Source organism: Sarcophilus harrisii, chromosome 4 (assembly GCF_902635505.1).
Source record: "Sarcophilus harrisii chromosome 4, mSarHar1.11, whole genome shotgun sequence".
NCBI lineage: Eukaryota > Metazoa > Chordata > Mammalia > Dasyuromorphia > Dasyuridae > Sarcophilus > Sarcophilus harrisii.
Window position 1 is genome coordinate 432,565,649 of NC_045429.1, and position 106,017 is coordinate 432,671,665.

A 106,017-nucleotide genomic window follows, 5' to 3' on the forward strand; every position below is an offset into this window, starting at 1 on the left:
TTCTTCAATTCATTTTAACAGATAAAGAAACTGGGACAAACAAGATGAAATGACTTGCCCAGGGTCACACTACTAAATATTTGAGGCTGGATTTAAACTCAAGATTTCCTGACTCCAGGGATAGTGCTCTATAGCACAGACTTGTACCATTTTGGATGCTCTTCATCTCTTTCCCCTGCACTCTTCCCACAGCTCAGAGGATTCCCAGTGAAGGCTGGGGAGTCATTGTTTCTGCTCTGGTTCACTTATCTAGCAGGATCACCAGAGGGGAGGGAGATGAATGCAATGGGGAGGTCCCTAAAGGAACGTTGAAGCTTTGGTTAAAAGGATAAGCCCAACAGTTATCACTACTCTCTGACCCCGATAGGCAACATCTCACACAAACTCTTGTGTTCATAGATGGAGTGGGAGGTATAAGGTGGTGGTGGTGGAGGTGGACAGGGTAAGGAAAAGATCCTAGGAATAAGGGTTAGGTAAGAAGGGAGCCAGGACCTCATGGCCAAATGTCAAAGAGGAAAACCATGCAAATAAACTCAAGGATTAGGGGGTGGAGTGTGACCAGAGCAGAGTATGAGACTGTGTGTTGGAAGGATTGGTACCAAGCAGCATCCAAGGTACCCTGAATTTACTTCCCCAGTCTAGGCTTATCTTGGGACAGGGACAGGCTCATCAGTGTGGGGAGGGAAGGCTGGGCTGACACTCCAATTCATCCTGCGCTAGGTCTCTCTCCTTCCTCCCTTCTCCTGAATTGAAACTTTGGAACAAAATAACACCCACATCATCTCATAAGGGGACACCCTCCCACTTTGACTGTTGAATCCCACCTTTGCCAGTTATACCCACAAGATTATAGGAGCATAGAATTAGAGCTAGAAGGGACCTTGAAAACCATTGAGTCCAATGCCCTCATTTTACAGGACAGAAAACTGAGGCCCAAGGAAAATAAATGACTCGCTCAGGGTCACATAATATATATGCAAGGCAGGGTTAGAATCCAGGTCTTCCTGACTGCAAGTCCACTGTGGGAAAGCGGAAGGCCTCTTGTACTGACTCTTCATTCGCCCCTGGTCCAGCTGCTTTACAGAGGAAATGTCCTTCTCTTGCTGTCCCCTCCAGGTTTTAGCAGCACTAAGCACTGAGCCAGCTATGTCATTTCAAGAGCCAGACCCCTGCTCATCATTCCGGATCCCACTTTGGAGGAGAGGGGGGCACTGCTCAGTTTTAAGTTAGGGAGGACGTGAATTAACCTGGAACAAGCCCAGGCCACCCGGTAGCACCCAGAATGCCCACCCCCAGGCTTGTTCTGGAAAGACCTAACTTTCTTCATCTTTATAATGGCCTTTGAGTGAATGTCTTCGGCTAGCCATCTCATTTCTTCCTTCACTCTCTAAACCAAGCTGTCGATGAAAAATAAATGGAAAGTAAAATGCTCCAGAGTTTGATCTCCATCAGCTTCTCTGCCTCCACCTAAAGGGGCTCTTCATGGAGGAGGGGGCAGCCGGAGGTCCAATAAGCCATAGGCAAAGATATTCCAGAAGACCGCAAACAACACAAAGACTGCATACATGGCCACGAAGATCCACCACAGGGACTGGTCCTGGAGCCTCTGCTCATAGTTCCTCAGGACCACCACTCCCAGCGTGATGCCCACCGCCACACCGCCCAGGTGCGCCACGAAGCTAGGATGTGGGCACGGAGGGTATGCCGATGGGTGGAAGCGCAGCCAGACGGCCCTGCCAAACTCCATGCTCACTGTAAAGAAGAGAGACAGAGAAAGGGCCAGGTGGGTGACGGGACAGGGGAAGGTCGTAGAAGAAGAAAGTTGGAAGGGATCCCCAAATCTACCTCACTCATTTTGCAAGTCTGGAAACTGAGGAAACATAAGTGACTTGACCAACATCATGGTAGTCAGAATTGTAAATTAAAGTTGGAAGGGATCCCAAGGGGTCCCATTTTGCAGATAAAAAAACTAAGGCAAAGACAAGGTCCTACAACCGGTCTTAGGTGGGTTCTTTTGTCTCCAAATTCATCCCATTCCCACTGGTCAAGAGAACTGGATTCTAGATCTCATACCTCTGAGATTAGGTTATTCAATGGGCCATCATGATGAGTATCTTCATCTACCTAGTTCTCAGTTTTCCCATCTTTGAAATGAACGTTTACTTCCTAATTTGTAACCTTTATTTCTGACATTTTCGACTTAGAAAAAATCCTTATGATGTGTAAAATGTTGGTGATGATAGTTTATTTATTTAATCTATGCCCAGAGCTGCACAAAGACTCAGGCCAGTAGGGAATATAGTTTGGAGGGGTCAAATACAGGCAGCAGCTATACTCCCCTCCTCACGCAGCCTGAACCAGACTGAAATCTAATTGGGAAAGATTTAGCAAAATAATAAAAAAATAATAAAACATAGATAACATTAAATTTTAAAATGAATATACAATATACAGCCCATAGGGATCCTTATGTATAGATTAATGGCCCCTGTTTCTGTTCCAGCTTGAGCCTACTGCTCTCACGGATTTCTCAATTTGTCCCTTATCCTGTAACTCTGGCTGTTACCCCTAGATGGCAAAACAACAACAATAAATTTCAGCCGTGTTCTGCCCAAGCTGCTCATTTCCCAGCGTACTCTGGGAAATCAGGGCTTTCCTTTCTCTCAAGGGAAAAAGAAAAGGCATCAGTATGCATAAACTTTTATTATTATTATTTTTAATCTGGTGCCCCTAGGGAAACAGATTTCTTATCTGGCTATAGATGTGCAAACTGGTCCCAGCTCTGTAGTTTTCCACAAGAGTCTGGCGTCTCAGCCCTGAGTTAGGACTTCTACCCATATCTCATTTAAAGCTCCATGGGTCTCTGGGAAAGCTAGAAAGGGGTACAGTGGATAGAACACCAGCCCTGGAATCAGGAGGACCTGGGTTTAAATTCAGTCTCCAAACACTTAATACTTATTACTAGCTGTGTGATCCTGGACAAGTCATTTAAAACTAATTTCCTTGCAAAAAACAAAAATGCTTTGTGGGTAGTCTTTTCTTTGGGGAAGAACTTAGAAGACATCTCCTCCAACTCTCTGCATTATACATATAGGGAAATTGAGGCTAAAAGAAGGTCAAATTTTGTTTTCTTATTTTTTTCCCTTTTTGATCTGATTTTCCTTGTGTACCATGATAATCATGGAGAAATGTATGGAAGAATTGCATATATTTAACATATATTGAATTGCTTGCTCTCTAGGGGAAGAAGTGAGGGAAAGAGAGGGAGAAAAAAAACAAACACAAAGTTTTGCAGGGGTGAATGTTGAAAACTATCTATGCATATGTTTTGAAAATAAAAAAAAAGTTTTATTTAAAAAAATAAATAAGAGAAGGCCTAAAACATTGAGTAATGATGAATAGTTCTTAGAATCACAGAATCACTGGTTTTAGGGCTTAGGGACACTGAAAAGTTTCAGTGACCTGTGCAGGCTCATTGGACAAGTCATCCTGTGTCAGAAGCAGTGCTTGAATGTAGGTCTTTCTGAAGCCATACTTAGGAGATCATAGGTTTGATCCCTAGCTCACCCACCTCCAAAAGTCATGTCCAGTGCTTAGAACACAGTACAGTGCACAGAGTGGGTACTTAATAAATGCTTCTTAAATTAATTTCTGTGCAGACTTGAGTAAGTATTCCAATTTAACTCCTAAGGTAGATTGGAAGTATGCTTCAGGAGGTAAAGATTGAGGCTTCTTGTTGACCTTCCTTATCCCGATTTCCCTTTCAAACAAGCAAAATGAGGCTGTCCCCATGCACTATCAGTCCCTATCCAATCCAGAATGGACTGCTATGGTCATGCCCCTTTCCCTGCCTCCCTATATAGGAGAAAGTGGGAAATCACTGGAAAATCACATGATTTGGAATCAGAAGAGACCTGAATTTGAATCCCACCCCTGAGGATTATTAAATGCATAACCCCAAACAAGTCACTTTATACCTCAATTTCCTTATCTATAAAATGGGGATTAAAAATCTGAGTCCTTTATCTACCTGAACAGAGTTGCTCAACTGAGGTACTGGGTATAAAACATTTTGCAAACTTTAAGGGATGAGGCAAATGGACACTTACTACAAATTAAGGCCACGGCCATCCTCAGCAACTTGAACTGACACTCCATTCCTGACCAGTTCTGGAGGGGAAAGGAAAGAAACAGAAATTAATTCTATACAAAGAACCTTACCTTAAGAACTGAGCTGCTTATAGCATAGGAATATGATGGCATACTCTTGTGCTATAAGAAATGATGATGGGGATGGATTCGGAAAAACCTGAGAAGATCTGTATGAACTTATGCAGAATGAAGAGAGCAGGAGAATAATTTATATGATTAAATATTATTTTAAAAATTAATCATTGAGATTTAAAAGACTCTAACCCGTAATTTCAGAGGACCATCTGATGAAACAGCTTATCCACCTTCTTACCAAGAGGTGATGGACTAAACCCACAGGAAGAGACAAACTTTTTGGACATGATGAAATTTGTTTTAATTGGTTAGGTGTATTTGTTACAAAAGTTTTGTTTTTCTATTTTTGTTTTCAATAAGAGGAGTGTGAGAGATAAAGTGAATCTTTGTTCATGGAAAACAAAAAGAATTGAACTAGATAAGTGAATCCGATCATATTTAAAAAAGAAAAGCAAGGTGTTTATAGTAGAGACCTGCAGTTTCATGTTATAATCCTCTCTCCTAATGCCCATATTATTTGGTATTTGTTAAGAATAAAAAATCTTTTAAAAGAACTGAGCTATAAAGCCAGTTCCTGCAAAGCAGATAAATGCTTTCTACCCAAGAGAACGGAAATCAGTGTTATTTCTTTTCTAAGTTAATTCTCTATTAGTTGTAAGCTTCTATAGAGGCGGAATTATTTCATTCTTTGTCTTTCCATCCCAGCATCTAGTACAGTGAATGGTGCTTAATAAGTGCTTATTGATTGATTTAACATAAGAATTCCAGCACAGTTTTGTAAAGTAACTGCTATCTTACTCCAACATCCTCCTTCTCCAAGTGCATTTAGGGATTCACTTTTTGGAAACTCAAACTGCTTGAAAGCTTTTCAGTGGCACATCAATGGCATAAAGCATGGAGGGATTGTTTGCTGCCTGCCTCAAAAGCAGTTCAGTGGTTATTTTCAAGTTCCCTTTTGGGGGAGAATGAGTTAAATCAAGGCATTTCCCACAAGGAGCCCAGTTCAGCGACGAGTATCTGTGCCAGGGAACACACAATGAATTCTACTGTGTAAAAGGTTTGCTCTCTAGTGAACAGCCTGTGAAGGGCAAATTGGTAAAAAGAGAAATCTTTAGGCGTCTCCTTGTACCTCCCCTTTCCTATTATTTGTCACTGACCAGCAAACCGTTCTTTTCAAAATGTGAGATGTAAGACACACAGATTCTCTTTAGAATACGAAATCTAATCCCCAAATAGGGATGCAGTAACTTCTAAGAAGCAGATGGCTGGGGAGTGTCACTGGCTGCTTTGGGTCCCAAAGGAAAACTTCATGAGAGATCAGCAACAACAATAAAAAAAAAGAGTAAGGTTTTTCTCAGTGGCTTTGATCGACACAATTCTATTTCTGTTGATTTTCTAAGGGTGTAACTTCTAATCTGTCCTAGGTTGGGTACCCATTAACATAAAAACTAGAAGGGAATTGGAGGATTGATCTAGTCTAACTCCTTTCTGAGGTTTCCCCAACAGGTGACCATCAAGCCTTTGTGGAAATGCTCAGTGATGGGAACCTCACTCCTTCACAACTTCAGTCTACTGGATTGTTGGGAAGCTACATTTGTTACTAAGTCCTTTCCTCATATAAAGATGAGCTATACCTTCCTGGTACTTTGTATAACCAAGGCATTTCACAGTTAGAAAGGACCTCCGAGATCATCTACTGCAATTTCGAACTGAAAAAGAATTCTCTTTCCAGTGGACTTGACAAATGGTCATTCAACCTGTGCTCAAAGACCTCTGATGAGGGGGAGCTCACTACCTTCCAAGGCACACTACTCCACTTTTAAATTGCTTTAATGGTTAGAAAGTTTCTCCTAACACCCCAACATGATCTCCCTGCAATTTCCATCCAGTGCTTCTGGGTGGAAACAGAACAAGACCAGTACTTTCACATGACGGCCCTTCAAATAGTTTGAAGAAAACTATCGAATGTCATTCAATCCAAATACTTTGGAGATGCGCAGGTTAGGCCAGACAAAATTCATTTCCCCATTTTAGAGGAAAAAGCAGATGGAGCAAGGAAATGCTTTCAGCAAGGTGTTTGACAAAGGTTCTTCTTGTAAGAGGGATAGTTTTTCCGTGGTTCAGTTAGATAGCCAGACTAGTTGAACCCAAAGAGAAGTCAACTATTAATGGATTGAAAGCAACTTGGAGGAAGTTCTCTAGTGCGGTAGCTGGAGGTCAGTCTATGGCCCTGTGCTATTTGATACTTTAGTCAATGACTTAGATATGATATAGACAATAATCTTAGTAGCCTCAATGCGAGTCAACAGCACAACACATCGGTCAAAAAATTAATATTCTGCTAGATTGTGTTTTTTTATTTTAATAACCTTTTATTTAGATTGTGTTAAGAAAGGCATAACATCTAGAAGAAGAGAGATAGCTGATAGTACCCCATAACTCAGTCTAGTCAGACCACATTGGGGGGAAATGTCGTATAGACAACATATTTGGAAGATTTATACATAACACAAAGTTGGGAAGGATACCTGGCTAACAAGGAAAGATTCTTGCCAGGATCTTTCAGGCAAGATTCAAAAAGATCTCAATATGTGAAAATGACAGACTAACCCTATTATGGTAAAGTTCAGTAGAGAGGGTACTTGAGTTAAAAGTGCAGGCTAGGAAAGACATAACTAAATGACAAATGTGAAGAAGATCTGGATGTCTTAGTAGAGCTATCTGAGTCGATAGCATAATATGGCAGTCAACCAACTAACACTCTCCATGGTTATGTTAAGAGAGACTTAGCATCCAGAAGGAGATAGCTTATAGTGCCTCTGACTCTGGTCAAACTTTCTCTCTCTCTCTCTCTCTCTCTCTCTCTCTCTCTCTCTGTCTGTCTATCTCTCCCTTCCTCCCCCCTCTGTCTCTGTCTCTGAGTGGAAATATTGTGAGCCTCATATTTTTAGGAAAGACATTGATCAAATAGAAGCCCATCCATCAGAGGACAATCAAGGTGGAGAGGGTCTTGAAAACAATCCAAGATGAGGACCGTTTGAAGAAACTTGGGTTGATCAACAATGAGAAGATTTAGAGGAGACATGATACTCGTTTTCTAATGTGTGATAGGTTGTCCTATGGAAGAGTGATAACGTTTGTTCTGCTTAGTACCAAGGACAGATCTAGGAGAAAGGAGAAGTTGTAGAGAGGCAGACTTGAGCTTGATATAAGGAAGCTTCCTAAGAATTAGAGCCATCCCCAAGTGAAATGGGAAATTTGCCTCTGGATTTAGTGAATTCCCCTTCACTGGAGCTCTTCGAGGGGAGACAATCACAGATGGTATCAAAAGGATCCCTGCTTTGGATGGAATAATGGATGGAGTGTTATAATGGGAAGCAGGAAGAGCTGAGGTCTCAAGATCCTATCTGTGCTGTTTGGCCCTAACCAAGCCACTTAGCCTTTATTTATATCCGTTTTCTTATCTATGAAATAAGTATAATAATAGTTTCTCTCTCAAGGTTGTTATGAGAATCAAATGCAGTAATATTTAGAAAGCTTTTTTCAAACTTTAAAATGTATAAACACTAGCTATTATAATTAAATTGCTAATTGCTCACATGTCACCTCAAAGGTCCATCTGTCCTCTTAGATTCTACAAGTCTACTAAGTGTTTATTATGAGTAAGAAACTGGGCCAGCTCTTAGGACCAACAATGATGAAAAAACATGGTGCTCAGTCTCAAGGAACTTAAAATCTAATAGAGGGTCCATAACATGTGCATAAATGAGCATGTCATGGGTTGTTATTGTCAAGTCATTTCAATCATGTCTGACTTTTCATGACTCCATTTGGGATTTTCTTGACAAGAAATTGAAATTATTTGCAATTTCTTGCTCCAGCTCATTTTGCAACAGGCTTAAGTGACTTGTCAACATCACAGAGCTAGTTGGTGTTTGAAGATGGATTTGGATTCAGGTTTTCCTGATTCCAGGGCCAACGCTTTATCCCTTGACAGCAGCCGCTCATAAAGTGGGATAGAGTGACATAAACATAAAGAAGAGATTCCCAAAGATGGCAAAAGAATATGAGTGGACAGAACACTTCAACTGTAGAAATCATGGAAGTTTTCGTGGAAGAAGTGAACCCTGAGGTGGAGGTGAAGAGAAAGATTTTAATTGGCAAGGATGTGGATGGAGGGAGTTCTCAGCATGGAGAAATGACTCTGAGAACATCAAGAGGCAATACAGAGCTAGCACAGAACCAGAAGAAAAAAGAGCCAGTTACCCCATTTGAATGTGTAAAGGCAAGCAGGGTGAAACATAGCTAGGACAAGAAGGACAGAAGTCTTCTGTGTAATGAAACTGTCAGCCAGACAAGTCAAGAATTTATCAGATATTCTAATTTAGAAGACCCCTATTTCTGCTATTTCCCACCCATTCCCAACTGCTTTCCAATAACTTTTCCCCTAAGGTTCTTGAATCTTCATATACAGGCATAAGATCTGTGTGCCCTATGTAAGATGTGTATCCACATGGGTTATCTAAAGGTATAGCCAAGGCTAATGGATAGCAAAGAGAAGTCACAAAAGTTATACAAATTAGAATATACTAAAAATATACAAGAGAAATGATCTTATTTTAGCTCGGAGAGAAATGAGATCTTCTTTCAGAACCAAGAAAGGGTCTGATCTCTTGAAGAGCTACATGTTGTAGCCTCTAGGAAAGAAGGCTAGAAATCAGAAATATGTTCATAAGCCAGCTTCCCCTAAGTGTCTGCTGCTTCTCTCTGAACCTGTGTCTCTGTCCACAAGTCTCTGGAACCACATGTATCTGTTTCTCAAGAAGCTTTGGCCCCAGTTCCAACCCTCAAATAGGTATGAAGTATGTGACTTCACCAGTCTCCCCTATATAAGGTGTAGGAGTGACATCTCATTTCACAGTGCTAGCTCTTCACAAAATACTCCAAGACTAGAAGTTTGACACACACACACACACACACACACACACATTCTCTCTCTCTCTCTTTCTCTCTTTTTCTTTCTTTCTCTCTCTCTCTCTCTCTTGCTCTCCCTTCCTCCCCTGTCTCTCTCTCTTTTATCTCTCTCTCTGTCTCTGTATCTCTCTCATGTGCACATGCATGTATGTTGCACAATATACATGTGTACACATCTATAGAGATATATGTTTGTTTCTTTATGTTCACACACATATGTATACATGATGATCCCGGGGTCTCCTTTGGTCCTAGGGCTGTATCCACTGAAACAGAATTTTTAGGATTGGAAGAGATTGTAGGAGTCACAGTGAGGTTCGAAGCCCTCATTTTCACAGGTGAGGAGGTAGTGCTCAGAGACAGGGATACAGTGACTTAATGGCAGCACCAGGGCCAGAACCAGCTTCCAGTCCCTCCCTCTACTTTCTCCAATGTATGTTCACAATCTGTGTTCACAAAAATAACTCATCATCTTGGCCTTTTTCTCTCTGGCTCTGGTTTCTCTCTCCCCACCCCCATTTCAACCCCAAAGCAAATATTTTATAGGCCATCAGCTAATCCCAATAGCAGTCAGGGGGTGAAAGTATAATGTCACCCTTTTTCTTCCAGCTGTCTCATTTTCTAGGACCATTATTTTTGCCAATAAAATTAGCACAGCAAAACAACATGTGAGGGAAAAAAATCACACTCATACTCTGAACGCTACCTCTATAAATGTTCAAAAAGCCTTGGGGCCCTTGAGAAATTTTTTTTTTAAACCCTTTGAAACCTTTTAATTCAATTCTCTCTCAGATTCCAGTCAAGCGAGAAAGTAACTACCACTGTGTCAACTTTGCTTCTACAACATCCTTGACAGATGGTTGTGCAAATTTTTGCTTGAATACTTCCATGGCTATGGAGCTCACTACACTGTACATCAGCCCATCTCACTACCAGACAGTTGCACAACAATGGATTCATTAATCATGAACATGGACATTACTGTCACCCGACCATCAAGATCTCAGCTACATAGACCCAAGTGGAAATTTATATTCCAAGGCAAGTTGGCATTCTAATTTTAAATGGTTTCCTGTTACATTTACAAGAAATATCTCATCTTGAGAAATCCTAGAGAATGAATAAAAATCCAAACTTACTAACACAAATTAAGGTGAAATTATTTGTATTATAAAAAGACTTTTTATATTTAAAAAGAAAAAGGATTCAGAGCTTTGCTACTTAGTAGGTGGCTCAGAGGCTAGAGCACCAGGTCTGACATCAGGAAGACTCATCTTCCTGAGTTCAAATCTGACTTCAAGCCCTTATTATCTGTGTGACCCCGGCCAAGGCCCTAAACTCTGTTTGCCTCAGTTTCCATATATGTCAAATGTCCTGGAGATGGAAATGGGAAATGACTATGCTATCTCTGCCAAGAGAACCCCAAAAGGAGTCAAGTTTTGTGGCTTCAGTTTCTTCCTTTGTAAAATGTGAGAGTTGTTCTAGATGGCCTTTGACGTGTCCTTAAACTCTAGAATTTATGAATCACCTCTTAATTTCTTTTAGGCCATAAACGTCTATATTCTTTTTTGATTCAATTTTAAAACACAGGTTCACAGAATTTAGATTCATAGCTGAACAAGACCATTAGGACTTATCTAGTTCAGGTTTTTCCTTTAACAAATAAAGGAACTGAGGCTCAGAAGAGTTGAATGACTTGTTCGAGATTATGCAGGTAGCAAATGGCATGATTTCAAATTAAGTGTTTCTTCCAGTTTATAACAATTCAGACAACTTATAATTTTTTTACTACATCTATTACATCAAATGTATATATGTGCATATATGTAATCATATATACACACATATATGATATAAATGGCTAAGAATTGAACTTAATTATGTGACAGAAAAAATAATCTGGGTTTCATTTTTCAATCGGGAATCCATTTGGATTTTCTTGGCAAAGATACGAGAGTGATTTGCCATTTCCTTCTCCAGCTCATTTGACAGATGAGGAACCTGAGACAAACAGGGTGAAGTGACCTGCCCAGGTTCATACAAATAGTAAGTGTCTGAGGTTATATTTGAACTCATGAAGATGAGTCTTCTTGATTCCAACCTGGCACAATGAGTGGCACTCCACAATGGCGCCACTTACCCGTCCAAAGAATAACTAGGGAACCGATCAATCATGTTTCTGTTTTTCTCTTTGTTTTGAAGCTAATTCTTTATTTTAAATAAAGAACCCAGTACATTGACCTTTGGAAAATGAAATACTCCTGAATCTGGCTTCCTGGTATAAATTTCCAAGGCTTCTAGTATTCAAATCTATTTACAATGACCTTAGGAAAATCTTTAATCTTGCCGGGCTTCCATCTTTTCATCTGAAAAGTGACAGAGCTGGATGGGATGGTCTCAGGGCTTATATAGCTCTAAAGCTGGGTATTCTACAATAAATAAACACATTCATTTCAAGACAGGGTCTCTTACTTAAACTTAATCAGCCTTGGGAACAGAAATGTAAACACAATTATGATGTTTTTCTTAAGTGTGATCGGTAAATTTTTCCAGTTGTTGTTCCCTGTGCAACTACCAGTTGGAGTTTGTAAAGATTACACATTTAAAATAAATATTCACACAGGATGAACTGAAAACAAATTCTCAGTTGCTTGGGTTGAAAATGACTCAATGTCTAGCTCCCTGCTCAACAGAGAGCTAACGTGGGCAAGGAAAAAGCAAAAGTGGCTGCCAACAAGGAGAAAACCAACTAGCTGGGTCAGGAAATGAGTTGTTTTGTCTCGGCAGGGCGCAGACAACTTTCTGAGAGGGCCAACCCCCAGTGTCTTACAATGGGGAGGAGCAGAATGAGCTTAGGGAAATCTCTTGGCTTCGGATGGGTGCCTCTGCCAGACCTCACTGGATGGAGCTATTCAGCTCATTAGCCCAAGAAGACCAGAAGGCAGAGAGCCTCCGCTTCCCTCCCTCCTCTCCCCAGGGAATACTCCTGCAAGCTGGTGGCTGGGAGCTCTTAGAGATTCACCAGCTCAGCTGGTGTCCCTCCGATAGCTCTCCCTGAATCACAGTTTCCCAGTGGGGGATGGGTGTCGGGAATGGGCGGGGAGAGAGGGAAGGGCCGGCTTCCTCTGACTTGTTTGTTTTTAATTATCCATGTGTCCTTTTCTTCTCTGTTCTTTCATTCCCACACGCATGCTCACAGGCTCCCCACAGGATGTAGGCATTTCCTTTGATTACTGAAAGGAATGTGTGTGGTTTGGGGAAGGAAAGATGGGTCTAGGGAAGGAGGAAGAGGAGGAGGAAAAAGAGGAGGAGGAGGAAGAGGAAAAGGAGGAGGAGGAGGAAGAGGAAAAGGAGGAGGAGGAGGAAGAGGAAAAGGAGGAGGAGGAGGAAGAGGAAAAGGAGGAGGAGGAGGAAGAGGAAAAGGAGGAGAAGGAGGAAGAGGAAAAGGAGGAGGCAAAGGAAACCGGAGGGAATTCTGGTGAAAACTTGGGTTGGGAAAAAGAAAAGGACAATCCCATTTTAAGTGTCTCCCATTGTAACTCACAATGTACTGTGAAGGTTTTCGAAGACTGCCCTGTATTTGTTCCATAGAGTGTGGAGCTAAGCAGATACACAGAGGCCCTGAAGTCATCCAAGGAACAAGTGCAGTCTGGCTCCTCCTCCTTTCTTTTCTTTTTTTTGGGGGGATGGGGTGGGGGATAAGGGAGGAGGCCATTGTACAAAGGGGACTTGGTTGGATATTAAATGAGCCAGAAATTTGGAGGGGTGGGAAGCAGGAGAGAGATGAGAATAATGAGGGCAAGAAACCGGGAAAGTGTTGAGAAAGCTCCAGAGCCCCTGGGCTTAGGGGGTGACAAGGGGTAATTAACAAGTCTGGCCAATGACAGTGACAAATACGCGGAGACAGAGAGAGGCAGAGGCAGAAAGACAGACAGACACAACGAAAACGGACAGACAGAAAACGGACAAAAAGAAAAAGAAAAAACAGACAGATAATGAAAAAGGAAAAAGAGAGAGAGAAACACAGAGACAGAGAGAGGTAGAGGCAGAAAGACAGACACAATGAAAATGGAGACACACACACAGAAAGAGACACAGAGAGACAGAGAGACAGAAACACACACAGAGAGATAGAGAGAAAGAAAAACAGAGACAGACATAATGAAAAAGGAAAGAGAGAGACAGAGAGAGAGAGACAGAGACAGAGAGAGGTAGAGGCAGAAAGACAGACACAATGAAAAAGGCAAGAGAGACACACACAGAGAGAAAGAGATACACAGAGAGAGACAGAGAAAGACAGACACAGAGACAGACATAATGGAAAAGGAAAAAGAGAGACAGAGACAGAGAGACAGAGACAGAGAGAGACACACACAGAGAAAGGGACACACAGCGAGATACAGAGAAAGAAAAACAGAGACAGACACAATGAAAAAAGCAAGAGACACACAGAGAGAGAAAGAGACACACCCAGAGAGACAGAGAAAGACAGACACAGAGACAGACATAATGGAAAAGGAAAAAGAGAGACAGACAGAGACAGAAACAGAGACAGAGAGAGACACACAGAGAAAGGGACACACAGAGAGATAGAGAGAAAGAAAAACAGAGAGATAGACATAATGGAAAAGGAAAGAGACAGACACACAGAGACAGACAGACACAGAGACAGAGAGAAGCAGAGACAGAAAGACAGACAGACACAATGAAAAAGGAAAGAGACACATACACACAGAAAGAGACACAGAGAAAGAAAAACAGAGACAAACATAATGAAAAAGGAAAAAGAGAGAGACAGAGACAGGCAGAGATAGAGAGACACAGAGACAGAGAGAGACACCCACAGAGAAAGGGACACACAGAGAGATAGAGAGAAAGAAAAACACAGAGACAGACATAATGGAAAAAGGAAAAAGAGAGAGAGACAGAGAGACAGAAACACAGAGACAGGCAGAGACAGAGAGAGGCAGAGATAGAAAGACAGACAGACACAATGAAAAAGGAAAGAGAGACATACACACAGAGTCACAGAGAGAGACAGAGAGACAGACATAATGGAAAAAGAAAGAGAGAGACAGATAGAGAGACAGAAACACAGAGATAGACAGACACAGAGACAGAGAGAGGTACAGGCAGAAAGACAGACTGAAAAAGGAGACAGACAGACAGAGGTAGAGAGTCAGAGACACATACAGAGAGATAGAGAGAATGAATGAAAGAGAATCATGGACTTCACACAAGTTAGATTCCTCTATGGGCTTGTCATTAAGTGGATACTGGATTGGACATGGGGGAAATAAGGGCTACAGTCCTAGCACAAACACAAGAATAATAGAGGATGGAAATAGTTGGTGTATATGTGTGTGCTATGTGCGTGTGGATGGGCATGAGTGTGTGTTTATCAAGTCTAAAATGGTTTTTAAAAAATATTTTTAAAGGGAAAAAAAAGAATAATGATGGAATCTTAGCAGCTGTTGTCCCAGACCCACTATCCTGTTCACTAGAACAAAAGGGCTTTTTGCCATGTACATCCTACCTGAGATACAGCCAATCATGGGGATTTTTCCCATGCCCATCTTATCTACGCTTGTCCAGACATATCTGAGATTGTCCAATTTCCCTATTTTGCCCAATTCTCCTCTTCTTTCTTCCTTTCCCTTTTTTCTATAATCCCATACTTTACACTGCACTGGGGTGCCCCTCTCCCTTAAGAGGAAGCTCACAGGATGCATCACCCCTTACCTTACATGACCTTTGCTTGATTTGGAGACATTCTGAGCCTGAATTCTTTCAGAGATGACCCTGCAACCCACGCCCGGGTGCCCCCACATTTTGGTGAACCCCAATAAAGAATTTGTTCAGTTGAGAATCCTAGGGAAGGCGGGAACAGACAGGCAGGAAGTAGGTTAGAAGGGCACTCACCATCACAATGTTGGCCAGGTGGGCAGAGACAAGTGCATAGACCCCTCCGGAGGAGCCAACGACCGGGGCTGTCATGTCAGCCACAGACACTGCCAAAGAACCTGTTGTAGAAAAGGCATTGGAAACTCTTAAGACTCCTTCCACCACACCATGTCTCACCAGCACCATAATTCCACTTTTGCTTATGAACTTATTTGATGGGATAAGACTTCAGTGACTTTGAATCTTCTGGGCAAGCTCAGGGGGGAGGGGGAAAAAAGCTTTAGGGCTCTACCTGGATTTGCAGCAACCTGCTAAATGATTCATTGAATCCCTGCACAGTTTTCCATCTCCCGGCACTCTCCAACTTCAGTGAATCACAGAATTTCTGAGGTGTAAAGAACCCCAGAGGTCAGCTTACCCAAAAAAGAATCTATATCATAATATTCCTGAGAAGGGGTCATCCCATCCTGCCATTACTTAAATCCTCCAGAGGGAGGAAATCCACCACTTCTCCAGGCAGCCAATTCTACTTTAATTGTTGGACAGCAAGTCCAAATCTGCCACTTCTCCTTCCGCCTATTAGTCCTTGTTCTTTCCTCAGTGGCCAAAAAGCACAAGACTAATCTGCATCCTACATGTGTGCACGCACACGTGCGCGCGTGCGCACACACACACACACACACACACACACGTGTCCCTCAATACTTAAAGGGATCACATCTTCCCATACCCATCTCTCCAGGATAAACATTCCTAGTTCTCTGAGAAACACCATTAGGGGCCAAAGAGGATAGAGTTCTGAACCCAAAGTCCAGAAGATCTGAATTCAAATCCAACTACACACACTCACTAGCTGTGTGACCCTGGACAGGTCATTTCATTCTGTTTCCTCAGTTTCCTCATCTGTAAAATGAGCTGGAGAAGGAAATGACCAACTATCGCAGTATCTTTGTCAAGGAAATCCCAAATAGAGTCAGGAAGTAACAACAATCACTAAACTGGGAGAATACCAGGACCCTCAACCACCGTGAACTCCAACCAAGAAATGTAGACCCCCAAGAATACAACTCAGAAGGGCCAGTGTTTCCTCATTTACTGCCTGATTCCCTATGAGACAATGTGGAGAACAGTAGAAGGAAGAATGGGTGCAGAGTCAGAGGAGCAAATTTCATATTCTTCCGTGCCATTTTCCTGTGCAACTTGGGGAAGATCTCTGCAAAATGAGGGAGGTTTCCGGATGACTTCCAAGATCCCCATCCTCTCCTCCAACTCTCACAGACTTTGCCTCTTCCTTCCAAGGGCAGTGTTAGTTGCCATTCCATAAATGACCCCTCTCTGTTCCCTTTGGCCGGGCATGGAAGTAAAAAGCCCCACCTCTGACCCTTGGGTGATCTTGCAGAAGTCCCTTGTAACCTCCCTGGGTCTCAGTCTCCTCATCTGAAGAGTGAAGGGGTTGACCTAAATGGCCTTTAGGGCCTCTTCTGGCTCTCTATCTGAGCCAATGATCAGTTATACCACAACTATTGGTCTTGGGTACATGACTTCTTCCCTTTGGGCTTTGATTCCCTCATTTATATAGTTGGGGAGGGTGGGGTTGCCTAGGGAAAGAAATGGCAAATCAGTGCACCTCGATGGTGCACTATGGTCCAGGGGATCACGACTAAATTACTGACCAATAATAGCAAGGTCCCGTCCGCGCCAAAGACTGGACTGCTGTGTGGGACTAGCAGACAGGCCCAGAGTCGGCTGCCCTGACACTTCATTACCAGCCAACAAGCATATGTTGGCACTTCCTAGGTATGTGGAGCCAGATGTGGCAGAGGACATCGAGCTGGCCCCAGGGCTAGGAAGAACCGGCTTCACAGCTTCCTCTGACACATACTATCTTTCTGACCCCAGGCAAAGCAGTGTCCCAGATAATTCTTTAACACTCTAGGTTTTGAAGAAGGAGCCAAACTAGCATTGGTGGAAAGAATTCCCTCATCCGGGAGTTCCTTATGCCAGTGACATCATAGACCATTCCCTATCCCTATGTGCCAGGCACTGGGCTAAGCACCGAGGGTACACATAGAAAAGACAAAAAAAATCCCCATTTGAATGAGAGCATCCCCCTGCTGTAGACTGGAAAACTTCTAGGAAACTATAATTTCTGTGTCCTCCTCCTTTTTTAAATGGGGCTCTCAAGCAAAAGCAGGGCAGGAGATTGAGTTTAAATATTAAGTAATAACAACAGTAATAAATCAGATTTCTATGGCACTTTCAGTTTGCAAAATATTTTCTTCACCACACTCCTGTGGAATGGGTAGGTAGCTTAAATCCCCATTCTCCAGGTGGAAAAACTGAGGTTAAATTACTTGCCTGTTATTACGCAGTTAAGGTAGGATTTGAATCCATGTCTCTGGATTCCAGGATTCTAGCCACCCCACAACTCTGTCTCTCCTATGTCTCAGATTCCCATCTTTTGGGAGGCAATGTGGTGTAATGAATAGAGTCAAGAAGACCTAGGTTCATCAATTTGCTGCTGTGTGATTGTAGGCAAACCTCTGAGCCACCATTTCCTTTTCTGTAAAATGAGAGGATTTGACAAGATACTCTAAAATCTATGATCCGATAATCCTAAAATCTATGAAATGGGAATACGCCTTTGTTATAAAGCAGCTGGTCAAGCCATTTAGCCCCCTTCAGTTTCCCCAGCTGTAAAATAAAGTTAATAATAGCATCTAACTCCCAGGATTCTTGTGAAGATCAAATGAGATATTTGTAAATTTTTCCCTTCTTGCATTTGGAGCAATTTTTTTCCTGAGGCAACTGGGGTTAAGTGACTTGCCCAGGGTCACGCAGCCAGGAAGTGTTGTGTTAAGTCATATTTGAACTCAGGTCCTCCTGATTTCAAGACTGATGCTCTGTGTTCACTACACCAACTAGCTGCCCCATTTGGAGCAATTTTATACAACTGGCTGATTCTTTTTTCCTCCATTCTCCTCTAAATCCCTTCATCACCTCCCATTTTTCCTCTGCAAGGGCCTGAAAGCTCTCACTCTCACTGCTACATCCCTCTCTTTTCTCCCTCCTTCCCAACAGCAGACCAGAGTTAAATGACGGCTAACAGATATCTTCTAAGTGGGGTTTTGGGGGGAAATGTCCTTGAAAAGAAAGCAGTAAAGACAGAGACCTGGACCACTTCTGGAGGAGAGAAAACAGGTCCAAGGAAGGCTAGCTTTGGGCCTGGGTGGGAAGAAGCTCCAGAGAGAGCCAGTTAATTTATTGTCCTCTCCCTGTTAAGTGTGATCAATGGCCAGGGCTTCCCGGGAAGGGCACAAGAGGCTAAAAATAGCTGGGAGGGACAGCGCAGGGGCTCAGAGGAGGTTCAGGGATGATGAGAAGTTGACTAGCTAGCTATGACTTGGTGAGTGTGCAGAAATTTCCACAGGGAAAATGCCCTCAGGCTCAATGGCCCTTTCCTCAGTAGATAATGGAGACAGAGAGAAAAGGGTGGCAGAAGCCCAGCCTTCTTGGCTAGAGCCTTTTCAGGCCTGAGTGGAGTAGCTGCTGGGGCCTGGTACTTGGGAATGATCTCACGGAAGCCAAGAAAGACACCGGGCGGCTAGGGGGCTTCCTGGATGGATTTACGTGTCAGGAAGTTTGAATCTGGCCTCAGACACTTACCGGGTTGTATGATTCTGAGCAAATCACTTAACCCCACTCAATCTCTGTTGTTTTTTAATCATTTTTCAGTCGTGTCCAACTCTTTATGAGTCCTTTTGGGGGTTTTTCAGAGCAAGGATACTGGAGTGAGTTGGCCATTTCCTTCTTCAGTATGTTTTACAGATGAGGAAACTGAGGCAAAGTGAGTTAAGTGACTTGCCCGGGGTCACACGACTAATAAGTGTCTGAGACTGGATTTAAACTCAGGCCTGGCATCAGATGTAATAAAAGCACCTGCCGCTCAGAGTTGTTGTGAAGATCAAATGAGACAATTTGTTAAGCTCTTTGTAAACCTTAAGGTTCTAATCCTTAGCATCCATGATCTTTACTAGGTCACAGAGCCAGGAGGCTCCTAGAAAGATGTAGTGGAAGGAACTTGGAGCAAAAGGAGACTTGGTTTCGAATCCCAGCTCCAGTAATCATAGGCAAGAGACCACCTCTCAGCCTCAGTTTTCTCAGTAAAATGAGGATTATCCTACTTACATAGTCATGGCATAAAGTCTGGAGAGCTGGTTTTAAGGCAAGATCTGGATTCAAGTTTGACCTCTGACATAAGTTAGCTGTGTGATACTAGGTTGTCCCTAGGGCGTAGTGGTCTGGTGGAAAAGGGACTGGATGTCAAAGCGGGAGGTCTGAGTTCAAATTTTGCTTAGCACAGTTACTAAGGGTGTGACTGACCAAGTTATTTAGGCTCCCTGTGTCTTAATTTACTCATATATAAAGTGGGGATAATAGTAGCACCTCCTTCCCAGGGTGTTTGTGAGGCTCAAATGAGACAATCTATATAAAGACAGCTGATAACTGTGCAGTCCTGAATAAGTCCCTTAATATCCCAGAACCTATTTCCTCATCTGGAAAATGGGGATAATAATATTGGGAGTTACCCAATATTATTTAGATTTTGCAAATCTAAAAAAGCACGAGATAACTTATGAATGGCTCAGGGAAGTGGCTCCATGAAAACTAAGTTTGAATCTTGCTTCAGACGCTTACTAGTTGTGTGACTCTGATCAAGTCACTTAACTCTGTTTGCCTCAGTTTCCTTTTCTGTAAAAAAAGGGGGGGGCTGGAGGAGGAAGTAGAAAACCATTCCAGGATCTTTGCCCCCCCCCCAAAAAAAAAACCAAACCCAAATGGGATCATGAAGAATCCAACCCAACTGAAAAAGCACAACATAATCTCTATTAGTTGCATGACTCTGGGCAAGTCACTTAATCCTGTTTGCCTCAGTTTCCTCATCTGTAAAATAAGCTGGAGAAGGAAATGGCAAATCATTCCCATATCTTTATCAAGAAAACCCCAAATAAGGTCATGAAAAGTTGGACCCAACTAAACAAGCAAAACATCCTGATTCCTAGTAATAATTTAAGTCTCAGATCAAGATTTCTCAGTTCCCTATAACATGTCTGTCACCTTTGTTTTTCTTTCCATAAAAGCTGAAAAATTCTCATGGCTGTTAAATTTGGAGATTGGCTTTTTAGATGGAGCTAAAGCATATTTATTGAGCCTGATAATAAATAATGCACAAGAAAATCACCAGTGGGGCTTGGGGCTCTCTGAGATGCCGGGGATGGATTTAGGCAAGATATCAGGGACAATTTCCTGCCCAGCGGGACTGTGGGATTCTGGAAAGGAAGAACGGCAATAGCTAGCTTTCCCATCTCCGAAGAGTTATAAGAAATAATTGGAAAAAAATCTTTTGTTTTTTGTCCTCAGCTCTTAGTCCAGTGAGTTGCCTTGCAAATTAAAGCACCTCTTAAATGCCAGGCTCCCCCATATCCAGCCTAGATGCATCCTTAGCATCTTTGAGCACCCCAAGTCTCACTGGTGATTTTCTTGTGTGTTATATATAGGGCTTAACAAACATGTTTTGGCTCTATCTAAAAAGCTAATCTGCAAATTTAAAAGTCACAAGAATTTGGCAGCTTTTAAGGAAGGAAACAAAAGGTAGGGTACTAATTGGGAATCTTGGTCTGAGACTCAAATTACTACTAGTAATCATGTTGCTGTTCAGTTCAGTTGTGTCCAAGTCTTCATGACCACATTTGGGATTTTCTTGGCAGAGATACTGGAGTGGTTTGTGATTTCCTTCTCCAACTCATTTTCCAGATAAGGAAATTAAGGCAAATGTGGTTATAAGTGATTTGCCCTTACCTTACATTTATATAGTAGTATCCTTTTTAAAGTTTGCAAAATACTTTCTTCACAATGATCCTGAGAAGTAGCTTCCAGAGTTATTACCCATTTTACAGATGAGGCTCTGAGATATTAAAGGGACTTGTTCAAGTCACACAGTTTCCAAGTCTCTGAGGCAGAATTTGAACCCAGGTCTTTAGACTTCCAGTCCAACACTGATTCTCCAGTTAGGATTTACTAAGTCCATTGAGGACTTACAGAAAGATCAGATAGTTCCTCTTCCAAGGTTCAAGGATACACAGCGATGCTTCTGACTAGGATTCTTCCTGGGCACCAAGGTTAAAGAATGAGGATCTGACCATAACCCTCCTGCTCTGATCCCCTTCTATCCCTTTCTGGGTTTCTTTGCTGGATGCAGAAACTGAGTCCAGCACCTGAAAGAGAAGCTCTGGGACACTGAGTCTCTGAGCAGACTCCAGGGTTGCCTTCACTAAAGGATGTCTCTGATGCTATGGATTTCCTTGAATCATGTAAAAGTTGGAAAGGCTGAGTAGGGCAATACAAGAAGACAGAGATCCCTAGTTCAAATCCTTTGTCTGGTTCAAGATCTGTGTGACCTTGGGCTTAACTTCTTTGGACCTCAGTTTCTTCATCTTCTTCTTAGGAAGAGGTGGGAAATAAAGGCTTCTTAGGTTCCTTCCAGCTGCAAATCTATAACTCCATGATTCTAAGACATTTATCCTTTCAGCCTTAGTTTTCTCACCTTAAAAATGATATGACTGGGCTGAATGACCTCTGAGATCTCCTCCAGTTCTAAATCTACTATCCTACAAAACTTGAATATCTGTGAATGGGAAGGATGCACTTTCATCCTTTCAAAGACTGCCAGAAATACCAAGGGCCCTAACAAAATCCTCAGGCACTACAGATACCTCACCCCCGGACTTTTAAGACCACCATTATGGAACCAGGGGTAAGGTAGGTCCAGTGAACACAAAGAAAAAACAACAACGACAACAAATTAGAACACCCCAAATCCATTTCCATCAGCTCTCCTCCAGTTTTAATTAGGTATTGATCTATTGTCAGTTAATTTCACAAAGCAGGGTCAGCCATAAATTAGGGGAAATAAATAAAATAAAACCAAGCACCAGGATGTGCATGACAATGGATTGGGCTTGGGGTGGGATAATCACTGCAGTGCAGAGATGTACCAGTAAACTAGCTGGAGCTTGGGAAAGGATGAGATGCATGTTCATTTTGCTACAGCTTGGACAGAAGAAGTCCCAACTTTCCAAGTATGGCTTCCTTCTGTGGCCCAAATAACCTTCCTCAGAGAGTAAATAGGACAAGTTTCTGTTCCTCCATCCTTTCCCTCCCACCTCCAACTAACCAACCACAATCTGCTTCTGCTCAACAGAGAGGGACCAAGGGCTTTAGATAAAGTAGGCCTCTCCAGGCGGTGTTTACTAACAGCAATTCACCCAACGAGGAGGTCCACTAGCCAGGGCCACACAAACTTATTTCTGCATTTCCTGAGATAACTATAATTCTCAATCCTACCCTGACCATGGTACTCAATGAGTCCAACAGAAGCCAAGAGAACAGATTTCCTGCTTCCCGCTCTATTGTATGATTTTGAAAAAGTTCACAGACTTAGAGCTAGAAGGAAATGTAGATGGCATTGAATCTCATTCCATCATTTGATAAAAGAGGAAACGTACTGATTTGCCCAAGGTCACCCAGCAAGAAATCGTCTGAAGTTGTATTTGAATACAGATCTTCCTGAATGAGTCCAATACTATGTCACTTAACTGTCTAACAGATCCCTAAAGAACTCTTTTTCTTAGGAACAAGACAGGACTAAAGGAAATAGTTCAGTCTTGGATGGGAAAGAATAAATGAGGTCGACTAGCAAGAAAAGTCAGTGACCCTCACGTTTAGGGACAAAGGGAGGGCTGGCCAGGAAGATCTGGAAGCAAGAGAGTAGCATTTTAAACCTGTGTCAAAGACAATGGAGCAATAGGAAAGACTTTTTGCTTGTATTTTACCTGAATTGTACAGTGTTTGTACTTCAGAGATTTCTCATAACCCCTACAGGGGAGTAAAAATAATGTGTGCATTGCAACTGCCTGTGGAATTGCTGTGGGAGAGATGAACCCTTGAGAAATATGGAGACAGGCCATGTCCCAAGGTGATAGTCTTTGGGGATTAAAAAAAAAAATCCTTTCCTTTTCCCAAGTGGCTGAAAATGGAAAGTATGCAAGAAACTTTGGCAGGGACCTAAAGGATCGAGGCAACCCTTCCTCAGTTTTTATTTGTTTAATTGGTGAATGTGTGACCCAGCCCTCATTCCAATAAGATGATGATTTCATCCTATTTTTTCTTAATCTCATTTTTTTCTCCCCCAACTATCCTAGGTCGCTGTCTTATCTCACTAAATATTTGCTGTCTCATCTAACTAAATATCAGCTACAGATTTGCCAGATGTATTTTCTATTGCTTTGTCGTGGAACCTCTGGGTCTCTCAGTTCCCCGTTCTGAAAAATGGGCACATCATTTCCTTTCTGTGTATGTGTATCACAGACAATTTAGGCCTTAGGGCGTGACTCAGATGGGTGCTGTCCAAGGTAGCAATCCTGTCCTTTTATTGCAGAACACTCAAGGAAGTAAATGCCTGGGGGAATCTTACTGAAATAAAGGAAGTTGAAGGACAGAAAGTAGTTTTGTGTGGGTGAACATCATCATCACCTTCCTTCCTTCCCGAGCACCCCCCTTGGTCACGCCCCCCCATAGTCTGTTTGCAAGGCTGGATGGAGTTCTGTGCTTTTGATTGCGATTTTATTGCTACTGGGAAAAGATTAAGACCTCACTAACACACAGCAGGCGCTCGGAAAACCTTATAAAAATGACACCACTGAAATCCATAATGTGATGAGATTTCTTCCCAAGCCCACACAGTTAGGTCTTGGCTTATTTCCCTGTGGAAATCTGTCCATTTCTTCGCTTTCTTGGCTTCTCACTGGACAGTGTGGGAGGCAGCCTGGGGACTATATCTCTTTTGTTTGGAAGGTCTCCCACCGCATCCACGGCCATCTCCAGTCATCCTGATCTACATCTGGCCACTGGACCCAGATGGCTCTGGAGAAGAAAGTGAGACTGGTGACTTTGCACACTCACCCTCACTTAAATCTAATTCACTTGTATGATGTCACCTCCCTGAAGTCAAGGCCCTCTTAGAGAACAAAGAATAACCACAACAGCTGCTTTGATTCTGGAGCAGTTTCTGTTTGGCCTTGAAGGAGAAGACTTCTCTTCTCCAGACAAACTGGGCTACTGGATATTCTCTATATGGACATGATGAACATACATGATGTTCCATTTCCAGCCTCTACATTTTTGCACAGGCTGTGCATCATGCCAGGAATGCTTTTTCTTTTTCCTCACATCGCTACCTCTAGAAATCCTTAGTTCTCTTCTTTAACCTAATGGTCTTCTCCTACAAGAGGCATTTCTTGGTTGTTGGTCCTAAACAACAACTCTAATCCATTTGGCATAAGGTTTTCCTTTATTTTTTTGAATACATGTGGTTTCTTTCAAAATTCCTTGAAGATAAAGGCTATTCTATTTTTTTACTTTGAATTCCTTATGTCTATCACATGCCCGACATACATCAGGAGCTTAATAACTACTTGTTGAATTGAAGTTATTGAATAATTTAAAAGCCCCCACAAAGCACCAGCTGAACATAAGAGAGGTCTTGGGCAGATTTCTGATTTTTCTTTGTTTTTGAAGGAAGATACAGAGTCTTAGGACTAGGTAGTCAGAGAACCTGGATTCAAATCTTGCTTCTGTCACTTATATCTATATGATTCTGGATATCACATTTAACTGGGCCCAGTTTCCTAATCTGTAAGATTAAGAGGTTGGTCTGGATAGATCAGCAGCTAAAGCATTTATTAAGCTTTGTACAAGGAATAAAGTCTTTCATAATTCCAGTGCTATGATTCAAATCTTGACTCAAAGGCTTCATAATTGGCGTGACCTTGAAATGAATGAGTACGGAGTGAATGGATGAATGAATGAGAAAGCATTTATACAGCACTTATTACATGTCAAGCCCCAGAGATACAAAGAGAGAAAGGGAGACAGTCCTTCTTCCCAAGGAGCTCACACTCTAATTGGGGAAAATAATACACAGAGGAAAGTTTCAGTTAGAAGGCAGATGCACAGGCTTGGGAGGGCTAAGGGTGCAGCAGTGACTTAGATCAAATGACAGTGATGGGAAGCTGCAGTGCATGGAGGAGGGACAGGTGGCAACCTCTCTGGACCTGTTTCCTATATGTAAATGGAATGATTGGACAAGATTATTGCTAAGGCTCATTCTATCTCCAAATTCGTGGTCCCTGAAGCATTCCTTCTCTCTCATGACCCTCTACATCCTTCCCTCTCTAACTTCATTTTGGATACATCAGAGCAGGATTTACCTGAAGATCAATGGGACATACGCCAAATAGTCAATACGGGTATGTAACTGACTTTATGTTAAATCCTTTTCAAAAGAGAGCAAAAAATACATATCAGTGACCTAGAGACCCTCCCCTATTGTGCATATGATTTGGCAACATGGGAGTTTTTCCGGACAGTTTTGAGGTGGCCAGCTCAGCCTGCACCTACCTGCCACAACGCCGGCCACATAGACAAAGCCAATGCGGGCAGCTCCGTGCACCATCTCCAAGGGGACACCCACCAGGAGCTGCAGGACCACGTTGAGACCTAGGTGTTCTATCCTGTGCCAGAGAGAGAGAAGAGCTCCATGAGACAGTCAGTCTTTGGAATTTTGGAAAAGGGCCCCTCTCTCCATCCAGTATAGGATGGAGACCAAGGGAGACTCCTATTTTTTTTGAAGGAGACTGAGAGGAATAGCTTCCATTCTCTGAGGAGAAGGAAGGAGCTTACTGGAAACTGTCTTGTGGCTTGGCACAGCAGACAAGTGCCCAATCTGCTGTGCAAGATTTCCTCACCGTGTCTGCCTTCTCCTTATCTAAGTCCTCCTCTTCTCTGTAGGAGAAGAGCCAGATGGGAGGAGGATGAAGAGAGGGACAAGAGGGGATCCCCAGAAAGGGATGTCACTCAGCTGCTAAAGGGAATGTGGAGAGTGGCTTCCTTGAGGCTCAGTTTAAAGTCCCAGCTGGGAGGCCATGGGTAAGTCACTTAATCTCTGTCTGTCTCAGTTTTCTCAACCATAAAATGGGAATAATAATAGCACCTACCTCCCAAGGTTGTTGGGAGGATCAAATGAGACAACATTTAGCACAGTGTCTGGCACATAGTAGGTGCTAAATAAATGCCTATTCCCTCTTTTTCTAGGGTTCAGTTCTTAGCTCTGGGCCAGGTGTCCATTGTTCACTCTAGTAAGTGACAGCTCTGTTCTGGACAAAGAATACTTTGCCACCTGCTTCACCCAACAGGGAAGCTCTGTCACTCAGACATGTGGATTATCTACTGTGGGCATCCACAGACGAGTCTTGCACCAAAGTATACACTCTCCTCTGCTCTACCTAGAGTGAACAATTATGAAAAAGATTAGAGATTCAGAGCTGGAAGGGACCGCAGAGGTCATTCAGTCCGGTCTCTTCTATTTTGCAGATCAGACAACGGAGCTACTGGAGGTAAGGATTTACCCAAGTTTGTAAGCAGCAGTTGGGGTTTGAACCCATGTCCTCTGCCTTCAATATACTTTCCCACTGGCCACCTCAGAGCCCTGATCATTATAACATCTCATTTCTGGAGAACGTCTCCAGTGGGGATAAAGGCCAGAAGAACAAGATGTGAGACCAGGATCACTGGGGTGGGAAAGTGGGGTGGAGGGTGGACGCAAACGGATCCAGCGGCAGAAGGCCGAGGCTATTCTTAGGGGTAACTCCCACATCAAGGCTGGCCTCTTTCTGCCCCAGTCTTTGGAAAAGCTCCATAAAACCTAATTGGCGTCAACCCCTCTCAGCTGGTCATTCTTTCCAGTGACAGAATCCGATTGATTTATCAGTGTCCAGCTGCCTCAAGGATAGGCTGAATGGTCAGGGGAATTAATGAGTCTGAGCACCCCCACTTCTCACAAGGAGAATATCAAAAGCTGAAATGGGGAGAGGGGGAGAAGAGAAGATTAACAGTCTCTCCACCTGCCCTCTGCTGAGACTTCTCAATTCCTTCTGATTTGAGTTTTGGCAACCACCTGGATGGCCCGCCAGGGCACAAGTACCCTCCCTTCCCCAGCCTGGCAGGGGAGTAAATTAGGGACTGAGACAATTACCATTTTAAAGGCTCAGCAGGAAGTGAAAGGCACAATGGGTCTCTCAGCCTCGGTGCAGCCCGCCAGGCTAGTCTGGCTCTTTCAGGGCAGGGGAAGGAACAATGGAGCTCTGGGAACCAAACACTAGGCTTGCCTCCTTCCCTTCCCAAGGGTGAGACCACTCTAGAGAGCAATGGGTCAACAGGTCATTCCCCCCCTCTCCAAAGTTCAGTGGGAAAGATTGGGGGAAAAACTAGATTGTTTGCCCTTTTGATGGCAGTGGAGGAGAGATCTGGAGTCCTGAACTCTTGGACCCTGAAGGGTGACCTGGAGTTCAGGAAATGTCTGGGCTGCTCTCGTGAAGTCTCCCCGCCATCCCTATATGTGACCATATAGCCAGCAAGTTGGCCTTTGTCATGGAAATGATGCAAGGGCCTGACTGATTGTGTCTCTCCCAGAAGGGAACACCCAGGCTGTGAAAGTTTCAAACAGGAATAAAAAATATTGATTGAAGTCAGGGAGATGACCCTTACCTACCTTCCATGGCTGTGACCCTGGAAACAATCCATGGAGTGGAAGAAAATGAGGGGTGGTATCATGCCATCAATCCCACCCAATCTCTCTTTGACTCCGTGACCCGTGGCCCTCATAAATTCAATTTACATTTTATCAATTCTTGGGATCAGAGCTAGAATGATCTCAAGGGACAGCTAGTCCAACCTCCTTTTTACAGATGAGGAAAAAGGATCCCAGAAAGGAATAGACTTGCCCAATTTCACACAGGCAGAACCATTTTGTGCTTGGGCCCTCTAGCATTTTTTTTCGCTGCATTACACTGCCTCTGATAGTGAAAATTAACATCACTGGTTCTGGAACCAAAGGGCCTGAGCTAGCATTCCCAGCTTGGTCATTTCTGACCTGGTCTAATAGAAACATTCTATTCCTGAAATCAGAGGACTTGGGTTCAATGCGATCTTGGGCAAGTCACTTCACCCTGTTTGTCTCAGTTTCCTCATCCATCAAATGAGCTGGAGAAGGAAATGGCAAACCTCTGAATATCTCTGCCAAGAAAACCTCCAATGGGGTCACAAAGAGTCAGACGTGACTGGAAAACGACTATAATAACTACCACAACAAATGCGACTTTGGACAAAGCACTTGACCCTCTCTAAAAAAGTTGGACTGCAAGAGTCTAAAGTCCAGCTCCAAATCTATTGTTATTTTTCAGGGAGACTCCAAAAATATTGGGGTTCCAGACTGGTATCATGAGGTAGCTTAGAATTTTTAGGCTTAGACCATGTTCAAATCAAGAGGTAAAGATTTTATTATGCTATCATATGATATGATATATATGATGCCATAAGGCAGGCTAAATTTCCTAGTGGAACTTGCAGTTTACAAGGAGAAAAAGGGACCTTTTCTAAGATAGGACTCAAAACAAAGTATGCTGACTGTGGAGCCGCCTGCTTCAGAAACGTCGCTACAAAATAACCTTGGGGGTTCACATCTACAGCTCGGGCTCCTGGTGGTATACAGTAACTCTGTACTGAACATTACAGTAACTCTGTACTGAACATGTATCAAGATAATCCAGTCAAGGCAAGAAATCCAACAAAGGGGAAAAGGATCCCGTCAAAATCCCTCCCAGGGACCCACCTAGTCACTGGGTTGCCACCAGGGACATGTCCTTTGGCTGTGGTCTATTCATCTCATCATCATGAATATTTTCTTACTCTCTACTACTTTTAAAGATTGTTTATTATAAACTTAATATCTATCCACAAAAACAAATGATTAAATAACCATTTTTTTTAAAAAGGAAGAGAATACTATATTTAGGCTCTTCTCTGGAACATCCTCATAAGGAAGTCTCATAAATAAACAAGTCTTAGGGTTGCCTGAAGCTCAGAGAGGTTGTGATTTGTTCATGGAAGTATTAGAAGTAGGGTATGAATGAATCATGATTTCAGTCCACCATGTTACTTACCCTCTCTCCCACTTCTGGCATAGAAACTCTTTAATTTCATCTGTTATTTTATGAATGATCCTGACTAGGGGAGAGAAGACAGAAGCTGGAGACTTACCCTGCATGCATGAAGATGTAGGTCAGATAACGCCAGGCCTGGGCACGGAGCTGGGGGTGATAAACTAAAGCATTCTTCAGGTAGTGGGGGTGGGTGACCTGCAGCACAAACTGATCCAAGGCCACCCCGTTGTAGAGAAAAAAGGCGATCTGGACAAAAGCCAAGAAACGGGGAGTCTCTGTTACTGGGGCTGGAAATGCCTGGGAATCTAACTCCTTTTGATAAACACTCCGAGTTCCTAGGTGAATTACAACCATTTCTATCACCCGGGAAACTAGTGCTGACTAGGGCTGTAACTAGGGTGAGGTGATCAGGGCTCTGTCCCAGGGCACCTAAATTTAGAGAAAAACTTAGCATATGCATTCTTTCAATGTCATAGAAGTCACTATAGTAACTAATCCTTCCCTCCCACTCAGCTGAATTTGTCTTAGCTCTCCGGGTTTTTTGTTTCCTTGTGGGTAAAATGACAGGGATTGACTAGATAATATAGAAGGTCTCTTCCAGCTCTGAATCAATGCTCTTGGGAATCTTATCATTTAAAAATTAATTTTCCTGCTGCTCATTATGGCTCAGATACTGGGGAAATCCTAAAGAAACTGCCTAATGCTAGGCTACAGTTTTATTAATTATTACGCTTCTTGGCTGACGTTTATATAGTACTTTATTTGCAAATTGAGGGGAATAAAGAAGAGGTACTCAGCCCAGTAGCAAGCCTCTCTCTGTGCTTCAGGATTCCTTTTCCTCCAACTTTACTTCTAATTTATGGTCATCCCTATGCTTGCAATCCTTCCCGCCTCACTTTCAGCTCATAGAATCCCTCTCTTCCTTCAATTCCAGCATCACCTTCTCCGTGAAATGAAGCCTTTCCTGATACTTCAACTGCTAGTATCCTCCCTCCCAATTCCCTTGCCCTTGGTTATGTTCTATTCATTTGTACTTATTTCCTTTGTACTTTTTCTCCATAAACTCATCCGATAACAATAGCTACCATTTCCACAGTACATTAAAATTTGCAATATACTTAATGAATATTATCTCATTTGACCCTCACAATATTCCTGACAGAGAAGTGTTATTATTAAACTCTATTTTACACATGGAGAAAGTGAAGTTGACAAGTCAAGTGACTTAATAGCACGTAGTTAATAAGTGTCAGAGGCTGAATTTGAAATCAGGTATTTCTGACTCGGGTCCAGCACTCTATCCCCTGCACAATTTAACTGCCTCTGTCAAATGGGGATGATAATAATAATAAACCTACCTTGGGGAGTTTTTGTGAGGATCAAATTTAGAGTTGTGGATATATCATGTAAAACACTTTGCAAATCTTATAATATATAAATGCTACATAGTGGTACGATGATGATGATAGTGGGGGTGTTGGTGGTGGTGATGGTAGCAGGGGAAATGGTGACAGCAGTAGCTAGGTGATACAATGGAAAGAACACTGGGCTTGGAATCAGGAAGACCTGGGTTAAAATTGAACCACAGATATTTATTAGCTGTGTGATCCTAGCCAAGTCACTTCATCTATGTTTGCCTCAGTTTCCTCAACTGTAAAATGGTGACAATAGTAGCATTTACTTTACAGTAAAGATCAAATGACATATTTGTCAGAGCACTTAGCACAGTGCCTAGAATACAGTAAATGTATTCATGCTTTCCCTCTCAGCATGTAGTAGTAGTTTGTGTGTAGTAGTAGTAGCAGTAGTAGTAATGGTGGTGGTGGTAGTAGTAAGAGTAATAGTTATAATAGTTATATTTCTTTTTAATTACTACTCCCCATCCCTATTTGCCAAACTGGCAGAAGCTGGGGGCTCATGGGCCTCAGATTACTGTTATACACCTCAGTTGTTTACATAGACAACCGGTATTCCACATAAGGACAAGAAACTGGATACTAGAAAAGTACCTTAGACTTGGGGTCAGAATATCTACGTTCAAATCCTGACTCTGATACTTATCCTAGATAAAGCCCTAACCTCTCTCGGAATCACTTTTCCCTTCTGTAAAATGAATAGAAAAACATTTAACTACAAACCTCACAAAGCTGTTGTGAGGGAAGTGTCTTCTATTATTACCAAAGAATTACTTATTATTGACAATAATTTTCCTGAGAATAAAAGTTCATATGTTGAAATTCTGAAACATGGCTTATTTTAGCCATGGATGCAAATCTTTCTAAAATATATTGTACAATTCCCTCCATCTTTAAATTGAGCAAATGGAACACACACGATTTTACTTTTTTTGACCACTCATGATCCACCCACAGTCCTTTTATAAACAGTCATCATTCCATGCTGAAATACTGCTAGCATTGGGAAATGAAGAGGATTTAGAACCAGATTTGTTGTTGTTTGGTCAATTCAATAGTGTATGACTCCTTGTAACACCATTTGTGTGCTTTTTTTGCAAAGATACTAGAGTGGTTGGTTATTCTTTCTCTAGCTCATTTTACAGATGAGGAAACTGAGGCAAATTGGATTAAGGGACTTGCCCAGAATCACACACCTTGTAAGTGTCTATGGCCAGATTTGAATTCAAGAAGCATTTTTCTGATTCCAAACCCAGTGCTCTATCTACTGTGCTACCTAGTTGTCCTATTGTAGTCAGAAGACATCAATTAAAATAAGAGCAAACTGTAAAACAGGGATGGTCCTAAGTAGGGAGGGGAGAGTCACAGGTCTCATGCAGAAGCGCTGATATTACAGACATCAGATGGTCCCAGACTGAGGTTTTTCCAAAACTGGCATCTAATTTTAAATTTTCTCCGTTTGCTTCCATCACTGTCTTGTTTCAGTTGTTGTCAAAATGTCTACCCCTCATCTCTCCTCTTCCCCACAATCTGCTACACGCTGAGTGGCCAGATAACCAAGCTCATTACGCTTCTGTTTAAAATACTGGTGACTTGGTCTAGAGGTAAAGAGACTGAGTGCAATGAATGATCTTTACAGGTTTTGTGGCCATGGTTTCTGAAGCTCTTCCCCCCTGACCTAGAGCGTTCCACAGAACTGATGTTGCCACACAATGGGGTTAAACTGGATGTCACTATATCACTAATCTTGTGTAGGCTGGGCTAAGTTACAGCCTCAAACATTAGGGGGCGGGGGTGTAAGTAAGTCAGTCCTTGTCTAAGAACTCCAGGGAACCATTTTGTCCACTGAAGCATTAACCAACCAAACAGGCTGCTGATGAGCTGACAGGGAGAACAGCTTCTAAAGGGAACTCATCATCATCATTAGAAGCCCTCAAGTAGAAGTTAATAAATAGATTTACACAGGATTTTAAGCATCAGTTCAAGGGAACAGCGGGGAAGGGCATCAGACTGGGAATCGAATCTGTCGTTACGTACCCACAAAACCCAAGGCAAGCCACTTGTCTTCCCTGAGCCTCAGTTTACCCATCTGAAAAAATGGGCATAATAGTGCTTTGCTGTGTCTATCTCACAGGAACCTGAAAGGCTCAAATGAGATTCGAAAATTGTCACTGCAAATAAAACTGTCCAGGATGAAGTCACAGCAATAAATCAAATGAGATCAGACCAATGGATAAGACCTTCTGTAATGTGATGAAAATGAAAGAACCAGAGATGCTTGATTACTATACTACTATTTGATTAGATAGAAACTTCACAGAAACACATGAGAGACAGTTAAATCTGTAAACCTGGTGGAAGAGCTGGAACAAGGGGAGAGACGTCACAGACACCCGGGAAAGGCAGCTAGCCAGGAATGGGGATGGGGCACGTGGGAAAGGGAGATGGTTCCTTTTCTACTTTCCTCAATTCAAATATTCTGAAATTCTCTCCTAAATTAGGAGACTTCTATTCAGATGGTGCACACTTAAAATGAACTAACAGGAGACTATTAAAACTATGTGAAAACCAGATGTGTACCATTAAATATTGAAATGTCACATCATACATATTTTATATAGATTTTTGTATATTTTTGTATAGATTGTGTGTGCATATATGTTTTTATTTTTTAAATTTTATTAAAGCTTTTTATTTTTCAAAACATATGCATGGAAAATTCTTTGAAATTAACCCTTGAAAAACCTTGTGTTCCAATTCCCTTCTCCTTTCTTCACCCTCTCCCCTAGATGGCAAGTAATCCAATAAATGTTAAATATAGTAGAAATCATATATATTTATTCTGATAATTTACCTCTATAGAGGCAGCATGGAGTGGTGGTTGGAGTATAGATTTCAGTATCAGGACAGACGAGTTCAAATCTATTTCTGACATATGCCGACAACTGAGACTGTCAAGTGCTGGATTTGGAGTCGCAGAGACAAGTTCAGATCCTGCCTCAGACTCTGACCATGGGCAAGTCTCTCTCTACCTCAGTTTCCTCATCTGTAAAATGGAGATGATAATCGTATACCTGTGCATGTTTGTGCATACACACACATAGAGCCTATTGTTGTGAAGCTCAAATGAGATAGCATATGGAAGAAATCTGGCAAGCTTTAAAGGGTTATACGTGAACTATTATTACCCATGAGAATGCTCCTTGAAGATGGGGGATGCTCTTTCAGCTTGTATTTAAATTCCCCAGAGCTTAATACAGTAGGTGTTTCAAAAAACCTTGTTAATGGAGCGCTGGGTTCAATGACTTAAGGCTCAGTAGAGCTGACAAGACTCCCTGATCATCTGAGTAGAAAAACTATTGCTTGAGGAGTCTGGCTTCTCCCTAAAGGTACTGACTGGTAGACCAGCAAGTCCAACCCGGGTAATCTCTCAGTAAGCCATAATCTTTTGGGGTGATAAATTATAGAACAAGGATTCCTTTACAGTGGCAGAGGGAGCTTCCTTATCAGAATTCCCTATAGCTAGCACTTAATCTGTACCAAGTGCTTTACAAATATTATCTCATTTGATCTTTACAACCTTAAGAGTAGATCCTATTAGCTTCATTTTACAGCTGAGGAAACTGAGGCTGAGAAAGGCTACATGATTTGCCCAGGGTTACATAACTAGTAAGTACCCTATCCATTTTGTCACTTAGCTGCCAAAATACCAATGATATCAAAAGTCCAGGACAAAGACAAAACAAAACCTAAAAAAAATCCTGTCATGATGACTTTGATATTTAAGGTTTACAAAGTACAACGTCTCATTTGGAGCCCACAGAAGCCCTGTGAGACAGGTTCTAAAGACATTATTATGCTTATTTTATAAGGGAGGAAACTGAGGCACAGAAATTAAGTGACTTGCCCACAGTCAGATAGCTGGTAAATGCTAGAAGCAGGACTTAGTTTAGTTTCCTTAATTCCAAGCTCAACACTTTTCATGCATTGGCCAATGATCTAGCCTCTAGATTATATGTGTGTGTGTGTACATAATATATATATATATATATATACACAAACATACACACATATATAAATATATATCAATGTATAAAATGTAAACTCTGTAAAGGCAGGAATCGTTTTTCGTTTTTCTCTATGAAAACCCTAGGTACAGTGCTACCACATAGCAGGTGTTTCATAAGTGCTTATGGAATGACTGATTGATATCTAACGCTTCTATATCCAAACAATTTCTATGTTTAAAATTTCATTTTACAGCATAATATCCCTATGAGGCAGGGAAAGGGGAAGCAGCATTGTTATCATCTTATAGAAGGAGAAACTGAGGTTCAGAGGGGCAAAGAGATGAACCTAATGGGACTCATCTGAAGAACAACAGGAAGAATTTGATTCAGAATATAAAAATCAGGCCCAATTCTGTACAGAGAGCTCCCCAGGGCTGCCTAAAACTTTTCCTTATTCTTTGGACTTTGTTGTAATGATGTAAGAGAGCCATTCATCAACTGAGGACTGGAAAATCATTTTGTTCCATGAAGGATCTGCAGTGGGTTTTGTTGCAACAGGATTTTCCTGAAATCACAAACAGAAATTTGCTCTTTGCCCCCCAACCCTTTTTGTTTCTCTCGAGTTGTCGGCTTCTCATCTGCCCTCTCTACCACCCCTGGCTCACCTCACCTAATGGGGAAGGACTCTGGGGCTTCCCTGCACCTCACCCACCTCCCATCTCCCCAGGAAGTACCACATGCCTCCAGGAGAGTGATGGCGATCATAAACCAAGGCGGGGGGCAGCAGGTGTAGCTGTCATAGTACCACTTGCGATCAATTTCACGAGGTAGGGTCTCATAGGCAACATGGCGGATCAGCCGCTGGGAGAGACTCAGTCCTTTTTCCTCCAGCAGTGCCTTGCTGCACAGCCGCCGGTTACCTTGTAGGATGGCCTGGCGAAAGCTGTTGGACCGTTTGTTGCTCATCTGTGGAGAAAAGCATAGAAATTAAATCTCAAATAGGGAATTCCCTCCTCCTGAAGCCATCCTGCCCGGGGAGGGGATGGGAGTCAAATATAACCATTTCCTGGGGAGGGTAAAGAGCACAAACAAGCTGGGCAATGGAAAAAGGAAGAAAGCAGACTGAATGTGATCCAGGATCTCATCACTTCCCCACTCACACCACATCACCCTTCCCTGGAAAAACATCTTCCCTGGATGTTTTAAAGGTCTGAACAGAAATGCCCAAATACATGAATAATGGTGATATTTTCCCCTTAGGAGCTGTAGGGCAAGAGACATTTTCAGTGTTCCTGAAGGAGGTGATAGAAGGAGCTAAGGCAGACAGGAGAGAGATAACTGGGAAAGGATAAGGGGAGATGGATGCTGGAGCCTCTGAGGCAAGAGATAGCTATTTTATTATCCAAGTGGACAGAATCTCAAGCGAGGAAGTCCCCAGAATAACAGACCGAGATCGGGCAAAGATAAATCAAACAGTATTGGAGCTTTGGAGGGGCAGTGTGATACAGGGGATTTAAAGTTGGAAAAGTTGGGTTTAAATATTGCTTATATCACTTAACATAGTATCCTTTATCACTAGAATGAGGAAGTCTCATTAGATGCCCTCTAAGGTCCCCATGGTTTAAAATCTGTGATTAATGATTTTTTTCTTTTCTTCTTTCTTTCTTTTTTTCTTTTTTGCTGAGGCAATTGGGGTTAAGTGACTTGCCCAGGGTCACACAGCCAGGAAATGTTAAGTGTCTGAGGCCAGATTTGAAACTCAGATCCTCCTGACTTCAGGGCTGGTGCTCTAACCACTGTGCCATCTAGCTGCCCCTGTGATTAATGATCTTAAAAGCTACATGTTCGTGACCCAGAGGAAAGTTCAATTCCTGTATGTCCTGGCATTCAATCTCCAACTTCAGAATACAGGATTATAGATTGAGAATTAGAAGGAAGACTGAAAGTCATCTAAGGGAGCAACATGGTGGAGTGGAATAAGCACGATTTCTGGAAGCAGAGGATCTGTGTTTGAATTTTGACCTTGATACTGCTGTGTGACCTTGGACAAAAATCACAACTTCTCAGGACCTCGGTTTCTCATCTATAAAATGGGGGTCATCCTACAGAGTCTCCAAGGTCCCTTCCTATGCTATGACGATGATCCTAGTCCCACCCTCTCATTTTATAAATGAGGAAACTGAGACCTAGGGAAGTTAAGTACTTGACCCAAAGACACCGGGAAGGTAAATGGCAGAGCTGGGTTCTGAAGCCAAGTGCATTGACTCCTCTCCATGGGCCTCCCAGCTGAGCTGCTTTTCAGTCCGTTACTTGATCTCCAACCCCAACTAAGGAAGGCATTTTATTAGACTTTCAAGTTGAGCCAGGCAAGACTCAGGCTCCCCTCTTCAGGCTGTACTTAACCCCTGCCTGTGACCACACTGACCACATCCTCAGTGCGGCTCTGACAACACAGCCGGGCTGCTGACTCTTCCCTCCCCTAATGCATCAGCCACAGTCCCGGAGACCGCTCCATCTCCTGGCCAGTCCCCGACCTGGAACACTCTCCCCTTACATCTCTACCTCCCGCCTTCTTTCAAGTTCCAACCGAAATCCCACCTCCGACAGCCAAATGTTACCTATCAAGACAGATTTTCTCTCTGGACATATTTTCTCTTTTCCTTTCCCCCCCATCTGCAGACACACAGAAAGACATCGCATGGATATTTTTTCCTCTCCCCAAACATCACAGACATACAGAAACACACACAATACATTTTCTCTCTCCTCTTACTATCTTCATTCCCTCTTAATTCTAGTGCCTTCCCTTTTTAATTATCTCTGATTTAGCCTTGTTTGTACATAGTCCTTTGCTTGCTGTCTCCCTCTTAGATTGAGCTTCTTGAGAGCAGAGACTGAGTCTTGTCTCTTTGCAGCCCCAACACTTAGCACCGTGCCTAGCATAGGAAGGGTAATTAATAAGTGTTTAATTAATAAGGGCATCTAAGTCGCTCAGCCGGCCCTGCAATCAAGAGGACCTGAGTTCAAAACTTGACTCAGATACTTGACAATTACTTATACTTGACCTGGGTAAGCCTGACTTGCCCAGCCTCTCACTGAACTTGGTTTCCAGCCAAAGAGAGGTGGAGGATAGACAGTGAAGTCCGTGTCTACCATCTTGGTACCTTTCCCTGGTCCCATATGGCCACTTCTTTTGGCCTTTATAATCTTCAATGTGATCAGCACAGTTCTTCAGCTATGACCAGAGCAGCTGTCCGGGGATTATCAGATTGTTCTGTGCTTCAAATCGCTCGATTCACCTATGGAAGCCCGGCCCCAGACACCTGCACGCAATTATGCTAGAGGGGAACAATACGTGGAAGACTGGGATGAGTGGGTACATTAAGTGCTTTGTAAACTGTGAAGAGCTACAGGAAAGTGGACTCTTGTTATTATTATTCAATCATGTGTAAAGAGGACAATGGCTTTGGCTCAGGATTAAATAAAAGGGCTGAATGACATGGAGGAAAACAGGTAGGGTTTTGGGGGATCCAGAGCTGCTCCTGCCCACCAAATGCCTTTCTTTTTTTTTCCATTACAGCATTTTCCCAGCAATGCTCCCTGATTACGAATCCCATCACATCAGGATCTCCAGAGAACCAAAATTGCAGGAGGCCCAGTGGGCAAAGGAGAGAGCGCCCGGCAGGCAGAAGTAGTCTGAGGCAAATTGCCAACAAAGATGTGCACTGCCCCAGCCCAGTCCAGCCCAGGAAACCTTCCCTGAACGACCCTTCTGAATCTCTGTGGCTCCTCTATTCTTGGCCCTTTTAGCATTTCATTTTCACTCCATTCATTTGCTCCAGTTCACAGATTACTCTGAAATGCGTCTTATTCAGTGGTTCTGAGTATGTGTACTCCTCTCCAACTCTTGAGATGGGACTCATCCTTTTTAACCCTTTACCTGAATATCCACCCTCTATCTCTCTTTTCTCTCTCCTGATCTCTGAAAACAGAAATACACACACACACACACACACACACACACCCTTTCTCTCCTCTCCCCAAATATCATAGACTTTCATTAGTCTTTCTTCATACACACTTTCTTTCCTTTACCCCCGAACTGCAGACATACAGAAAAACATTCACGGTTTCTCTTTTTTCTTCAAATATCATATACAGTCATACAGAAACACACACACACACACACACACACACACACACACACACACTTTCTCCCTCCTCTTCCTCAATATATCTGCAAATAGAAACGTAACACACATTTTCTCTTTCCTCCCCCCCTAGTATATGTAAATAAATTCACACACACACCCCTTTTCTCTCCTCTCCCCAATATCACAGACTTTCTCTTCACACACATTTTCTCTCACTTTCCTCTCCCCTCAAATCTGCAGACATACAGAAAGACATTCACATATCTTCTCTCTCCTCTCCCCAAATACCAGACAGAAAGTCTTTCTCTCTCTCTCTCTTTCTCTCTCTCTCTCTCTCTCTCTCTCTCTCTCTCTCTCTCTCTCTCTCTCTCTCTCTCTCTCTCTCTCACACACACACAAGCACATACACATATACTTTCTCTTTTCTTCTCCAATATGTGCAGAGAATTTTTCTCTTTCTCCTCCCTGCAATATCTACAAATAGACCCAAAGATGACAAGCCTCTCCTTTAGTGAGCTTTATTTCCCACAAGAAATGCCCAATTCTGAAGCAGCATCATGGCCCCAGGCACTGATGGCGTGTAGCCCTTGGTAGGTAGATCTGCCATTACTGATACCCTGTAGGGAAGGAAGCCTGGATAGGCTTATTCACTTGGACCATCCAGATAGCTCAGAGTGGGAAGTCCTGGCTGGGGAATAGAGGGAAACTGACTGGTCTCTACAAGGACCAACTTTGATCTCATTAGGCTTGGGCTCTAACCAGCTCATTGGAAACCCTTGAACAACCTCCCTGTGGATCACACTTTGGTTCTACTCATTAAACTCAATTTGTCTTCCATGTTTCTCAGATGTTCCCAGGAGATTCGTCTAAGAGAAAGGAAGCTTCTTATGTATCAGTTGAGCCGGGATTTTGGAGCTCGGGCAGGGAAGGTGGTCCTTCTGCACCTCAAAGAGCTGTGTGTGTTTCTGCCTATTTGCAGCCCAGGGGCAATGCCATCCTGTTAGCCAAGATTAGTGAGAACTGGAAGAGCCCCTGGAAATTATCCAGTCCAACACCCTCCACTTTAGAGCTGAGAAAACCAAGGCCCAGATGGAATGTGACTTGCATAGCTATGATGACCTTATCCTTCCCTATCAACAACTTTCAGTGGCTCCCTATTACCTCCAGGATCAAATACAAAGTTTTCTGTATGGCATTTAAAGCTCTGAAGAGCCTGCCCCTTTCCTCACTTTCTAGTCTTCTTATTTTCTTTACCCCATTTCATGGTTGAACCATACTGACACACTTGTTGCTGTTCCTCTATCTCTCACCTCCAAGTCTTTGTACTGGTTGTCTCCCCTCTCTGGAACAATTTTCTTCCTGATTTTTGTCTCCCTGGCTTCCTTTAAAACTCATTTCCTACCTTTTGCAGAAGTCCTTTCCCAGGCCTTACTCCTGCAAGTGTCTTCCCGTCTCAAATTAATTTCCATCAACTCTATAAATCTACAATGTACCCAATTATTTACATATCTCTCCAATTAGAATGTAAGCTCTTTGAGGACAGGTTTTTTTTTTTTTTTTTAAATTTTTCTTCATACCCCCAGCACTTAGCACATAGTAGGTGCTTAATAAATGTTTGCTGCTTGTTGTCAAAATAGCTCCAGTTTTCCTGATTCCCATCTTATCTGATCTTTTACTATCTCATGTGACCATATTAATCATTCTGAAGGAAGTATATCATACAGATGAAATTATTTGATATCAGGACAGATGAGAATGACATTACTTCTAACATGTTTAAAGTCTGAAAGCCTAGATCTGTGATTTTTCTTCATGTAGGAGACTGGTGAGAAAATTTCATTCAGTACCTGTTCTTCACCTAGAATTCCCAAGGAGTGACCCAGGGCTCTCAGAAGTTAGGTAATATGGGTCATACAGTCAGAATCTATCAGAAATGAAACTCGAACCCTAGCTCTTTATTCACTACAACACAATGACGTCTCCTCAAAGGCAGCTAGATGATAGAATCCCCCAGCCTCAGACTTTTACTACCTGTGTAACTCCAGGCAAGTCACATACCTTCTGTCTGCCTCAGTTTCCTCCTCTGTAAAATGGTGGTGATCATAGCACTTAGCTCCCAGAATTGTTATGAGGATCAAGTTGCATAATATTTGTAAAGAGCTTAACACAAGGTCTGGCACATGACAGACACTTAATAAAACCCTTGTTTTGTTCTCTTTTCTCCTTACAAATGGAATTTACTTTTGCATATAGATATCCTTTCAATAAATTTTATTTGCAATAAATAAATATTATAAATATTATATATTGTTATATATTTATATGTTATCATATATAGAATTATATGTTATATAGAAATTTATATATTAGATAAAATTATATAAACTGTGTATATTATCACATATAGAATTATAGGTTATAAATATATAAATTTATATATTAGATAAAATTATATTAAATGTATATATTATCACATAAAAACATTATTTCAACAAAACATTTAGATTATAGCGATATATTTTATGTGGTCCAACTTAGTTGTCCAGTAATTCCTTCTGTGGAGCTCAGGGACCCTCTTTCTTGTTTTTTCCAAGGGCAACATGGAAGGAGCTGGAATTCTCACTTCCATTTTATAGACAAGGAAACCGAAACTCAGAGGGAAGACTTCAGAAAGCGGCACTCCCACACTCAGTGAGTGGTATAGCTAGAAGGAGGAGGCTGGCTTCCTCTTGCTCACCAACCTAACACTCAGTCCTCTAGACCAGGGCAACCCTAGATATGTAGATACACGAAAATGGGCATACAAATCAAACATTTACTGATACAAAATCATAAGTTCATGATCCCTACATTCTGTTACTAAACCCCATTTGGGGTCATGAACCACAGTTTAAGAAGCTGGGCTCTAGACCAGGGGTGGCAAACACTCCCCCCACAACACTGCCAAAGCAGCTTGAACCAGATTAAAATGTAACCGGGAACCATTTAAAAAAATAAATAAGAAAGTGATAAAACATAAATAATATAAATATGGTATTTGCTAAGTCAATATATAGCCTGCAGATATCTCTATGTAGTGGCTGCTTGGAGTTTGACCCAACTGGCTGCCTTATTTGGGATCTTCTCCATTATATATCCCCCTGGTGAAATTCGGCCTGCCCAATCTCAGCTCCCCTTAGGTCAGCTTGACCACTGCACCTCCAGCTCCCTGGGGACCCATGACAATAATCGCGTTCCAAAGACAGGCAGTTCTTCCTTCCCAAATCAGACTGGACATAACCCCAAGGTAAAGGAGAGCCCTGAGGTGTTTATACAGAATTAAATATGAGGTACCTTCTATCATGACCTCATCCCTTCCCATCCCTCACAAAGTCAACATACGCCATCACCATTGAGTATAGTCAGGAGAGGAGCTCTAAGAAGTCTTTGACCAGGGAGCAGGTGGGGTTCCAAGCTGAAGACACAGGGGGGCTCAGAGGGAGAGAACCTGGGCTGGCTTGCTCACCAGGTTGACGAAATCCTGGTAGCAGATGTGTCCATCCGAATGGCTGTCGGCAAGGGCTAGGAGCACCTCCCTCTTATGTGGGTCCAGCTCGGACCCGTGGCTTTCTAGGAGGCTCCGGAACTTGCCTGTGCTGATGTAGCCGGTGTTCCCAGGGTCGAACTGTGGAAGGAAGGAGAGAAATCACGGATCCCCTTCAGATCTAACCCAAGTCTGGTTTCCTTTTCCACCATCCCTTGGGTCTCCTCTGGGGCACCTGGCTAGTCTCGTGGCTATAGCTCAGGGCTGGGACGAGACCCAAACTCCCACACTTCCTAAATGTAAGATCCCTGGGAAATCTTTTCACCTCCCTCAGGTTCAAGTCATGCTAACAAAAACATATATTTATTAGGATTTCTAAAAAAAGTTCTCTTTTTTTAGATTCAATTTAATTTTATTTTCAGATCTGAATTGTCTCCTTCCTACTTCCACCCTCAATCCTTTCATTGAAAAAGTAAGAAAAACATAAACCATTACAAACATAAAATCAAGCAAAACAAATTCTCACATTGGCTGTAGGATTTATAGATCTATATCTTCACACGTATGTATGTACACACAGACATATACATATGTGTATATTTGTGGACATAAGAATGTATGTGTGCATGGATATGTACATACACAGTTATGTCTGTACACATATGGACATAAAAATCTATATCAGTACTCTGAGCCCATCATCTCTCTATCTAGGTAGCACTCAATAGACATATATTAAGCACTTTCTGTTTGCCAGGAACCATACCAAGTGCTTTACAGAGAAAGGCAAAAATTCAATCCCTGCCTTCAAGAAACTTACCTTCTAATGGGGGCTGGGAGTGGGGAGAGAACCCCAGAGGAAACAATAAGCCTGATAGTAGCAAGATGTATGCATTCAATAGGCATTTATTAAGCACTTTCTGTTTTCTAGGAACTATACCAAGCACTTGAGGGTACAGAGAAAGGCAAAAATTCAATCCCTGCCCTCAAGAATCTTATCTTCTAATGGGAGCTGGGAGTAGAGAAAGAAATCTGGTGGAAACAATAAACCTGATAGATGCAAGATGTATGCAAAATATATGGAAGACATTAGCAGACTCGGTTCCCTCATCTGTAAAATAGGGATAGAGCATCTACCTCATAGGTTGTTGTGAGGCTCAAGTTTGTAAAACATTTTTCAAACCTATATAAATGCTATTATAAGAACTTATTATTTCTCCATTCGTTTCCCATTAGGTCGTTTGTCCTCTGCCTTCAGCCAAGCAACCTCAGGACCATCTCTCTGGTCCATTTGGCAACTTCTGCTTTGTCCCAAGTCATAAGATACTACAATTACTGAACTTCTAAGGTAAAAAGGATTGGATAAGATTGTCTGGTCCAACCCCTCCCTCCACAAGGAAAGGGACGTCAAGCTAAGAAGGGGTGGGAGCTGGGTCTTCAAATCCAGGGCTCTCATTACTGCACCATCATCCCATCATGTACAAGGTCTCTGGTCTATCTTCCTGATTTTAGGAAATATGGGACAGAGATGATCCTCCCAGACTGTGCACATTGGTCTCTTGGCTGCATTTGCAACTTGGTCTTCAGTTAGACACAGACACGTGTCCGCCCAGAAGCGGCTATAGCACACACCTAGCTCGCTACCATCCTGCAGTGCAGCAAACAAAGGGCTCCTCTGATCTGGTTCTGGGCTCACGGGGGACCTGGCCCAGGAAGGCTGAGGAATGGACAGCTCCAGGACACAGGAGAGGCCCACCTGGCCTAGATGAGCAGGGTTGGGGAGGCTGGGAACTTCCCGGCTGAGCATCATTAGCGGGCCGAGCCAGGGGCAGGAATGGGGTGATGAGTCCCCCGGGAGCTGATCCAGCGAGCTCCACGGTCTGCCTGGCAGGTGGGTGCTTCATGTAATTTGATGACAAGGCAGTCGCTTCTCTCGCCCACAGAGGAGAAGAGTCAGGAATCCAGGCAGGATTCCTAAATCTGCAGAGAGGCGGCTGTCAGCTGGATGGCTGGAAGAACCCTCCTAATTAGAAAAGTTTCTGACAAAGAGAATAGACTACCTTGGGAAGTAGTGAGGTCCCGTCTTTACTGGAAGTTTTTAAGAGGAGGCTGAGTGAGGGCCATCAGGGATGCTGCCCTAGTACGGGTTAGAGTAGAAGAGCTCCATCCTGCTCTCTTTCCCTGGGACCGAGACAGCAAAGGTATTGTGTAAAGAGCACTAGATTTGGAATCAGAGGAACCAGCTTCAGATCCTTCCCCTGCCATTTATTACCTCTCTACCTCAGTTTCCCCATCTTTACAATGAAGGGATTGGAGCACACAGTCTAAGGGTCCCTCTCTCAACATCTAAGATGCTAAATAGCCCAAGAGATTATACTACCTTACCAGAGACCTTCTCTTTTCCCTGCTGCCCCAGAATCCCCTGAACCTATCCTTTGTCTGTCAGAGAAAGAGTGGAATGGACAACATTTGCTGTAGCTAAGTCACTACCAGCACGTTCCCAATAGGTCCTGCAGGAATTTGACATCATCCCTCCAGCCTCTGGGAGACCCGTTCTCTGGCTGGGGGTGGGAGTGGGGAGGGTGAGCTCGGGGAGAGGGCCCATCTGCCCTCATTCCATCTCCAGACAAAGGACCACCTGCTCTCCTCCATCCCCTGGGTATTCCCCCATTGTCCCTGTGACCGTGCTTGCCCTCTGCCTCTTACCCTTAGCCTCCCACAAGCACATGACAAGAGTCCTAGTGGGGAGTGGATGAGCTAGAAAACAAATTGGAGTGAGTCCGAGGCATCTTTCTCTCTGCCAAAATCTTGCCCCTCCAAATTGGGGCCAGACGGGCCGACCAGAGGGGAGACTGGCACCCCTACTAACAAGATGTCAGGGACAGCTGAGCACACACGAGGGGTGAAAGGAGGGCAGCTGCAATAGAAGCTTCCCAGACACAGCTGGGCCAGCATCACTTGACCCATCAGCCCCAATAGTAGGTAAGACAGGGGCAAAAATAGTATTCAGAAAAAGAACTGGGGCACAGACTGAGAGAGGTCTTATGAGGATAGAGGAAAATTTCTAAAAACAAAAAACGAAAAATCATTCACATGCAGAGGGAAGAGGGAAGAAAAGAGGGGGTATTAGGGTAGGAAAAAGACTACTTATACCCCCACCAAATAAAATTTTAAGGTTAGAATGAGGCTTCAAGTCAAATGAACAAATCAAAACCAAAAGGCTTGCCCCAACCATGGACAAATTATGTAACATCTCTGGGACTCATCTTTTGCATCTATAAAATGGGAAGCATAATACTTGTAGGAGAAGGGCAACCTGGAAGAAATGGGACTGAGTCTCGTTTCTAACTAACATATATATCTAACTGGAGAACCCTGAACAAGTCACTTAGCTGTCAAGAATTTTAGGCAACTAAGACTAAGTCGCAGGGGAGAGAAGGATCTATATCAGTGGAGCGAATTTCCTCAGCTGGGTGTTCCCTGTGCCAATAAAATTTCAAGTTCTGTCTCCATATTCAAGTCCTATAATGTCTAGCTCATAGGGTTATGAGGCTTCAGTAAAATGTGTGAAAGGTGCTTTGTAAATTGTAACACACAATAATATGTCAATTAGGGTTAGATCATTGAACCTGGCATGGGGAAGATCCAAGTTTTAATCCATGTCAAACAATTACTATCCATAAGACCTGAGGCAAGTCATTTGTCTGTTTCTTCATCTGTAAAATGGGGATGATAAAAATAACTTCCTAGGGTTATTGTGGGGATCAAATGACATATCTGTAAAGCGCTTTTCAAATGCCAGATGTGTCATTACGATCTCATTCTTCTCTAATGAGATTCAGATAGAAATAATCTCTCACTTACTTTCCCCACCACCAACAAACATGTTCATCCTCAAAAAAAGTCCTAAACTGATCCAGATATCTCTGCTATCATCTCATATCTCTCCTCTCTTTTATGACTAAATTCATTTACAAGGAAGGCTGCCTACAATAGGTTCTTCCATTTCATCTCTTCTTTTCTCTCTCTCTCTTTTTGGCAGAGGCAATCGGGGTTCAGTGACTTGCCCAGGGTCACAAGCCAGGAAGTGTTAAGTGTCTGAGGCCAGATTTGAACTGAGGTCCTCCTGACTTCAAGACTAGTGTTCTATTCACTGCACCACCTAGCTGCCCCCTTACTCTCTTCTTAATTCTCTACAGTGTGGCTTCTACCCTCAACATTCAACCACTGAAATCTTAATTGTCCAAAATAACATTTTCTTAATGCTAATCTCTCTGACACCATCGATCACCCTCCACTCCTATACACTCACTCTCTCTACTCCTTAGGTTTTTAGGATTCTCTTCTATCCTGGCTCTCCTCCTCCCCATATGATTCTCCTCAGGATCTTTGCCCTGGAACGTCTACTAAGTCTGGGATCCACAGGGTTCTCTTCTCTTTTTTTAGTATCTTACTTGATGATCTCAGCAGTTCTCCCGGAGTCAATTATCATTTCCATGCTTATGATTCTCAAATTTACTCATCCAGCTCTAACTTCTCTGTTTGGCTTCCACTTTCAAATCTCCAACTACCCACTGAGCGTCACAAACTGGATGTCCTGTAGACGTCTGAAACTCAGTATATCCAGAACAGAACTCGTTATCCTTCTCTCCTTCTTCCTAACTTCTCTATTACCACTGAAGGCCCCACTGCTGTTAGTTCCAGGTAAAATCCCATCCTTTGCAGGAAGCCTGTCCCAGGCCCCCTTAATTGTAGCACCTTCCCTCTGCTGTGGATTGTCTCCAATTTATCGCGGCTATATTTTGTTTACATTTGTTGTCGTTTAGTCCCTTAGTCCTGACTCACTGTCACCTCCCACTTGTGGTTTTCTTGGTAAAGGTACTAAGGCAGTTTGCCATTTCTTTCTCCAGATCATTTGACGGATGAGTAAACTGAGTTGTCTGCATAGCTCCCTGAAAGCAAGGGCCATCCTTTGCCTTTCTTTGTATCCCAAGTACTTAAAACAGTACCTGGCATATAGTAGGCATTTAATAAATGTTTATTGATCGATTACAATTGCAATTGTTTAATGTTCTGCTTGACTACTGTCAGTTGGCTACAATGACTTGTTTCTGTAATTATTAATTAGGATGCCTTTTGTCTGAGATGCGCTATGACATACAGAGCCATTCCTTCAGCGTCTCAGGGCCTCCAAGTGCCCCATGGCTTCCTACTTCTCAAACTCAGCATGAAAATGTTTGGGCTGGGACCCTCATTAGGCACTCTCAGAACAAGCTAGCCCTAAAAACAAAAGACAATACTCCATTGTTTTGATTATACTATTAAAAGTTCCACTCCTCCCCCTGCCATTTCAGAGGGTCCTGGATTTATCTAAGAGCTGATCTGACTGGATGGGAGGTCCTGAAACATTCTAAAAGAGAAAGAGTCTTAACCTCGAGTTCAAGAACTTAAAAAAAAATTTTTTTAATAACTGTATTTCAAATATGATGGGTTTTCCTTGTAATTCTATGTATTTTATTTTATGTAGTAAAAATATTCTTCAGAGAAGGAGTCTATAGGCTGAGTCACCATATTACCAAAGGGATGCAGGACACAAAAGAGGTCAGGAACCCCTCCACTAAAAGAAGGGAGGTATATCTAAATTAGGGAATGAGGAAAGTAAGTACTGAGCAGCCTGGGGGTGGTCTGAATCTAAAAGGAAGGTGGGGGGCAGTGTGGCCGGTCCGGGGCTGGGTTGCTGGAGGAATGTGAGCAATGAATGAGGCTACAGGGGCCCAGCTGGGAGAGCTGAATTGGACCTGAGGGTTAAGGGAGTAGCCTCAAGGCAGTAGGGTTCTGAATAGCACCCAGGGTGGCTGGGGCTCCAAATGAGGCATAAGGCCAAGTTAAAGATGCAGTCTGAAAGGGCTGGGGAGAGCAGAGGGAGGCTAAACGGGCCCAATGGGGAGCCCATTGACACAAAGTGCTGGGACTAAAGGAGAAGCCCCCATAAGTCCCCTCCTCCCACCCACCTGCCATGGCCTTGAAAAGAGCTTCAAGCGGCTCAGTGGGAATTTTTAATCCAGCCAGCACCCCCGCCCTCGGGCCCCCTAATCCCCCCCAGCTCCTCCCCTCCCTAGCACCAGGCTCTCAGACATCTATCTCCCCTTCCTCAAACCCTTTCCCTGACTGACACTCTAATACCCCAAATAACTACAGAATGCCTGGTGTCTTTTCCCAACTCCCCAACTTGGGGAAAGGGGGTTCAGAAAAAAGAGATCTTGATTCAGAGCTAAAGAAGCTGGGGTTTATAGGTTTTTGTGCCTCAGTTTCCCCATCTGACACAAGGCATGATGTGCAGTGGATGAAACCTTTGATTTGGAATCAAATGAGCTGTGTTCAAATGTTGTCCCAGGAACTTTCACTTTCTGGGCTTTTGAGTTCCTCACCTATAAAATGAGGGAGATGAACTGTATGAATTCTGAGGGTCCCTTCCAATTTGAGGTCTGTGAAAGCACAATCTAACAAATTGGGAGAAGCCCAAGAGATCCTGAGAGTGAGTCAGCACTGAGGACAGGACAGCTCCAAATCCATTCAGGGTAGGAACCTGGGTACTTAAACTTTGTATAGAAATAGGGTAAATTATATACCTTCCTCCAGACAGGATGAAGTGGAAGTTTGGAGATGTCTCCTGGCAGTTTTAGGAAATGTCAGTGCAGAATTTAGCCTGTCCAACCCAGGCAGTTAACAGGGCGTCCAGATTCTGTCTCTGGAGCCCCATCTCCCAAACTGACTCTCTCCACCTGAAGCAAATCCGACTTCTGGCACTTATTACCATTGTGACCCATGGCAAATCACTTTACCAATCTGGGACTCAGTTTCCTCATTTATGAAAGATGGAGTTAGACTCATTAATCTCTAAATTCCCTTCCAATTCAAAATAGACGAACCTATGTCAAATTCATTTTCTTTCACTAAGACAGCATGGTTCAAGGTAAAGAATGATAGATTAGGAGCTAAAAGACCCAGGTTCGAATCTCAGCTCTGTCAGACATTACTTATGTAATCTCAGTTATCACTTGTCTTTCCTTTTCTGTAAAATTAGAACAGTTCAGGCTTATGTCTCAAGGAAGTGAGTGATCAAAAGAAAGCTTCCACAAATACAAAAATGTAGTAGAAAGGAACTGGAAACAAAGCAGATGTCCATCAAATAGGGAATGGCTAAACACACAATGCTATATCAATGTCAGGGAATATTACTGTTCCTTAGGAAGCAAAATTCAGAGAAGAGTAGAAAGACATAAGAGCAGATGCAAACTGAGACAAATCAAACAAGTAAAACAATACTGCAAAGACAATGACTGCTACAATGTAAATGGAAGAAACATCAAGGCCATAAAACTAAACACAATTATAATGACCCATCTTGGCCCTAAAGAAAAGTTGTAAGAAGGTACTCCCCTTCCTTCTTTGTAAAGGTGGTATATAGTAGGTAAGGAACATCCCATCATGTCACCTCAGTTCATATGTGGGTTAATTTTGCTGTATTGATTATTTTTCTCTTGTTATAAAGGCTGGATCTCTGGGAGTGGGAGAGGAATTTCTACTGGAAAAAGCAGATGATGTAAAAACAAAAGATAAGATAAATAAATTTTAAAATAAAAACTTAAAAAGAGAGTATGTATTCTTTATATTCCTTTGAGACCAGCTCAGAGGTCCTTTTTTGTTCTAAATTTACAAATCTACGATCCCTTCCCTTTCCTGAAGGAGCTTATGTTCTACTAGGGGAGGAAGAATGAGGAATAACATTGTACATAAATTCAACATACATTTTTTATCATGTGATACCTTCCTAATTTTCTAATCATTTCTATGTTTTTGTTTCCAAATCATTCTCCCATAGTCATTCTTATTATTCTCAAACTCCAATAAAAAGGATAGAAAAAGAATCAGATGCTCAGGACACAGTAGAAAGAAGTTCCATTTGGTTTCAAGAAATTTTAAATAACCTCAAGGGTCAGACTGGGAAGCCACCTTCCAGCTTCTCCAAACTTTACTTCTCCAGACCTCAGCAATGATCCTTACCATCCATCAAATAGTTGAATGGCATAGTAGAAAACTAAACACGCCTCAGTAAGACCTGAGTTCAAATCCTACCTCAGTCACTTACTATGTAAATTGATTAAAAAAAACAAACAACTCTCCCAGCCTCAATTTTCTCAACTGTAAAAAGGGGAGTGACTTTAACACCTACCTGGCAAGGTCTAGTATGGCTCAAATGTAAAAACATATATAAGATTCTTTGTACTATACAAATGCTAGCTATTATCATTATCAGAGCAATATGTACCTCAAGAGGAAAAAATACAAAAGAATAATATGTCTCTGTATACATATATTGTATTTAATTTATACTTTAACATATTTAACATGTATTGGTCAACCTGCCATCTGGGGGAAGGGGTGGGGGAAAGGAGGGGAAAAATTGGAACAAAAGATTTTGCAATTGTCAATGCTGAAAAATTATGCATGCATATAACTTGTAAATAAAAAGCTATAATAATAATAATAATAATAAAGAATAACATGTCTCTTTTCTGGGGAATGCAGGGAGCTGGATAGTTGACTAGATTCTTCTATTTGCCTTCTTAATCAGGAATCTGAGCTGAATGGAATTAATGAGCCTGCCCAGGGGTTATTGCTCTATAGAACTGACCCAACCCATCCACCCAAGCTCCCCTCTCACCATTCATAGACATTTACAGCCTCTCATAAATAAAGTTTTGGTCAGCAGCTGCAGGAGGGGATGAAGATGGGAGGGTAGCAACGCTACTCCAGTACTTTTCAACTGCAAGTGGGAATAGGGAAAGAGCTCCATAAATCACACTACCCTATTTTTCCAAGATGCTTTTTACTACCAAAACTTAACCACTTTAGACTATATGCAAGCTACAAAAGGGTTAGCCTAATAATAATAATTACAGATAGCATTTAAATAGTAATTTAAGGTTTGCAAAGTGCTTTATAAATATTATCTCATTTGAGCCTCTACCAGAAGGTAGGTAATATTATTAACCTCATTTTACAAGGAGGAAACCAAGGAAGAAAGAGCTTATGACTTTTCCAGGGTCATGCAGCTAGGCTGAATTTGAACTCAGGTCTTCCTGAATCCAGCCGTATTATTCTATTCACTGAGCCACAGAAAAAAGTGACCATAGACCTAGCTTTAGAAAGGACTCCAGAGACCATTTAGTCTTTCCTTTTCCTCCTCTTTATTTTACAGACCAATCGATTAACAAGCTTGTTGTTTCTTCTATGTACTTGGCTCTATGCCAAGTGCAGGGGATGCAGACAAAAATTAAAGTCCCTGCCCTTAAGGAGTTTATATTCTATTTGGGGAAGAAAAGAGATACATAAAAGGAGGATAAATAGAAATAGTTAAATAGGGACAGCTAGGTGGCCATAGTGGATAGAGTGTTGGGCATGGAGGCGGGAAGATTCATTTTCCTGAGTTCAAATCTGCCCTCAGCCACTTCCTAGTTGTGTGACCCTGGGCAGGTCATGTTATCCTGTTTGCCTCAGTTTCCTCATCTATCAAATGAGATGGAGAAGGAAATGGCAAACTACTCCAGTGTCTTTACTAAGAAAACCCCAAATGAGGTTATGAATTGGACATGACTGAAAAACAACTGCAAAAAGTTAAATACAAGGAAAGGGAGACTACTTAGCAGTTGATGGGGATCAGAAAAGGCTTCATGTGGAAAGTGGGACATCTGCAACATTTTGGAGGGGGAGAAGATTTCAGTGATGCAGAATATAGTAAGAGACAAGGAGGGAGATGGAGGAAACTGAGCCTCAGGGAGGTTAAGTGATTTTTCTAATGCCACACAGAGTTTTAAGGAAGCAAGTTCATTCAGTAAAAGATTTCCATTTGAAGTCAGAGATCCTGGGTTCAAATCCTGTCTCGATGACCTTGAACGAACCACTTAGCTCCCTAAATCTCAGTTTCTTCCTCTGAAAAATGAGAGAGTACCAACCCCAGAGGAGTCATAATAAATCACATCAGTTCTCTCTTCCTGACAGAGAGGTGATGGGCACAAGGGGCAGAGACATCTCTTTTTTGGACAAAGCCAACGAGTGAATTGTTTTTCTCGAAACCATTTAATCTAACCAAACCTGAAATTGTTTCTTTCTACAGCTTTCCAAGAATTTCTGGGGACAGGGAACCCACTATCTCCCTAAGTGTCCCATTCTGATTTGTCTCATTATTGACAAGCTTTCCCTTCAGAGCTAAATTGGGTATTTTAGAAGCTGCACCCATAGGTCCTAGTTGTGCCTTTGGGGCTATACAGAACAAACCTAATCTTGTTTCTACTTGTTAGCTCTCCTGAACTTAAGATAATAATCTCAATGCAATAGAAGGAAAACAGAATTAGAATAAAAGGATTCAAATTCTGCCTCTGATACTTATTACTTGGTTGTAAACTTGCGTAAGCCACTTCCCTAGAATAGAGCTTCCTCACCTGAAAAAATGACCTAAATGGCTTCAGAGGTTCATCGCACTCCTAGACAAATGATCCTAAAATGTCCTTGAAGGTCCACCCCAGAACTAGATATATGATCTTAAGATGGCCTTGGAGGTCCATCCCAGTCCTAAATATATGATCCTAGGATAGCCTCAGAAGTTCATCACAGCCTTAGATATGTGATCCTAAAATGACCTTGGAGAAACATCCCAATCCTGGATATATGATCCTAAGATGGCCTCAAAGGGCCATCTCAGTCCTGGTAAGATGGTCTTAGAAGTCTGATCTCTCCCCAGTCCAGGTGATCTCTGGGTGAAACATGTCTACTTCTGAAATGTGCAAACGTAGATATACAAATACACCATTAGTCAATGGGTCAGCTCAACAATATCATATTCAGCCTCATGAAATGTTAGAGCTGGAAGAAACCTTAGAAATTAATGAATTCAGTTCTAACATTTAAAAGAAGGGGATTTCTTCCTCAGTCCCATATCTATGACCTGTAAATCTCAGTCTTGAATCACAGTGAAAGTAAAAAGCCCAAGCAAGTTTTGAAAGTTCTCAAAGAGATCCCCTCAAGAGAGAAATCTAGAGAAATTACATGTTGTCTAAAACATCTAGTCTTCTCTAATTAGTCAGTCACCAAGTAGTGTGTAACCGGTAGAATTTAAGTTCCTTGCAGATAGGAATTGTCTTGCTTTTCTCTCTATCCTCCCTAGTTCCTGTTACAATATCTGACAAAGGGTAGCATCCTAAGGGACACTTACTGCTAATAATTTGAGTAACTGAAGATTAACATCTTGGTGTTCTTACTGGTCAATAGAAAGGAAATACATTCTGTTGCCAAAATTATATTTGTCAAATCTCTTGATGTAGCCTTCCAGAATTAGGGGTTTCTTCTTTCCACACACCAATAAAATAGATAAAAGTAGGACTTCTTTTTCGACTAAAGTCTTACTTGGACTTTGTGACAAAGGTTAATTGCATTTTTGAATCCTATACTAGCATACACAAGTTTATGGAGATCCTACTAACCTAGAAAGGATTTGAATACAAAGGGCCTAATGACTAAGTGTGTACCCATTTATGGTAGGATCAGTAGTCTCTTTCTGCAGCTTCCCTGACTCTAAGGTAGCTTCCTTTCCTACAACCTGATTAGCCCCAGCTTCCTGGTCTGAGTCATAAGAGGTCCCAATCTTCTATAGTAGCCATCTCTTAGATTTAATAGGTACCCAAGACCACTAGAGTCATTGTACTTTGATGACTAACCAATTGTCCAATCATGTTTCCAGATGAAGCTGAGAGAGACCATCCAAAGAATTTAAATGCTACTCTATCCTTATTGCACATCCTTGATGTTTAGAGTAAAATAAATTTCTTCCTTTGTTAAATGTCCCCCCCTCCAAAAAAAAAAAAAAAAAGAAGGAAGAGCTGAGATCTTTAGAGTGGAAATGATTTACCCACATTTCCCCAGCTATTGAGTAATCCGGGCTAAGATTCTGAGTTAAGCAGACCCAGTGGTTCTTCCCACTAAATCATGAACCAGAGAGTTCATCTGGAAACTGGATGAAAACTCAACTATCTCTGTAAAGCCTGTTAAGTAGAAATGCCTTTCCCCTGCTTTCTCTGGCTTGTCTCTTTCCAGCAGGGCACAGTCAGATAAATAAGAATAGTAATAGTTGACATTTATAGAGCACTTTATGGTTTAAAAGTACAATAGTAATAATGGTGATGATGATAGCTAGCATTTATATAAGCATTTATTATGTACTAGATACTGTGCTTAAGAACTTTACAATTAATATTTCATTTGATCCTCACAAAAACTCTGTGAAGTAAGTGCAAATATTTCCCCATTTTATGGATGAGGAAACTGACAGCTTTGTCCAGGATAACAGCACTATTATTTTTGAGGTAGGATTTGAATGTAAGACTTTAAAGATCTAAATCCAGGGCTGTCTACTATGCCATCTAGATCCAGTAGTGATAGGACTGAGGGACCGAGATTCATAGAAAGTTGGCTCTAGAATAAAAAAGGATATTACTGACATCAAATTTAATCCTCCTGCATTTTACAGATAAGGAAACTGAGACCCAAGAAAGTAAAATGGTCTGTTCCAAAATTATACAGTTAAACAGCAGAAGTGAGATTTGATGCCAGATTCTCTGACTTCAAATCCCATGCCCTTTCTACCAGACCAAGAGTTCAGAGACCTGCATTTGAGTCTTTGTACCAATAATTATCTGTGTGACCTTCATCAAGTCATTATTTTTCTCTCTGAGCCTCAGTAAAACAGAGGTGGGAAGGTTTGACATAGAGGATTAAAAAGTTCCTTATAACTCTAAAATTCTATGATTCTAGGACATGTGGAGACTGATTAATGCAGTCAAACCAGTTTAATAAGCATAGGGAGGGGAGAAAGTTTCAAGCTCTGACCCCTCAGGCAATGCTTCCTCCTCCAGAGAATTTTATTTAAGTCACACCTCTCCTTTCTCTCAGGAAAGTTCAAGTAGAAAGGGAAGCTCCTTTTTCCTTTAAGCTTTAGGTGCAAAGAGTACAGCAATATCCTAGAAAGATGGAAGAATCCTAGACAGGAAGACCAATTTTTAATTATAATCTCAATTCCTGGGGAAGAGCCATCCAATTGAGTGTATACATAAGATGCTTCCTTATCCCATCACAGGAGGCTTCTAACCCACCTAGGGTTTTATAGATTGAAAACTGGAAAGGATATCAGAGGTTATCTATCTAGCCCAAATTCTGTCTTCCAAAGGATGCCCAGAGTTAAAAGCGTAAGTCATGAAAGAAGAAAGTAGAATCAGCATTTGAACTCAGGTCTTATGATGAAAAATCCAGCATTCTTTTCATGATAGATACTGCTTCATTTGGGCAAGACACAAAGAAACATACCATCTGGAATCTATTCCAAAATTGACTCTTCTAGGTAGAAAAAAGAAAAGGTCTTTTAAAAAAAATTTTAAATTTAAAATTAGGATAGGATCAATGAGGTTAGCTTTGTACTGTATTCTGAACTCCAGGTAAAAAAGAAATTCAATTTTAAATAACTGCAGAATATATAAAATATTTGGAATCCACATACCAACATACACATAGGACTTATATGAGCATGACTATGGAAATACAGAAATTATTATGGAAATATTGAAAAGCCTAAAAATTGAACTTACTAGTTGTTCATGGTCGGGACATGTCAATATAATACAAATGACAATAGAAACTAAATAATACAATATTTTGTACTAAATTGCATAATATAATAGAACTAAATAACAAAATAGTTACTAAAGTGATTTACTTGTTTAGTGGCATATCAAACTACCAAAAGATCATTTTAAAGAAGCAGAAAAAAAGCCCTTAACAAAATTCATTTGAGGAACAAAAGATCAAAAGTCTCAAGGGAAATAATGTAAAAGTCGTAAGTAAAGAGTTCCAGCAGTATCAGTTCTCAAACCGTACTGTAAAAAACCGTACTTTTTGATAATCATCTATTTGACACTAGTTTAAAAAATTAAAAAGTTGATCAATAAGACAAAAATAAACACAGAAGCATAGTATTTGCTAACCTTGAAACTTCAGCTTTTGGGAAAACTGAAAAGAAGCCTGACAGAAATTAGAATTAGACCAAGATCTCACACCATATGTCATAATAAGCTCTAAATGGATATCTATCTTGACCTAAAAGGTCACATGATAAATAGATTCACGAAACAGAGAAATAGAAACCATTCATAGCTATGAAAGAGGAAGATTTCTTGACCAATCAAGAGATAGAGAAATTAATAATGCATAATTTGGACAATCTAGATATATAAAATTAGAAAGCTTTTACATGAACAAAATCAATGCAACTAGAATTAAAAGGAAACTTATTAATTAGAGAAAATCTTTACAACACATTTTTCTGATAAAGGACTGATATCCAGTGGGAATGACTGAAATATTTAAAAACAAGAGTCATTCCCAATCGATAAATGGTAAGAAGTGAATAAGCAGTTCTCAAAAAGAAAAGCAACTTTCAACATCAATATGAAAAAATGCTTCAAATCACTAATGAAGGAAATGAAAATTAAAACAACTTTCTAAATTAAAAAATAATAAAGGAAAAGAAAATCATAATTGTTGGAAGTTATGGAGAACAAGCACACCAAAGCATTGATGGTAGATGATAAATGGAGGGCTGGCTCTGGTATACTGCTGGTTCTTGACTCTTAGCATAGTGCCTAGCCCATAATAGATGCTTAATAAATGTTGATAAACTGACTAATTAATTATTTGCAATGCAATTAATACAATGGCTAGTCAAGACTTCAGAGGAACATTGATGAAGTAAACTTTCTATTTCTTTAAGTGATAGACTAGAGGTACAGAATGAAACATGCATTTTAGATGTAGTCAATTTATGTATGTGTTTTGTTTGACTAAACTAAATTGCTATAAATAAAGGAGTTTTTTTGGGGGGGGGAGTGTAAAGTTTTATGATAGAGAAGACTTAGTGATAATAACAATGGTATTTATATAGCTCTGAAAGATTTGTATAGTTTTATAAATATTTTCTCATTTGAAACTCATATTAAGTCTAACCCATTTCACAGATGAGGAAACTAACACAAAGTTTTTATTGTGGAGGTTACATGATTTTGCCCAAGGTCAGATAATTTGGGACAAAATTTGAATTCATGTCTTTCTAATTCCGGGTCCAGTAATTAATCTACTCTACCACGTAGGACTCCTTAATAGGACTTCCTAACAATAGTAACGTCAGCAAAAAAGAAAAGCGCATCAATGAAACATATAAAGAAAATACATAGAAGAAATCTCCATCAGCTAATTGAGGTTTAGAAGGTATAATAGCCAGAAGAGCTTTGCAACTTCTATGCCGAATTGAGCATATATTCAAAAGAAAAAAAGAAAATTCCAAATAAGCTGTGTATAATTAGATTCTCAGCTTCATATATAATCCTCTTTTTCTGTTCTTTGGTATATGAAAAAAATATTAATTTTCACTGGTGTTTATCAAGTTTAGAATACTTAAAAAAATTTTTAAACATAAAGAGCTAGTGGGGGGCGGGGGAGAGAGAAATGAAAGGTAGAGGATGAGGTCTCTAAGTTCTTTTGAGCCTCTTCCCTTTGTCCTTCTCTAGGAGCCCCTTTCTCAGCTCATTAATCGCATGTTCCAGGGACATAGGGTCTTGGAGCAGCAGCAGATGACACAGCCTCAGGGGCAGGTGTTTCTCCCTCTGTGCCTGTATAATCTATTCAGCCCTCTTGTCTGTTCCCCTTTTCCCAGTCTCCTTGAGCCAGCTTGCTGGAGAACTGCAAATGAGATGAGGCTTTAGGGTCAGGGGATGTGGAGGGTCCCCATATGGGGGAATCAAGGGGGGAGGGACCAATGGAGGAAAATCAAATGGGAAGAAAGAAGTATCTTTCCTTATGGGAGCCTCTCTGGTTTAGGAAAAGGCAGGCTCTGCCAGCTGTAGCTGTACCAGGACCATCATCTCAGAAATATTTTTTTACTCAAAGCTGCTGAAGACATCAACTATCTCAGATGTGTCTTGTTGTATGACAGGAGATGACAGGAGAATACAGACCCATAGACTCAAATCTATCTCCGTCTCCAGAAACAGAATTCCAAGTTTGTGCACCTCACTGATGACAAGTAGGTTAATGACCCCATCATGGTCTGTATGTAAAAGATTGACTTCATAAAGTCAATGATTTGGACCTGGGGAACTTTAAAGGTTAAAGAACCTAACCTCTTCACTTTACAAATGAGAAAACTGAGGTCCAAAATGTAAATATGGTCTGGAAGATCAGATTTAGAACAGGAAGGGACTTCAGAACTAGTCCGAGCCCCTTATTTCACAGATGAGGAAAATGAGACCAAGGGAATCACTAGGATCCAAGAATCCTTTAAATCTCGAAGGGAGCTTAGAAACCAGCTGGTCCAACTCTCCCATTTGACAGATGAAGTTACAAAGGCTTGGAGAGTTGAAGTGACTTTGCCCAAGGTCACTTATGAATTTCTTATTAAACCCACTTCCTCCTCCTTGCCTCTTTGGAGTTGCACCCAGCTATGTCTGTACTGTGTGTGACTCTCTATCTGAGAACTCAAATGCTGTTTCACTGGCCCAACACCCTCATCTCTGCCTCTCTGTGCAAAGTCATGATACGATAATAGCAAGGAATATGAGCATTTGGGGTATTTTAAGCTCTACAAAGAGCTTTACATGTGTTATCTCATTGGTCCTCCCACCAACTCTGTGAAGGAGGTACTATGGAAGAACTTTAGAATCAATTGTATGACATGAGAGACATGGATGGGCATGGCTTGCCCTCATCAGAGAAGGTGCTGTGCCCTATGAGCAAAGCAGAATTGAAGTAGCTCAGAACAAATGCAAGATGCACAAAATTAGAGAAGTCGCCCCGAAATGTTCATAGGGACTTTTTGTGTCAGACTTGTGGCAGAGCCTTCCGAGCTCAGGTTGGTCTGATCAGCCACAGTTGGACACACTGTAACTCAGCTCTAACACAGTGATGTCATTTTGACTCTCTTCAAGAATGGAGGTCAACCACCAACCAACTAACCATTATGACACCCATTTTACAGATAAGGAGACTGAACCTAAAAAGCATCAAGAGACTCAAGGTCACACAGGGAAGAAGTGCCTACTTTGGAATTTAAACAGTCAGGCATGCTATATTCTATTCCACTTAATTACCTTTAAGAATTATAGCAAACATATGCATGTATTCTATATGTGTGTATATATATATCACCAATAAGATTTGAAAACTACTTTATATACACTATAATTGGAAAGAAGGAATAAGCATTTATTAAGCACCTACTATTTGCTAGACATATTTGTGTATGTGTGTATGTGTGTGTGTGTGTGTGTGTGTGTATAAAGTCCTTTTCAAATCTTATGATACACACACATGTATATCATAAGATTTGAAGAAGACTTTACTTACACACCATAATTGGAAGGAATAAGCATTTTTTAAGCACCTACAATTTGCTGGACATGGGTGTGTGTATGCATACATATAGTCCTTTTCAAATCTTATAATGATACATATGTACATGTATAAACATGTATTGAAAAGTATAATTTAAATCTTATAATGATACATGTGTATATATATACATATATACATACATATATAGAGAGATATATAGACCTTTTCAAATCTTATAATGACACACGTGTAAATCATAAGATTTGGAAAGAACTTTATATGTACGCTATAATTAGAAGGATGGAGTAAGCATTTATTAAGCACCTACTTTGTCTAACAAATAGACACTGTACTAAATGCTTTTCAAATATTATCTCATTTGATCTTCACAACAACCTTAGTGATATTATTATCCTCATTTTAGTTGAGGAAACCAAAGTAAACACACGATTAGTTAAGTATCTGATGCTGAATTTGAACTCAATTCTTCCAGACTCCTGGGCATTATACCAATTAGCTGCCACAATATGAGGAGGATCACTTAATCCCTCTGCCAAAAGTGTCCACACAAGATGAACCAACCACTTTACCTAATTACTAATCAGAGCCAAAGGAAGAAAAAAAGGATCAAATGAAATTCTGTCAAATACATTTCCAATATAAAATGGTATTCTTCCAAGGTGAACAGCTCTTTATAAAAGTGCTTGCCTTTCCATTGGTCCTGTGATAAGACCAGAAGATCACAGATTTAAAACTGAAGGAGCTTTGAAAACTATCTAGTCCGATACCCTGTTTACAGATCAGAAAAATGACAAACTCAGAGAAGTTAGGTGAGTTGCCCAGGTTCACAGGAGCAAGATTTGAACTCGGGGGACTTGGTTCCAAGGATGGTCTAGTTATCTCACTAAGAAGAAAGGAAAACTCTCAAAACACAAAGTGAGTGTCAAGTCCCACCATTCCAACCCCATCAAATGAGGGGAAAGCACAACGGGTTCTGCATGGAGTATAAGACAGAACAAAAGAAAATGTCATGGCAACGTGGTGTAGGAGAAATAATACTGCATTCAGAGTTAGAGGAGTTCAAATTCCACCTCGTACGTTTCCTGTGTGACTTCACTTAATCTTTCAGTTCCTCAGTTTCCTCATTTGTTAAAGGAGTAAATTGAAGTTCTACATCTATGATCTTAGAATCTTTTGAAATGAATCATTAGGAATTTACAAAATGAAGTGGGATGGAGATCAGATATAAAACCAAACATCCCAAGCAAAGATTAACTAAGAGAGGTTATAGTGGTTCATTTTCTGGAGGTCTTTAAAAAGAGACTCAATTCCTGTTTGTCTAGAATAGTATAATTTCAGGGGAGGGAGAGCTGGAAGTGGTGGTGGTACCAAAATATCACCTCCAGTGTTCCCTTCCGGCTTGAGGAACAAGGATCATCTAGGATCCCTGATAGACATGACCACATTTGTCCTCTAGGTATCCCTCAATGCTCTCTTAATAGTTTTTCAAAATCAATAGAAATAGTCTATCTGAAAATGTAAATACACACAATCTAACAGAACTAATGAGATAAACAAAAAAGAGGGAAGAAGGGGGAGGAGAGGAGGAGAAGGAGCAAGAGAGACAGAGAGAGAAACAGAAGAGACAGATAAAGAGAGAAACAGAACGGGGAGGGGGGAAGGAGGGAGGGAGGGAGGGAGACAGGGAGGAAGAAGGGAAGGAGGAGAGGGAGAGAGAGAATAGATTTTTATTCAGATTCTAAATTAAGCAGGTATGAAAGACTGTACAAACTACACTCATATCCTTGAGAAGCCATGGCCCACCCCACTGTGCTGTCCCTAAGGGATCCTCGGTGGAAGGATAATGACTCCCAAATTCTACAGCTCCAGTCCTTCAGACCCCAAATTTTTGGATTTCTCCACTGGGATTTGGCTTCAAACTTAGCATGTCTAAAACTGAACTCTTTCTTTTCCCCCCTTCATGTATGCTCCTCCCCCTCTCCTCCACCTGCTTTCATGGCTCAAAGCCAAAGAGTTATCTTTGACTCCTCAATCAAAACAACAAGCATTTATTAAATTCCTACTTTTCACCAGGTCCCATTCTAGGTCCTGGTAAATACAAAGACAAAAACAAAGCAATCATTGCCCTCAAGATGCTTACAATCTGTCAGGGAAAATATCACATAGACAGAAGTATATAGCAAAATAGATACAACGTAGAAGTAAGATAATTTGAGGGGATCCCTAGCAGCTGAGAGAGGAAACAAGATCTCAAGTGGAAGATGCCTTTTGGAGCCGAGTTCTGAGGAAGACTAAGGACTCTCAGAGAAGGAGGTGAGGAGAACAATATGACCACTGGATTTAGAGACATGACCCTAGACAAATCCCTTAATCTCTGTGCCTCAGTTTCCTTCTCTATAAAGTAAAGAAATTGGACTTTATGATCTTTAAGGCCTCTTCTTCCAGCTCTAATATATGATTCCCTCCATCCTCCCTCCCTCTCTCTCTCACACACTCACACACACAGTCATCAAATTAACACAGCCTGTTAATTCTTCATTTCTGATCTCTACCTCATACATAAATCCATTCCTGTCCATTCTTACTGGTTTTTCTCTAGTCCAGGCTCTCATTACCTCCCACTTGTTCTGCATTTTCATTACTGCCTTTATTCTCTCTCCACTTCTAGTTTATTTTACATACCATTGCCAGATCGAACATGCTAAAACTTGGTAGTTAGCAGGTGAAACATTCTCTTCCCCACTCAAAAACTAGCAATTATCTACAGGACAATATTATAGGATCAAAGTATTTAGAACTAGAAATATCATCACTTGTCACTTTGTGCAAATATCTGATTTGACAGTTGAGGAAACTGAGGTGTCACGAAGGGGATCAACCTGCCTATGGCTTTCATCCAGCATTCTAGATCTTTCAAATTCTGGCCCCATCTCCCCCCCCTTTTTTTTTTACCAGGGGCAAATGAGCCCCTCAAATTACCTTGTATCTACCTTGTTTCTATTCTCTGAATCCCCCACATGGACTCTCTGCTGTAATTTGAACAGTCGATTTCCTGACCCCTGCTTATACCTCCTCTGTTTTTTAAAATGCCCAACCTGGACTGGCCTGCTGCCTTCTGGGTACCTATCCATTATGTGGTCTCCTCAAAGGGAGGGGTTTTAAAAGATGCTGTCCAAGGACAGCGTGGTTTCCTTCCTGAAGGTCAGAGCTCTATTTCAGGGCTGAAAAAGCTCTAACCCAAGATTTCCACATACATACGGACCCCCCCACACACACACACTGCAATCTTAAATACTGCAGATTACCCCATTCCCCAATTTTGGATACGACCCACCCATCCCCACTCCCCTCCCCCCCAGCCTTGAGTGAAATAAGTGAATCAGTCCTTAAATGGAGTGCTCTGAGTCACCCTGGGAGATCAGTGATAATCCTGGGATAGTGGCTAACCCACCCATGGGATTGTTGTCCCAGCGCTCCCCACAACTCCAACCCACTGGAGTGCATAGGATTCCCCAGACTGATCAATCATCTGTAATCATTTGGCGTTGGGTTAAATCGGATCCGCTTCTAAGTTTTCAATGGCTTTTTGGATGGGAGTAAGGAATGGCTTAAAGGAAAGGCCACTGTCCCCAGGGGAGAGACCCATCCAAAGAGGAGAGCAGGGCTCCTTTTGATGCCAGGAGATCAGAAACACGCCAAGCCACACCCACAGGCCGACGTCATCACCTCCGTGAGCAGCCAAGCCTGGGAAACCCACGCAGCAGGAAGATTGATAATCCTGGGGAGAGGGGGAGCTAACGAAAGGAGGGGGGACTGAATTAACTGCTCACATACCTGATCAAACAGGACTTTCCAGTGCTGACAGAGAGGGAAGCCGTGCAGGAGAGGAGAGGAAGAGGAGGAGGAAGAGGAGGAAAAGGAGAAAAGAAAGAAAAAAAAATGCTCAGCATTAGGGCATCTGTAACATTAGAAATGCAGCTGATCTGGCCTCCCAGCTTCTTCTGCATTAGATTGGTCTCCAGGCTGCAGAATTGGCAATGAGATACCAGAGGAGAGCCAGTGAGCTGGGCAGCCCTAGTCCTCCCCAACCCATTTCTCCCCACACACCATCCCCAGTCACTGTCTGCACGAAACACGGAGGAGAAAGGGCAGAGACTCCTTTTTACTTAGGGCAAAGGGGGATCACTCTTGTGGAGGGAGGGAGGGAATACCTCAATCTTATGGTGAGGGGGGTGGGGAGAGATCAGCCCAGCATGAATCACATTAACTAAGGATACAGTGACCCTAACTCTATTAGATACACATTTGCCAAGATGGTCACCAGCATGGCTCCCGTCCCTCTTTCCCATGTAGCCAGCCTTTAGAGACTACAACCTCTCCCAAAGGCAGGGATTCTGAACTTGAAGCAAACATAGGTTTTAGATCAACCAGTGAGTATTTAACAAAAGCTGTAAGTAAGCATTTGGAATTAAGTATTCACACTGAGCCTGGGGCACTGGGGTGAGTGGGAGTGAGGGGGTGGGAGGAAGGCTTCTGCTGAACAGTTGAAGCAAAAGGGCCAGCCCAAGAATAATCTACCTCAGATTTATGGGACATCCAGATGGGTCTGCGGGGTCAGCACAAAGGTCAACAGGTCTCTCTCCTGTATTCACTTGCCACTCAGTGAGACATAGCCCCTGGGCCCATGGGCAGAGGACTGAGCTGGCTAGATTACTTTCTAATCTGTATTCCTGGGGAATCCTCTGCAGCTTTCTGATAAAGTCACTAAGAAACTCTCTCCAGCCACACCAGATCTCCCTAGTTCTGGGCCATGCTGGTAGCTCCCTTCCCACAACAGCAGAGATCTATTCCGTGCCAAGGACAGAGACAGAATGGGAGCTAGACTAAATAGTTAAAGTCCACCATCTACAGAGAGGAACTGCATCCCCACTGGGCCGCTAGCCCGGGAAAGCCCCGGGAATGGGGCACTTCTGAGGCAGCCCCTCCCCCACACCCCAAATCACAGTCCTTATTCCCCAGAATCTTAGCTCTAGAATCACTTGCAATTTTATCTCCCTGAGTGCTCCCAGGGCTCCTGTAGTAGGTCTAAGTTTGAGCCCTAACGTTTCATCTTGCTTGAGCAAGAAAGGTGGACAGAAGCTTATTTTCTTCGCCCCCACCCCCGACTGTATCCATGGGGACTGTGCATAGAAGAGAGAGGGGAGTCACCAAGAGGGTTATCTCTTGGAAAGGGGCCGTGTAGGAGGAGTCTGCGGAGGCACGGAGCTTCTGGGGATTCAAAGTGTCTCGTAGGTCATGAGTTGCGGGGCGAGGAGGGGAGGGGGAGTCACTCCCGGTGACGTCTCTGCCTCTGCGGGAAAACTGTGTGTCCCGGGCACTGCACCATCTGCGGGGAGGGGGCTCTGCTGAGGAAGGGGATCCGGGACTCCCGGGTTCCAAGCCTAGTGCCTAGCAAAAGGGACCCAGGCGCGGCGGGAGGCGCAGGAACGGGAATGGAGAACCCCGGGGTTCCCCGGGGAAGAGAAGGCGAGTTGAAACTTGAGGAAATAGTGTCCACTCCGCGATGGATGGGAAGGTGGCCCAGAGGATCCGGCAGCTTCAGCACTAAGTGTGGCCAGCTCCTAGGCGCTAGGATCTGTGCAGGGACCCTTCCCTTTCGCTCCCTCCCGCTAACAGGCCCCCGTCCCAACACTTCTGCCCTTGGGGCGCCCACATGGATCCCAGGGGTTTCTGCTTCACCTTGAAGCCGCCAAGTTACAACCTTCTGGTTATGGGGAAAGGTCTGAAAGGGGAGAGGAGGAGGAGGAGAAAGAGAAAGAAGGGGGGAGAAAAAGGAGAAGAGAAGGGGAGAGAAGGGGAGCATAGTCTTCCCTCTTCTGCTGCTCGCGAGGGCAGGGGGAGAAGGCGAGCCCAGGCTAGCCCCCCGCCGCCGAAAGTTGCACTTACGTCCTCGGGGGCCATGGGCAGCGGCTCCTCAGGCTCGGGCTCGGGCTCCAGCTCCTCGATGCGCTCCGCCTCGGCGCAGGCGGCCACGGCGGGGGCCGGGCTGAGGTGCTCGCCCATGGCCGAGAGCGTCCCGCGCGGGCCCCGGCGCGCCGGGCTAGTTAACTTTCCGCGGTGGCCCCGGCGCCGCTCCGGGGGGCTCCGTGCGCGCAGGGCGCAGCCGGCGCTGCCAACGCAGCCGAGCCGCCGCCGCGGCGGCCGAGGGAGCGAGAGCCCGAGCGCGTCCAGCCGCCTCCGCCGCCGCCGCCGCCGCCGCCGCCGCCGCCTCCGCCGCCGCCGCCTCCGCCTCTGCAGCCGCCGCCGCGGGCTCCAGCCCCCATGGCCCCGGGGAGCCGCCGCGGGCGCGGGGCAAACTTCTCTCGGTGCCGCTCTGGCTCCCGCCCCCGGTCCTGCTGCGCTCTGCTCCCGGACTCCCCCCCGCCCCCGGCCCTCGTCCCGTCCCGGGCTGGCCCGCCTGGCTCGGCTCCGCCGCCGGGGCGCCCCTGGGCCGCCCAGCCCCGGACCCCTCTTGGCGGCGGCGGCTTCTCAAGCGCTCTGGCCCCGCTGCGCAGCCGGCCGCCCGCTCGCAGTCCCAGGGTCTGTCTCCTCCCCCTCCTGGGGCGGAGGCGGGGCGGGGGCGGGGCCCATCAGCCCCCTCCGTCCCCCCCTCCTCCTCTGAGCTTCTGGGCCAAGTTGGCCATGCCCGAGGCAGGCCAGGGAGAGCGCTGGTTAGCGCAGGCTCAAGTGCCCGGTAGCCTGGGAAGCCCCACAGTAAGGGGAAAGAAGGCTATGGCAGACCCAGGCCAGAGCGCCCACCGCTGGGGAGGGCCTTGCCAGAAACGCAGAACTCCCCAGCCTTTAAGGTTTGCAGGCAAGGCGGAAGGCCCCCCGCTCACTTTCATCATAATCATCATCGTAATGATGTCATGAGGGGTGTTCATGGGTCCCACGCAGCGGGGCAACAGTCTAGAAGTCCTGGGCCCTAGTTCTAACTCAAACGAGCTACTTTAGCCGACCAAGCTCTCAGTGACCCCGGGAGATGCTCTAACATGAGGGATGCTCAACCTTGTTTCCATGCCCTGGACCTTGGGAGCCCTCTGATGAAGCCTGTGGATCCGTTCACACAAGCGTGTTTTCAATGCTTAAAATACAATGTACAGGATTACAAAAGAATCCTATTAGATTAAGTTACTTTTTCAAAAATTGACAGACTCCAAGTCAAGAATCCCTGCATCAAGAAGTTACAGAACAGTTACTCATATGCATTGATAGAGTTTTCTCCTCACCAATGAAATCCCTCCTCCAAATTATTATTTTGCAATGATTATTATGTATTACCTCAGCTGATGGTTATATAGAACTTTCCGGTTTTACAAATCCCTTTACATACATTACTTAATCAGAACCTCAATGAATCCTGGTGAGGTTGGTGCTATCATTAGCCACATTTTACAAATAAGGAAACTGAGACTTGGAGAAGTTCATTCGCTCACTCCAGAATACAAGGCTAATCATTGTTAGAGAAGGACTGGAAAGGAAGGTGTTCCTGATTCCCCCAGTCCATGGTTCTAGCCACTCACTCTACCACTATGTGTCTCCCTAAAAGACCCAAAGTTTGTCATCACACTGTCTCCACTCTCCTCCCACTTTGCATGAGGATCCCTGAGAACCTCCAGAAGAGAATCCTTCCAGTACAAGAGAAAGGAGGTGGGAAGAGGGATGGCAATCACTTAAGAGGAGATACCTTTGAATCGCAAAGGATTTAAGTAATTGTATTTTCTGAGGCAGAACTGGGGAAAGAGAAAAATAAGTAGGAAGAATGGTGGCAAGGAGAAATTGGAATGAGGAGTGAAATTCAGTGGTCGGTGACAAGTTGGAAAAGGTAGAAGAGAGACCTGAGTCTTAACGACAGCAAGTGTCTTATAAGGAAATTTCTTTAGGTTTGTTTTTTTTTTATTCACTAATAAACTCCACTATCCTCAGAGGACCTGGGTTCAAATCCTACTTCTGAAGCTTCCCCGTATGACTTTGGGCACATCATTTCACATTGCTTAGATTCAGTTTCCTTCTTTGTAAAATGATGAAGTACTAAATGACCCCAGAGAGGATGATCCTACCTAACTTCAGACACTTGGATCTTCAAAGATACCCTTGTCCTTCAATAAAGTAGACCCAGAAAGCAGTATATATCCAACCCCATAAAGCTCCATGAAAGACATCATAGCTTTAGAAGGTGTTGAAGGGGACAAGTAGAGAAGATATTAAATTAGTAACAGCTGCCTGGCCAAAATCTGAGGCTCCTTGAGGGTAGGGATTGTTTCGCATTTCTCTTGGTATCTTCAGCACCTTATACTGTCAGTCTGTCCTAGTGAACAAGGATTTATTATGTCTATGTAAGGTACTGTGCTAAGAAATGTAAAGAAAGGCAAAAATAGTGTCGGGATTCTAGGAGCTCACATTCTAATGGGGACAGAAACATGTAAATACCTAGAAACATACCAAATAGTTATAGAATTGATGGAAGGTGATTTCAAGGGGGAAGACGAGGCAACCGGGAGAAGAAAGCCTTTGGGGAATTGAACTGGATCTTAAATATGGGAATACAAGAGGAAGAAGGCAGAGTATTCCAGAAATGGAAAGAGTTGAGGCAAAGACTCAGAAATGGGAAGTAATGAGTGAAGCTCATGTAGAATGTGGTATTGGGTGTGAGCCTCCAAGGAAATTAGGACTCCTAAGAGGGAAGGAGGGAAAGCATTCCATGTATGAGGGACTGTCAGGGGCAGAGGCACAGAGTTAGGAGATAGAGTGCCTGGCACATAATAGATAATTAATTCTTGTTTATCAATTGATTCATTGACTTCAATAGTGAGCAAAGGGAAGAACACAAGCTGAAAGGCACAGCCAGACTCTTGGAATTATTCAGGAGGAGAAGCTTAGAGACCACCAGGAGCCCACCCATAGGGCGGGAGAACTTCCTAAAGTAGATTAATCACCAAAATGCCAATGTTTCTAAATAGTTCCCAGGGTCTTTGCCCCTTGTTAAAAGTGCAGCCTTAGTTAGACGTTCCTTCCGGAGCCCTAAGCAAACATCCAACTGCCCTCTGAGGGAGCCATCCAATCTATCAGTTACTGGAAAAGTCCTTCTCTAGTCCAGGGCTGCACCAGAATATTTCTTCCATTCCTTCTCCCAGAGCTGGCTGCCTCTTACCTCCACCCACTCACCCACCTTCCTCTCTTTCCCAAGCAAGGGCTGTTTTCCAATACTGAGAATTGCAATTAATGTTCCCATCTTCATAAAACATACACACACACACACACACACACACACCCCTCTAATATAAAACCTGAAAGCATCTCACTCTGGCAAAACGACTTTCCCTTAAAAATAAGGGAAAGAAAATTAACTATGTTCTAATTAGGTAAGCTTATTGCAGCCACCAAAACTGATCTCAGTTTCAGAAAGTGTCATCATTTAAACTATTCTTGTCTCCCCTTCCCTTCCCCCATCCTTGACATCCCTATTCTACTAACAAGTCAAAATCTTGGCAACATTTCCATGTAAATAAAAAATGTCTACACGGGGTGTGAATTTGCAAATTGTTGGGAGGGGGGAACATGGTGATGAAGGATCCAGGAGATACTGAATCTTTAGGGTAGAAAAACAATTTAAACTCTAGAAGGAGCTGAGCAAACAAGCCGGAGGGCTGTGAATCAACAGACTCTCTTTCCTATCCATTTGCATGACCCACATGTGCAAGAGCTCAAGACACATTTAGAGTCTCACCTTGAGAAATGGGCCAGGGAGGAAAAAGATGGGAGAAGGCAAAGATGCTGGGAAAAAAAAGAAAGAGCTTGACTCCCTATGTAGGACAACTTTTATGGAGCGTGCTTGGTGGGTTCCTATGATGCCAGGGTCTTGTACACAGAATTCCTAAGAATATTGCTTGAATATTGGCCCAGGGTCGAGAGAATATCCAAGCTTCCTGTTGCTCCCTTTAAACTGTCAACTCCTAATCCAAATACCTTCCAAAAGTTGAAAAACTAGGCAAATGTTTCTTTGGCTTCAGTTTGTCTTCCCCTGTGAATGCCAGGACCTTCAAAGAAATTTCATTAATTCATTCATTAAGCATTTATTAAGCGCCTACTATGTATCATGGAACAGGTGAGGTACTGGAAGTATACATAAAAAAATAAAATCACAGTCCCTGTCCTCAAAGAACATAAGTGTGTCAACTGGACTAGAACCAGCCTCTAATCTGTGGGTGGTTGGAGTCACACAAAGCAGGCCAGAGACAGGACAGTCAGAACACAAAGAGAAGTTTAATTAATTTCAGAATGAGAAAAATGCTGTTTCCAAATGGAAGCATTTTCTCCTAAGAAGGAAGGCTTATCTTTGCAGGGGAAAGACAGAGTTTATATACATACTGGGCTGGCTCATGAAATAATCATTTTTAGGTCTTGAGTTACTGTCCCCATGGGTCTTATGGGAACAGTTCCTACATTGATTTTCTTAAGTCTTGAGGGTCATGATTACTTGATTGGGCACAGAACTAGAGCTCTCTGATGAGAACAGAAATATAAGGAACAGGGATTGTGAACAGGTCAGAGTATGATGGATGTTCGCTCATCCCTTAGTGATACCTGGTGCTAGTGAAAGCAATACTTTGCCAGGAAGGTGAGATCATCCAGGGCACTAAGGATCATTGTTACATCATGTTTGCTGGGCCTTAGTTCTGGGAAACAGAGTATCTCCAAAATATTGCCATACTAGAAACAATAAGAACACAGATAAGTGTACCATATATACAAGTAATTCTGGGGTCAGAGAAGTGCCCAATACCTGAGGGATGGGGTCAAGACTACTCCTCGATGAAGGTAATACTTGATCAGAACATTTAAAGGAAGTTAAGGGTTCTCTGAAGCAGAGAAGGAAAGAACCTTAGATAAGAATCTGTCTGGTTTTCATTTTTGTAATTAAGGAAACTGAAGCTCATAGATGGTCTGAAGGTCACAGTTAAGTGGGCAAGGTCAGTGGCTGAGTTTGCTATCTCTTTCTATGATACCATATCTCTTCTTCCAACCTTTAGGCCTGAATTTATTCAAAGTCACTTTTCCTTACAAATGTAAGGAAGTTGTGGCCTTTATCACTGGAGAGAATGCCCTCTCAGTATTAGAGAACATTCAGAGAAAGAAAATGGTTCCAGTCTCTTCCCACGGATACATCCTTACTGTTGTTTGTCTTTCATTTTCAAAGTGAATCATGACATCGGAAAGGTGATACCATGACTTGCAAGTGAATTGGATTAAAGTGAGGGAGGGCTGGGTGGTCACCAGTACCACTCTCTCTTCCAGGACCATCTGAGTCCAGTGGCAAGATATGGCTCAGGATGACTGGAGATGGCCCCTCACCTCCCTACTAACCACTTGCTGGAATGCTTGCCTCAAGATAAACCAATTTCCTTGTCTGTCCTGTCGTCCAAGGAAGAAGAGGGTTTTACCAGCTTTGACGCCATTCTAGGATGCTCCTAAAACCCACTATCACAACTAGGGTCTTGAAATTGAGGGATCAATGAGTTGTGCAACAGACATTTAATAAGTACCTATTTATTGGGCACAAGAGATACTCAAATGGAGTTTACATCCTACTGGAGGGAGATTACATGTGCATATATAAAAATCCAGACTAGATAATGGGGAGCGGGATAGGAAAATACTGGCAACTGAGGAATCTGGAAAGGTCTCATGGTGGGCCAGAGCTTTGGAAGAAAGGACTTGAGTGAAAAGGGAGGACGTTCCAGGCATGGAGCCCTGCTTGTTCAAAAACACAGGAAAGGAGACGGAATATATTGTGTGTGGAACTGCAAAAAAATTGGCTGAAGCTTTGAGTATGGGAGGGAGAGTAACATATATGCCTAGAAAGGTGATGATTCTTTGAGTCTAATAGATACTGACAGTATGATTGTGGGCAAGTCACCTTAAGACTTGAAGAAAAGGAGCCAACCTGCCCTGGTAAAGGGAGTTCCTCCACAGGGAATTCTTTAAAATGTGCTGCCTGTAGGCCAAATGTGACCTATAACACTCCCAAGTTCAGTCAAAGCAGTTAAAAATGTTATTGGAAATGTTTAACAAAAAAATATATATACTAGAACAGAGAGAATGTTAAGATTGTGGCTTTCTAAGCTTGTGGGAATCTTTATGTACTGTTTTTGTTGTTTATTTTCAGTCATGTCTGACTTTTTGTGACCCATTTGGAGTTTTCTGTGTGGTTTGTTATTTCCTTCTCCAGCTCATTTTACAGATGAGGAAACTGAGGCAATGAGGGTTAAGAGATTACAAAGCTAGAAAGTATCTGAGTTCAAATTTGAACTCAGGTTTTCCTGACTCTAAACCAGGCTGTCCTGTGTACAATTTAGTAGCTCTCATTTCTACTGAGATCATGGCACATTGCTTTATGCTATTAAAATGCACTGAGCTCTTATCCCTAACCTTCACCGAGTAGTGCCAGCTCTTCCTCTCCAAACCCAACTTATTTGTTTTCTGTTTCTGAGCCTTTGTACCAGCTTCCTGCTCTTTCCTTTCCTGTCTTGCCAGCTGTCTCCCCACAAGACCCATCTCACACCCTCCCATTTCTTTCTCCACACCTGTAGCACCAATCCACTCTGGAAACGGCAGCTAACCCCTGAAGCCTCCTTTGGCCCCTTGTCAGCCTCAGGATGAAGACAGAAGAGCTTTTTGACTGAGATCCAAGTTGAATTCTTTTTCTTCCAGGAATCCCCCGGTTGTGTTTGAAGTGTACGTGTTAGAACAGCAGATGTAACTGGAGGTGGAGAAAACCACAGGATTCCAGCCACCCTTGGAAACCCCATGTAGCATTTTTTTCCTTTATTATCATCTAAGAGATCAAACAGAAAATAACTTTTAGGTGTTCCTTCCTCCTCCACCTCCCTGTTCTTTCTTCTCTTCTTTTCTCACCCCAGGGGTGAAAATTCTCATAAGTGACTTTAATCATTAGTGAGAAGTATAAAGGTCTGTGCAATAATTCAGATTTACAAAGAGAAGTACCAATGGTCCAAAGTTGAGATCTGAAAGGCAAAGTCTAGAAAGCTCACACGGCCAGGCTTAGCCAGCTGTTATACATCTAAAGTAACAGGAAAACTCTCCTGTGTATCCTGTGGATGAGCCGAGGTCCTTTCCTTCTGAAAATTCCTCCCTTGGAGTCTCTTCCAGTGCCTGCTTGCGCTTGCGCTCTCTCTCTCTCTCTCTCTCTCTCTCTCTCTTCCCTTGGGGTTTGGGGGACTCTTGTGCATTCTAGGACATTGAAGGCTCATAGGACCAGAAACCAAAGGGCAAACGGGAGCTCAGAGACCCCTAGTCCAGCTTAGGCTCAGCATGAAATGAGCTGGTCAAAGCTGAAAGGCAAAAATAGAAATCCCCAGACACTATTGTGCAATTCTGGGCAAGTCGCTTTACCTCCGTCTGCCTCAGCTGTATGTCAGAGATACTAGTAGCCTTTCCAGAATTATTACGAGGGGTAAATGAATTTTTAGAAATAAACCGCTTAGCACTGTGCCTGACACATTTGTTGTTAAGTCATTTCTGTCCTGAATGACTCTTCATGGTTCCATTTGGGGTTTTCTTAGCAGAGATACTAAAGTGGTTTGCTATTTCCTTCTCCATCCCATTTTACAGAAGAAGAAACTGAGGCAAACAGAGTTAAATGATTTGCCCAGGGTCTCATGGCCTGTAGGTATCGGAGGCCAAATTTGAATTTAGGAAGATGAATCTTCTTGATTCTATACCCAGTGGCTGGCACACATATTAAGATTCTTAATAATGCTTCTGTTCTTCCTTCTTATTTACAGGAAAGGTATAGGGACTGTGGCAGCTAGGTGACACAATGGATAGAGTGTGGAGCCTAAAGTCAGGAAGACTTTGTGATTTCAAATCTTGCCTCAGCCACATAAAAGCTGGGCAAACCACTGAACGCCCTTTGCCTCAGTTTCCTCATCTGTCAAATGAGCTGGAGAAAGAAATGGCAAACTACTCTTGTATCTTTGCCAAGAAAACCCTAAATGAGATCATGAAAATTCAACAAGAGGGATTGTATCTATGGTTTCTTTGGTATTGGAGACTCCCAGGTGAGAAAAGTCCCTCCTTAGAAATGTTTAATCTCAGAGAGTTCCTAGGACACTGGGAAGTAAATGGAAGGGAAGAATAGGTATCAGAGGCAGCTCTTGAGTCCAGGACTTTTCAAGTCTAAGAATGGTTCTCCATCCGTTATACCACACTCTTTCTCTTTAGAGGAAAGTACTTTAAGTACTTCTCTATTGCCATTACATGGAGAGGGCCCATCATTGGAGTCAGAAAGCCTTGGGATCAAACCCTGCCTGGGACTCTGTGATCCCAGGAGAGTCAGTTAATCTCCCAGTGTCCCAGGCATCTTCCTAAGACCTTAAATTGAAGACTAGGGCTGATCTGAATGAATAAAGGTTGGGGGGGAGAGGAAGTGTTGCTCACCGGGAAGTTCCCTAAACCAGTAAAATCACAGATCCCGATCACAAACCTACCAAAATGATATCATGGGTGTGATCATAATGAAAGCCCTGAACCATGACCCTCAAATAAATAGGAATAATAACTGACACTTTCCATATTTGCCTCATTTAATATTCACAATGACCCTGGAAGATAGGCACAAAGGCGTTCTTGTCCACCATTTTTCAGATGAAGAGATGATTGATCCAAGATCACACAGTCAATAAATGCTGGTGGTAGGCTCTGTCCTCCATGCCACATTGCCTCCATGATTAGCTCCGATTATAAACTACAAACAAATTCATCATCCCCAACCTTCAATAGGGAAAGCAAGCCGTTCCGCTGTATGGCAATGGAACTCTTCCTTATATTGATGTAAACTATGATATCTTTATTTCAAAGAACATTCTCATTTATCATCTTATTATCTCGAGTTCTGGTTTTTTTTTGTTGTTGTTGTTTAGTCCCAATCTCCCTCCCTGGGAAACAAGAGCAAGGGAATAGGCACACTTCACCCTTTTTAAATAACACAAATATATTGATGCAGTTTTTCATTTAACACTTCTAAATCTTCTTTACACCAATAATCTTCCAATAAGGCTAGAAGCATTTGAAGCTCTTTATTAAAAGGATAACCTCAGAAGAGGTTCTATGATGAGCAAGAGTGTTAGAATCAGAAAGATCTGAATTCAAATCCTAACTCTAACACTTAGTGCTCACCACCTCCATTTATACCTGTTATTTATGGGCAGACATGGACAAGAGGATTGGCAACTATCTGGACAATGGATCAAATGCCAGCTATATAGCCAGGAGGACCGGAGTAAAAATCTGATCTCAGACATTTACTAGGTGTGTGACTCTAGGCAAGTCTCTGAACTCTGTTTGCCTCAGTTTCCTCATCTGTCAAATAAGCTAGAGAATGAAACGGCAAACCACTCTAGTATCTTTGCCAAGAAAACTCCAAATGGGGTTATGAAGAGTTGGATATGACTGAGAACAAGTGAACATCACTAATGGACAAGAGACATACATGGATGGAGTAGATTGAAATCAACTCCACTAGAAGGAATATCCACATCAATAAAATTTCAGATGCACTGAACTCTGGAGCGTGTCTGGGAATGAGTTGCAGAGGATGGGCTCCCCCAAGCTTTGATCCAACTATTCCTTACCTTCAAAACCCCATTTAGGCGTCCCTTTCTCCATGAAAACTTTTATGTTATCCCATTCCCTGATCCAAAGATGAAAATATTATTTTCTTCCTTGAACATCTCACTGTACTTTTTGGGAATCTTCCCTATGGATTGAATACATCCTCTCTAGTAAAAGGGTTCTTAACAAGAGGTCCATGAACCCTTAACTAATGCATAGATAGATTTTTGGGGAATCCTTAAATTTTTTCTTTCTTGGTTTATTTTTAAATTAAATTAATTTTGGGGTTCCATTTTAAGTTTTGAACTTTTGCCCTCCCTCCCTTCACCCTAAATGAGAGGACACCATTTTATACACATATACACATCTCCTCCTTCCCCTCCCCACACTAGAGAAGGCCACCACTTGACACAGACATATCCACAAACATATACACATATATGAATATATATATATTTATATGTATGCAAAACCATACTATGCATATTTCTATTTATTGGTTCTTTCTCTGGAGGCGGACAGCATCTTCCTTCATGGGTCTCTTGTAGTTGATTTGAGTATTTATTATACTCAGAATAACTTAGTCATTTGCAGTTATTCTCTGAACAATATTGTTATTACTGTATACACTGTATTCCTGGTTCTGCTCATTTCACTCTTTATTATTTCATATATCTCCCCACATTTGTCTAAAATCAATTAGCTCATCATTTCTTAAATTAAGAAATTGATAACTATATTTCAATAGGACTGATTTCCCTTGTAATGCTTTGTGTTTGTTTTGAGCATTTAAAAGACTTTATTCTGAGAAGGGGTCTGTAGAAGGGCATACCAGATGAAACAAGGCTATGGACTCCTGCCCTGTATCACTTATCTGTGTCTCTACTTCTTTTTCCTCCTCCTTTGAAGAAAAGTCTTTTTCTCTCATCTCTCTTTGCATTCCTAGTGCCTAGGACACTAGGCATAGAATACTTAATAATTGTGTATTGGACGGAATAGCAGCTGCAAGCAATGCAGGAGAAGTAGCCCCTCTGTGTGAGGAGGCTGCATCTGTTTCCTGCATCTCCTGGTGGCAGCCAAGCAGTGAGAACATCTCCTGCGTGCATTGTAAATACCATCTGTCATGCTGCCTGCCCAGACGTGGACCTTCTTACTGGAAGGGAAGGGAAGCTCTCTGTATTATTCATGCAGAAGGCACCATGGTTAAGTGAAAAGAGAAGCCTAGAAGAACTGGGGGCCAGACATCACCATCCTGCGACTGCGCCATCATCGGGGCAGATGGGGGAGCCTAGTTGTCCCAACCCATCTGGGATGGAGGTCTGGCTTTCTGTTTTCCAGGGGCCAAGGATGCACATCATGTGGTATTGCTTCTCCTTCCAGCTAGAGAACTGAGTCCTCTGACTACCTGCTAGTCTCTCTTCAGTCCAAGATGGACAGAGGCAGAGGAGAAAGCAATGGGGAGTTTAGGTGCAGTTCTGTTGGAAAAGCCCAGTGTGGGAGAGCAGACTGAAGCGAGTTCTCAGGCCCAGAGCTGGAAGTGACTCAAAAGGTCATTAGTCCAAAGCTTCTTAAACTTTTTCCATTTGTGACCCATTTCCACATGATCTGGGTACATATAAAATAGGTCTCTAGATCAAACATTTATTGATTAAAAAATCATAATTTTGTGACCCCCATATTCAGTTATGAGACCCCTGTATGGGGCCGTGATCCACAATTCAAGAAGTTGCGAAGTCCAACTTCATCCTTTTGGAGATGAGGAAACTGAGTCCTAAGGACATTAAATGCTTTATATGAAGTCACACAAGAATGATACTCACAACAGCCCTGGGTAGTAGATGCTGTTATTATCTCCATTTTATTGATAAATGGAGGTAAACAGCCCAGGGTCACATAGCTAGTTAATGTCTAAGACCACATTTGAACTCAGGTCCTTCTGACTTCAGGGCCAGCTGCCCCAAAGGAACTGATTTTTGAGCTGATCACAGTACCCAATATATCGCTTCAGTGTTTTTTAGTCATGTGTAACTCTTTGTGACCTCATTTGGGACTTTCTTGGCAAAGATCCTGGAGTGGTTGGCCATTTTCCTTTTCCAGCTCATTGGACAGATGAAGAAACTGAGATAAACAGGGTGAAGTGGCTTTCCCAGGGTCACACAGCTAGCTCCAAGCCCAGCACTTTATCTCTATTAGACAATGAATTTAACATGAAATACAGTACATTATAGCCAATTAAGCTATAAACATCTCCTCTCTGTGTCCCTCTGCACTGAATGTCCTTCAAGTCTGGAAGGCACGCTCTCTTCACCTCAACTTCTTAGAATACTTAAGGCTCAACTCATGGACCACTTTCAACATGAAGACTTTAAAAATCTTCCTAATACCTGCTCTATCACCTTATAGCTATTTTGCATCTGTCTATATATCCACAAGGGCAGTTAGATGCTGCAGTAGAAATTGTCAGAAGGTCCTGAATTCAAATTTAGTCTCAGATACTCAGTAGCTGTGTGATCCTGGGCAAGTCACTTAACCCTAACCCTATTTGCCTCAGTTTCTTTATCTGTAAAATGAGCTGGAGAAGAAAATGGCAGATCACTCTGTTATGTCTGCCAAAAAAAAAAAAAAAAAACAAACTGGGGGGGGGGTCACAAAGAGTTGGACATGACTAAACAACAAATATATCCACATAAATATTGCATTTTTTCTCAGTAGAATGTAAATGTTTGAAGTAATCTTCCTTCCTCCTTCTCCCTCCTTCCCTCCTTTTCTTTCTCTCTCTCTCTCTCTCTCTCTCTCTCTCGCTCTCGCTCTCGCTCTCGCTCTCTCTTGCTCTCCCTCTGGTATCTTCAGTGCATAGTGCCCAAGGTGCTTAATAAGTACTTATTGATAGAGTTATTAAAGTTTGGGCTGGGTGGGCTGCGAGGCAGGCAAGTTCAGGGAAGGGGAAAAGATGCATTTAATAGCTGAGAAATCTTCTTGAGGACAGGAGGGGTCTCTTTTCATATCCTAGTGCCTGGCACATAATGAGCACTAATAAATGCTTTATCTGTCCATCCAATCATCTATCTATCCATCATCTATTTCTATTTATGTATTTTATGGATATATTGTTCCATCATCTGTTTATATTTTTATATAGCTGTCTATCTAGCCATCTGTCTATCTATATATATATTTCTATGCATCTATCTATACAACTGTCTATTTATCCATCTATGTTTCTATGGAGCTCTCCATCCACCTGAATTTCTAAACATCCATCTATTCATCTACATTTCTATGTATCTATCCATCCATCTGTCTGTCTGTATTTATCTACCTAAGTGTCTTCTCCCTTCCTCATCTGCTATTTGAGTTGGATTAGATAAAACAAGGCTTGAGGAAGGGGAAATAGCTCTGGTGACTTGAAGCTGACTCCATGATTCCCTGGTCTTGTCCGACACCAGGCGAGGTTAGAGGCGTTACGTGGGTCTGCATGAAGAATGGCCACAGGAGGATGACACCCGTCTCACTTTGCTTAACACCATCCCTGGCAATGTGCGCATTGCACATGATGGGTATAGTTGTAGCCACTCAGCCTTTTGTGAGTCCAAAGGGAGCTGTCCAAGTCCAACGAGCAGCACTGGGGTCAGTCTGCCGCTTCTCCGTGAAGGACACTTGGCTCTTGCAATCCATCTACCCCTTTTTCCCAGCCTCCTTTCCAGCCCCAGTCACTGCAGCTCTGGTCTGCGGCTACATGCCTGCCTGGTCTTTTATCTCTCCAAACTGCAGCATGAACAGCAGAGCAGAAATATAGATGTGAGTACCAGGCTGGCCGCTTCTGGCTTTCTCAGATTCAGGGAAGTCCTGCAATGTTCCAACAGTCTTTTTCTCTCTCTTCTTATCCTCCCAAGGAAAAGAAAAAGCTTTAAGACAGGAAAATGCTGAAAATTCTAATGAATCTGGCAAGCTTGCCAGATGGCTGACAATCCGCTAGCAACATTTAGGAAGGGGAAGGCTGATGAAGAGAGATGAACTTTTATTTAAAAGTGGCTAGCTGGAGCTCAATCTTTATCCTTGGTTTTTTCATTGGAGAAGCCTTGAGGGTTTGGCAGCTGTCTTAGGTCTGTATTGATGGGTGGGAGGAATATGTACATGCACACATACACACATACACAGACACACACACAATCTGTCTCTTAACCTTGGAGTTGAGGATTGCCTTGTGCAGAAAAAGATATTGAAAGGAAGTTGTCTTGGGTGTGATTTCTGTGAACAATCATTTGCTCTCGCCCCTTCCCCCAAGACATTTGTTAAGAAAAAATGACCTAATTGTCTACACCTTCCCCCTCATCAGCACGCTCCTTCTCAGATTTTTTTTAATTGGACCTGTGATTTCCACTATGCCTCATTGCCATTCCCAAATTAAGTCAGTTCATTTTCACATTTCTAAGAGGTTCTGATCTACTCTTTCCTGAATGTATCTTATAATAGTTTGAGTGGGTCATCCATAATTTGATTATCTCCTAAGATCACAAATCACAAATTTAAAGCCAGAAGTGACTCGGAGTCCATCTAGAGCAATTCTCATATTCTAGGGATTTGGAAAATGAATCTAGAGGGATGCATTTGTTCAAGGAAAGAACCCTGGCCTTGGGGGTCTTAAGCTCTAGGCTCAAGTCCCAGCCCTGACATGCATTTACTTGTGGAGGAGCTATGGGCAATAACTCAATTCCCCAAACATCTAGGAAATGCCTGTGATGTCAAAAACCTTGTACTATGCTTCCAGTTTGGATTGGTGATTTCATCTGTGTTTGGAGCTTCCTCTGAGGAAACCCTTGGAACTTCCCTGTAGAGCAGTACTTTCTTGGCACTTAGCTAGTGAGTTCCTTAGGGCCATGAGCTAAGCGATTTATTTGTGTTTGAAGTGGGACTGGAATCCTGGAGACTCTGAAGCTAACCCATAATCTACTATGGCATGGTGCCTGCTGGAGTGCTAGGGATACAAATCCAGAGGAAACAAATAAACCAGAAGTCTCTGTCCTCAAGGAGGTGAATGTTATACTAGCTGTCCTGGAACCCTATCTCCTCTGCTCTGATTCCTGACCAAATTGGCTTTCTTGTAGTCCCAACTAAAATCTCACCTTCTACGGGAAGTCTTCCCTAACCTTTCTTAATTTCACTGCCTTCCTTCTCTTAATTATTTCCTACTCATCCTGTATATGATTTGTTTTGTATATAATTGCATGTTGTCTCCCCCATTAGAGTTTAAGCTTCTTGAGGATAGGTGTCATTTTTGGTCTCTTTTTATATATATACTTAGCATAATGCCTCGTGCAGAGTAGCTACTTAACAAATGTTTATTGATTGGTTAATATTTCCAAATATAAATTACATATATGTTTATATTTAAAAATATTATGTATATACACAATTTATAGTGTTTTACTATTGCATTAACTAATTGCTCTTTCTTAGTCTCCTTGAATGCTCATCCCCTAACAGAAGCTGATTGCCAAAGCTCTTCTCTTCCCTATCTATCCTTTCTCTCTCTCTTTCTTTTGCTGAGGCGAGTGGGGTTAAGTGACTTGCCCAGGGTCACACAGCTAGGAGGTGTTAAGTGTCTGAGGTCAGATTTGAACTCGGGTCCTCCTGACTTCAGGGCTGGTGCTTTGTCCACTGTACCATCTATCTGCTCTTATTTATTCTCTCTTTTGGAAACCTCATCAATTCCCAATGACTTTAACCATTATTCCTAATAGATGTTTTGAAGAATTAGCTATTCAGCTGTGACCACATCATCAACTAACTGCCTCTTGGACTTTTTCAGCAGGCATCCCAGAGACATCATGAATGCAAAATGTCCAAAAGTGATCTCATGATCTTTCACTTAAACCATTCTCTTTTCTAAACTTCTCCATTTTGGTTGAAGGTACTACCATCCTTCTAATATCTCTGGGTTGGAGTGTCTGCATCATCCTAGTTTCCTTCGACTCCCTCACCTCACACACCCAATCAGTTACCATATCTTACATATTCTACCTTCATAACTTTGTTTTATTTTATTTATTTTTTACCATCAGATCCTCTCTTCACTCACACACAGCTGCCATCTTAGTTCAGAGTCTTATCCTTTTTTGCCTAACTGATCTCTCTGCCTCAAGTCTCATCACTCTAGTCCTTCCTACACAGTGCTACCCAAGTAATTTTCCTCTGATGCAGATCTGACCATGGGATTCTAATACTCAACTAACTCCACTGGCTCCTTATTGCCCCTAGGATAACTTGAAATCCCTTTATTTATATTTTGAAGTTCTATACGGCCTAACTTCAATTTATCTTTCCAGCCTTGTTGGATATTGCTCCTCTTCCCACTGTGTACAGTCCAACCAAAATGGCCTTCTCTCTGTTCCTCAGATATCACATTCTATCTCACATCCCTCAGATCTGGAATATGTTCTCTCTTTTTACATCCATCTCACAGAGTTCCTCTCTTCCCCTGAGATGAAGCTCAGACACTATCTTTTCCACGAAGTCTTTTCTGATTCCTCCCAATTTCTAATGTCTCTTCTCCCAAACTACTGGCATTTAACTACTTCAAGTATATTTGTATTCCTTAACTTTCTATTTATTTTTACATGTATTTGTTATCTCCATTATCAGATTGCAAATTAATTGGGGGTAGGGATTGTTTCATTCTCTATATGTAACTCCAGTGCCTAGGCACGTAGTAGATGCATAATAACCCTTGCAGTTGACGCACAGTAGGGGCTTGATAATACTTGACTGATCCATCTTCATAGCAAGTCTGTGAGTCAATTATGTATATCACAATTTTACAAATAAGGAAGTCTTAAATGAAGTTATTTGTCTGCAGTTACAGAGCAGGAGCAGAATGCTCTCCTGAGTCTGAATGTAGAAGTCTTTCCACTATACCACAAAACCTCACCTTCCAGTATGTTAGTTTTCTCATGTGTAAAAAGGGAATATGATCTGTATTCCCTACTCTCACAAGAACAAACCTTTTGCAAATTATAAAAGAACTATGTAATGTGAGTTAACATAAGAATAAAGGCATCTCTATAATGCTAGAAAAACAACCTGAGGTGAAAGCTGTCTTAATATGACAATGAACCTCCATCTTTGGGAAAGAAGGACAAGGTCATGCTACTAGTGGAATACTGCTAAGCAATTCTGGAGGGTTTCATCAATACTTTCTGATTTAAAAAATAGATAAATAGAGAGCTGCAATCCTTCTAGGAAGTTGAGCAAAGAATCTTGCCCTTCCTATGCCTTTATAAGCTTTGATAGGCCCTTATTTCATAAGGTTCCCATATTTCAGTTTCACAAATCCAATAAAGGAGCCAGGGCTGCCTACATTAACATCAGTATCAGGCTGAAGTCAGCTCTCCCAGACTGGTGCTGATTCAGTATTCAGGTTCCTTGAAGGATAAGCCAGAAAATCTCAAATGTAAAGCAAAGGAAGAATCAAAAAGTCACCAAGAATTAGTCTCAGTAAACACTACTGTGGGATGTGGTCTTCAAATCATTTCTATCTGCTATGACTCTTCAACAATGCTGTGAACATGGTTAACAAGTAATTCATAATAATAATAACAATATCTAGCATTTACATAGTGCCTAAAGTTTTTAGCACTTTACAAATGTTATCTCATTTGATTCTCATACAAATCCTGGGAGGTAGTGTTATTATTATTCCCATTTTAAAGATGAGGAAACTGAGACTGAGAATGGTTAAATGATTTGCCCAGGCTCATACATCTGATGTCTAAGGAGGCAGAATTTGAACTCAGTTTTCAGCTTGTTGAAGGAGAAAAAGGTGATAAACCTCTCTGGGCCATACTTTTCTCCCCTGCAAAATGAGGGGATTAGATTTAGCAATTTCTGAGGTCTCTTCTATCTCACTAAGTTTGCTGGTTGACCATTAGAAGTCATTAAGCTACAGTGCCCTCTGGTGGGGACAAATTACCCTATAGCCTCCTGGAGTTGCATTATGTCTCTGAAAAGAGAGACCCTACAAAGGGACAAAGATAGTCCGGCTTCTGAAAGCATCCCTGTGGCTGAAACAAGGCCCTTGGGCAGTATTAATTGATTGATTGACTGGGGCTACTGAAGTTCCCTTCCTAATTGGCAAAAATCCAAGGAACTCTTGCCTGTCCTGAATGTATCAGAGACTTGTCATCATCATCACTGACTAGCTCTCATTGATTATGTTACAGGGTTAAAAGGATTAAAAAAAAAAATTCTTACTCTGAAATTAAAAACCAAAGAAGTGTTTCCAAATATAAAGAGCAGGAAAACAGAATTCTATGTGAATTCATGAATCTCTATTTCACACTGTTTACTTTTTTTTTTTTTTTAAGATTACACATTTTTTAAAGTATGTACAATATTTCAAAATTGTCCTACTTGCAGGATCATAGGATTTGGGGCTGAGTAGGACTTTAGAAATTATTTAGCTCAATTCCTATTTTATTGAAAATAAAGGTGAATTTTGATTTGGTTTTTCTTGTACAGCATGACAAATGTGGAAATATGTTTAGAAGGATTGCAAATGTTTACCTTATTGGATCGCTTATTGTCTTGGGGAGAGAAGGTGAGAGGGAAAAATTTGGAACACAAGATTTTGCAAAAGGTGAATGTTGGAAAGTGCCTATGTATGTATTAGGGGAAAATACTATTAAAAATAATCAAAGAAAAATTATTCAAAAAAAGAAAGAAAATGAAAGTGAATCCAGAGAAATAAAAGGCTGAATAGGTAACAAGCAATTGTAACTGCTGTTCAATTATTTCCAGTCATTTTTAATTCTTCAACACCCCAATTTGGGGTTTTCTTGGCAAAGATATTGGAATGGTTTTCCATTTCCTTCTCTTGCTCATTTTACAGGTGAGGAAATTAAGGCAAACAGAATTAAGTGACTTGCCTGGGATCACACAACTAGTAAATGTCTGAGGTTGGGTTTGAACTCAGGTCTTCCAAGCCTGGTACTCTATCCACTTTAGTGGATAGCTAGCTGCTCAAGTAGGGACAAGATTTGAACCTAGTTCTTATGACCCTGAATCCATAGCTTTCTCTATATACTAGATTTGGAGGATAATGGAAAGGAAGGAAATAAACTCTTATTAGGCACATTAAGCACTTCACAAATATTATCTCAGTTGAGTTTTATAACTCTGGTAGGCAGGTGCTGTTATTATACACATTTTACATATAAGGAAACTGAGGTATGCAAATGTTGAGCGACTTTCTCAGAGTCCCAAAGCTAATAAGTGTCTGAAATCAGATGTGAACTCAGGTTTTTCTCATTCCAGTTCTTTTACTCTATTTCCTGTGACACCTACTAGGATCATAGACCTAGAATGAGAAGAGACCAAAGAAGCTCCATGTTGTATAACCCTCTTATTTTATAGATGAGGAAACTGAATCCCAGGGAGATTAAGGAACATGTAGAAAACATTAAAGGAAGGATCTGCACTCAAGTCCTGTGCCTTTCAGGGCTCAGGACTCTTTCCACTAAATCAGACAGAAGATATAGGTTCAAATATTAGCTCTACTCCTGCCATTGGGGAATTCATTCATTCCTTTAATTTAATCCTAAAGAATCTGGATCCGGATTCACCAAAATATAGCAACACTTTATTATAGTGGGGAAGGGCTAAATTAGTTGTGGTACAGGAACATCATGTGCTCCAAGAAAAAAAAAAAACTGAACATGAGGATTTCAGAAAAGCTTCAAAAGGCTTCCATAAACTGATGCTAAGTGAAACAAAAACATCAAGGAAACAACATACACAATGTCTAGAACAATGTGAAGAACAATAGCCATAAGTGATCAAAAATGAAGGTAGGGTTGCCAAATTACAAAGAACAAATTTGGCCCCAAAGAAGAGTTAAGAGAAGCTATTTCCCCTCACTTCTTTACAGTGGGAGGTCCATGGACATGGAATGATGCATATTTTCGGATTTTTTTCCCAAGATGTTGATAAATTTTTTTGGTTGTTGCTACTGATAATTTTTTTTTTTTTGCTGTTTCTCTTCTTCCCTTTTCTTTTAAAAGTATTATTTGTTCTAAGACATGATTTTCTGGGAAAAGGAACAGGGAATACAAGTATAGATGCTATAAAACAAAGAATATCAATGAAATACATTTTTTGAAAAATGTAAATGGAAAGACTAACAACTATACAATAATAAAAAATGAAGTTTGCAAAAATATTTTAAAAAAACACAAAATCCAAGGTTAACCTCAAAAAAGAGAATGGGAGAAGACCTCTACCTCTATTACTTTGTAGATGATGGGGTTTTCAGTTGTGGAATACTGCACAATAGTTTTTTTCAGTACTCTGATTTTTTTTCCTTCTTCCTATTTTTTTCAGTTTAAAGAAATTCTTTGTCATAAGACGTCTCTCTGGGAGAGAGAAGAATACAGGGGGAAATCTAGGAAATGTAAAAATAAAAGAAATGAATAAAAATCTATTTTTAAAAGATTTGATTTTGACTTTCCCTGGGGGAGCCTATAAAGTGAGATAATCACTTTAAAAGCCTGGTCTCTGTTCCCTCAATAGAAAAGCAAGAAGAGGCAGCTACTGTAAACTCCTGCAGGGAAGAACGCTGGGAAAGATTTATGTAGTTCTGTTTCTTCTTCCTCTTAAAAATCCAACATACTTTTAACATGAAAGTCTGGCAAATAGGGTGAAAGGGCGTAAAGAACTGATTCTAGACTAGAAAGGTCTAACCCTCAATCCCCCCCCCCCAGCTCCTCTTCAGCCTGAGAGTTTTTTTCCCTCCCTGTAATGACTAGAATGGTTTCCTTACACAAACAGGTGTATTGGTCTTTTATGTGTTTATTTATTGGAGTTGCAACGTTTAGCGAATTCTCCAACCTTTTTACTTTGTCCACAAAGACCTGTGCCAAAGTCTAGGGAATAATACTGCTTTAACAAATGCCAAAATGACTCCATCAACTCCCTCCCTCACCTTGAATAACCTCAGAGAGCATCAGTCCTTCTCTGCTTCCTCTGGGACATGCTCAGAAATAACTGTAGCAGTGGAGGAACAGAGACAGGCTGGGGCTGGTGACTCCCAACATCCCCACATGACAAAGATCCAGCACCGGGGCAGCTGATGAATTAAAAGGCTAGGGCTGGTCGATCACTTATACTTTACCTTCTCCTTCCCTAGGAAGGCCTACCCAGCTCCAGAAGCTCCAGCTTACACAAACACAGCTGTGGCAGCCGCCTGCCAGCTGCCAAACACTGCTGAACATCTTCTATCCCAGCTAAAAATAAGTCCTAGGCTCTCCCTAGGCCCTTGCAAGCAGTGTGTTCATTCTGTCACGGGGGAGTTTTCCAGGAATGCTGCAAAATAGACTTCTGGAACTACTTATGTAAAGTCGGCCAGAGTGGATTTTATCCTTACCCTCCTGATAATAGTCACAGGGAAACGATGGAAGATTTCATTAATGCCTACCTTAATTGGTAAGGCACTATAGGGAAATATGCAATGAAAATGATACCCATCCTGCCCTGTAGCAATACAACAGAAAGAGATCTGGGTCTGGATTCAAATCCTGACTCTGCTCTTACTATCTGTGTGACCCTGGGAAAATCATTTAACTGTTTTGTGACCCAATATCCTCATTTATAATAGGAGAGAGTCGAACTAGATCAAGGGTTCTTAATCTAAGGTTTGTGAATGTTGTTTGCTTTGACAGCTGAATTATGATATAATTGGTTTCCTTCTGTTTTATTTTATGTTTTGAAAAGCATTTATTTTGAGAAGGGATCCAATGATTCTATCAAACTGCCAACTGGGTCCATTAAAAAAAAGGTTTAGAACTTCTAGCTTATTCTGTACAAAAATATTTATAGCATCTCTTTGTGGCCGCAAAGAATTAGAAAGTGAGGGTAGGTCCATCGTTTAGGGAATGAATGAATAATTTGTGATTGAATATTTTTGTTCTATGAGAAATGACAAGGGGATGGGTTCAGAAAAAAAAAAAAACCAGAATGACTTATATGAACTGATGCAAAGTGAAAGGAGCAGAAGTAAGAAAACATTGTACACAGTTAACAGCAATATTGTAACAATGATCACCTGGGAAAGACTTAGCTACTCTGATCTATGCAAGGATTCAAAATTCCAAAGGATTCATGACAAAAAAATGTTATCTACTTCCAGAGAGAGAACCGATGGTCTCTGAGTACAGACTGAAGCATGAGGTTTTTTCCCCCCTTATTTTTCTTGCCTTTTTGCCTTCAATGTAGATAATCTGGAAATATATTTTGCATGATTTCTTATGTATAATGGGTATTGTATTTCTAGCTTTCTCAATGGATGGGAGAAGGGGGTAGAGTAAAGGAGGGAATTTGGAACTGAAAAATTTTTTTTAATTTAAAAAAAAAAATTGAAATAAGCATAGGTGTAGAGAAAATAAATTCTTGGGGGAAAAAAAGAACTCCTGTGCTAAAAGAACTGCAAAATCTCCCCCTACCTTTTAAAAAGATTTTTAATAATCCTACATAAAGAGAGAACTAATGGTAAGCAAGGTGGGAAAAGTTAGTTGGAATTAGAGGATGTGAAATCTTAGATGTCAGGTCAAGGAATTTAGACTTAATTTGGCAGGCAATGGAAAGACGTTAATGGTTGATCTCATAAACCCTGAGCTTTAAGAAGATCAGTCTCTTCGAGGTGTACTATTATGGATTAAAGAAGATACAGAGTGGAGATAAGCCATTAGGGAGCTATTCACATACTTTAGATAAGAAGTGATGGAAGGTCTAAACTGGGTGGTAAGAATGGAATGGGACAAATGCCCGAGATATGGTATAAAATCAACTGAGCCTGGCAACTCTTTGCATGTGATGGTCAAAGGGAAGAGTGTGTCAAATTTGGATAACTGAGGTTTTGAGTTTAAGGAACTGACAGTGTTATTAACAGAAACAGGACAATCAAGAGGAAAAGCTGGTTTTGAAGAGAAGACAGACCTAGTTTAGGGCCTTTTATTAACTGTGGCCCCTTTATTTTACCCTATATTCCTGACTTCCCACTTTACTGATTCACACTTGGATCTTATGCTTGCCCTAAAGATGACTTTCCTTTGTCATCATCACTTGGTGTCTAAGTATCTATCATTCATGTCCCTCTTCTTTAAAAGCATTTTTAAGGCTAAAAAACAAAACAAAACCAAAGCCAATGTTATCTGCTCTAAGAAATCTTCCTTAAAAGACTGTTAAAGGGAGTCTGTTTAACTAATGCTATTAAGATACTTGAACATTTTATGCCTCACTACTGATTATCAGTTCTAGTGATCTGTATAAATGCATTTTGGAACCAATAGATGGTCAACTTGAATTTACCTTTGAAAAGAGTACGCACCACTGTACATTCAAGATTTATTTAAATTTGCAAACACACTGTTCTATATGTAAGGTATGTATGTAAAACTCTTTATTAAAACTATTCCACATAAAAAAAAAAAGAAAGAAAGAAATCTTCCCTAAACAAAGTCACTCAAATCCAAGCATTCAACATTCAGTTGACCAAAGTCTATCTGAGGCCTACAGTGTTTGAAATGCTATGATAGGTGCTGGGATGGTATAAAATCTTGTCTTCTTGGAGCTTCTAGTCTATTCTAAATCATTTAAATCAGCATAAGCTTTGGGAGGTTTAAATACTAAGTCATCTTCCTACACATATCATCCTGGATTTTGGTTTACTTCACCTTTTGTTATTTTAAATTTATTGTTATTTTAAATTACTAAATAGAAATATTGTTGATTTTTGTGGATTTGTTTTGCATCTTGCTACTTTTACTGAAGCTATTAGTTCAATTGGCTTTTTTGCTTATTTCTAAATGAATCGAGTTGTTGACCAATCAGGATAGTTTTTGTTCTCTCTCTGCTTTCTATTTGCCAGCATTTTAAAAAGTAGGTCTAGGGGTCTGGCTGAAGATTTGATGCAGATTCACTCTGCCTTGCCACTTACTTGGGTAGATCTCTCTCCCTCACGGTGAGATCCTGTGAGAATACCAGCCCAGGTAGAGTGAGAATCCTGTTCCTTTCCATTTGAGTTGGGAGGTACTACCAAGTGGAACAGGCCCTTTGAGATAAAACCATTGCTATGAAAATATGTGTTCTTTCTTCAATAACAATGGGATGAAATAATGCAACAATTCCCAGAAGTCCAGAAAGGAGGTAAGGAAATAAAATTAGAAGCTCACAAATTTAAGGAGATAGAATTATTACTGCAGTGGGCCAAATCCTTTTCCTGACTACCTTCCAGGAGGAGAGGGAGCAGGAAAGTGGTGCAGAAATTGAGTCAGAGGTCTTTCCAGTCTGAAGAATTAGGCGACCCTGAGATTGTTCAGTTCCATTTTAGGAGTGGTTCTTCAGCAATGCTGTTGGGCAGAGGACCAGACTAGAATCTTCTGCCTTGAAAAACAAATTCAATACCATGATCAGAGAGAGTCAGACTTAAAGAAGAAGCCATGGGGCTCCTGGAAGCTTCTGAATCTCTGCTCTGGCAGATAGGATTACAAAGGCCAAAGAGAAGCATTTTATATAGTCTTAATCTCTAGTGTAACAATCCTGAATGGGAGAATCTCCTTGCATTGGATTATATCATGAGGGAAAATACTTTGTAACATGTATTCCAATTTCTTAATATACTCTTAAGACAACATACAGATGCTCAAGAAATACTTTTTGACTAAGAATCCTCTTCTCACTTTGCACACACTCACCCTTTCCCTCTTCCCACTATTCCAACCTTGGAAGCCCAAGTATACAGATATTTACCCAGATTATTTTCAGCTGGGCTGTTGTTCCTCCAGGACTTTGGAACATCATAAATAGCAAAAGCTGCATCTGGTGGAGCAGAAGTTATATTTCTTTTCAACTAGTATGAAAGCATTCGTGAGCCCATACCCTCTCTAAGTCAATAAACATTTATCAAGCATCTACCATGTGCAAGTCACTGTCCCTAGGTGCTGGAGAAAAATGTGGTAGCATTTTGCAAAGAATTTTACATACATTTTCCTCTTTTTAAAGTTTCTTTTCTTATAATAGCTTTTTGTTTTTTAAAATACATGCAAAGATACTTTTCAACATTCACCCTTGCAAAATCTTGTGTTCCAAATTTTTCTCCCTCCCTCCCTTCTCTCCCCCTTTCTTAGACAGCAAGTAATCCAATATAGGTTAAACATTACCTACATTATTTCATTTGATCTTTGCAATTCTCTAAGGGAAAGACAACAGATATTATCCCCAAGGTTAAGATAAGAAAATTGAGGCACAGAGAAATTAAGTGACAAAGTGGGAGATAGGATCTGAATCTGGATTTCAAAACCTGAGGAGTTCATTGCCTTCCAGCTTGCAAAGAGAGAAGGGCTGGAGAGGAAAGGGGAATCCCACTCCTCAGTACCACACTGGTTATTCTGGCTAAATTCTGTAATTGCACTATTTGAACTCTATCTTGACAGGGAAATAAATTGACAGGGAAATAGCTGGCTCAGCAAATAAAGTGATAGACCTGAGTTCAGGAAAACTCATCTTTCTGAGTACAAATGTGGCCTCAGATACTTATCCAATTTGCTTCATTTTTCTCATCTGTAAAATAATCTGGAGAAGGAAATGGCAAACCACTCTGATATCTTTGCCAAGAAAACCCCAAATGGGGTTATGAAGGGTCAGACATGTAGAACAATAACAATGTGCCAGAGATTGTGCTAAGTGCTTAAAAAGAAAAAAAAAAAAGGACTGAGTAACAACAGAGGGAAAGTGAAATTGTATGTAATTGTTGACACTAAGAAGAAATGGAGCAATCAAGTAATTAAGATGTGATAATTGGCTATAAAAGTTTTAACACCCATAAGGAATAAAAAAAAAAAAAACAATAAGGAATTAAAAAAAAAAGCACAAACCAAATCTGATCATTTCAACCATTATGGAGAATCGCGGAAATGGGACAGAGATTTGCATTCGTCAACTAGACAGAACCAGCCTCTGACCCATGGATGGTGGAGCAGAAAAGAGCAGGTTAGAGACAGTTCAGTCAGGAATTAAACAGATGTTTAATTTCAAAGTGAAGGAAATGGCTTGCAAGCTACTGGACAGACAGATAATAGTAACAGAGAAGTTTACTGTCTTTCTGTATTGCCTATCCAAGACATTACAGATAAGCTTCTCAAGACTTAGCAGAATACATGAAAATTATGCACTTTGGTGACTCTTCTGTCTGTGGAAAACAAATGACACTACACTAAAAAGCACTGCCAATGATCATGAAGTCTTGGGCAAGAAACCCAAGAACACAGGAGGAGCACAGGTTATGTTTTTCTCATCCAATTAATAAGCATTTGAGTAGCTGTGTGCCAGATACCATCACTCATTAACATAAGAATTGCAGAAGAGAAAAAAATTAATATGGTAAGTGAACTAGCTAAGAAATTGGTACCTAAAAATGGCATTTGAATTTTTGGACCCCAGTTCAAAATAAAGATGACAAATTGGGGCAAGTAGTTGGTATAGTAGATAGAGCACCAGTCCTGAAGTCAGGAGGACCTAAGTTCAAATCTGGCCTCAGACACTTAATACTTCATGGATGTGTGACCCTGACAAGTCACTTAACCCCATTTGCTTCAGAAAAAAAAAAGATGACAAATTCCTGGCCTGGGACAGAATAAACGTAAAAATGATAGGTTAAAATTATTTGTTGGGTATCCTGCAAATATAATCAAAAGAACTTTAAAGTTAAAAGATGAGAATACTATCTGTCTACATCCTCCAAGTCAGATGGCATTGAGAGTACATATTAAAAAATAGTAATTGAGATACCCACAGATTTACAGGAGACAAAACATAAAAAAGAAGCCATTAGTAAAACTCAAGTCCTCAAATGTCTATACACAAATGTCCAGAGTTTAGAGTACAAGCAGGAAGAACTAGAGTTCCTAGTGCAAGGAGATAAATTTGATTTCATAGGCATCCCAGAGAGTTGATGGCATAAAACCCAAGATTCTGGATGAGGATATCTTCTTAAAATGACTTAAGATAGATCAAATGGATGGAAACACTGTATATGAGAAGAGTGTTTTTAATGAGAATATTCAGGAACCAAACTGTGGTTCCTGGATATAACAGAGAGTAATAAGGGGGCAAAGATCAACAAAGGGCAAAAGAGAAGTGATTTTTTTCCATTGGAGTATATTTACAGACCACCTAGACAGAAAGAGGAAGTAGATGAGAAGTGTTGGAAGCTGAAACTTGGCACTAACCTGACATAGAGGGATGATGAATGATTTCAATTATTTAGACATCTTGTGGAATTTTCTTTCTGCCCAAAGCAAAGTAGCTAATAACTCCTTGACTCTCTCAGTGATATTTTCATCCTTCAAAGTTGGAGGAACCAGCAAGGGAAAATTCTATTTTGAATTTGACTGTCACTAACAGGGAGAAACTTGTTGCCAAAATAGAAATGGTGAGAACATTGGAGGAAGGTGAACATTCACTTTTAGAGTTTAGCATAAAGGTGGGAAATTGGAGCAGAGTTTGACATGCACATTAAACTATGGGAAAGCAGATTTCAGTGAATTCAGAGGGAAGACAGATAGGATGGAATGAACTAAAATGCTAGTCAGTTCAAGAGTGATGGGAGATGCTTATGAAATATTGAAGACACAAAAGAGAATGATTCCAATGAGGAGAAAACATGGGATTTTATCAGATTTTTTAAAAAAATAAAGGTACAAGGGTAGCTAGATGGCATGACAGATAGAGCACTAGCCCTGGAATCAGGAGAATCTAGTTTCAAATCTGGCCCCAGACACTTGACACTTACTAACTGCATGACCCTAGGAAAGTCACTTAATCCCAACCACGTCACCTCCCAAAATTGTACAGAAGGTAGAAGTCCAGGTAATAAAAGATAATAATAAGAGCATGTTATGGTATTTCATATACAATGTCAGGAATGCTAAAATTCAGATGAATGAACCCAGGAAAGCTAAGAAAAAAATGATTTTTGTTTGTTTAGCAATCTTGGGAGAAAAGAAGAGCCAAAGAGGGGATTGGATTTTTGCTTGGGGGTTGGGGTAGGAAGATAGTAGCTGACAAAAGAGAGAAGAGAGAAAGCAGAACTGTTGAATTTTTATTTTACTTCCATTTATTCTGTCAAGGAGAATGACCTCTGAACTGGAATGACAGAACAAAAATCAATAATAGGGAATTGATAGCCAAGATAAATAAGGAATTAGTAAAGGCACCCAGCTTCTCTGGATGAATTCAAGTCTTCTGGCCACAATGAGTCATTTTCTTGAATCCTAGGAAGAACTGGCAGATGGGATGGTTAGTGCTGTTTGAAAGCAGGAGTCCACAGTTATATTAGAAAAAGGCAAAAGTCCTGGTTTTTAAAAAAAGGGAAGAGGATTGTAGGCCAGTGAGCTTGGGAATTCCTGGGAAAATTCTATGACAGGACATTTTAAAAAATGGAGAGCATTTAGAGAGAGAAATGATTACAAAAAAACTAGACTGGCTCAACAATAGGTCAGATCAGACTGTTCCTTTTCTGTTGGATTTTCTTGACTAGAAGATGAAGGAAATGCAGTGGATATAGTTTGCCTGGACTTCAGCAAAGATTATGTAGAGAAGATGGAGAGAGAAGGGTTAGAGGAAAATACAATCAGATGAATTCAGAACTTGTTGATGTTGGGGACTCATGATTGATTGTTTAACAATAACATGGCAACAAGGTTCTTATGCATTCTGGCCATCTGTGCCTAGTTCTGGGTTATTTGCCGTTTTCATTAGTGACTTGAATAAACGAATAGATGGTATGCTCATCAAATGTTCCAATGACAGAAATCTGGAATGAGTAGTTAATACAATGAATGAGGAGTTAGAACAGGATAGAATATTGGGCTAAGCCCAATAAAATGAAATTCAATAGGAGTAAATGCAAAGTCCTATACTTGGGCATAAAAAATCAGTTTCAGAAGTATAAGATAATAGTAATGATATGTAACAACAACATAATATGTATATAGGTAACATGTAGTAATATACTATAATGGGAGGTATATGGATAAAGACCAGTTGTTTTAATATATGAAATATACACTGAATAACATAAGATAACGATATAATATAATATAGTTAGATTATAATATACAGTAAAATAATAATGTCATGAGTAATATATGTAATAATATAACAAAATGAGAGATGTATGAAGATCAGTTGTTCTAATATATGTAACATATGCTAATAACATAAGATAACATATAATATGGTTAGAGTATAATGTCATAAAATAACAATATGTCAAGGAAAACATATGTAATAACATAATTAGATGGGAGATATAGTCAGATAACCATTGTTCCAAAAAAGATCGGGATTTTGTTGTTTTTCAGTTGTGTCCAACTCTTCATAACCCCATTTGGGGTTTTCTTGGCAGAGATACTGGAGTGATTTACCATTTTCTTTTCTACCTCATTTTACAGAAAAGGAAACTGAAGCAGTGAGGTAAGTGACTTGTCCAAGATCACACAACTAGTAAGTATCTGAGGTTGAACTTGAACTCTGGTCTTCCTGATGCCAGCCTTGGCACTCTATGCACTATGGCACTACCTAGCTGCCCAAATGTTATGAATCTACAATGTGCCAGGTACTGTGTTAAGTTCTGGGGATGCAAAAGACAGTTCCTACCCTCAGAAAGCTCATTCTCTAATAAGCTAGTAAGTGTCTGAGGCAGATCTTTCTGGCTCTAAAATCAGGGTCCCAAGAACTTCCTAACAGTTACAGTATCCACAAGTGGAATGGGCTGCCATGAGAGGCTTCGAATAACAAGGATTCCTTTTGTGTATGGGTTGGATAAAATGAGTATCAAGGTCCCTTCCAATTCCCAAATTCTGTGACTTTGTTTTGCATCTCCCCGACCTTCTAGCTTGGGAATCTCAGGATCAGTGGATTCTTCATTTTTTTACTTCCTTCTCCAACAAACAAGAAGTATAACTGAAGCCCCTCCATGAGAACTGGCAGCTAACAGCACCTAAATGCCACTGGGGCACAAGTTCAAATATGGGAATTTGAAACCACATTTAATTGGGTCCCAAGACCACACCAAGATGCTCAAGCTCTTCCCTCCATGAGTCTCTAGAAAGACTCATGGGAGTAGTACATTTGAATGCCTCTCTCCCCCCCAATCCTCTACTGTTCTAAGCCTTATGATTCACTGATGGAAATTTAAATTAAAAAATGACTCACATCCAGGACTTATTGGAGAGGGCTGGGAGTGGAGTATTCCCTTCCCTGGCCTCTTGTTGTAGATACTTAAACTGGGCAATACCCAAAGGAGAGCTTACTTGGCACAGCATGGTAGGGTCCCATTTCCAGGATCTCTTCTGTCATTAAGCTGTTCATGGTCCTGGCTGGGGAGAGTAGGTCCTCCTCTGCAGATGACAAGCTTTTACTTAGCTCTTCCTCACCAAGTGCAGTCTCAGATAATGCTTCTCTAGATGGCCTTGGAAGGTCACTCCTACAGAAAACAATTCCCCTTTCCTAATGACTCTTAGATCTTAGCAGTCTAAAGATTATTACTACAAAGTTGAGTGGACTGAAGAAGAATCAGGAAGACATGGACCCACAACCCAAGTGGGAAGAGTTAGTTTAGAAAAGGCAGGGATATCTGTCTTCTTCTGAAATAAGAGGGATGGAAAAGGGGCTGGATAAAGATACAAAGAAATTCTGAGGTAGAAATGTAAGTCGATGTAAATTGAGGCAATCTGGGATTGAGGGTCTTCTCATTAGAGTAGGAGTTGACTTCATCTTCTATCAGGAAGGCTGAAAAGTAGGGATTGAAAATTTAATAGTGGAAAAATTTTAGAACAGGCATTGTGGGGGATGTAATAGATGCTATAAAAGCAAATAAAATGATTGCTGAATCAGAAAATGAAGTTAAAAAAAAGTCAAAGGGGCTGTCCATGTATGCCTTGAGTTATAAATCCACACATTTGCCTGTCACCACTGATATATGGCAGATTATAGAAGCTTTCATTCTGCTTGAAATGAAAATCTGCCCTGGAAGAGAAGCTCAGTCTTTACTCTGGTTGCACTTTTTTTTTTTTTTTTTTTTTGGATGAAAAAGCACTTATTCAACACTCAAGCTGTGCCAGGCACAGACTGAGGTAAGGGCTGGATAATGTATACATACCCACATTCCTATGTACCAAGTTCATGAAAATTACTTCACCTGAGAAACAACCTGGGAATGGTGGGAGGAGGGGGAGTGTTCCCTGAGAACTCAAAGAAAAGCTGTGAATATACGCCTTCTTCTAGCTCTTAAGCCCCAGAAACAGGAGAAACAAAGACTGTTCCTTCAAGGAGGTGGGGAAGTGACAAGACCGAAACCTTCTGGGTGAGAAAGAGTAGAGTCAGACCTTTGACAAGGACTTTAAACTCTCAGGTTTACAAGGGACCTGTTTCAATAACTCCAGAGCATTAATCACCATTTTGGATCTTGTCCAGAGCACCACCAGAAGGATAAGCTAAACATAGATCTATAGAAGGGATTCACATTTCTAACCTTGCATGCTCTACCCAAAGACCCTACCTGACCAGGGTCCTGCTACTTCAAGCTGGATACCCTGGTGATGCAAGCACAGATTTTATATTTCCAGGCTAGACCCTGGCAACCTTGACTTAAAGATTCTCCTTGGCCAATCTTTCTCTAAGGCCATCATTGGAATCTTTGGTGCAATAAATGGAGAGACTTTTTTAGAAAAAGACTGATGTTTTCTGTCCTTAAAATGTAGTGCCCCAATACTGCCTCTTCTTTTCTAGTTGGAATGTTATTCTATCCTTATGATATTTCATTACTTTACCTTCTGCAGTATGGCCCAATACACTGCATAGATTTCCATAGAGTGTCAATCCACATAGCACGGAGTTTAGAGGTCTCTGCAGCCTGCCAAAAGAGTGAGTATGAGGAACTTTTGATTGGCTTCCCAATCTCAGCGATTTGACCCCAAAGCAGGTTAAAATCAATTCCTACTTGATCTTTTCACTCTTTGCTTCTTCTGGTCTCCCAGGTAGAGTCAACATGGTACATGGCTTAAAGGAACCCTAGATATGGGCTTAGGAAAAGTCTATAGTGACTCAGGGGCATAAGAGTGGGCTGGAAAGTGTTGCAGGCTTGCTTCTATCTTATGAATTCCCAATGGAAAGGCTATTTTATTTCCTGAGTTTTGCATTATGTGCCTGGAAATACAAGTATTTGCAAAATACTTAAGTTTTTAATAACTGATCTTAAGATATTGGATAATTAACAAGAAAGTTTTACTGTAAAGTACCTGAAAAGGCTTTAAGGGTAATGGTCAGGAGATGCTTAATACATGTTTGCTGAATTTCAAGCACACAGATTAGGTAAGAAACTAGGTGTGTTGAGCTATTGCCATCAAGTTAGACTGCAGCCTGAATATGGAGGTTTAGTTAGCTTCTACCTTTCTCTCCCAGGTATAAGAGCTTGAGTTCATCAGTGATAGCACAATTTAGAGACCTTTATCCTCTTGGATAAAATGCCGTCTGTAATTTCAGTCTGATACCTGGCTGTTCCCATCTGGCATCTACAGGCAGCTACAAACCTTTTAAAAGGATCTAGATACTTAAAAGGTGTCTGAAGGAAGAATAAAATTTAAAACAAAACATCCCAATCCCTCCAATCTCACAGGTTAGGGAATTGCTTTCATAGAAGTCATTTTATCAGAATTTTCTTCTTCCCATTTTTCATTGTAATCTCAAAGAGGTAATTACCACTCAGGGTGCCAAATTCTCTCACAGTTTGCACCTAAGGAAAGGTTTATCTTATTCTGGAAATAATGACCAGCATACAGAGTTTTCAGAATGCTTTTTTACTTTTCATAGGCTCATCAGAGCCTATGAGCATGGATTTAAAGCTAAAGAGAATGTTAGAAGCGGTCAAGTACGACCCTCTCATTTTACAGATCAGGATACTGAAACAGAGAGAATAAGCAACTTGCCCAGTTAGGAAGCATTGGGGGTAGTATCAAAAACCTGATCAGGATGGCCTCCCTGTTGAAGTCTATCCTCCACTCAGCTGTCAAATTAATCTTCCTAATGGGCAGATCTGACAATGCCATCCTCTATTTAATAAACTCCCAAGATTCCCTATATTTTCAGTTTCAAATATAAAACTTCATTTAACTTTCCAAACCTTTTGCAACATGGCACCCTCCTACCTTTCCAGTCTTCCTACACTTTATTCTTTCTCACATCCTTGATGATGCAAGGATGCTATTGCTATTCTTCAAACAATAGACTCCATCTCCAGTCATTTTTACTTACTGTCTCCCTTCTCTGGAATACTCTCACTTAATTTTCTTCAAGTACCAGATAAAATCCATCCTTTACAAGGAGTCTTTCCTCTATGTGTGTACATACATATGCATATACACATATATATAGATATATAAATTCACGTATATATATGCATATGTGTATATATTTTTCTGATTTATTCTGTATGTAACTTGTTTGTAAATAGCTTATTGTCCCCCGCATTAGACTGTGAGCTTGAGAGCAGGGATTTTTTGGGGGGAAGAGGGGGCTTTTCTTTGTATCCCAGTCTTTAGAACAATCTTGGTACATGTAGCTGTTTAATAAATGTATCATTATGCCATTATGATTTTCTAATTGGTTTTGCATGTTCTTCTATCTTTATGATATCTTATAACTTTACAGGTATGAAAACTGGGACACTGAATGATTGATCCAAGATCAGAAATAGGCAACAGCCAAGCTGGTTCTGTTGACTTCTATTCCCTGACACTTGGGTCAATTCATTTCTATAAAACCTCTTGGATATGTTTAGATTTAACAAGTGTAAGAAAAATACATCTACCAGATAATGAAAAGAAAGCTGAGACCTTCTTGCCAAGTGCCATGGATACCGATTATGCTCTTGTTCTGTAAAACAGACTTCACCTCATGGGCTTGCCTTTAATTTTTTGCTCTCGGAAGGCAGAATATATAAAGGCATTAGAGAGGAATGTGTATCCAGGGAATAAAGCAAGGAAACTGACTGAGGAAACTTTTCTGTTACTTTTAATAAGATTCCAATTGCACGGTATTTTTGTAACTCCTGTTGTTATTCAGTCATTTGGGGTTTTCTTGGTAAGGATACTAGAATGATTGGCCAGAGGACCAGCTCATTGGGCAGATGAGGAAACAGACTAATAGGATTAAGTGAATTGCCCAGGATCACACAGCTAGTAAGTATCTGGGGCCAGATTTAAACTCAGGAAGAAACGTCTTCTTGACTCCAGGCCCAGAACTTTACCACTGAGTCACCTGCATGATGAAAACATCATAGGAGGGCAATTCTTAAAAAAAAAAAAAAAAAAAAAAAAAAAAAAAAGTCTTTTAACTCACATTCAGAGTTTACTTCTAGCAAAAGGAGGCCTTAAAAATGTGAATCCTAGAAGGCCGAGTCAATACTATTCTTCCTAGCTGCTAATCAAAAGCCAATCAGAACAAACTCGTCTATGGAGCAAAATAATGAGATGATTTTACAATAGAGGTGAAAAGCCTATCGAACTAAATGATAGCTGGTTGTTCAAAAAACGAATTTAAGTTCAACTTTAAATTTAACTCAACTACTAACAAACGTAACTTAAATTTAAATGCTTCCCCCACCTGCTTCAAAGCTTCTTTGACTATTTTCAGCTTACAGTGATCTCATTCAATATAGAAAGATAATATATAAGATACACATAAATCTATCCTCTATGGAAAAATTGTTTCTGCCACTTTAGTATGTTTAATTGTATACTATATATACTATCTTGTGACCTGCATGATCTTTTCAACTCTGAGAGCTAGTAACTAGGAGAATGACTGTGTAAGCTAGCAAGGAAGGAATGGAAAGGTCCACTTTCCTAGAATTCTCTTCCCCTTTCACTTGTGCTGCCTGCATCAACACCCATGTTTCAGATACCTACTCAGAATTTGTAGTATTCAGAGAAAAGCCTCTCTTAGATCAGTCAAGCCCATGCTTTGGAGGCAGTTGAGTATCATTCTTTTAAAGTTCCATTTACTTACTGTGTGCATGTGATATCGTCCTTGGAGGTAAACCTGAAAATACATATCATTAGCTCAGAAAGTTCCCCAACTTCTTCTGATAAACACAGAAGAAAATGAGTAGGGGGCAAAAATTAAGCAAGCACCTACTGCATCTCCACCCTTCTTCAGAAAGAAAGAGAAGGTAGTATTCTGAAGTTGGAACCAATATTGCACCCACAAAAATTTCTAAAAAAGAAAAAGTTTTTTTTTAAAAAATAATTTTAAAAATCATTATAGGTTACTAGGTATTCAATACTATACTTTCATTATTTAGCAGTTTATCAACATACCACATTTTAATGGCAAAGACAATTCTGGGATTTGTTCAATAATAACAAAGATTAAATGCAAACATGTTTGTAAGAGTTTTTATCCAAGATATGGCCTTTCAAGGGAATAAAGTGATATATGAATAGAGAAGCATTTTTTTGATACAATAATGGATCTCTGGTTTGAGACAGACGTTTCATTCAATTATGGACTTGCACCTTTTGGGAAATAGTATGCTCATGGGACTGGGAATATGGCTCTTCAACTTCTTTGGCGTGGCTCCTCTTCACCTTTTTTGTTTTGAACCCCATGGGCACACTAGTGAAACCCATAGACTCCTCCCTGGAATTGTTTTTAAATGCATAAAATAAAATGGAGAGGATTACAAAAGAAATCATCTATATTAAAATATTTGTCAAAATATTAAAAGTTCATGGACTTGAGGTTAAAAACATCTGGTAAAAATGAAATGGGGTTATAGTAAGAGAAGTCTGGGATCTGATACTTATCAGCTGCATGATTATCAGCAAATAGCAACTTCTCAAGACCTCAGAATCCTCATTCATAAGGTGGAAATGGATAATCCTTGTAGTTTTTTATCATATGGAATGATTGGGAGGAGAGTATTCCATAAATCTTAAAGCATTATATAAATATTATTATCATTTTATGTTATGTGAATCAGGATGCTATGCTGAACCCAAAACACTGTTCCATTTGCACAAACTACTTGTTGATTGCTATTTCACTGCATCTCCACCTGGAAGCAAAGAATCCCCTATGAGATACAACAGGTCACTGGTGCCAAGCACCATATCTGAAAAGAACAATTAGAAGCCAAAGTTTCAAAGAAGCTTTGAAAGCTTCTGACATTTTTTTAAGATAACATCAGCATTCTCCTGCTGGCTGGAGATTCCCATGAAAACAAGGGTCAATTAATTTTCAGAAAGAAATCTTTTAAAAAAAATTTTTTAACTGAAAAACATCTTCCTTTAATTTTTATTTGTATGTGAATGTCTATGCCATAAGTTGTTGCTTCCATTTCTTCTAGGAGACTTCTTTTCATTTGACCTTAGGAATGATTTGATCCTTTTCAGTTCATATCATTTTGGTACGACAAGGGGAATTCATATATGGGCTAATTTGGCCACAAGTTCTTTGCATTTGGGGAGCCTTCTTAACCTAGAAAAGCTCAAGAAGCAGAAAATCCACATTCAAACCCTTCAATTCTCCAGTTCTCTATATTTTTAAGCATATGAAGCAAGCACTTGAACATTTTGGGGGCCAAGGACTCTATGTCTTGCCTCATTGCTTACCCTGAGAATATTTGCCAACTGTACCACTGTATAAATGGAAAGGAGCACATTGTGCTCTTGGTGGCCTGAGTAGTTTCACTGGAGTTCCTGAAATAGACTCAGAGATCTGAATGCTTTAACGTGCATGATTTTGTAGGATTCTCTGGAGTGAGAAATTGCTTCATGGTTTTAGATGATTGCCTAGGGTAACTCAAAGGAAGAATTTTTTTTTTTATTTTAAAATATTTTTCTTTACTTCCTCCTATTTACCTTATATAAAATTTAAAAATATATTTTTCATTTCCTTAATTTCCAAATATATCCCTCCTCATCCCAGAGATTCATCCCTTGTAACAAAGAGGAAGAAAGAAGGGCAGGAGTAAGAAAGGAAGAAGGAAGAGAAGACAGAGAGAAAAAGGGAGGGAGGGGCTCTGATAGTTAAGGTCGACAGTCCACACTTGAAGTCTCTCATCTCTACAAAGAGGGAAAGAGGTGGATTCTCTCCTTTCTTCTTCCCTCTTAATTTTTTTTTTAATTTTTAAACTTGCATAGATATCTTTTGTTTGAAAATCACTTACATTTCCCAACATTAGACTGCTTTCTCCCCTCCCAGAAAGCCATCCCATGAAACAGAAGATTTAAAAATGGGGGAAACAGTTCAACAAGAATTAACACAATAAAAAGTCTGACATTACTTGAAACATATTCCATACTCAAGGTCCCCCACTCTACAAAAGAGCATACCTCTTCTGTGGAGGCAAGCATGGTCATTATAGTGGCACAAGTTTCTATTAAAAATTTTTTCCCCATTTATTTTGTTGTAGTCTAAAAGCAAAAGAACTTCTTTGGGAAAAAGAACTGACTCTTAAGAGATATGGAAATAATGGGAAATTGAAATAATGTGGAATATTTCAGCAATCACTGGTTGAATTTACTTGAGAAGTATCAGTGTAATATTGACAGAGACCCAGCCTCAGCATCTCAAGATCCTACTCTGCCATATGCTGTCTGTATGATCCCAGGCTTAAGTGACTTATTTTCTCACTGTCCCAGGCAACTCTCTAAGATGGCATGGTGCCAAAGGTCACTGGTTCTGAGTGGAAAGACCTAGGTTCTGACCTAATTTCTGCCCCTTCATTTGTGAGATCTTGAAGTTAACTTCTTTGGACTTCAGTTTCTGAGAAAGTGGGTCTAAAGCTCTACTTTAAACTTAGCAAACTGGCAATGACAAAAGGTGGGAAAACTTAAGAGTTGATATTGGAAATGTAGGCATACTAAGACATAGTGGGTGGAGCTGTAAATTGGCACAACAATTATGGAATCATGCAAATAACATGGCCAAAATGTCCATTCTCTTTGACCCTGAACAGCAAGACATTATTATCAAGAACGTACTTGCTCCAAAAGAAAAGATATAAGAAGATATTTCTTCCTATTCCTTTATAGTAGATGAAATCCTAAGGGATGAAATACTACATATGACATTAGGATATTCAGTGCATTGCTTGGTTTTAATGTTTTTTGTTTTCTTCCTTTTTTCTCATTTTAGAAAAAAATATTTTGTTTTAGAGGATAGCTCTCGAATATTAATAAAAATGTTCTTTTAAAAATTAGGAACCTGGAGTAGAAGACCTTTGAGGTTCCTTCTAGATCTAATTTATGATCTATTGACTAACGTGTGAAGTTTCTGATCTGTTTTGTAGAGGGAATTTCCTCATCAGGAGTTACTAAGAAATTGTAACATCAAATTCTCTTTCAAAACATATGGAATGTTAAAAAAAAAAAAAAGTACTAAAACATTCTGTTTAGACATAATACCACCATGATGAATTGTAAAGGGCTCTGGCTCTGAAATCAGAGAATCTGGGATCATATCTGGCTTCTGATGCTCACTACTTTCATGGGCCTCAGTTTTCTCAGAAAAATGATGGAATTGGTCTCAATGGCACTGGAGGTCCCTTTTGGATCCAAAGTTTTGATCCTTTGGCACTTTTCAAACTCTTAAACCCCTTTAGCAAAGTCAATTTTTAAAAAAAAAATAATTTTATTTCAAAGTCCATTTTTTCAAAAAACTCAGGTATCAATGAGTTAATATGAAAAACAAAACAAAATAAAAAGTTAGATTGAAATGTAATATGTTTTATCATCCCTTATATGGAGAGATGATCAAAGCAATCAAAGAAACTAGTGGGGACATTTAATGAAACAAATACTTTTGTTTTTAAAATCTGTTTCCTGAAAAATAGTAGAAATACAAGGAAAGTCACAGAATGAGAATAAATTTTGAAGACAAAGGTCAAATAAAACCTTGACATAGAGAATATATATATATATATATAAAGATCAATCTATAAAGTGCTGAATGGACCAGTCATCTATAGATATGATTAAGAATCAATATAATATACAAACATTTGTACATGAAAACAAACACAAAGCAAAAACACAAAATAATTTTCAGTTATATTAAAAAAGGAGTACATTGAAGAAATAAGTTAGAATAATAAAAAGTACATCATTTCCATAAATTTTGAAAAAATAAAGAAAATAGGTTAAGACCAAATACTGGTAGGGTGATGGGCAAAGAAGCAATTCAACATTGCTGGTGACATAACCTGGTAATCTTTGTGGAATAATAACCTATGAATACTCAACAAGAATCACAAAACAACTAGGATCTGAAACTACAGTCACAAGGCTCTAAGTATCTGAGATCCGATTGGGAGCCAGAGCTTCTTATCCCTACATAAAGTACTTTATTTTTTTTTTAATTATAGTTTTTTATTTACAAGTTATATGCATGGATAATTTTACAGCATTGACAATTGCCAAACCTTTTGTTCCAATTTTTCCCCTTCTTCCCCCCATCCCCTCCCCCAGATGGAAGGTTGACCCATACATGTTAAGTATGTTAAAGTATAAATTAAATACAATATAAGTATACATGTCAAAACAATTATTTTGCTGTACAAAAAGAATAGGACTTTGAAATAGTGTACTATAATCGAAAATGCAGGTGGACAAAAATATAGGGATTATATGAATATTATGGAATATTATTGTTTGCAAGAAATGACCAGGAAGATGATTTCAGAAAGGCCTGGAGAGACTCACATGAACCGATGCCGAGTGAAATGAGCAGGACCAGGAGATCATTAAACACTCAACAACAATACTATATGATGATCAATTCTGATGGACCTGGCCATCTTCAGCAATGAAATGAACCAAATCAGTTCCAATGAAGCAGTAATGAATTGAACCAATTACATCCAGTGAAAGAACTCTGGGAGATGACTGTGAACCACTACATAGAACAGGGATTCTTAATGTCATGGACCCATTTGGCATTCTTTTTTTTTTTTTTTTTTTTTTTTATTATTATAGTAACTTTTTATTGACAGAATCCATGCCAGGGTAAATTTTTTACAACATTATCCCTTGCACTCACTTCTTTTCCGATTTTTCCCTCCCACCCTCCACCCTCTCCCCTAGATGGCAAGCAGTCCTATACATGTTAAATAAATTACAGTATATCCTAGATACAATATATGTGTGCAGATCCAAACAGTTTTCTTGTTGCACAGGGAGAATTGGATTCAGAAGTTAAAAATAACCCGGGAAGAAAAACAAAAATGCAAACAGTTTACATTCATTTCCCAGTGTTTTTTCTTTGGGTGTAGCTGCTTCTGTCCATCATTGATCAATTGAAACTGAATTAGGTCTCTTTTTCAAAGAAATACACTTCCATCAGAATACATCTTCATACAGTATCGTTGTTGAAGTGTACAATGATCTCCTGGTTCTG

At 41.1% G+C, this 106,017-nt stretch overlaps 2 protein-coding genes across 4 annotated transcripts; both read right to left on the bottom strand.

The window, feature by feature from the left end:
• Positions 1-955: 955 nt before the first annotated feature.
• RHBDL3 (rhomboid like 3) lies at positions 956-66,065 on the bottom strand. 3 transcript variants are annotated; one of them, XM_031967623.1, is made up of 10 exons: positions 65,782-65,861; positions 44,385-44,505; positions 44,081-44,304; positions 42,307-42,465; positions 35,389-35,613; positions 29,320-29,468; positions 25,624-25,736; positions 15,124-15,224; positions 4,110-4,170; positions 956-1,752 (listed from the first exon to the last, which is right to left on the bottom strand). In XM_031967623.1, the coding sequence occupies exons 3-10, from the start codon at positions 44,132-44,134 to the stop codon at positions 1,481-1,483; spliced, it is 1,134 nt and encodes a 377-aa protein (XP_031823483.1). In that variant the 5' UTR covers positions 44,135-44,304; positions 44,385-44,505; positions 65,782-65,861; the 3' UTR covers positions 956-1,480. The 3 variants fall into 3 exon arrangements, with proteins under 3 accessions (XP_031823483.1, XP_031823481.1, XP_031823482.1); XM_031967621.1 differs by lacking the exons at positions 44,081-44,304; positions 44,385-44,505 and adding an exon at positions 63,670-63,693 and having other exon boundaries at positions 65,782-66,065; XM_031967622.1 differs by lacking the exons at positions 44,081-44,304; positions 44,385-44,505 and having other exon boundaries at positions 65,782-66,065.
• A 759-nt stretch (positions 66,066-66,824) lies between these two features.
• LOC116423656 lies at positions 66,825-101,225 on the bottom strand. The gene is made up of 8 exons (XM_031968729.1): positions 101,133-101,225; positions 100,753-100,830; positions 100,624-100,656; positions 98,268-98,350; positions 97,389-97,472; positions 95,871-96,061; positions 90,307-90,375; positions 66,825-66,958 (listed from the first exon to the last, which is right to left on the bottom strand). The coding sequence occupies exons 1-8, from the start codon at positions 101,223-101,225 to the stop codon at positions 66,825-66,827; spliced, it is 765 nt and encodes a 254-aa protein (XP_031824589.1).
• Between the last annotated feature and the right edge of the window lie 4,792 nt (positions 101,226-106,017).

What these genes read in the sequence shown, in the direction of transcription:
- RHBDL3 (XM_031967621.1), bottom strand. Translation starts at nt 65,898, where the DNA reads ATGGGCGAGCACCTCAGCCCGGCCCCCGCCGTGGCCGCCTGCGCCGAG. An exon ending in ACCAGGATTTCGTCAACCTG is followed by an intron (nt 35,614 to 42,306) that starts GTGAGCAAGCCA and finishes TTTTCTCCACAG; the next exon opens with ATGAGCAACAAACGGTCCAA. An exon ending in GGCCGTGGCCTTAATTTGTA is followed by an intron (nt 1,753 to 4,109) that starts GTAAGTGTCCAT and finishes TCTTCTTTACAG; the next exon opens with TGAGCATGGAGTTTGGCAGG.
- LOC116423656 (XM_031968729.1), bottom strand. Translation starts at nt 101,225, where the DNA reads ATGGGGTTCAAAACAAAAAAGGTGAAGAGGAGCCACGCCAAAGAAGTT. An exon ending in TGAAGAAGGGTGGAGATGCA is followed by an intron (nt 100,657 to 100,752) that starts GTAGGTGCTTGC and finishes ATGTATTTTCAG; the next exon opens with GTTTACCTCCAAGGACGATA. An exon ending in ATTGGGCCATACTGCAGAAG is followed by an intron (nt 96,062 to 97,388) that starts GTAAAGTAATGA and finishes TCATTAGGAAAG; the next exon opens with GGGAATTGTTTTCTGTAGGA.